At 43.4% G+C, this 144,179-nt stretch overlaps 1 protein-coding gene across 1 annotated transcript; it reads right to left on the reverse strand.

The window, feature by feature from the left end:
* Positions 1-30,582: 30,582 nt before the first annotated feature.
* Positions 30,583-96,655, reverse strand: LOC147433844 (uncharacterized). The gene is made up of 2 exons (XM_086490478.1): positions 96,010-96,655; positions 30,583-31,049 (listed from the first exon to the last, which is right to left on the reverse strand). The coding sequence occupies exons 1-2, from the start codon at positions 96,550-96,552 to the stop codon at positions 30,738-30,740; spliced, it is 855 nt and encodes a 284-aa protein (XP_086346604.1). The 5' UTR covers positions 96,553-96,655; the 3' UTR covers positions 30,583-30,737.
* Positions 96,656-144,179: the final 47,524 nt, after the last annotated feature.

The following is a 144,179-nucleotide window of genomic DNA, read 5'->3' on the forward strand; positions in this document are numbered from 1 at the left end:
GTGGTAGAAAGTGAAACCACTTTCTGCAGCTTTGAAGCCCAGCTTACTGCTGTGCCTCCAACCGTGAACACATAGCCAGTAGTGCTCCTTCCAGTATCTTTGTCACCTGCCATATCTGCATCAGCATACCCTTCTAGAAAAATATCAGTTCCTCCAAAATACAAAGCATTTGTTGTTGTCCCTTTTAGATACCTAAGTATCCACTTCACAGCTTGCCAATGCTCTTTACCTGGGTTGTCCATGAACCTACTCACAACTCCCACTGCATGTGCAATGTCTGGCCTTGTCCAGACCATAGCATACATTAGAGAACCTACCGCTGCAGCATATGGAACTTTACACATATAGGCTATCTCCTCTTGGGTCTTTGGACACATATCCTTCGTTAGTTTAAAATGACCAGCCAAAGGTGTAGAAACTGGTTTTGCATTTTGCATTGCAAACCTCTCTAGTACCTTCTTGATGTAATCTTCTTGAGATAGCTTTATTGTCTTCTTCGTCCTGTCCCTTGATATTTTCATACCAAGTATCCTCTTTGCAGCACCTAAATCTTTCATTGAAAAAGATTTGGACAGCTCCTCTTTTAGGTCTTTGATGTCCTGCATGTTAGCACTTGCAATCAACATGTCATCAACATACAACATTAGGATGATGAATTTCCCATCTCCCAAATTCTCCGTGTAGACGCAGTGATCCGAGTTGCATCTTGTGAATCCATGATCCAACATCCATCGATCAAACTTCAAGTACCATTGTCTTGATGCTTGCTTTAAACCATACAAGCTCTTCTTTAATCTGCAAACCATTTTCTCCTTACCTTTTACTTCATACCCCTTTGGTTGAAGCATGTAGATTTCCTCCTCTAAGTCACCGTGAGGGAATGCCGTATTTACATCCATTTGCTCGAGATTTAGATCATGAGCAGCCACAAGGCTTAAGACAAGTCTAATTGAGTTCATTTTTACAACAGGAGAAAATATTTCATTGAAGTCAATACCTTTCTTTTGAGAAAAACCTTTTACCACAAGCCGTACCTTTTCTTCCCACCTTCTTCTTCCTTTAGCTTGTACACCCATTTGTTTTGAAGTGCCCGCTTACCTTTAGGCAACTCAACCAACTCCCATGTTTGGTTGCGATGTAGTGAGTCCATCTCCACTTGCATGCTCTTCGTCCATTCTTCTTTGGATTCATGTTGCATAGCTTCTTCATATGATTCCGGCTCTCCAGAATCTGAGATCAAGAGATGGTTGAAGGAAGGAACAAACCTTTCTGGAGGTCTACTTGCTCTTGTAGATCTTCGGGGAATAGGTTGAGGCTCCTCATTTGGTTGACGTTGTTGCACATTGTCACCGTTTGCAGTCCTTGAGTCTTCACCGTCCTCAAGCTCCATGTACTCATCACATGTTTCTTTTGTTTGTTTTCTATCCAAGTAATCTTTGTACATATTTTGTTCGTTAAAAATTACATCCCTACTCCTTAAGATTTTACCATCTTCAAGATTCCATAGGTGATACCCAAAGTCTCCTTCTCCATAGCCAATGAATAAACACTTTTTAGACTTTGCATCTAACTTTGATCTTAGGCTTCTATCTATGTGCATGAAAGCCTCACACCCAAACACTTTGAGAAATGCATAATTCACCGGTTTACCTGTCCATGCCTCTTCTAGAACTCCCCCATCCAATGCCGTTGAGGGTGACCGATTGATTAAGTACACAGACGTACTTACAGCTTCCACCCAAAACTCAAGCGGTAGGCCTGCATGTAGCCGCATGCTTCGTGCTCGTTCCATGATTGTCCTGTTCATCCTTTCCGAAATCCCATTTTGTTGAGGTGTCCTTGGGGTTGTCCTTTGCCTCCGAATGCCATTGCTAGCACAAAAGCTTTCAAAAGCTTGGCTGCAATATTCGCCTCCATTGTCGGATCTGAGGCATTTAACCTTGGTACCTGTTTCATTCTCCACAAAGGCTTTCCACCTTTGAAATATGGAAAATACATCGGATTTATTCTATATGACATAAACCCATGTTTTTCTAGTCGCATCGTCTATGAATGTTACATAGTACAATGAGCCACCAAGTGATGGTGTACTTGCAGGACCCCAAACATCAGAATGAACCAACTCAAGTTTTTTATTTTTTCTTTCATTTCCTGATTTTTGAAATTTTACCCTCCTTTGTTTACCATAAACACAATCTTCACAGAACTCTAAGTCCACTTCTTTCAAACCTGATAGAAGCTTCTTTGTTTGAAGGATTTGCATTCCTTTGGCACTCATATGCCCAAGTCGGTAGTGCCACACGGCACTCTCAACTTCTGTAGTTGCTGCACAAGCTGAAGGTTGCGTGCTAACAGTACACAAGTAAAGTGTACCAACTTTTTCACCCTTGGCAACCACCAAAGATCCCTTTGAGATCTTCCACCGTTTGTTTCCGAATGCAATGTTGTGACCTTCATCGTCCAATTGTCCTGTAGAGATCAATTTTTTGCGAAGAGAAGGAACATGCCTAACATCTTTAAGCTTCCATTCATTTCCGTTAGCAGTTTTGACAGAAACTGTACCTTTGCCGACAATCTCACAAGCTTCATCATCTCCCAAGTATACATACCCAAAATTACCTTTGGTGTAGTCTTGGAAATGTTGCTTGTGTGGTGTCGCATGGAATGAAGCCCCGGAATCTACTATCCAGGAATTAGACACATTGTCTAATGAGAGAATTAGAGCATCTTGCTCTACTTTACCTGCCACATTGGCCTCCTATGTTGGCTTGTTGTCTTGAGACTCTGTCTCCTTCTTCTTCTTGGACCAACAATCCTTCTTGACGTGGCCCTTCTTGCCGCAGTTCCAACATTCAAGAACTGACTTTGTGCGTGACTTGCTCCGCCTTGAGCGATCACGACCCTTTTGGTTTGAACCTCTCCTTAAGCCTTCCTCTTGTTTCCACTGATAGTGCAGCACTTGATGATTCTCCTGTGCTTCTCCTTCGCATTTCCTCGCTTAGGAGAACACCCACAACATCATCAAACTTAAGAGTATTTGTGCCAGAGATAGAATTACTTAAAGCCATCACAAGGCTGTCCCAACTATCCGGTAGAGATGATAGTATAAGGAGAGCTCGCACTTCGTCATCGAAATTGATTTTCACTGATCGAAGTTGACTTATGTTTGTGTTAAAGTCATTTAGGTGTTCTGCAACTGAACCATTCTCTGCCATCTTTAGATTGAACAAGCGCTTCATAAGAAATACCTTATTGGATGCCGATGGTTTCTCGTAGAAGTCGTCAAGTGACTTCATCAAGTCCTCCGTGGTCTTCATCTCCGAAACATTGAAGGCCACCGTTGACGCTAAGCTTAACCGGATTGTTCCCAGTGCCTTTCGATCAAGGAAAATCCATGCTTCATCTGCCATTGTTGCGGGCTTCTTCGCAAGACCGCCTAGTGGCAAATAGAGGTCCTTCTGGTAGAGATAGTCTTCAATCTGCATCTTCCAATGTTGGTAGTTTTTGCCGTTGAACTTCTCAATCTTGAGCTTCCCTTCCGCCGCCATAACTCCCACTCAATTCAAGGAATCCTTTCCTTGAGATAATTTAGCTACGAGGAAACCTTGCTCTGATACCAGTTGTTAGGAAATAAGACGTAGCTAAATAGATAATTGAGTAGATTACTTAATGGAGAGAGATAGATTTATATACACGAGATTATAGAGTAGAGAGAGAGAGAGAGAGAGAGAGAGAGTACACACGATATACGTGGTTCACCCAATGTGGGCTACGTCCACGGGAAAGCAGCCACTCAATGGCTTTAGTACTTCAAAACAAGAAGTAGTTTACAAAGGGATTATACCCTTAATGGAGCTCCTGCCTTGCTTCACTCTCACCACCTCACACTCACCTTGTTGCATCAACTTCACACTATGAAATGTGTGTAGAAATGGCCTCCTTTTATAGGCCAAAAGGGCTGCCCTCTTTTATGAGAGACAGCCATGTGTAGCCGCCCTTGTGCGAATAAGTCCAAATCGGACCCTCCAATCCGCCCATGTGTGGCCGCCCTTGAGAAGACAAGTCCGCTTTTGAATTCGGCCACCGGCCACCGGCCATTGACTTTCGACCACCGGCCATCGGCCATTGACTACCGGCCAACCGACCGGTTGTTTTCCGACCACTTTCCGGCCGCTGTCCGGCCATAATATTCCGGCGAAAAAGAATATTCCGGCGGAAAAAAAGTCTCGGGGGCGGAGGCCCCCGAGGCCTTTAAAGTTGCCCCTGATTCTTGTCCGTGAAAATTTTGGTTTCCGGTGAGTGATTTTCCTTCACGCACGATGGCTTCTCCTCATAATGGGGGCCTTACAAATGTGCGCTTTTACCACAGAAAATTACAAGGGTAAATCAGGCTCCATACTTAACATTGGCAGATGTGCATTAGACAACATACTTCTGACCTTCTCTTGTATGGTCCTATTCATCCTCTCAGCAACACCATTTTGAGGAGGATTGTAAGGAGCAGTAAGTTCACGTTTTATACCTTTTGACTCACAAAAGTCCTGAAAGGCCTTTGAAACATACTCTCCACCATTGTCAGTGCGTAAGCATTTAAGCTTCTTGCCACTCTGATTCTCCACAAGTGTCACAAACGTTTTGAAAACACTAAACGCTTCATCCTTGTGCTTGAGAAAGTAAACCCATACTTTTCTCGAGTAATCATCTATAAATGTCATAAAGTAAGAAGCTCCCCCTAGAGATAGGTTAGGCATAGGTCCACACAAATCACTATGAACAAGTGCCAACTGTGTATCTCTTCTACTGCTTCTATGCTTATGTGGCTGCTGTGTTTGCTTACCATACAGACAATGTTCACAGAATTCAAAATCATTAAATGAAAAGCCAGGTAAATAACTAGAACGAGACAAGATTTCCATTCCCTTCTTGGACATATGTCCTAACCGGCTATGCCACAAAGAAACGTTCAGCTGCTCAGTTACATTGATTACATTTTTAGAGACATTTGATACATAAATCATGTAAAGTCCTCCAGACTTTACTCCATGTGCTACTGTCATAGAACCCTTGGATATCTTCCACATGTTCTGTCCAAAAATGGTGACGTAGCCAGCATCATCAAGTAAACCTGTGACGTAGTCAGCATCATCAAGTAAACCTGTGCTGATCAAGCTCTTTGTAATTGCGGGAACATGTCTCACATTCTTCAGCGTGAAAGAAGAGCCATTCTGAAACTTCAATTGAACATCTCCAACACCTAAGATCTCACATGTCTGCCCATTGCCTAGCCGAACATGATCTTTAGTGGTCACATAAGAAGTAAACCACTCCTTGTTTGGAGACGCATGAAGTGATGCCCCTGAGTCTATAATCCAATCACTCAGTGCATTTCCATCAGATGCTGTAAGAAGAGCTGAGTCCATTGTATTCTTCAAGAAGTAGATGTCTCCTGACACTAGACTGTCATCCTCTGCAACAGTGTTTGTCACATTTATTTCTTGAATCTTCACTGAGGACTTGTTCTTCTCACCATGGTCTTCATCTTTCTCTTTGCCTTTTTCTGCTTTCCATTCTCTGCAGTCTCTTTTCATGTGACCCTTCTTGCCACAATGGTAGCATTCTATGTCACTCTTGCCTTTAACACTGCGAGACTTGCTACGAGACTGATTCCTCTTTCCACCTTTGTACTTTTCTTTGGTCCTTCCCCTGACAACTAAGGCTGTTCCTTTGCCTTTGTCCATTGTCTTTCTATTGGTTTCTTCAGTAAGCAGACTTCCTTCTACACCTGCTATGTTCAAACCATCTGGAGGTGCAGAATTACTCAAAGCTGTGCGAAAAGTGTCCCAACTTTCCGGCAATGTGATCAACAGGAACATATCTCTAACAGGTTCATCAAACTTGACACCTTGAGCTGACAACTGACTATAGATTGTGTTGAATTCATTCAGATGATTGGGCATAGGTGTCCCTTCTTTCATCTTCAAGTCAACAAGCTTCTTAAGCCAGTATACCTGTGAAGCTGCACTCTGCTTCTCATAAAGATCACTCAGCTTTAACCATGCTTGATAAGCCGACATCTCGTCTGCTACATTGAAGTAAACGCTTTCTGCCAAAGTCAGCATAATGGTAGAAAGTGCCAATTCATCCATTTCGTTCCATTCATCTTCGTCCATATCTTCTGGTTTTATCCCCTTGAGCTTTATAGGTTTTATCTGCTTCTTTTGTACCAACACGTGCCAAATCTGCTTCTTCCACAATGGGAAATTGGTTCCATCCAGCTTCTTGATATTGTAAAGAGCAGTGTCCTGTGATCCAGCCATAGCTACGCTTCACAGTGGTTTACTTTCCTGGGAAAAATTCGGCAGAGTTTCCCCTGTAAACTGACCTCTGAACCAATATCAACCTGTCAAATGAACCAAGAAAGCTTCAGATTCTGCATAAATTTCGGTAGAGTCTCCTTTGTAAAATGGCTCTGGTGTACTCAAAAACAGACCAAAAAACAGCTCAAAAAACATTGTCTCTTTGACACTGTAAGCTGTGGGTAAACTTGTCCTGCACCTGTACTGTCTCTAATTGTCCTGTCATGTCCTATAAGCATAGACTGCGACAATGCCTCAACGGCAGTAAAGCAAAGATGCAATCCCAACTGTCTAACTCACAGTCAATACATCCTAGCTGCCTATCTAAGGGTGCTCGAGGGATCGCTCCAAGACCTGTATCACCGAAAGGATCTCAACATTCGAGAATCCCCCAGCTCAATAAAACCTCACTCGACCCTCAACAAAGGCTGCAGTAAATCTGACAGTACATAGACTTCCCACAAAGTCATACATCCACAAATTTCCCACTGTATGTTGTAACCGCTGTGGCAGTTGTTTGCTGCGTGACTCACAGTGAGCAAACCCTCAACAGACATACATCATCTCTGACAATACATCCCATGTGGAAGTACCTGCAATGTCATGATGAAATCTGGAATATCAAGCAGCAAACACAAGCTACCTGATGAACTAGTGGATGTCGCCTACAGTCTGTGTGTAGATGCGCCCGTGTCGTATGTGAGACGCCTCCAAGAACTGTGAGCCATCCTTCGATGTGTAGACAGCCACAAATCAACACTCTGGGAGTGTCGATATCCTCAGCACCTGCAGTCGTAGGCCGAAAACCCCAAATTTGCAGAGTCGGATCTGCACCCGCCGAGACCACGTAGTCGAAAATGGCCTGCGCAGACCTTTGTCGAAGCCGAACGGTGGCCGAGATGACCTCAGAATGAAATTCTGAGAACACCTAGCAATGCTGCCCCGAGCCTCGATCTGAGCTCTGATACCAGTTGAAGGAGTACGAGCGGAAGTGCGACGTGAGAGAGAGTGCGAGAAGAAGAGAACGACGATATGGTGAACTCGCTCTACTGTAATGTATAGAGCATAGTGAGTTCTTATTAGGTTTTAACAAAAGAATATGTGTACATACCTAGCGGCCCGCCCACTTACCTGGGCGACCACATTGGGCTTTATACCCCAACAGGAAGCAAGTTCAATCATTTTCCTAGATCACTTGAAGATGCAGAATTACCGCAGGCATGTGTGATAGAAATCCTTTTTCCTAATGGCCTAATGACGGTTTAATTTTTCAGCCTTAATCACATTTTAATGTGGGATAAGATTGGGTCTAATTTAATTACAATACTATTGAATGATAAGAGAGTGAATTCCATCAAATCTATATTATTACTAACTGACAATTTATTAACTAAGCTGCCTAGAGAGATAATCTTTTCTAATCATGTATTAAACCTTGATTAAGGATGATGAATGGCTGCATAATTTATCTAATTGAATGATGATTATGTAATGGAGTATAGCTATGTAAACTTAGAGAGCAGCTATTGGGAATTATAGCTACAAGTAGGCATAATAGACGAAGAATATGAGAGAGTAATGATGAGAATAAAGAAGAGCCGTAATTTAACCATAATTATCGTGATTAGGGGCTGAGAATCCTCTGATTTTTCTGATCCAATGAATCCTCAAGATGAGAATTTCGGCAGCACCTCTCTCCTTGCTTCTCCTTCAAAAACTGTGTGTGTACCGGCAGCACCTCCCCAAGGTGTGTGTAGGTGTGTGTGTGTGTGTGTGTGTGTGTGTGTGTGTATACTGGGTGGGTGTGTGTGTGTGTGTGTGTGTGTGTGTGTGTGTGTGTGTGTGTGTGTGTGTGAGAGAGAGAGAGAGAGAGCACACCTTTAAATAGGCCTCCTCAAGCTGAAAATCGATTTGGGTTGCTATTTGCATCTGGGAGCCTCTCTAGTTAAGCATGGCAAGTCAAGTTTCCTACCCACCAAGTGTCCAGTTGGCTTGGTTAACTGACTCTCACACTTAGTAGCAAGCTTAGAAACACTCCCACCAAGTGTCCAGTTGCCTACCCACCAAGTGTCCAGTTAGCTTGGTTAACTGACTCTCACACTTAGTATCAAGCTTAGAAACACTCCCAAGACTCCCACAAGGCAAGAGGGCGCCCCCTAGCTGCTAAAGCTGAGCTGGAGTGGGCTAGAACCTGTTCCCACACAGCCTCGGGCCCCCGGTGCCTCCCCGGACAATTTTAGGAAAATTTGGTTCTAGGCTAAAACGAATCATACGAGTCGGATTTTGATGCCGAAAATTGCTATAGCAAGCTCTAACTAAAGCGTACCGGCCCGAGTACCTGCCATATTTAGCAGCCCTCGGGGTCCGAAAATGCATTTTTTTCAAATCCGGGGTACGGGTGCAGCTTTTCGAGACAGTCAAAATTAGACGAGTCGGGTGACCATAAACTTACTATTTTTGAAATTTTTTTACAAAAATTATTTTAATTCACATTTTGAAACTTTAAAACATTCTAAACATCATGGCACTGACAGAATTCGAAAAACTACTAAAAATAGTAACTTTTTTCATTCATTTCAAGGTACAATGGTGCTCTTTTGATCGGGTCAGACACCTTACACAGACACATACACAAGTAGAAAATGGTGCCTTAAATTAGTCAAAAAGCTGTGATATCTACTAAAAGTAGCGAATACCTTGCATGTCAAGCTAGAGCCCCTACTTTTTGCCTCTTTCCCTACTTTATGTGTTAAGGAATGTTAGGATTGGATTGTAAATTGGATGCAACATAAATTGCCAAATTTAGGCATCTAAGATATGGATGCTTTGTGGATTATTTCGCATTAATGAACATGTCACTAATTTATCATTTTTCAAATGTGGGATGCTCAATTCAATATGTTTAGTAACAGCTTTGCCGCTATTTGAGGGCAAGGTCAAATTTTAGACATCAAATACCATGAGAAATGAGGGTATGATGGAGCTAATAACATTACTCTAATGCATATTATAACAATGTAAATAGAAAGAAAATATGCTCTCTCTCTCTCTCTCTCTCTCTCTCTCTCTCTCTCTCTCTCTCTCGTGTGTGTGTGTGTGTGTGTGTGTGTGTGTGTGTGTGTGTGTGTGTGTGTGTGTGTGTGTGTGTGTGTGAGAGAGAGAGAGAGAGAGAGAGAGAGAGTTGTGTGTGTGTGTGTGTGTGTGTGTGTGTGTGTGTGTGTGTGTGTGAGAGAGAGAGAGAGAGAGAGAGAGAGAGAGAGAGAGAGAGAGGTAGACATAGACAGAGTAGACATAGAGAGAGGTGTATAGGGGTCACTAAGGTAGAGAGAGATAAAAGTGATATAGTGAAATAGGCAGATAGAGAGCAAGAGACATAGAGATTCAGAGACAAAGATAGAGATATAGAATCTAGCAAAACTACAATAGATATAGATAGAAAGACATAGCTTGACCTCAAAACTAGCATTGCTTTATGATACCAAAGCAAAATTACAAAACCTACAATAACTTTAGAAGCCTCATTGTAGTTTTGGAGAGGAGGTGGTGGTCTTTCTTTGTCACGATAATGTTTAAAGCTCAGTCAATTCTTTCCCTACCATTATTTATCTAGGTACTTTCTCTTGGTCACACCACAAGCATTGCTTGATCATTCCAAAATTAAGAAGCATAGCCATAATTTAGGGTCGTCCATGTCATCCTAAAATTTGTAGCTCATGCAAAAAAACAATTTGATGTCCTCAATCAACTCATCACTCCAACCGTTTGGTGATGAGAGTTTGTGATAGCATATCTTTGTCTTGACAACGTGAAGCTCCATCATCTCTTTTTGTTCTAGCAATAACGTTGGTACTTTTCTTGGCCACACATCTAGCATTGCTTTATGATTTTAACATACCAAAGCCTAATGATAAAATGTAGTCCACGTCATCCTCAAAATTGTTGCTCATGTCACCATGTATGTGGTAGTGATGTGTATAAACACATTTAGAACTATTGGGGCACTTTTCTCCCTCACTAGGAGGCTTTTTTCCCTCGTGATTTGTATATACGCCCATTACTCTAGGCCTGTCTTATTTTGTATATTCACACCAAGTAATACATTCTCTATTGTGTTCCTTGAGCTTCTTCTACATCTGTAAGTTGTGTGTGCATTCTTGCAACCCTAAATGCTACCATGTATATGATAATGATGTTTGTGAACACATTTAGGACCATCAAGGACATTTTTTCCCTCACTAGGAGGTCGGGCATTTTCTACATCAACTTCAGTCTTTTACAATGGCTGAGAGCAATGATGTCCCGATGATGTTTTCAAGATGTTGTCTGCTAATGAAAAGTTGGGTGGAGACAACAATTTTTTGTGGGCTTACATGATGGTGCACATACTTGTTTCCAAGAGTGTATGGAACATTGTTAAAGTTTATGATGTGCGCTTAGTTTGTTGAGGATCTAGGATGTTGCAAGTTCTAGCAGTTATGCTTCTACTTCAAGTGGTGAGTGGTATTTTGATAGTGGTGAATGCCTCTTATCTAGTTCAAGGAATTGGATAGATTTTATTCATTGTAGTTAACGGAAGTTCCTTTACACTTTCTTATGTATTTGTTGTGCTTTTCCTTCATTGATTTAATGGCAGTTCCTTCAAGAAGAATGTGTTGTCTATTTTTTCATTCGCAAGACTTGGTTTTGCTGTAAGCTTGTGGATAACAGATGTGCTATTCCCAACCTTAGTTCAAGTGATACTATTGTGGCATCTGGTACCTTGTCTCGTGGGATATACAAGGTCAATTCTTATAAAAAGTGCATGGAGAATTTTGCAAATGCAATTATGGATTCTAAAGTTGTCTCATATGCTAAAGTACGATTATATGTTTTGGGCATCTAAATTGTGCCAATTTAATGCATTTGTAAATATCTAATATAGTTGCCTCATTGTCCCCTTGGGAGACACCATCTAAGCATGTTTGTGAAGGATGTATTTTGGGAGAAATACAACGTTCTAGGTTTTTGGAAATTGGTTGAGTGCGGGCTATTTGCAAGTGGTAACTTCTTCATAGGGATGTTGGTGGCCCCATGCACACTCCTTCTTTTAGTAATCACTTTTACTTCATGGATTTCATTAATGATTACTCATGGCATGCATGAGTATGTTTGATTAAGGCTAAGGCTAAAGTGTTTATGTGCTTCAAACATATTTTCTATTGATTGAAAATATATTTAGTTTTACTGTGGACACGTTTCATTTTGATTGAGGGGGGACTATATGTTGAAAGAATCTGATGCATTTCTGGTTGTCCATGAGATAAAACACCTTCTGCGGGTAGGACATCTCCCATCTCATAGGCTTGGATACCTAGCTTGGTGGCCAACTCTATGGATATGAAATTGTGAGTAGAACCAGGGTCAAAGAGAATAAAAGCATCATGTTCTATTACGTTTTCCCAAGCATGGCATAGAGGAGATCCTTTGTGGTGAGGTTCCTCTTCTTGGATTTTCACCAAGGTAACTCTAGGAGGATCATGGCGGGTGTTCTTTTGAGTACAAGCGCGGTACGCATGCCCTTGCTCGCAGCACTTGAAATAGCGGTTATCCTTGCGATAAAACTCAAGGTCTTCAGGAGAGAGTTGGTTTTTGCCTTTGTAAACTCCATTTTCCTTAGCTTTGTTGTTATTGGAGTTGCCCGTAGGAGGCTTTCAGACATTGTCCTTCCCCTTAGGCTCATTGGCACCCTTGTTTTTTGTGGGCTTAGAATTTCTCTTAGCCCTTGTTTGGAAATTGATTCAAGAAGCCACCATAGTATGGTGTATAACCGCAGATATGGTACATGGAATTTGGGAGTTGACATACTTCGCCATTTCTTCAGTTAAGCCTGTACAAAATTGCTGCTTTTTCTCTCCAAAATCCATCTTTTTGAAGACAGTGCCTTTGAGATGTAGGTCCCAAAACTTGTCTACATATTTGTGAATGGATTCGTAGGGAGAGAGCTTCAAGCTTCGCCATTCGGTGAGTACTTTGTCTTTGGCATCGATGGCCACAAACTGCTTCATAATGGAAGCTCTTAAAGCTTTCCATGTTCATGGAGCTTCATCGTTTTCCCGTAGGCTAGACCACCATTGCCTGACGGACTTTTGAAAGTGCATGGCTATATGGTGTAGCTTAGAGGATTCCATGAAGCCCTCATCTCCAAACACCGCATCGAATTGTTGAATAAAGGCCAAGAATTTGTCTGTAGCACCAAAGGTGCCATCGTAGGTAAGGAAAGAGATGCTCTTTCCTCCCTCTTTGAACTTCTTGAGCTTGGACGACCTCTTCCACACGGCATAGGATTTCCTATGGCCTCTTCTTTTTTATGGTTCAAAAGTTGCACCATCGCTTTCTTCAGAAGATGAAGAATTTGAGGAAGATGGAGAAGAGGGTGACCTCTTTCTTGCCTTTTTCTTGCCCTGGTTCTCTTTGTCCGCACCATCACTTTCTTCATAAGAGGAAGACGATGAAGAAGATGGAGAAAAGGGTGACCTCTTTCTCGCCTTTTTCTTCTCTTGCTTTTTGTCATCGCTCTTTGAATTATGGTGTGGAGAAGTGTGCGATGGTCTTCTCCGTTTAGGAGGTGATGGAGAGCATTTTGCCCGCCGTCTTTGTGGAGCCATCTCCATCGAGGTGCCAGGAGATTCACTTCTTTCTCGTTCCTTTGGTGAGGGCTCTTGAGTTCATCTTTGTGAAGGAGATGCGTCATCAAGAAGAAAATTTTTGAGCCCTTCGTATGGATCCTCTTCTTCTTCCCAAATCGGAGAGAGGCCTCTTTTGGGAGTCTCACAAGGAGGCTTCCTAGGTACTCTCTCGTCATGGTGGGCAGCTTGGAGGATTCCATGAGCACGAAGCTGTCGTTGCACTTCACTATGGAGGGATGGATTGCCCATGGCTTGTTGAAGCCTAAAAACAAGGTAGTTAACAAGCATTGGGGCATCATTAGTAGCCTGATCATTAGCAAAATCAAAGCTATCAACATTAATTGCACTCTCTTTACTATTGTCAGCCATTCTAACAACTTTTAGGTGAAAACATTTTTAGGTGTACTTTGGCACTTCAAACCCTAGTTGCTACTCCTCTTTACCCCTTTAGAAAAGCACTCAAGCTACTGTACCCGTGGCTCGAATACCATTAATTGCAAGCAATAAAAGAGAGGGTCGTTCAACACCAAAACAACACCGCCTCCTATCAAGCTTCTAATAGCTCAATAGTGGTTAAGCAGTAGGCAAGCCCCGTAGGACTCCACTATTAAGACCATAGCTCTGGACGGTGATGCCCCATCATCTTCACGAAGCAGGCACACTACAAGGCTGAAAAATCCCTATTTCTACTTACTCAATTGCAATTAATAATAACAACCATTTATATCTAGCTTGAGGACCTTCCTTCTTGAGCAAGAAAAGAGAAACCTTGTGCTATGATACCAATGTAACATTTAATGGCCTAGTAACATGTGTGTAGCAGAAAATAGCATGAACATAGTGAGAATTTCATTAGAATAGATTCCTAATGAGCATAACAAGAGTGCTTGGGTGGAGAGAGAGCAACAAAAAGTATAACACCTAGTTAGATAGCATGAACAATACTTCAAAAGAGAGAGAAATTAAGCTATTGACAACAATTGAGGACCGGATTTACATGGAGCCGGTCCCCCCTCCAAAAGGCTTTGTATTATAGGTTTCCTCCATCAAGAGAGACATTTTACAATACAATTCTTTGCGTTCCTTCAATAGCTAGCTAGTGCAATGAAGATGGAAGCTTCAAGCACTAAGCAAAACACAACATCAATTCCCTCACGGTCTCAAACCCAAGACCTCACACAACTTCGAATATGGTGAGAGCTAGCGGGGTAAGAGAGTGGATTGAGAGGAAGAAGGAGTAGTCTTGTCAGAAATATGTACGTCTCCTTGGCATAATCACTCATATTAGCATAGCATAGCTTAGTAATTAGCATGATAGAGGAGATGAGCATGCATTGAAGCTTGGCTCTTGGTTGGATTTTCATCACAAAGCCAAGAGTTGTTGGTATAAGCCTCCCTTGTCTCAAGCTTGGAGTAGGTGATAAGCTTTCCATTAAAGCTTGAGAAGCGGAGACGGAGAGTCTTCTTGCTCCTCACATGAGATTGTGTGAGTGTGTGTGTGTGTGTGTGTGTGTGTGTGTGTGTGTGTGTGTGTGTGTGTGTGTGTGTGTGTGTGTGTGTGTGTGATAATGACCTGACAAATTCAGCCCCCTCTCTCTCTTGGTCGACCCCTCTTGCATTTAACTCATGCTGACACCCCATTGGACCTCTCCTAGCTTAGCCAATGAAAATTAAGCAGCATAAGTGATAGCCTCCATGGCCATCCAATAGGATTTGAGTGCACCTTGTGGGCATCTGAGCTAGGGAGCTGACATGTGCCCCTCATTCCCTTTGTGTAAAGGAAGCTTGTGAGAGTGTGTGTGTGTGTGTGTGTGTGTGTGTGTGTGTGTTTCTCTCTCATCCCCTACTTCCAGGGCTCGCCCCCTCCTATGTAGGAACCTTTGAAGACTTTTTGTACACACACAAAGCATCCAATTTAACTAAGCTTTGACCATTGGACACAACCTTTGAATTTTGGAACCTTAACATTTTGGCAGTCTTAATGGGCTGAACCTTAGCGTCTTTAAATCCTATTGTTGCACATTGCTCTTTTGCAGATGGCCCCCCTTTGGATCCCTATTTTCCCTCCTTTGGATCCCTACTAAGGCTGGTCTACTAGCTTAACCAATATTCTAGCTTTTTCTTTCGTGGCACTTTCCCATATTAAATGATCAATTTTAGCCATGGCATGATAAGAAGCCATCTATTGGTCACTTACGTATTTTTGGTTGCTTGGCTCCTCAGTCAAAGCTTGACTTCTCAAGATGTTGTTTTTTGTGGAAGATGAAACTCAACCCTTGTTATCATGTACTAAAGAGACAAGTTTAAGATCACATGAATTTTTTGATACCTTGTTGCCTCTTTTCAATGGTGGTAATATAAATGTAAGTCCAAATGAGGAAAATATTCAGCCTATGCAAGTTGAGAGAGAGAGAGAGAGAGAGAGAGAGAGAGAGAGAGAGAGAGAGAGAGAGTAGATGCATGAGTGCACGGAGTTTTGATGAGGCTGAGTTTTCTCCTCTCATAGCCAGGTGAGATATCCAGGGTGGGTCAACATTGAAGGGGTATGTTAGGGAGAGTGGAGTCAGACAGACACACACACACGAATCACATATGTGCTTTGTCGGTAAGCCATGCGATCTGGTTGAGTTTGAGAAAGGTATGGGATAGCTAGAGTCTTATGTGGCCATTTCCCCTCCCCCTCATTCAATTTTGTTGGGTGGCAAAGTGAAAAGGTTGTTTTCATGTCCTAAGTGACGTATATCTCGTTGCTTCTAAAAATTGAGCTCTATATGTGCCCTACTTTTTCTCCTCTCTCTCTCTCTTTGTCAACCTCCTCTCTCTAGAGGCCCATGTGGAAGAATCCAAATTTGAATCTATCTCAATATCTCTTTAGAGCTTCTATATTTGTAACTGTCTATTGAGTCTCTCTCGACACTTCAGAATGTATGATCTGCTTCTCACTCTAACGCCCAAAGCTTTTGAACCTCTCTCGAATGACCCATGGAGTCATGAGGCCCTCTCTCTCTCTCTCTCTCTCTCTCTCTCTCTCTCTCTCTCTCTCTCTCTCTCTCTCTCTCTCTCTCTCTCTCTCTCTCTCTCTCTCTCTCTCTCTCTCTCTCTCTCTCTCTATCTATCTATCTATCTGGGAGTATCCTTGCCGAGCTAATGAAAAAATCTAGGTCAATAGTTTTTGGAAAAACATTTCTTAAAGTAGTAAAGATGTTGTTACATCCTCTCTCTCTCTCTCTCTCTCTCTCTCTCTCTCTCTCTCTCTCTCTCTCTCTCTCTCTCTCTCTCTCTCTCTCTCTCTCTCTCTCACTCACACACACACACACACACACACACACACACACACATTGGAAATCCAAGCTAAAAATGAATGGAACCTTACTCAAGCAGGCTCACTTACTGTAAACACTTAACGTGGATGGGGACAAACAGAATCTGTTAAAAAGGTTTAAAGACACTGTGAGGTGCATGTCTGATAAGGAATATCTAATAGCTGGCGCCTTGCACTCATTCTCTTGAGCGCATGGTTGTATTGAAGGCAGCGATTGGAAAACCGGTCCGTTGTACTTATAAAAACGGAGGTCTAGAATACCGAAAATCCACCAAAAGCCCATACGCACATGCATAGCGCTAATCACATTGTATTGTTATACCCAAAGGCTCTCATCTAACCTACACACGTAGCAGTATCCTCTCATATACACAACATACACACAAGCAAGGCGATTGCTACCCGTCTCTTCTCTTACACAGTACGTAACCTGAATAGACAATCACACACATCTTGCGGCATACTACCCCATCGCACAAACGCCAGTGAATCATCCATTATTGTGATTGGTAGCATCTTTGGGTGGCGGCACAACAACACATAAAGGCTTGGTGCTACTCCTCATAGGTAATTAGACACTGGTTTTTACGTTATGTTCTTTTAACGCTTTGCATTTAATAGATTTTAAAGTAGTGTGATAGACATGTCCATTACCTTATGATAAACTAGGAGTATGACCTTGTTTTGCATAGCATTCCTTATACTTGTTGAGTATAAGGAATACTTGTTGAGTATTCGTATAAAGGCATAAAACGGGAGAACTATTCTAAATCAAAAAAATCCGCATGGTATAAAACACTATATAATCCGCATGGTCTGGAACACTGTATAATGAATCCCTCATCTGCATGACAGTAGACACTGGTTGGGGATACATAGCTGATAGAAAAACAGTCAAGTAGCAGGCCAAACTAGCTCTTGATTTTCCAAAATAAAACATTCAATAAGGTAAAGAACACTCTGGTTGGAAAACAAAAATGAAGTTATGCAAAAATGATCGGCATGGTGTAACAAGTACTAGGATATATGTTGTTAACTCCATGAACATGCGTATGATATACCAGGTTTTTGGTTTTTTTTTTTGTATAATACAAAGTCTGAAAGATAGTAAGAATTATTTTGAGAAGAACTTGGCAATTAAGTATATACATAATATGTCGTACTTAAAGGGACTTTTTTGAACAATGGTTGACTGTATGTCACATAAAGTAAACATCCGCTCAAGAAATAGCATCTTATATGGTCAATTCGGAAGCCTTACATTGGAAATCATTCGACACGGTCTCAACACAAAGCATACGGATGAAGACCCCGAGCTTTCAGGTAGACTTTCGGTCTACTGAGAGGATGTCCAACCGCATAAGTTCTTTTTAGGTTTTTCTAGACACTATAATAAATAGGTTTGTAAACAAAGTTACTTTTGAGTATTGGTCTTGAAATAGTGGAAAGGGTTTGCTTTACATTTTTTAAAATTGAACTAAGAACTTGTAAAGTAAGTTATTGTGGAAATGGTATGCTGACTGGTATGCGCATTGAAGAAGAGGTTTCCAGTTTTTTTACATTTAGAAGAAAATCCTCATGTGAGGCTCCTCAGAGAGGATGACATGCTTAATTTGAAAAATTGACCTTATTACAAACAAAACTCTGCCAAAATTTTGGCAAAATAGAAAAGATAGAAAATATGCTTTTTACTTAAAGGTCAAGTCTTGCATAAACCGTATCCATAAATTGAGATAAGTACTATAATAAATTTTGTCAAGTAATTATGGGTTTATCATTTAAATCCTCATGTGAGGCTGCTAAAGAAGGAGGACATGTTTACTTTTTGAAAAATGGGTCTATTTACAAACAAAACTCTGCCAAAATTTTGGTAAAATAAAGTACTTCTAGATTAAAAGGTAATATACATCTTATCCTTTGAAAAGATCGCCTACAAATTTTATGTCCCCAAACTTGCTTTTTTCCCCTCTCTCTCTCTATCTTTCTTTCTCTCTATAGTCTCTCAAAGATCTCACTCTTTCTACCTGTGGGGTGGGTTTTCCAGTTTCACATGTAAGCTCCATCCATAAATGCTGCTTCCCTCCTTGTTTGTCTCCAGCTATTCTTAGAAGTTATTATTTTTAGCATAGACCACTAATAGACAATAATTGGTTTATGGAATTGTACTACAGGGTATGGTGCTTTCTATCGGAAGTCCACCTGCGAGGGATATACCGTCCTTTGAGAATGCGAGCCCAAAAACTCGTAAGTGATGTTACCTTTCCAATGGAAAGCCACATCCTTCTGTCATACACAACTTTTCGGAAGGGTGCAAACCACTTTTCCTCATCAAACTGGAAACAACCATCGTACCAATTGAAACTATGATAGAGAAAAATCTACCAAACAAGCCTATTGTAGAAAATATCATTACAAAACGGATCATGCCCGATAAAAAAGCAAAGAAAAAACTCTCTCGAAATGCGTATAAGGAGAGTGAAGAGGTTTAAGGCTATGGGACAACAATAACAAGCATAATAGACTATTTGGATACCTGTCTTCCCATCAAGATGTGCTAACTGGCTGCTTGTGTTGGATGGTGACAGGTATAGGTCTATTCTTTCATAGATTCTAATGCTCAATTAGTCTCCTACCAGAACCGGATGTACCAGCATAAATTAAAGAATTTTGGCTTCTGCCTATTTTGTCTTTGTATATTTTCTACAGTCTTTTATGTCTTGTCTATTTCAATCAAGTGTCAATATATGGTTCTCTAAGAGGGGATATCAAAATTTATCTCTCGCTCTTTATTTCCTGAGTTGTCCTAGGTCGGACAACTACCATATATTGAACTTGCCTTCATTGTACACTATTTATAATTTTGTCTCTTATAACATCCTTCAGGTTGGCTGGATTGTATCTCTTACACGGTTTGGCTACTTCGACGATAAAAGGATTCATATCCCTCCTATTGGTACACAATGCCTACTCTCATGCTTCAAGGGGACTGACTTTCATAAAATTATTCTTGACTATGAGAAAAAGGCAATACAGGAACAAGAGCTTTCAGCTTTAAAAACAGCTTTTGTTAATGATTGGTTAAAACTCCTAGTCCTTGCCAGAAAAGATCCTGCATAACTAATTAATGCAATAAGGTCTTTTTTATTATCATTATGCTTTATTGATGCTCAAGACTGATCGAATTTAGACTTCTATTTCTCACCACTACGTTCCATAGTTAATAAGCTCTATTTCATTAATAATCTCCCTATCCTTCCTCTTGCAATTAGGCAGTCTCAAGAGATTGTGAACCCTCTTTTGGATCTAGAGCTCTTAGATCAAGAACAAAAGGAGGCCCTGTGCCTAACAAATGACCTTCTTTTCAAAAAATTGAAAGGTCTATGTCCATGCATTTTTCTGAAGTCATTCCACTACTCCCTTTCAGACAAATTGAGCTTGATGCTATTCGTCTTGAAATCAAACTCTGGGATTTTGAGATACTGAATGAATGTGCTCCGTTTACAATTGATTCTTTAGCTCTGCTTTGTAGTTTTTCGCCTGATGTGGTAGAACAATGCAAAACATCATCACTTCAATCAAAGCATCTACTATCACAGGATGAACCTTTTACACTAAAACACATAAAACTGTCGGACATTGACAATAAAAAGTGCTCTAACACTTCCATGGTAGCCCGTACAAAGGGGTTATCACTCAATGAGAAAGAAAACGACATTCGAAAGTTCTTGAAGAATTGTTGGAACACATACAGACCATTCATCAAGTGTACTTGTAAGAAGAACCCCGGTTCAAGCTGCCCAGCAACGATCATATGGTTTGATCACCTTCTTTGGTTTGTATTTCAAGATCTTCCAAAGTTCTTTCCTTATTCCTCTGGATCCGCACAAGTATACGCTTTTATTGGATGGGTAACATCCTTTCCCATTGAAGTTCGACATGCGGTAGTGTTTCTTACACTCTTCATGAACATCTGATTGATGCAGCAAAAGGTTTAGTATTATATACACCAGGGACTCCATTCCTCTCTCGAGTTTAAAATCACCCAATTGGTATAACCATCGACACAATTTCAAGCCCTCTAGAAGTAGGGAACAACTGAAGCATATTGCTAGCACACCAAGCAATACAGCATCATCATCAAAACAACCTCAACAATTTTGCGGATCTGACGACTTTGGCGAAACTCCAAGAATACTAGAATACAGTACTGATGACGAGATACAACATTTAATTACTAGAATTAATGATTTACAATGGTTCAAACAAGGTTAAAAAAAAGTAGACATCGGTTTATTCACCTAACTTTCACTGATAAATTTATGGAGTTTGTACACCCTCATACTTTTTTTGATGAATTGTTAAAGGATATTGGAATAAAAAATAATCTTGAGCACTTTCACATTAAATTTGGATGGAAATACACGAACAATATTGGCCAATATATATAAAAACCCTTTGACACCTTTGCTGAGCCTTTAACTGATCTTAGTAAACCTTGTGTTTGCCATACCCAAAAACGATTAAAAAACTTCCTGAAAAATTTTGACCATCTTGGTGAGCACGTTCTTACTGCTCATCCAACGTTCATAAGACACCACACATTAAGGGATAATATATCCAAAGGCTTCAACCATATCCCTCTTGTCCCTGTACATCTGCATTCAGTTAAAGCCGAGTTCAAGAGGGTCGGGAAAAATTATGCCATTTACTAAATCTGATATTCATAGATCAACATATGTCTGATGGAGTTGTAATTGATGCACTTGATGAGAACAGGGCTGCAAATGAGGAAGCTAGAGGTATGCCAAAATGTCTGATGCATACTTTGTGGTAAATTAGAGGCACCTTTGTTTAGTCGTACTTGTTTGGGTTCTCAACATGCTCCTTTTGGATTATATTATTATGCTTTGGTTGTGTCAAATATATGTGATGAAGAGGAAACTCTTACATTTGATGAAGCACAAAATTTGAAATATTGGATGGCTACTATTCAAGACAAACATGGTGCACATGTGAAGAACAATACATGTCTTTATGTGACTTGGTTCGTTGTAAGAAGGCCATTGGTACATAAGTTGAAGCGTAAGCTAGATAGATGGTAGTATTGATCGCTACAAGGCAAGGCTTGTTGCAAAAGGTTATGGTTATCAAAAGGGAATTTTTTACGAGGAAACTTTTGCTCCCACTTGTCGTATGACTACTGCTTGTGTTGGGATGTAGGCCAAGTGGCTGTGGGAAACCAAGAAACCACCCCTACACTTTCTTCTTCCTAATCAATATAGGGAGAGAAAGTGAGAGAGTTGACTACTCTCTCACTTTCCTCTCCACTAACCCAATGTGTTGTGCAGCTTCTCCTTCATCCCCTTCTCCTTTCCTTCTCTTGCACACTCCGCATGAGTGACACAACCCACGACTCTACGTGTGCAACAAGACCAAGGAAGAAGGATTTGAAAGAAGCAATGGTAGCTCTGCTACAGAAGCCTTGCAGCAGGTAAGTAAAGAGGTTTTGCTAAGTTGACAGTAGCAAATTGAGATTTTGGTGTGAGCATTTGAAGCACCAAGGAGTAGCACAAACTGCAAACAGCGCTATACCAATCAAGGGTTGAGCAGACCCGAGAGCAATTGGAGAAGCAAATCAGGTTGAGCCAAGGGCTTGGGCGGACTTCGAGTAGGCCCATGTGCAAGCAAGGCAGTAAACCCGAGCAGGTCATGAAGGCTGAACTAGCACACGTACACAGTCGCACGCGCGCACGATTGACAGCACACACACGAGTCAAAAATTGGAATACAGAGTCTCATGCAGATGGAAAGACAATCACAGTGTGCCCAATCCAGTGCCCACATCAGTTCAATGCATAGACTAGCCCCGCTGCCAGCTGGACGCACCGAGTACGTCCCATGGTGCATAGGGAAACTCAAAGGTTTCTCAAACATGAGGAGCTACTAAGGCTACAGGCATCGCACATCATCTCATCACTCTGCAGAGGATTTGTTCTTGTGCTGGTTCACCTCTGGCTTGAAGAAGGCCTGAGAGCAAAGGGGACTCAAAGTAGCATTTGCGGGCATCAGGCAAAGTGCACACACGCGCACGCACACACACAGTGAGAGTAGCTTGGGGGGGAGCAAAGCAAGTTGCAGAATCGAATGAGTAGGCAGCACCGAGAAATTCGACCAAGGAAGCTTTTGAGGCAGATGTCAAAGGCAAGCAAGGGATGGTAAGCACGTCGTGAGCAGGTGAGCATAAAGCTTATCGAGTAGGGTAAAGGAGCCAATTGTAACACATGTGCCTTTTAAAAGTCATGCACGCCCCAATTTAGAGACAAAAATTTGGAATATGCTAGGAATCTTGCTTATGTGTCAATTTGTGATTTGCTGAAAACTGTACCACTACTGGGCCTTGGGTGTTTCTAACCCATAAAAGACCTCAAAATTTAAACTTTCTCAAATTGACTGCCCAAATTAAATCAAAAAAATATCAATCTTGGTATTACCAAATCCGCCTTTGCATGAGGAATCTCATGCAAATTTCAAAATTCAAATCTTACCAAATTTGCAATATCCCACCCAAAATTACACTTTTTTTCTTGAGTGTCTCTAAACTGGCTCCTTTACCCTAGGCAAGGTGAGTGCTCACACACACACACACACCTCACCCTTTTGACCTCACATCAAAACCTGCAAAAGTTGATTTGCTGTAGCTCGTAGCAGTTTTAAAAAAATTAAAGTTTTTTTCAACTTCGCCCTTTGTGTGCAAGGGTGGGTTCACCCCCCCCCCGCCCCCCCCACATCGACCAGTGACCCTGCTCACCCACACCTCTCCCTATAGCAGTGGAGGACAAAAGTACACACATCCTTCGCTCTCTCAATCGGCATTGGATTTGTTTTTTTGAGCCTCAACTTCTTGGCATTGAGACTACTTTATCTCGGCTTTTTTGACATCGAGTCTATTTTGCTCTCAGTTTTTGACTTCGACACCACTCTTGGGCACAAAGAGAGAGAGAGAGAGAGAGAGAGAGAGAGAGAGAGAGAGAGAGAGAGAGTCGATGGTAGCTTTGAGCATCATCTATGGCTATTCGGCTAGCCACTCCCGTTCGGCGGCGGGAAATGACATCGACATCGGTGATTAGATCCGTTTCAACATCGACTCTCAGGTTTTGGCATCGGCTCGCATTACTACATTACAGGTGGATTTTTGACATCCGACTCGGCACTAATTTCACACGGATGACATTTTCTCACGATCAATAACTGTACTTGCCACGTACACGGGTGAGGTGCCTCTACCATAGAGGAGTGACACCCGGCATTGGCAGTGTTGTACGACACGATTTTTGGCTACAACACCTTTGGCGGCTATTTGACTAGCACATTCCTGCCCGATGATAAAAATCGGCACATAGAGACATCGACATGCAAGTTACAGGTTACAGGGGGCTTTTCAGTCGGTTTACACACAGATTCTCCAGGTTTTTAAACACAACACTTTCATAGGCGATTTGGCAGTCATTTCGATAGCAGATTCTCTAAGGACAGATGCATTGATAGATGCATTTTTGTGTGAGCACACCTAGTGCTACTGAGCTCTTTTGAGAGAAGATATCCCCACAAGGATCACTTTTACTACATGCAGCAGTTCTTAGCGCTTGTTTGAGCGCTGTTCAATTATGTACATTGAGTTGTGTACATTTCCCACTATACTACGTGTGGAGCCATTTTTTTGAGTTGGGGTGTGCTCAAATGTTGAGACACCTTCGATGATACAAGTTATTGGAGTTCCCCACTTTCGGTACCCTTGCCATAGCAAATGTATCTGGACGGTTTCATATGCTTTTGACGCAGAGTTGACGGTCACACAGCAGTGTTTTGTGCAATAGATGCCCAATTAGTGCAATTGGCACATTTATGTGTAGTTTGAGTTGAGTTTTGACTCCTCATACAAAGGAGATTCTGTTGGATTTCCTTCCCACGAGTAATGACTTTCATTGTTGGCACTTTTGAGCCTATTTTGGTTGAGATTTTACTCCCGATACGAAGGTTACTCTACCAAATTTTTGCAGCTTCTCGCCATAGTTTGGCATCTCTCAAATTCTCTTGTCAGTGATGGCTTCTTCTTCAAAAAAGGAGGAGTACTTCATTTGCAAGTTCGATGGCAGCAACTTCACCATCATGTGGAAAGAGCGCATGAAAGATGTTTTGAAAAACAAAGGCCTATCAGAACCGTTGAAAGAGCGTGATGAGGACGATGACTATATGCAAGCTCAGTGGGAACTTTTGGATACGAGAGCCATGGCTATGATACGTCTACATCTTCACTATCATAGGGAAGACAACAACCAAGAAACTTTGGGATGGCTTATGTTCAGCATGGGAGACAAAAAGTGCATCCAACAAATTTTTTATCATGAGAAAAATTATGAATCTCAACATGAAAGAAGGTAGTACAGTTTCTGGTCACTTCAATGAGTTCAACTCCTTGTCCAGTCAGTTGACATCTCAGGGCTTTAAGGAGTTTGACGACAAACTCAAGTCTATATTCTTGTTATGCTCTCTACCCAGTTCATGGGATATCTTTTGCACAGCCATTATCAATTTGGCTCCGAATGAAAAGTTACTATTCAATGATGTCACAAATGCATTTCTCACTAAAGAAATTTGACGTAAATCTCTCGACGATGCTAGTCATGTAGATGCATATACGACTGGCAATTCAACAAAGGCAAGAGGCCGTGACAGGAATAAATACAAAAGCAAAAGTACAGATAAAAATCCTCGTAGTCCTAGCAGACACAGGAACTCAAGTAGAGACCATAGTGCCAAAAATGTCGAGTGTTACTATTGCCATAAGAAGGGCCATTACAAAAAGGATTGTCACAGTTTCCTAAGAGATCAAAAACACATGCAAAAAGATAATTTTGGCAAAGGCAAAAGTACGATAAAGATTGAGGAGCTCAATGTGGTTGAGTCTCCCATACCTACCATTGGAGTCGAGGATGCTCCTCCTCCAGTGATGCACATTATGCCAACAGAAATTCATGCAGAGATGACAGTAGATCCCTCAGATGTTCTCATTTTCACTTTAGATTTCATGCACAGTGATTTGTGTGGCCCAATGCCACATAAAACTCTAGGGGGGGCAATCACTTTCTTGGTATGCAAATAAAGAGACACAGGCAACGTGGAATTCTTGAATTATCTCAGGAAAATTACATCCACAAAGTCTTGCAACGTTTTAGTATGCAGGGGGGGAAGTTACTGAGTACCCCAATGCAAGCATACTCCAAACTTAGCAAGGAATATTCTCCCATGACAATTGCTGAGAAAGAGGAAATGGCAAAAGTGTCATATTATTCAGCGGTTGGCAGTTTGGTGTACGCTATGGTAGCCACAAGACCAGACATAGCACTTCTAGTGGGAGTGGTTAGTAGGTACATGGAAAACCCTGGCAAGAAGCATTGGGAAGCAGTGAAGAAAATCCTCAAATACTTGGAAGGATATATCTAGCAAGTGTTTATGTTTTAGAAATAGCGATGCATCAATTATAGGTTACACGGATGCGGATAATGCGGGCTGCATGGATCGTAGAAAGATCCACATTTGGCTATGTGTTCATGTTTGTTGGAGAAGCTATCTCTTGGAGATCGTGTCTCCAAGACTGCACGTGTTCAGAGAGAGAGAGAGAGAGAGAGAGAGAGAGAGAGAGAGAGAGAGAGAGAGAGAGAATTTTTCCTACTTGGTAGTAAACAACCTCAAAAAGACCTCTATGATCTATCCAAATCTCTTCTTCTTTTTTTCTTCTTCTACTCGGAGATCAATAGCTTGGGAAAGGCATTCAAATGTTGGCAGCAAAATAATGAAAATGAGAACACCTTTGCATATAGAATTTTGGGAGTGTAGCAAGCAATACCAAAGCTCCTCTATTTTGCCAAGGTCCAAGTGTATAATCTCAAATTTGGCTCTTGCAGCACCCAATATTTGTGAAGGCTCCAAACATCTATTTTGCATGAGCAAACACATTCACAGTAGGTAGATTGCCAATCCTCAACCTCATCTATACTGCCACGACTGGGAAGATATATCCAATACTCACTGTCATCAAAGCCACCTGCGGGTAAGTTTGATCCATCCCCTGCGATCAATTTTCATGCACTATGTCCAAGAAGCCCTCGGCCAGGAAACTCTAGGTCGTTTTTGGTGGATGCAAATTGAGGGTCTCTCTCCATATGCAATCATTTATGCTTGCATCTTGAGGGCATGTGGCACTACACAAGATGTTCATAGAAAATGCCCCATTTGTATGCCAAATGTGGTGCATGTCAAAAAGCACAAAATATGCTTCAAGAACTTCTTGTCTGTCGAAACATGTTAGTCGGGGGATCTTGATAAAGAAGCATTGTGGGGTCTACGCAAAAGGGCAAGGCGAGCAAGATCTGAAGACGTTGAGTTTTCTACCAAAAACAATATTGCAAGCAAAGAGATTTGCTCATCATTAGCACATATCAAAGCTTTGATAGAAATTAATAATATACTTGGACTACATGAAAAAAGTTCGAAAGATTTTTCAGAAACATTTAGGAACTACTCTTATAGCATCAATGATAAAATATTTTTAAATGTTAGCGATCACGTTAAGATATAAATTAAAACTTCTAAACTATTGTAAACTTCTCATGTTCAACCATATATAAACATTAATTTGTATAAACAGGGATGTCCATACCTATAAAAAATGAAGCATCCTTATATACAGATAGCTTATTACAAGAAGAAATAAGCTTTGAAAAATCTCTTAAAGAAGCAATGGCAAATGAAATGGAGAAAAATCTAAATATTTGTCAACAAAATGCATACAAAAACATAATGGAATCCATTTCACAAGAAGAATCAAAGATTCTTTTTTTTAGATGGTCCTGGTGAGACTGGAAAAACATATTTATACAACTGTATTTTGAAACGGCTGCGAGGGTATGAAAAATTTTCATTGGCTTGTGCTTCATCTGGAATTGCAACATTACTATTGTCAAAAGGAAGAACGGCTCATTCGCATTTCAAAATTCCATTGGATTTGACTCCAACAAGTACTTGCAATATAAAAATTAATAGTGCACTAGCAAACTTGATTCAAAAGACAAGTTTAATTATCTGGGATGAAGCTCCAATGACTCATAGATTTGCATTTGAAGCACTTGATAGGACTTTTAAAGATTTGATGTCAAGTAACAAACCTTTCGTCAGGGGAAAGACTATTCTTTTAGGTAGAGATTTTTGACAATTATTGCCAAATGTACCAAAAGGAAGTAGAACACATATTGTCAATGCATCACTATGCAGATCTCCATTATGGAATAATATAGAGATTCTAAAGGTAACAGAAAACATGAGGTTAAAGCAAGATACCAATTTGCAAAATAAACGATATGCAGAATGGATTCTTGTTATTGGTAATGGAAAAATAGACAACATTGATCAATCAACAATTAGAATTGATGAAAAAATGTTGATTGAAAAAAATGATCAATGAAAGCTAATTTCTTGGTTATACAAAGGCAAAAATAATATTCAAATGGTTTAAAACATTATCATTAAAAAAACAATACTCATAAAATCAATTACATAACAATCATTCTTTTTTTTCAAATAGGTGTAAATAATGTAGAAATTTTTCAAGAGTTCTTCAAGCAAAGAGCTATTTATGCACCAAGAAATGATGAAGTTCATAAAGTAAATTTGATGTCTATGGATTTCATAAAAGGAGATATAATGGAATATCTTAGTACAGATTCAATATCGAAACAAAATGAGAATACAAACCTTATCATATTGAGTATCTGAATAGCTTAATTCTTGGAGAAGGATATCCATCTCATAAACTGCATTTGGAAAAGAATTCACCTATAATATTATTGAGAAATATAAATCTCCGAAGAGGTTTATGCAATGGAACGCGCATGATTTATAAAAATTCTTCAAAAGAGTTAATGAAGTTGAAATCATTACAAGAACTCACATTGGAAACAAAGTTTTTTTACCAAGAATAACGTTCATTTCAAATTCAATGACTTTATCTTTTAAAATGAGAAGAAGGCAATTTCCTATACAACTGGCTTTTGCAATGACGACAAATAAATCCCAAGGACAAAGTATATCAAAGTTGGGAATATATTTATCAACACCAGTATTTAGCTATGGACAACTATATGTCGCATTATCAAGAGAAATTTCTTCAAAATCCGTAAAAATTTGCTTGGGAGTTGACCAAAAACGACACAACCAATGTTGTCTATGAAGAAATATTAGAGTTAACAAATAAACAAAACTAAAAGAGGTATAATTTTTTTTATCCATTCAAAATAAAAAAATATTAAATATATTAAACAACAAAATAGCAAAATAAAAATTGAACATAAATGACATTAAAAGAAATTTCATGAATTGTATGCTAATTTCAATCAATGTTAATAGGGAATGAGCTACAGATTGTCAAGCTCAAATTTCAATGAATCGTGAATCGAGATGAAGAGCATAAAGCAATCATTTGCACCAAGAAAAAATTACCTATACTTGCAAGTAGAAGACATGGCATTATGTAAAAATTGAATATAAAAGAGCAATTCATCGCGATACATATACTTGAAAGTTGTTCTTTATTTATGTAGTTTTGTAGTGCTACATGTATGTCAAATTTTCCTGCTTTTGGAAGCACAACATAACTCATTATTTAACAAACATTGTATACATTATCTTCTATTAATGTTCCTTCTACCATCCCGTCTTGAAGATGGGTTTACACACTAGTACATAATTACTAAGAGAGGCTTAGTGCTTTTGAGTATGTGAGCAGTCAAGATGCAATATGAGTACGACGTGGGTAGTGGTATTCCTTTTCATGCATCCCAAAAGTTACCAAGTTTGAATTTGTTCACTTAGGGACGTGTGTGTGTGTGTGCGCGCGCGCACACGTTTCTATCACCCTGCCATCAGTACAAAATTTGTGGGGTTTGTTGAACCCTCTTGAACAACAGCTCGTGACGCTAAAACTTCTCTTGTTCGTGACTATTGTTTTATTCGTGAGCAAAGAATATGGATACAAGCAACAATCTAGCTTCTTGTTAGGCATTCAAATCACAGAATGACAGGTATTGGGACTCATGTGGTAACAGGGTGCCCCGCGCTCTATGGAGGAGGGGCCTTTTTACAGACGAGAATTTGGAGTCGTTCTAGACTTCTGTCAAGCCTCTGGACACTGCCAGGTGAGTTGAGTCTGGACATGGTGACTACCACATCGCAATTGACTAACTGCAAGAATAATTCATCAGTCCACTACTTCTGTTATCATTTGCAATGAGCTCTCTTCATCATTTTGAAGGAAACCTTTAAAATTCAGGCCCATAGCAACGTAAAGCCAAGCAAGAAGAGCTGTGAAGAAGAGGTCATATTAAAACTGCAAACAGCATGTCTCAAGTGAATCCGTCAAGAGTTCGGGCACAACACTCAACTGCTCTCCTCTAAAAGAAATCCCATGATTACAGATCTCAAGTCAGAGTTCTACGGCACCAACTTCCTGGACAATGAGCCTATTAATGTACTGTTGACACATAATTGCACTTCCAACAGGAGCACCAGCTCACATCCAGTGACTACACAGCCATCTTGCTTATAGCTGAGATTCCAGTACATGTTGCTGCATACAATAAAATAAGCTCAACCTGCCTGTGACCTAAGAGGCTGACGAGCATAGAAGTGAGTCTTCTTGAGACACCAGACTACACACACACACACACACACAGCTACCACAACCCAAACAGATGCTTCCGCACACAGCATTTTCTTAAGATCCTGAGCCGCATGCTTCACATTCAAGCCTAAGCCGCTTGAAAAGAATGTACAAAAGAATCATAACATAAGCTATTCACAGATTAGCAACCTGTGTATCACTTTATTTCTCCTTGCTCAGAATAACATAATCGACAGTTGCGTGCAATGGTTGTAGTAAGTGCATTGTAGGGAATTGTCATGGTTTTGTGCCACACTTTCTGCCTATGAAAAACTTTGCAAAGTTAACAAGTCGTGACTTTGGGCTGCCCCACTCATGTGTGCAGCTTTTGGTAATATCATTAGATCATTGGAGACTCTCCGAGACCTAACACTAGCTTGAAACTTGATCTTTGTGATATGGATATCCCCTTGTTAAATTTCAGATTCCTTGTAGCTACAAGAAGACCAGCAAACACTGTGGAGCAGGTAGATACATTGTCATTAAGACATTAGATATTCCTGATGTCCAACGTAGAGCTACAAGAAGAGAAGCAAACAGTTTGCATGAATAGATACTTTGTCATTTAAGTCAATATATACACTAAAAAGGAGACAAATTACAAGAATAAACTTGCTCCATATTCAGCTGGGCGGTCTTCTTAAATTCCTCCTAAAAACTGGATCAGGATGAGGAATGGGACCTGGTCTTATTCGAGGCGTGTATTGTGAATATGATGATGGCCAGGCATCCTGTACTCGGTTCCACTGCTCATCTGATTGTGTCTGTGGTCTTCTTGATCTCCCCTGGTAAGAAGCCTCCGAATGAGGAGAAGGATCAGGTCCAAGTGGAGGCTTGTGCCTGAAAGATGGATAATATGTTGGCCCAGCATCCTGTACTCTGTTCCCCTGCAGATTTGGTTGTGCCCAATTTTGTGCATTGTATTGATTTGCGTCCTGATACCATAATATGTTACAAAGTGAAGCCGGAAGCAAGATACTTCTTCTCATGAAACCAACAGGTAGTAATTCATTTTGCATCCAGCCCTTATCTTACGACCAAAAGAACAAAAGAAAGAAACGACTGACTAAAAGGGGTAACACCTCTTTTACTCTTCCAAGAACAACATCAAGACTGGCACAATCAAGACGTAAACTTAACCGCTAACTGAACATGAAACAAAGAAACCAACAACGCATATTTTGAATGGTTGGCATCATATAAGAAATTCAAACCAATGAGTTCAGCTTCAATCACGCTTAGTGGTGAAGGGCAACAACTTTGAGAGCCACAATACAGCAAATCAAGAAACTAAAGAATAGGCAGGTTTTTTAAGCTTCCGTTTCCATCCGACTTATTAATCATTTCTAAACATTTAGAACAGAGGAAAGAAAAAATAAATAAACCTACCGTGTGCAAAAGATAGAAATTATTAAACAATACGGTATTATAAAGTCAGGGTTGACACGCACAGTCCCGTACGAAGGGTACACGTACGAAGACGTGCAGTACTAATCGAACCAAAAAAAATTAGGCGTACGTTGACGTAACGTATGATACAAAAAAAAAATATATATATATATATATATATCATACATCTTTAGAGCCTACATGAGAGACTTCATTGCATCTTCCGCTGCCACCTTTGACACGGGAGTGAGGAGAGAACTTGAGAGTGATGAAGAGCTTGAAGGAGATGGGGAGTGGAGAGAACTTAAGAGTGATGGAGAGCTTGAAGGAGATGGATAGTGAGGAGAGTGATGGAGGGCTTAAAGAAGATGAAGGGAGGATCATGGAGATGAAAGGAGCTTGATGGAATAATGGAGAGTTTAAAGGAGATGAAGGGAGCCTTGGTGCTGGACTCTTGAGGGGGTGGAGAGAGCTTGATGGAGATGAACTTTGAAGGGAGCTTGATGGAGTAGGGGGCTTGATGAATGGAGAGAGCTTGAGGGAGATAGGGGAGGTGGTAACTTGTGAGTTGATGGAGAAGAAGAGAGGGTGGGCAAGCCTTATATAGATTTTAGGGGGAGAGGGAGAGGTAGGTTAAAGGGAGATATAGGGAGAGAGGGAGGGAAAGAGAGAGAGAGAGAGAGAGAGAGAGAGAGCTCCTACACTTCCAAAGCTCCCAAATGGCCATTCTCCCACCCCCAACATTCAAAAATGCAGCCGTTGGGCTCCTGTTCAAATGCGGTCAAACGTGCAATGGTCCCGAAAAAAAATGCCGTACGAGTCCCATACGGAACGTACGGTACAGTACGGAACGTACGAACTGTTCCGTACGCCGTACGAGGACAACCCTCTATAAAGTAACGGAAGTATCACTTTCAACATCAGTCTCAAGGAGTCTCACTTCATGTTCGGATGGCACATACTGAAAATTCAAACCAATTAGTTGAGCTTTATTCATGCTTACTGGTGAAGGGCAACAACACAGGGAGCCATAATACCACAAAATCAGGGATTGAACTAACGAACAGGCGGGCCTTTTTTTAGCCCCCACTTTCGTTTGAGTTATTAATCATTTCTGAGATTATATTAAAAAGAAAATACTGTGAGCAAAAGATAGTGAACTTCACCAATAACTGTGTGCTAGTAGCCTTTTCCAAGTATGTCAAAACAAGATTGCAAGATTGCACAGTCAGATTTACTTGAACAAAGATGAGAAAATTTAGTGATTGAGGACCATTAACACCATATTCTCAAGAGAATTTTCCAAGGAATTATGACGCATACAAACAATTAAATAAGTAGGCACATTCGGCTGTAACATATTCGCATAAATATCTACTTTCAAAGGCGCTTGAGATACCTTTGGGTCTAGGACATTTGACAATCACTCTTTGAAGCATAGTGACAACCGTGGAATCAAAACATTGGGAACAGCCGTTTTCATGACTGAATAGTCCTGTGGGATGGGCATTTCACAGAACACAAGCTTCCACTTCCATCATTCATACGTCCAAAAATGGTCATTCAAACTGCTAAGAATTCATGTACTAGTAAGCTCGAAAAATTCCTTGCGGTCTTCTCTGCCCAATATGATTAGAGATCAGGACTTTGAAAATAGGACAACCAAAAGAAATCCAATCGCAGAAGTGACACTTTCCCCATGTTCGTTTTTAAACCCCCAGCAGCATTGCCTTCTTTGAATGTTTCGGCTAAAGCCTTTTGATTGTCGTCGTCGGTTTCCGTAGGGTGGATCATCAATTGGTTTCAGGAAGAGTGAATTTTTAACTTGAAATTGGGAGTGTGAGAATTTTGGCAAAAGTACTCTTTCAACTGTGGCCAAGTCTTGAGAGTAAAGGATTTGGCTATAAGGGCACTCCACCATTGTAGAGCATTTTCTTTAAGAAAACTAGCATTGCTTCTCCTCCCAGGTCGGGAGGAAAGCGGAAAGGACAGACGAGTGCAGAAAGCGGAATCTGTACTCGCAGACTGGAAAAGAAGATGAACCATAGGACCACCAGAAGATAAACTTGAGAGTTACAGAGCAACAGCCGAGTGCAGAAGAAAAGGAAAGATGAAAGCAAAACTGGTACCACATTGCATGGGGACCGACCTAAATCAGATGAACAAAAGCATAAAACTTTGAAGCACATGGGGCAAAGTGAAAGATCAAGAAGCCCTCATTTTCTTTGATAGAGGAGCCAAGACCAACTTCTTTTCACTTGAATTGGCGGCTTGACTTGGAATTACGCCCAACAAGCTAAGGCCACAGGCGGAGGCAATTCTAGCGGCACCAAGACGGGATGTTGCCATTACACTGATCATTGGAAAACTTTGTTTGCAATGTCAGGGGTGTTTAGGGCACGAGGACTTTTATATCATGCCTTTGGAAGGGTGTGATGTCCTCCGAGGAATCCCCTGGTACCACAAGAACAACGCCGAGGTTGACTATCAGGCTAAGAAAGCGACTTTGACAAATGAGAATAGCAAAGAGATTGTACTTGATGAAATCAACTTTTTCTTTACTCGATTTTCTTAAAAGAACTGAATAATAATTGAAGGTCGAGTATGTTTGACCTTGAAAAGGAACAACAAGATTTTTTGCAATAGAGCCAGACTATTTCTCTGAAGGCGTACTAAGCGAGTTGCCTCATATCCTGAAGATCACATGATTGATTCCTGGTAGTACACCAACGAACCGGCCATCTTACAGAGTTAGCCGAGGCAAAAATAAAGAAACAATGAACCAGAACAGATTTCCACATTACGAGGATCGATGATATAATCGACAGACTTCAGAATTCTACTTGCGAAATTGATATGAAGAGTGGTTATCATCAGTTCTGAATTGCTCCTGGAGATGTCTACAAGACAACTTTCGGGACGACTTTTGGGATTTTTAGAGAGTTTTTGTCACAAAAAGGGAGCGTACACGAGCACTTAGAAATCTGAAAATATAATACTTTGCAAATATGAGAGAAGGGAGAAGATCGACACAGTATTGGGGACCAGAAGATGGGCTGGTCCCCCCCTGTTAAGAGTATTCTTTATTCAGGGAGAATTCTTATACAAGCATGAGAACCCGAGGAAACCCCTCCGTTCTGTAATCTTAGACCCGAAGGTCGTGCTTTCCCGTAAAGGGCTTGGGCACAAGGCCGTTCCTTCCCATAAGGGACTTAGGCGCAAAGCCGTACTTTCTCGTAAGGGACTTGGGCGTGAAGCCGTACTTCCTGTGAGGGGCTTTCCCGTGGACGGGAGATTCCTGCAAAACAAACCACACAAAGCAACAATTCTCAATGCGTATCAACACCTTATACCTGTCGCTCCTTGCTCGGAAAAGCGACCTCCGTACTCAATCGTCACACGAACACTCGCAATTTCCGTCGCCAACACTTGCTCCAGAATCCCAGCGCTGGCTCCTTTTGCTGCTTCCGGCATGTGAAAACTAGAACGCTAGCTACCCTTTTATAAGCCCTTGCACCCGGAGGAATAGGGGCCAAAAAAGCAAAACCTGGCGCTCCTAGAGAGAGGAGAGAGAAGAATCACTGATTCTGGCACTTTCTAGAGAGAGGAGAGAGAGAGATCGCTGATTTTCAGCCTGCGTAGCCTATTAGCGCTGGCTTTTTAGAAGGACTTGCTTTATTTTATTAATAAAGGGCTGGTCACTTAAAAGTGACCGACCACTTAATAAAATAAAGTGTGAACCTGTTCAAACTTTAAAAACTCACTTAGTTAATGAAAACAATGCTACACAAACACATTCCAGGCGTCCCCAGGTGTAGGACACGACACAGATGCAATGCAGACGCAGACTCCTCGCGGGAAAACATCTGCCCTCCCGCGACTGTTCCTGCTTTTCGTAAAAAGCTGCATTGAACCCATCCTTATTCTTGTGCTTGCGTTCTTACGCGTATTTTCTTACTCGGTTCGGATTTCCTCCTTAGCCTATGGAATGCCCCCTTACTGATGCACCCGTCACCCATCATGTGACGCATTAGGGGCACTCGTAACCCGGCCCTTTCCACCGAACTTACGGAAACTCCTTCGCGATGTTTACCGTCACCCATCAAATGACACATCAGAGTTGTCCGTTCTTGATGGCAGTTCCTGTAGCTACAATCTTTTAACAGTTCTTAGTGCACACAATAAAATATCCTAAAAAAGAGATTAATCATTAAAAATAAGAAAATAGTCCAATTAGCAACATCCCTCTGGCTTCTAAACAGTTGACCTCAACTGTAGTGCTTGGACATATACCTCCAGTATCTCGGGATAAGCAGCTAATTCCTCCTGCGTCATCCACTGAGCATCAAGATCCACTCAACATCAAGATTCCTCAACCTCAGGAGGTTCCTCAGCACTAGGCTGGCTTGGAGGCAGTCCCACATACGGCCGGAGTAAACTGACATGGAAAGCATTATGGATCTTCCAATTAGGCGGTAGCTCTAATCGGAAGGTGACATCATTCACTCGCTCAGTGATCTTAAACGGCCCATAATAACGGGTAGAAAGTTTTACCACCTTCCCCTTATGAGACGCTTGTTTCTTAAGTCTTGCCTTCTCAAACTTGAGTAAGACTAACTGTCCGACTGTTAAGTCTAGATTCCTCATGTGCTTGTCTGCAGCTTTCTTATGCTTTTCCTGAGAGCGTAGAATAGCTCTCCTAACTTGCCCGTAGGCTGTGTCCAAATCCTGGACAAATTCATCTGCTGCAAAGATCTTATCCTTAGTTAAAAGGATGGGTGGAAGCAAAGGCTTACCATAGAGAATCTCAAAAGGTGCTTTCCCTGTCGATGAGTGTATGGTATTGTTATACGCATACTCGACAAGAGGCAAATATTTCTCCCAGTCAAATTGCCGGTCTGACACATAAGCTTTTAACATATCCAATACTGTGGAATTGGCTATCTCACTTTGCCCGTCCGTTTGAGGATGGCAGGCAGATGAAAAATTCAGCTTTGTACCAAGATTATCCATCAAGGCACGCCAAAAATTTCCTGTCATGCGAGGATCTCGATCACTCACAATAGACTTAGGCATTCCATGATGCTTAAAGATCTGTGCCAGGAAGACCCTAGCCATATGATCTTCTTTGATCGTTTTCTTGATTGGCATAAAGTGTGCTTGCTTGCTAAACCTGTCCACAATGGTCCAGATCGCGTCATTTCCAGTCTGAGTTCTAGGAGGTCCATGATGAAGTCCATGGCAATACTTTCCCAAGGTTCATTAGGCACAGGCAAAGGTTGTAGCAACCCAGGCGTCTTATGCCGATCATACTTCACTTTTTGGCAAACCAAGCATTCCCTGACATACTTATCATTGTCAGCTTTAAGGTTAGGCCAAAAGAAATATCTTTCCATTGCTAAGGTTGTAGGGAGAATCCCCCGATGACCCGCATAAGGCGAAGCGTGTGCTTCATCCATGATCTTCTTTCTTAATGGTTCCGCCACACATATGGCCTGATGATGGTAGAGATAACCGTCCCGAATGGAATAGGGAAACTCATTCTCTCCACGATGTAGCTTTCCCCAAATGGTGGAGAAATCTGGATCATTTGGATACAAATCCGGTAGTGCTTCTAATTCTTGGTGATACACCGAAGTGATAGCGTTCACCCTTGGCCACCTAGACAATGCGTCCGCGACCACATTCTTACTCCCAGCCGTGTGAAGGATCTGGAAGTGAAACATAGACAAAAAGTTTGCCCATCTCATCTGCTTCTCAAATAGTTTCCTTTGCGTAAGAAAATACCGCAAACTCTGGTGATCAGTCTTGATCACAAAATCCGCTCCTAGAAGATAGTGCTTCCAGTTGGATAAGGCGTGAATCACAGTCGTGAGTTCCTTTTCGTAGATTGATGCATGCAACTCTGCATCCTTAAGCCGTCTGCTTTCGTAGGCCACTGCATGGCCTTCTTGGTTTAACACTGCTCCGATGCAATCGCCTGAAGCATCGCAGTGAACCTCAAATGGTTTTCTTAAGTCAGGCACTATCAAAATAGGTCCATGGCTTAGCGAGTACTTGAGCCGATCAAAAGCTCCTTGTTGTCTCGATCCCCATCTAAAAGGAATCTTCTTCTTTGTCAAGTCATGAAGTGGTCCTGCTACATGAGTAAATCCTCGAACAAACCTTTGATAATACGAACATAATCCCAGGAAACTACGTACATCATGTACCGTAGTGGGAATAGGCCAATCTTCTACCACTCGGATCTTGGCAGGATCCATACTCACTTGATTGTGAGAGACTATATGGCTGAGATAGTGTATCTCTGAGAGAAAGAACTCGCTCTTCTTTGCATTCACATGCAACTCATACTTTCGCAATTCTTGAAACACTAAGTCCAAGTGCTTCCGATGTTCCTCTTCTGACTTAGAGAAGATGAGTATGTCGTCAAAGAATACTCCCGTAAAAGCTCGATACGGGCTGAAAATGCGGTCCATCATGCGATTGAACATCGCAGGAGCATTGGTCAAGCCGAAAGGCATTACCAAAAATTCATATAGTCCAAAGGTTGTGCGGAAAGCAGTCTTATGGACATCCTCAGGGGCGATCCGTATCTGATGATACCCACTCTTTAACTCTATGCGACTAAAAACACTTGCACCCTGCAACTTATCAAGTATATCATCAATCCCAGGGATCGGAAAGCGATTCTTGATCGTGATCTTGTTTAAAGACCTATAGTCTATGCACATTCGAAACGTGCCATCTTTCTTCTGCACCAGTAGAACTGGAGAGCAGTAGGGTGAAGCACTTGGTCATACTAACCCTTTCTCTAGAAGCTCGTTGACTTGCTTCAAAATTTCCTCTTGTTGAACAAGACTTACCCGATAAGGGGGTTGATTGGGAGGCGAGCTACCCGGTATGAGATCTATGCGGTGATCTTCCGGGCGTACCGGAGGGAGTTCATCAGGAAGTGTTTCCGTGAAACAATCTTTGTACTTTTCAATAAATTGAAGACGCTTAATTTCCAGACTAGAGAGAGAGTCCCTACTAGTTTTATCCTTCTCACGTGCAAAAATCACGTAAGCAGAAACACACTTCTTCATTTCTTTCTTAATGGAGATATGGCTTACAATTGGGAATTGCCAATCTCCTGCATCAGCATGAATCTTTATTTTCTTACCCCCATGATCAAAAGTGAGGGTCTTTTCCACATAATCGGGAATAGGTGTCATGTGGAAGTGCCATGGCATACCCAAGATGATATCACATCCCTCGATGGGTGCCATCAAAAATGATTCGCGGTCCTTGTACTCGCCAATCCGAAGATTGAGTTGTCCTTGCACGGGAGTTGCATTGGTTGTCAACCCCTCGAATGCCGATCCGGATGTAACCGATGTGCCAAGCTGAGCCGGTGTGAGGCACAATCGTTCCGCAGTGTCCAGGGAGATGAAGTTATCCATGGATCCTGGATCATAAAGAATCAGTACTCGCTGGTTGTTCAAAGACCCCCATCCCTTCAGAAGTTGATGCTTCCCTTTCTCCGTTTCTGTGTTTCCTTGAACATCTGGAATTGAGTTCAAGCTTGGCGGTGCGGGTTCCTTCCTTGCTTTTTCTTGCCTTGTAGAGGCTTGTTCTTGCCGTTGTTGCTTTAGCGGGCAATCCGGTTTCATATGTCCTTTCTCGCCACAGTAGAAGCATCTTCCTTCCTCTCTGAAAGTTTGAAGTTGAGTAGGAGAAAGATACTTGGTTCGCTTGCCATTGCCCTCTGGCTTCTTAGAGTGATCATCGTCCCTAGATGGAGGACGTTTTCTTCCTTGGCCTCCTTGGTCATCATAGAACCCTCTTTGTCTTGCACGATAAGTGCTATGCTCCATTTTTCTGGGTGTCCCGGTTGAGTGCAAATCCTCAGCAATGATTGCTGACTCCATCATCCTCTGAAGAGTATCATGCGGATACACTTTCATACTCTTTCGAAGCTGCGGTTGAAGACCCACTTCGAACTTTCGTTTCTTTTCCTCGTCGGCAATCTTCATGAAGGGAGTGACCTTCAGAAGAACCGACCAATACTTGTACACATAAGTCGTTACTCTTTCATGTTCCTTCTGGGCAAGCCAGTCCCATTCCTTCCGTATGTCCTGCTCGAAGTCAGGTGGAAGAAATTGTTCATAAAATTCAGATTTGAAGCTCTCCCAAGTTCTGGCCTGAGAACCTTCCAGAATCTTGGCTAACCACCAATTACTTGCCGTTTCCTTGAGGTGCATCCCCACATGGCGTAATTTGGATCTTTCTGTGCAGTGCCCATTGGTAAAGGCGACTTCAAACTGCCTGATGAAGGACAATGCTTTGGAGATGTCTCTCCGTCCGTTGTAGGTTTCGAACTTGATGTCCTTGTCGCTCGATTTGAAGACTCTCATGCGATGTTGAGACTTGCGACCATGCTTCTTGAATCGAGGCTTATCTTTAGGTTGATGTAGGGTAGTAGTAGTAGCGGCTTCCTTCTTCTAACGAGATGATCGAGAAGTAGAAGTGTAATCAGGCGAGTAAGATGGAGATGAGATAGAGATGTCCTTGCCCTCGTCTAGCAAAGAGAGCGCTTTTTCCTGGCCTTTCCTTGGAGTAGGCCGTTCATTCCGATCCGAAGATCCTTTGTGCACCTCGGCACGTTCTTCTTCTCTTTCCTGCTGTGGTCTCACACCAACAGTGTTGTCTTGATGCCTGGCTGCATCGGTTCCATTCGTTTTCTTCATTCCGCCCAAGAGCTTTTGGACATCTGGCAATAGTAAGATTTGTTGCAAATCCGCAAGCTGAGCTTGCACTTGTTGAAGCTCCTCTTCAACGCTTCTCCCTTGGCCAGACAGGGTTCTTCCCGTTCTTCCCGGAACCGTCCTTCTTTGCAGAGAAAGAGAGGAGTCCGAGCTCTGATGCCACTGTCACAAAACGGGAGCGTACACGAGCACTTAGAAATCTGAAAATATAATACTTTGCAAATATGAGAGAAGGGAGAAGATCGACACAGTATTGGGGACCAGAAGATGGGCTGGTCCCCCCCTGTTAAGAGTATTCTTTATTCAGGGAGAATTCTTATACAAGCACGAGAACCCGAGGAACCCCCTCCGTTCTGTAATCTTAGACCCGAAGGTCGTGCTTTCCCGTAAAGGGCTTGGGCACAAGGCCGTTCCTTCCCGTAAGGGACTTAGGCGCAAAGCCGTACTTTCCCGTAAGGGACTTAGGCGTGAAGCCGTACTTCCTGTGAGGGGCTTTCCCGTAAGACGGGAGATTCCTGCAAAACAAACCACACAAAGCAACAATTCTCAATGCATATCAACACCTTATACCTGTCGCTCCTTGCTCGGAAAAGAGACCTCCATACTCAATCGTCACACGAACATTTGCAATTTCCGTCGCCAACACTTGCACCAGAATCCCAGCGCTAGCTCCTTCTGCTGCTTCCGGCATGTGAAAACTGGAACGCTGGCTACCCTTTTATAAGCCCTTGCACCCGGAAGGAATAGGGGCCGAAAAAGCAGAACCTGGCGCTCCTAGAGAGAGGAGAGAGAAGAATCACTGATTCTGGCGCTTTCTAGAGAGAGAGAGAGAGAGAGAGAGAGAGAGAGAGAGAGAGAGAGAGATCGCTGATTTTCAACCTGCGTAGCCTATTAGCGCTGGCTTTTTAGAAGGACTTGCTTTATTTTATTAATAAAGGGCTGGTCACTTAAAAGTGACCGGCCACTTAATAAAATAAAGTGTGAACCTGTTCAAACTTTACAAACTCACTTAGTTAATGAAAACAATGCTACACAAACACATTCCAAGCGTCCCCGGGTGCAGGACACGACACAAATGCAATGCAGACACAGACTCCTCGCGGGAAAACATCTGCCCTCCCACGACTGTTCCTGTTTTTCGTAAAAAGCTTCATTGAACCCATCTTTATTCTTGTGCTTGCGTTCTTACGCGTATTTTCTTACTCAGTTCGGATTTCCTCCTTAGCCTACGGAATGCCCCCTTACTGATGCACCCGTCACCCATCATGTGACACATCAGGGGCACTCGTAACCCGGCCCTTTCCACCGAACTTACGAAAACTCCTTCGCGATGTTTACCGTCACCCATCAAATGACACATCAGAGTTGTCCGTTCTTGATGGCAGTTCCTGTAGCTACAATCTTTTAACAGTTCTTAGTGCACACAATAAAATATCCTAAAAAAAGAGATTAATCATTAAAAATAAGAAAATAGTCCAATTAGCAACAGTTTTACGGCAAGAGTACAGATGGACCCGGCCAAAATTAAGACTATCTGCGATTGCCCTGATTTGAAGAATGTTCATGAAGTTAGAAGCTTTTTGGACTTGTGTTCTTACTACCGGCAGTTGATTCGGAAGTTTGTGGTCGTAGTCTCGGAGCGGTCTTGATGCAAGAAGGCCATGTGATTGCTTATAAAAGCAAAATGTTTTTAAGGCCAGAATTGGTAGCACAGATTTAGGAGTAAGAGCATTGGCAGTGATCCATGCTCGTACACAATGGCGACATGATCTACTCGGAGCTGATTTCTCGGTCTTTAGTGATCACCAAAGTCTACGCTACTTCTTGTCACAGAAGCAACTTTCAGAAAAGCAAATGCGGTAGGCTAACATCTTGTCACAGTTTCACTTCCAGATTGTCCATGTTCAGCAACATAAAAACTGCGGTAGGCTAACATCTTGTCACAGTTTCACTTCCAGATTGTCCATGTTCAGCAACATAAAAACTTAGTGGCAGATGCATTGTCTTGGAATCCCCTCCTCTTAGCTATTTCCGCGATCCATCATAGAAGCTTCGAGGATATGGTTGACCAGTACGCCACCGATCCGGATTTTTTCGATGTTTTTACTCAGATACAAAACGGGGAGATAGTGCCAGGATATTACATATGGGATGGCTACTTGATAAAGAAAACAATGTTGTGTGTTACACAGCCGTTGAGGGAAAAGGTTTTGACAGAGTGCCACTGTCTACCATTTACGGGTCACCGCGGCATCGACACCACCTTGAAGGTGGTGGAGCCTTATTTCTTTTGTCCGAGACTCAAGAAGGATGTGGACGACTTTGTTCGCAGTGGTTTAGTATGCCAGAAGGTCAAGTTTGACACGCATAAGACACAAGGATTACTACAACCTTTACCGATTGCCACTCGCCCCTGAGAAAGCATTGCGATGGATTTCATCTTTGATCTCCCCAAGACTCAAAGTGGGCATGATGGCATTTGGACGGTCATCGACAGATTCAGTAAAGAAGTCCACTTCATTCCGGTAAAGGAGACAGTTAAGCCCGATCATTTGGCAAAATTGTTTGTCTCACAGATTTTCCAAATATATGGCATGCTTGAGTCTATTGCTTTGGACAGAAATCCCCGGTTTACTAGGTTGTTTTAAGGGCAATCAAGGAGAACATTGGCACGTGGTTGGAGTGCTCGTCCTCGTTCCACCCGCAAACAGATGGGCAATGTGAGATAGCCAATTAAATGGTTTTGGATTGGTTGAAGTCTTATATTTCGGATCAAAAGACTTAATGGGAAAAGTATTTGCCCCTGGTGGATTTTGACTACAACAACACACGCGCAAGGCACCATTGAAGTATTCGAAGGTGCTAAGAAGGTTCCTAAATTTCTAAGCATCAAAGACAAGATTCTTTTGAAGTAGATTTTTGAAACAAAGTCTAGAAGGCATGGAAGGCCATCTAGCCATTCAAAGGAGGAAAGCTCGTCCTCTTTTGACAATGATCATATCAAAAAGAAAACCAAGAAGGGAGTCATGCCGTCAAGTTTGAGACATTTTTACACTACCAGGACACCCATCGAGCCCTTGAGTTTGAACAACAGTTTGACGTCGCCTTCTCTGGAGGACAGTCCTCAGAACAATCCAAGGTGTGCAAGGCGGCATCTTACTTGAAAGGAATTGTATCGATGTGGTGGTCTACTCTGTTGTTACGAATAGAAGCACCTACGATGTGATTAAAATTCTTTTTTTTTCACATCAACTTGAATATTAGATGAATATGCAAGAGATGTCATCACAACTTGGCATCACTTGAAAATGACTGAGAAAGATACATAGAATGACTACTGCTAGAGGTTTTGGGATACTTGTTTGCCAGTGTCTTCGTTTCGGAAGATTACTTTGAAAGACTAGATTGAGCGGTTTTGCTATGGTTTGCTAAAAAGATTCAAGACTATGCTTTAAACCAGAAGTTTGACTCCATTCAGAGACTTATGGGACATGACTAAACAACGATTTGAAATGCATGGCGGCTCATTGACTTATACGACGGGAAGGATAGTATCCACCTCAAAAAGGCAAGAATTTGCCAATGAAGAGAACAAATCAATGGAACCAAATGACAGCTCATGTCACGAGGACGTGGCAATTGCTACCTTGAGTTGTTGGTTTCTTTCCGATGATTTTTGTTTAATTTTTGGGACCCTCTTTTTGGAGTTCCAAATGGCCGGACATTGTATGGCGAGTGTGAAACAGTAGTTTCACCCGCAGATGGGAAGTTGGTCGGCGCTGCAACTCCAGTAGTAAAAGGGTGTCTAGGCTCCGTTCAAAGTCATCTAGGTCTCCTCGCCGCACTTAATAAGTTGGTCGATACTAGGAAAATTAACTCCATAGAGGCACAGTGACAAGGTGGGGTCACCAAGAGAAACTTACCCGAGAACTGGCTACATAGCATTTTTGGATGTGGTCCCAGTGGTGAAAGATGGTCAGATGACCAGTGAGAGTCCAATGGAAGCATTTTCTAAACTTTAGGGAATTGCTATTTTGGGCCATGAAATATGTTCGCGTCATTAGCTTCAGAATGACAAAGGGAACATTTTATTACTGTGTTGCAAAGTCAATTGATGCACCGGTTGAGAGATTTTTAAGCGGGAAGCCCAATGCAGGGAAATTGCATGCATGAGTGCCAAGTGGCACTTTTTGGCCAATTTACCAAGTCTAGAGAACAGAACTCATAACTGACTTTTTGGAGCAGTTTTGGAGGCTGATAACTCTGATTTTCAGCCATTTCTCTGCATTTTTGAGCTTCCTATGACTTTACCTAGGACCAAGGAGCTCATTTTCAGCATTGGAAGGTATCAGCTTGCGTGTTTACAGGGCTGTTTTGCTGCGTTTTCAGCAATACGCAAGTTTTGGCAGCCATGGAACTCTTCCCCTATTGCATCTATTTGTTCACAGATGCATTTGCAAGAAGCATCAGCAAGAGGGGGCGCCCATTTCAAGAAAGGGGGCTGATTTCAACCCACAAGTACTACAGTGTGTGTGAGTAGTGGGTGCAAGTGCTCACAGCTTTAATGGAAAGCTTTCCTTCTCCCTTTCTCTATGTAGCATGACGATTTGCTCTCGCGCATCTCTCCCTCCCCTTTGCACATATGGTAATGCCCCTCTAGTTGGGCTTCTCAATTGACCATGTACAGTTTTGGGGGTTTTATGCGCGTTTGCCAAGGCAAGAGCCTTATGTACAGGAACCGGATTAGCTAATTGCTAATCCTCTTCAGGGATGCACAGTTCTATCGCGAAGGAATGAGAAGACGGAAAGTTTTCTCGCGTGAAAACTCGTCCAATTTGAAAGGGAATTGTCCCATTGCGTGCGGGAGCCTCTAAGACACACGTAGACGTGTTTACTCCACCCAAAATGATGCGAAACAGAAAAATACAGCCTGCTGTGTTTCCTGCAGGTTTAGGGTTTCGCACCTAAACGGCCAAGGGAGTCTCGGGAAGGCCTTGGGTGCTTGTACAAGACAGTTTAGAAAGATTTCCCACGAGGAATCTCCTCTAATTCAAGAGGCAAGTGACCCTACAAGTGCGAGAGCTCGAGGGCTACCCGGAAAAGTGATCGGCACGCAAATCGGAGCGCAAAACAGAGAATTACAGCTTGCTGTAATTTTTTGCAAGTTTTTGGTTTTGGCCAGTTATGATGCCTACAAGACTTCTACTGTGGTTATGCTGCCGAAATCGGGTTTGAGTAGAGGAACTTCAGCCCGATAAAAGTGGGACAGCTTGTAGAAGTTTAAAGGTTTTTCTCAAGTTTAATAAGAATAAAGAAATACCGAAAGGGGCGCCAGTCTTTGGGGCCAACAAGGTGTCGTTGTTTGTTTGGTAGCGCTCTAGCTGCAAGGCAATGGTTTGTCTTAAAGTGTTGAGTTCCAATCACAAGCTTATTCATGAAGTTCCTTTGTGTCGTAGAGTTAAAGTAAAATTATCGGGTGAAAACCTACGTCTACCGCCCTACAGGCCGGTTTCATGGTTCCATTGCCGGGATAGAATCACTTTTTCCTCAAGAAGTGAACCTTGGTTGGTTTGGTGAAGACATAGAGTACAAGAACTTGGAATTACACTATGGCTGACAGGACAGATGACACCAAGGAAGAGGGTTCCTCTTCACAGGCCAGATAGGACGGACGGGGACGGACCGGGAATGGACGGAACGACACGAGACAGACCGGAAAACAGGGAACGGTCGGATTTTTCAAAATTCGAATTTTTGACCGTTTTAAACAGACAGAAAGGCAGCCAACGTCTGTTTTTTGGGGGGGACTCAAGAGGCTATAAAAGCACCCTTGGGCCTTTGGGTCTTTCAACTTCAATCAAGGCTCAAGTGACAAGCCTCTCCTCTCTACCGTCTAGACTCTACAATCTACCTTCGGGCCTCGGCAAGCTCTACCCTTAAGTCTCGACTCTCTCTACCCTTAAGTCTCGCTACGCTCAAGCTCTACCCTTGAGTCTCTCTACCCACTCTCTCCCTCTTCTACCCTCTCAACTTTCAAGCTCTCCTCTACTCTCTCTCCACACAAGCTCTCCTCTACCCTCTCTTCACCATCATGTCATCTCAAGCTAACTCCACTTCTCAAGCCGGCTCTTTTCGAAGGAGGCCCGCTGTGTAAACATGGTCGTGGTGGGATGAAGTCGACTCTACTGTGCGTAGTCAAGGTGGCGGTGCAAGACCATGGACATGCAAGCTATGCCCGTACAAGAGAACGGGTGGTGCAATCAAAGTGCGAGCCCATCTTCTTCCTGCAGGGCCCATGAGGTTCGTGGAAGCTAGGGAATCACCGAACAGGTGTTTTGGGCGTAAATTGGAAGCCAAAAACAACGATTTCAGCGTGCTGTAATTTCTCGCCAGGTTTTGCAAAGTGCTCTCGTGGAAAGTCAATGTTTACTTGGGCTTTTGTCCGTGGAGACTTCTACTATGGTTATGCTACCAAAATCGGATTAGAGTAGAGGAATCTCAGCCCAATAAAAGTGGGACAGCTTGTAGAAGTTTGCAGGTTTTTCTCAAGTTTAATAAGAATAAAGAAATACCAAAAGGGACGCCAATCTTTGGGGCCAACAGGGTGTCGTCTGCTTGGTAGCGCTCTAGCTGCCAGGCCGTGCTTTGTCTTGAAGTGTTGAATTCCAGTCACACGCTTATTCGTGAAGTTCCTTTGTGTCGTAAAGTTAAAGTAAAGTTATCGGGTGAAAGCCTGCATCTACCGCCCTACGGGCCAGTTTCAGCTCATCACCGGATTCTAGAGAATCAAAGGGTTCCAACGAACTAAAGGAACCAGATGCAAGTTCATCAAAGGATTCCAGAAAAAGAGGAATCAGATGATAGTCTTAGGGTTCCAATGATTGACACTGGCGTGCCAATGGACAGGGGAAGCGAAAGACGCTACCCGCAAGTCCCAAGGCACAATGAAAAAGGGAATTAGTTGGTAGATCAAACCATTACCCAGACCCAAGATAAGATTTTTGAAGCAGATCAGTATGACCTAGATTTGAATACTGATTTTACCAAGGTGCACGAGGCTCTTGAGAAGTCTCAAGCACGGCTTCAAAAGGCAGCCGACACGATTCGACACGACTTGCAATTGCACGAACATGCTTTGGATGCTCTTCCGGTTTGAAAAGGCACGCCTTCGGAAACGAAAGAAAGAACAAACGAAGGAATGAGATGATGATTTTGGAGCAGTGAAAGTTCTCAGATGAATCTACAGTAAAAGAGAGCGAGGAGATACTCGTTCTCAAACACATATTGGCTTTCCACGACAACAAAGAGAAAGGTAAAGTGAACGGTGGTTCTTAGTTAAGAACCATCGAGCATTAACTGCGAAATGGATGGATCAGGAGGACCTAGCAGATACTCCTCTGATACTAGAACTTTACCTTGATATTTTCGCTCTAAGCTTTGTCTATTCCGAAAGATCCCGGAGATTAGCAGGGTTAAATCTTGTGTAGTCGGGATTGCACAAGAGGAGAGTTTTTCCACTCCTTTGTCACAGATTACCTAGATATGATTAAAGTCACTGATTTTCTTTTGAATTTCAAGGATTCATAACGGCTGGTTAGTATTCTATTGGATGACTTTATGAGAATAGTACTTTGACATGGGATACCCCAAAACGATTTCTCACACACGACAATGCTTGACGCTAATGATTACTCTCACACGACAGTGCTTGAGTCAAAAATCTCTATAGACATGATCGTAATATGGGATTAGTTAATCCGACATCACTGAGGTCCGGGATGAATCTAGATGCGATTACTAAATACGTTGTTGGCAGTCATGGTCTGAGATTTGGAATGAATTTTTCTGTGATTGATTTGTCATGTGATGTCCTCTGATGTCATGTGCAGTGATGTGACTGTCGTCTTCGTACAAGTGCTAGATGTGTCGTGTCTAGTGCGTCGGTACTTAGAGTCGATGTCTGCTGAAATGGTTTATGGCCTGTCTGTTTTGCAGGCGTAATCAAGGGCGATACCAATTCTTTCAAGAGGAGGGTATGTCACAAAGTGATGACGTGGTACGCTCGGTAGCCTAATGACGTGGCAGTCTGGCGAACGCTGACGTATACGGACTACTGGCGTGGACTATTGATGTGGGCTGTACGGACCTACTGGCGTGGCACTGTACGGACACCTGCTTTTTGCGTTGACCATACTGACATGGCAACTGTAGGATTTCCGCAAAAAGCGTTGGTGCTTATTGGCAGCTTTGAAAGCCAGTAGCTTTTGTGAACCGATTGCTTTTAAGTTTATTGCTTTTGGGGCTCTGCATTTATCCATAAAAAAGTCCCAAGGGTCTCACTTCTCAAAGCATCTCGACGCAGAGTCTGAGAGCGAGCACCCGCGAGAGTTGTACTTTGCTCAAATATTAATATAAAAAGAAATACCGAAAGGGGCGCCAATCTTTGGCGACAATACCTCTGGGCACGAAACTCCGTCGTCTCTCTATTAAAGTTCAATGATTATGGAGTTTCTATTCATGTATTGCTATTAATTTCTCGCTTGGCGTGTCCAAGCTGGTTACAGTTGCCACCTCATGCTTCGGCCACAGAGAGACGTGAGTGGCAGAGGGGCAGGCATGCCATAGGAGGTTGTAGCCGTCGCAGAGTACACAACGAGTAGCCCTCTGCCAACCCTCTATGGCTCCTTGAGGTGGGGGGTGTTGTGGCTCAGATCAATGACAAGGGTGGATAGGGCAATCTCAATCTCACCATATGCCCAAAAGCATGGCACCTCCGGCACTAATCCGAGCAACCACTAACCACCAACCCCTGTAGAGGAACCTGTCAAAGGCAGCAACGGAAGAAAGATGAAGACAAAAACTGCCTCGTGATCCAATGGACACCTCGACTCTGATCTAGAACACCTGCAATACCACATACATGCACGAGGCACCAGTTGTTGGGTGCAGCGGAATGAATGTTTGCGCTTTGCTCAAGATGAGTGCTCTGAATTGTGCTCAAGGTTCCTTTTGTTCTTATGGAAGGTAGAGCCTAAACTGGTACAAACTGAATGCATGTGACTGATGCAAGTCTAGGCTATGTCGGTGATGACGACGAGGATGACGACACCGACCTAAGGGCTGAAATCTGCAATCGTTTATCTGCTGTCCAAAAACGCTATGGGCTGAAATCTGCTACAGTCCAAAACGCTGGTTTTGGGGCTGATTCTATAGGTCTTTGTCGCTGAAAATCTGCAGGTTTTAGGGCTGAAAACTGAGGTTCTTAAAGGCTGAAACTGCTACTCTCTTAGGGCTGAATTTGCAGGTTCTTCATGGCTGAAAAACGCTGCATGCTGAGGTTATGTCTGCTGAAAAACGCCATGCTTAAATCTGTCAAAAACGCTAGGTATGGGTCTCCAAAAACGCTAGTTGTTGAAGCTTCTGCTGGCAATGGTTTGTTGATGCAAAACGCTAGGGCAAGGGGGTATTGTGGGCTTGTATCTGATGAAAAACGCCAAGGAAAAAGGGGGGCTGGCGATGATGTAAAACGCTAGGGCTGAGTCTTGCTTGGAGGGAAATCCACCAAGGGGTCTTGCTGAGAAGTTGCCTGTTGAGCGGTGGAGCTCCTGCTGCCTCTTCTGCCATTTAGTGCTAGTCTAGGTTTGCTTATATACAAACTTACTCAATTTGCCCTACCTACTTTCCAACGAAAGTCACTTAAAAATAATAAGTGAAAAATGTCAACAATAGGGAAAATAGGCTAAATGCACTGGAAAATTTCCCTGATGGATTCTGATGGGAATGCTTATGATCATGCCGTGTGCAACCAGAGGATATGCATCTACACTAAGTGACTCGACATGCACGGTCTACGAATAGACTCACAAAAGTTCCAGATCACTCTAATCTAGACTGACTGGACTGACTGAACCCTTGTCGTGTTGTAGCTTGTCCATGGACACATAGGGTTGGATGTCACGTGACACCAGTGGAGAAGAGTATTCACTGAGGTAGAAAGAGAGAGGACATCTGTGAGAGAGAGAGAGAGAGAGAGAGAGAGAGAGAGAGAGAGGGGGGGGGGGGATAGATTTCATTATCCTCCACGGAGGTCACATATGACCCATGGGACCGAAAAACACAACAGGACAACTTTCTTCTAATAGAAGGCGTCATATACATATCAGTTAAGGACGAAGGGTCCATCAAAAAAAAGGGAGAAGGAGCAAAAGTAAAACAAATCCTAATGAGGGTTAGGAGTAGGGAGAGCTGGTCTCAGAGTTCGAAACTCTTGAATGACCGCTTTCCCCCCTCGATAAACTACCCATTTGCCTTGTTTGCGGGCTTCGTGCATCTTCTTGAGCTCGATTGCTTTGCATTTGAGTTGGCCGATGGTTAATTCCTCGGAATTCCAGAGCTTGGTCCCCTTGAGGAGGCGAGATTGGCGCAATAGTTTTAGCCGTTCCTCCTCTGTCCTTGAAGGTGATGATGCAATGCTTGGCTGGCATGCGTTTTTGCGTGTCTTTGATCCATGAGATTGTGCTCGACTTGATGGTGATTGAATGGAGGATGTCATTGAGCTTGGCGATTGCGTCTTCGAGGGTGTCTTCTTCAATGCACCATGGCGATGGAAGCCCCCCAACTCTTACTTTGAGGCCGAGGGACTCTCGTAATTGGCGTTCCTGGAGGGCCGCTTGAACTCCCATGTTAACCTTCTCCGTGATGCCATGTGCAACTTCCTGTACCTTCTCTTGAACCACTGCGACGGACTTGGTGAGGGAAGCTTCAACTTCTTGTGTTTTTGCAAGCAGGGTCTCTACCCCCTACGCGTTCTCGAGCTTGTGTACTCGCAGCTTGAGCGCTGCATTTTCCTCTACGAGTTCGTTGATCTGGGCCTCGAGGGCGGCGATTCTCGCTTCTTGTTGGGCAGGAAGGTCCTTTCTCGTGGCGGCTGCCACAGCAAGGAAACTCTTGCATGGGCGCGTTGGTGATGTCTCGAGGGTGGACATCTTCGCTTAAATGTTGGGACTGCCAACAGGTGAATGTCTGCGTGTGAACAATCTTCTATGTTAATAGTTGAAGGCGAAGAAGCAAGGAATAACGAGCAGTGCAGGGCGAAGGTATCTCAAGACGAGGGTGTTGTGCCTGGCGATGGGGGGAGGCGGGGGCTGAGGCTAACCTCCCCAACCAGGTGCTGCTCTACACCTAGCAGGGAACAGCAGAAAAAAAATAGGCGCAAACCCTAGCAGCAGAGAACGCGCAGGCAGGGGGGGGGAGAGAGAGAGAGAGAGAGAGAGAGAGAGAGAGAGAGAGATCTCGAAGAGGCTCTCCATGTTGATAACAAGCTGCTCATAGGTGGTCTCTCTCTCTCTCTCTCTCTCTCTCTCTCTCTCTCTCTCTCTCTCTCTCTCTCTCTCTCTCTCTCTCCAAATGTTTTGAAGTGCTAAAAGTCTGTCACATGCACATGGCTCTATGTGCCACGTGGACATGCTTCATCGACCTCTAGAGCCAACTTTCCAATTTTGGAACCCTCTTGCATATGGTTTGTACACGCATTTTGACAGATGTTATGACACCAAGGTGGGCATCTAGCATGACGGGCATGTAGGTCTTGGTTAGAGGAGCATGTCAGTCCAATCGGTTTGTCAAATGGTTCATCGAGGAGTGAGTTATTGCCCATGTGCGCTCATTTGCACATTTTTTCCGACCTTGCCAAAAGTCGTATAAATGGAGCAGCTAGGCCAGCGTTTTGGCACAAGTGAAGGAAGCGCTAGAGGAGCAGCAGATCAGCCTTGGAGTTTTGTAGCAGAACCAGCTAGTGCTTTTGCAACACCCCATCAGCCTAGCGTTTCTCATAAAAATCAGCCAGCGAATTCCAGATTTGCAGCAGATCAGCCAGCGTTTTTAGTTTTCAGCCCATTCTCTCGCAGGAGACATGCAAGATCTACAAGCTGTTAGAGTTTTGGCATCTGTCCAATGTGAACCCATTATTTATTTTGGCTTTTAGGTATTTATTTTACTTATTTGTCAAAGTTTGGGTAGGGCAATTTACTGAGGTTGGTATATATGCAACTCCTTGCCTCCATTGTAATTTGTATTACACATTCAGTTATTCATTGCCAAGGTTGATTGGTTCAGGGACTCTCTCTCTCTCTCTCTCTCTCTCTCTCTCTCTCTCTCTCTCTCTCTCTCTCTCTCTCTCTCTCTCTCCCCCCTTTTGGTCTCTACGCTTCCACATCATCGACTTTGACATGGTATCAGAGCCGTGTCGTTGAAGAGCGTCGTTGAAGAGCCTTGGCGGAGGAGGAGCTGCACCTGCGAAGAGAGCTTATGAGGAGTCTACCCTCCCTTCGTCACCGGCGCCAACTTCCCCCCCTCTGCCTCCTGCAGCGTTTTACAACACTAGCTATCGAACCCTTTGGTGACTTCCTGTTGCTTCTTCACGTGGAGTGCAGTGAGCTATTGTTGTCGCCAGCGTTTTAGAACGCTAGCATTTACGAGCTCTACCTCGAAACGCCGCCTGCCGGCCCTTGCTTCATCTACTGAGTGCCAACTGAGCGTTTTGGAACTCCGCTAGTGGCCAGCCACAAGAGAGAGGCTTGAAGTTCGAAGAGGCCATGCCTAGCAAAGAAGAGCAATTGGAGTGGGGAGATTGGATCTCCAAAGAGTACTTTTTGCGGAACGACTTGGGAGAATCCAACGAGAGGAGCCCACTTTGTGTGGAGCTCTCTGTGCAGAGGAGTAGGCCAGCTTGTTTATTTTGCGGCTTGGTTAATGCAAACATCTCTTGGAGTGCGAGAAGGTTTCCCAGATTTCTAGATCTTGCAACTTCAACATGGCCCCCCCTCACTCGAGCGCCAACAATAAATTAAACGGCAATAACTACACTCATTGGAATTTGATCATGCGTCTCTGGTTCTCACAGAAAGGTTTATAAGATATTGTCAACGGCTCGAAGCCCCGTCGCACGAGAGATCCCTGCAACAGGTATACCCGCCTTCAAGGTGACAAATATCTCAAACCATTCAGACTTTGAAGATTGCCAATGATATGTGGTTCAAGCTCGTTGGAATGTTTTCTACGATGTGAGCAATCACCCTTCTTGGACAGGTATTTGCCATCCAGTTTTCACGAGGAAGTTCCATGCAATCATTCCTTATGAAGGCTAAAGTTATTCATGATCAACTACCAGCTATGAAAAGTGCACTGACGAGTACCCAGTTAGTTGCTTTGGTTCTCACAATTGCCTAAGGCATGAAACGGTGTCTACGACACTACAGCTACAAGTCACGAAGGAAAAGCTGGAATTTGATGATCTCAGCTCTTTTCTCATGGAGGAGGAAGCTGTGTTGATAACTCAAGGAAAAATAGAGATTTCTGAGAAAGGTGGCGAAGCACTTGCTGCTTCAGATTCCAAAAAGAAGACCAAGAACCGTTGTTACAATTGTGGAAAGCGCGGTCGTTTGGCTAAGGATTTGCAAATCCAAAGGCAAAGACAGAGATTCTACAAAGGACAAAGGTAAAAGCAAGCATCAGGAGGAAAGCAGTGATAGTGGCTCGGAGAAGGACAGCAAAGAGGTTGTTGGTGTAGTGGAGTCTACACTGGCAAGAACTCCGCCTTCTAGTCACATGGAGACCAGTGACGCCACCAGCTTCAGGAAGAGAGAGGCTTGTGAGTGGCATAGAAGGGCAAACAGTGCTCCGTATAATTAATTTGGACCCTTGTGTTGGAGTTCAAGTTATCGGTGTTTACACCGTGGGTCGGAGTTCAATGCACATGCATTTGGCAGGCACCCAATCAGACGTACCTAAAACACTAAGTAGTATGAATGAGTGCACCAATCCATTGTTGTTGGTCGGATCATGGACAAGATGTGTTCCACAATTCATTATCTTAGAAGTATTTAATAGATGTGATGTGTCTGCAATTCACGAATGGGATTCTTGGATGTAGTGTGGTCTACAATTCAAATTTTCTAAAAGGCGACCGATGCTCAAGATGGCATTTTTCTCAGGTACGAAGTTGAGGGTAGCAAAATTGAGGTGTATCCAATTGGTGGCCACTTCTGGGGTGTCCATGGTAGCTTCTTCATGGACTTGGGTCTCACTAGTTATGTCCACTATGAGCCACAGGGAGGGTGTTAGAGTTTTGGCATCTCAAGTGAGCTGCCCAATGTGAACCCATTTTTTATTTTGGCTTTTAGGTATTTATTGTACTTATTCGTCAAAGTCTGGGTAGGGCAATTTTGGTATATATGTAACCCCTTGCCTCCATTGTAGTACACATTCAATTATTCATTGCCAAGGTTGATTGGTTCAAGAGACTCTCTCTCTCTCTCTCTCTCTCTCTCTCTCTCTCTCTCTCTCTCTCTCTCTCTCTCTCTCTCTCTCTCTCTACGCTTCCGCATCGTCGACTTTGACACAAGCGCCAATCATCCAGGTGCGGTCCGGTACTTCGGCAGCCCATTCAGCCTCTTCACAGCCATTCCCTCACTGCATCGTGTGCTCCCATTGCTGTCCATCATCAGCATCATCAAGATCTGCATTTTCAGCCCTGCTTTGCGTGACAAATCTGCTGCGTTTTGCGTGCCAGATCTGTGTCTTTTCAGCCAGTTTTCAGCCCTTGAATCCTCTCACATCGGGAGTGCAATTCAGCCCCATATCTACCCCCTCATCAAGACAGATCCAAAGGTGCATCAAATCAACACCATAGGTGCTTCAATTTGAAGAGTTACCGCGGTGACATTCCGATTTGAGTCAGTAGAGTCTGCACTTGAGGTATTGCATCTGTGTACTTCCATTTACGCCATCTAAGGCAAATACCACATCGGCGACGGTGTGGGGGGCCCTTGAGAGGGTTGGTTGGGACCCCATCGGGTCTCTCTCTCTCTCTCTCTCTCTCTCTCTCTCTCTCTCTCTCTCTCTCTCTCTCTCTCTCTCTCTCTCTCTCTCTCTCTAGGGAATCTAAAAGGAACCATCATTCATGCTAAAACAATAACTAACGCTAACGCTAACGCAAGGAAAGAAGTAAAAGAACTGTGGAAGTGTTAAACCTAGATCTTCACCATTTCAATTCCGTTGCACCTTATAAAGTCTCCTCCAGTCTGTCCTTTTCAGTTGGCACGTGGTGCCCTCCCATTACATGCTGCCCAAACTGAGCCACATATTTTAGGACCCTCTCTTGCGTCTCCACCCCAAACTTTTAGAGACGTTAATTCGAAGCTCAAATATGTCTTTTGTGACAATTTACTCTTCTACAATGACACAGCAATTACTTTATGGTAGGTGTACTTTGCAACCTATGCTTTTCTTTATGCGCGCAACCCAAATAATTCAATTGATTAAGTGTACGATCAATCCTTTGTGTGCGCCTTTAGAAAGCCGATCACAAGGGATGGAATCAAAAATGCCAACGCCACCACCTCCTTTGTTTCATAGTTGAAACCCTTAAGCTTATCCGTACTATCCACCGCCGCCTATGCTTGCTCTCTCTCAACCAAAGGATTTCAAGGACAGTGATTCTACATTTAAATTGTTCACTTTTTCTGGAGTCAAGGATCAAAAGAAAGCTTTACAGTTTCTTCAACAATTCAACAAGGGAGGATCAATGTGAGGAACACCATCAGATTACCTTCTCCACTCCAAGAGTATTGTCTTTCAAAGCAAGTGAGCACCATGCAAGGGCTCATGGATCATGGAGCGATCAGTTATAAGCTAATAAAGGGGAAGCTTGTATTTGCACCTGAAACACTCCAAGATCCTATGGCTAAGGGTAATAGTCAACGATCCACCTCTAGAGATACCTTGAATCTACCTCTACAACCCTGACTCACTCAAAGGTAAGAAGACACTCTTCAGTAAGAAGGCAGGTGTTTTGAATGGTTTTAAATAGGACATACTTCTTACACTTGTCCTTATACAGCAGATACGCAAGTCCCGAAGCAACCCACGAGCCCCCGCTAACGCAAAAAGACCGAGTGATTTCGTGGAGCATCAAGAAGCAGCCTACACATGCCTTATCTTCCACAGCGGCCGAGTATCGGGCTGTTTGCAATGCTACATGTGAGTCAGTGTGGTTACGAAGGTTGCTTTTGGAGGTTCGTTTTCCGTAGCACATGGCCATAATTTATTCAAATAATCACAGTTGTATAGCCATTGCGAGGAGCCCAGTGTTTCATGCGTGGACCAAGCATATAGAGACACAGTATCATTTTGTTCGTGAGAAGGCTCTGGATCGTACTATTCGACTCAAGTACTATTCTACGTCAGATAATTGGACTACTAACTTCACCTAACCTCTACCACAAGTGACATAGGTTATCGGATGAGGGTCGAGAATTTTTATTACTTCCCTATATGGGGGGGGGGGGAGGGGATTCTTGTTAGAGTTACACCACCGTTGCTTCGCCATTTTGTACGCCTAGTGATTGTCCCGGGTTGGCCATCCATCGCACATCATGTAGATTGCATGGGCGGACACTTTTAGCACGTGTCAGGCCGGTCATTTTCTGAGCCTGGCTGGGTGCACACATTTTTAGCCATTTTTGGGCTTTTAAGTTTTTTTGCACGAGTTACACATTTTGCCCTACCTCAACCTAACATTCTATAAATAGAATGGTTAGGGTCTTGTAGTCATACATTGTGTATTGAGAGTATCATTTGCAGAGCTATCACAAACTGGTGACATGGCAAGTCCCCCAGTGTACGGACCCGTGAAATGCGCCGACAGGCTAACGTGGCAGCCAACGGAAAATCAACCGCAATTCGCGTTGGCATGCTGACGTGGCAGGCAGTACAGACAGCAGTACGGACGTTCCACTTTTTACGCTGACAACCGTACAGATTTTTGAAAATTGCGTTGAGATGCTTTTTGGACCCTATGCTTTAATTTGTGAGAAACTTCTAAAGTTTCTAAAGCTTTTGATTTTGAGACTTTTGGGGCTCTGCTTTTGGGCATCCCTTGTAACAAATAAATAGCTCTCGTGGGTCTCATAACTCAGAGCATCCGGACGCAAAGTCTGAGTGAGAGATCCCAGAGACTCTCTTTGTACTTTGCACACAGATTAATATAAAAGGAATACCGAAAGGGGCGCCAGTCTTTGGGGCCAATACCTCTTGGCATGGAACTACACGGGGCCGTGTCGTCTTTGTGAACTGTTTTGAAGTGAATCTCTCTTGTGTCGCGGTAGAATCTTGACTTGGGGTGTCCAAGTTTGTTACGGTGGTATCACTAGCATACCAAGCACAGGGATTGGTACAACCTTTACCCATTCCGACCCGCCCCTGGAAAAGTATTGCTATGGATTTCATTTTTTCTCTCCGAAGACACAGAGTGGGCATGATGGCATTTGGACAATCATTGGCAGATTTAGCAAGCAAGCTCACTTCATTCTAGTGAAGAAAGCGGTCAATGTGGATCATTTAGCGAGACTGTTCATTTCACAGATTTTCACATTACATGGCATGCTCAGCTGAGACAATAGTCTCTGACAAAGACCCCCGATTCACGAGTTTGTTTTGGAAGGCTATTTGGGAGAACATCGGCACACGGTTGCAGTTCTCGTCATCTTTCCACCCGCAGACAAATAGGCAATTTGAGATTGCAAATTCGGTCGTACTGGATTTATTGAAGTCTTACATTTCTTATCAGAAGACTCAATGGGAATATTTTGCCCTTGGTGGAATTTGCATACAACAACACGATCCACTCTACGACGGGGAAGGTGCCATTTGAAGGTGCTCCGAAGGTTCCACCCTTCCTTAGCACGAAAGATAAGATTTTTTAAGCCGATCAATTTACGAGGGACTTGGACACTGCTTTTGCCAAGGCCCGAGAGGTTTTAGCAAAATCTCAGGAAAGACACAAGAAGGCAGCAAATCGACCCCCGTCGCGATTTGATATTTAAGGAAGACGATTGGGTGCTCTTACGTTTTGAGAAGGCACGCCTAAGAAAGAAAAAGGGAAAGGAGCGGCTTTTTCCAAAGCTTAGCATGAGATACTCTGGCCCTTTCCATATAAAAGAAAAGATAAATGATGTCTCCTTTAGATTGAAGCTGCCCGATACTTGGAAGATTCACAATGCTTTTCATGTGAGTCTATTGAAGCCTTTTAAAGGCGATGTGCCCGATGATGGGGAGCCAAATGAGCAACCAGAAGTGGAGGAAAGCAAGGAGACACTCGTTCCAAAAAAGATATTGGCACATAAGGATAGAAAGATCAAAGGTAAAGTGATTAGGCGGTTCTTGGTTAAATTCCAGAACTATCCTGCATTGGATGCGAAGTGGATGGAGGAGGAGGAGGACCTAGCAGATACTCCTCAGATTTTGGAACTTTACCTTGAAGTCTACTCCGATAGAACCGCATGGGTGATCTAGTGCAGCGGGTTTGCACAAGAGGGGAGTCACTCCGCTCCTTTGTCAACGGCTTACCCCAATTTTGAATAGAGTCACTGATGTCCCTTTGGGTTCAGGGATATTGATGGGCTGACAGAATTCTGCTATATGACTTTATGAACTGGAATTCCCGAAAATGAAAATGAAAATGAAAATGATTGATTTGTACTTGACTTGTTTGAGTGCAGGAACTGAAAGACGAAATGACTGCAGCGTTTCGGTCTCATAAATCTCTATCGACATGATTGCAATAAGGATTGTTTAATCGGGCATCAATGAGGTCCCGACTGAATCTAGATGCGATTACTAAATACATTGTCGATTAATCATGGTCTGAGATTTGGAATGAATGTGTATGTGATTTGTCATGTGATGTCCTGTGATGTCCGGTGATGTGATTGTCGATTTGTACAAGTGCTAGATGTGTTGTGTCTAGTGCGTCGATACTAACAATCAGTGTCTACTAAGACAGTTTATGGCCTCTATCTGTTTTACAAGCGTAATCGAGGGCGATTACAATTCTTTCAAGAGGGGGGTATGTCACAAACTGGTGACATGGGAAGCCCCCAATGTACGGATCCATGAAATGCGTCGACAGACTGACGTGGCAGCCAGCGAAAAATCCGCCGCAATTTGCGCTGACATGCTGTTGTGGCAAGCTGTACGGACGTTCCACTTTTTACGCTAACAGCCGCACGGACTTCCAAAAATTGCGTTGAGATGCTTTTTGGGCTCTATACTTTAATTTGTGAGAAACTTCTAAAGTTTCTAAAGCTTTTGATTTTGAGATTTTTGGGGCTCTACTTTTGGGCATCCCTTGTAACAAATAAATAGCTCTCTTGGGTCTCATAACTCAGAGCATCTCGACGCAGAGTTTGAGTGAGACATCCCAGAGACTCTCTTTGTGCTCTGCACACAGATTAATATAAAAAGAAATACCGAAAGGGACGCCAGTCTTTGGAGCCAATACCTCTTGGCACGAAACTACGACGGGCCGTGTCGTCTTTGTGAACTATTTTGAAATCAATCTCTTTTGTGTCACGGTAGAATCTTGACTTGGGGTGTCCAAGTTTGTTACACGACCACTTGTGTTTTCTCTCTCTCTCTCTCTCTCTCTCTCTCTCTCTCTCTCTCTCTCTCTCTCTCTCTCTCTCTCTCTCTCTCTCTCGGCGCGCGTGGCTCACACCCTCTCCGCTACTCACTCTCACATGGTATCCAAAACCAGCCCATGGGGCGGTAGGCTTTTGCTTTCACCCGAAATTCTTTACTTTACTTCACACACACAAACAGTACTTTGCAAAGGTAACCTGCGACAGGGATTAACACTAAAACACGGCTCAGAGGCTAGAATGCTCCGAGCAGACGCTGACAACCTGTAGGCCCCAAAATTGGCGCCCCTTTCTTTATTCTTTAAGAGGGTAATTACAAAGAAGAGTCCTGGGAATTCTTTGCCTGTATCCAGCTAGATATCACCTGCTGGCAAAATTTCGGCAACATAACAGCCCCCAAACTTGCTCGAAACCAATTCCCCTGTTGGAACTCACTTCCACTGACATAAACCCTCTGATTTCTGCCAAAAACAGTAAATTCAGCACGCTGTATTTACTGGTTTTTACCCTGTTTTCAGCCCTAAACAGTCCTTGAACTGTCCTCTAACAATGGGGGAATGTTCCCAATGGTTATGGCGTCCGTATGGCTAAAAAACAATCAAAATTCAGCACATAACCAGCGCTGAAAACGCACCTGTACGGTGAGGTTATCACCCTCACCGGTGCCTGCTTTTGGAGTAGAAGTTAGCCACTCGTGTTCATGCTCAGAGAGGCTCTTGCCTCAACAAAAATGCATGTAACCACACAGCTGTACATGAGTCAAATGAAGAGCCCTCTCGAGGGGCATCACATTTTTGCACGTAGGGGAGAGAGAGATAGCAGTGTAAGGTGTGCAGGACATGACTTCTTGCACTACACTGTACATGAGAGGGAAAGCTGCAGTCAATAGCTCTTAACCTGAGGCAAGCTGCAAATGAGCTCTCTCCCAGCTTAAAATTCAGCGCTACTTCTTCTTCAAGAGGAAAGTGCACTACTATGCGCCACTTGGCACGTTTACAAGCAATTTTCCACTTCGGGGTTGCCGCTTAAAAATCTCCCAATTGGTTGCCCAGTTGACTTTGTAGCAGAGTTCTAAAATGTTCCCCTTGTCATTCCGAAGGTAATGACGCGAACAAAATTCATGGCCTAAAATAGCAGTTCCCTAATTTTTAGGAGATGCTTCCGTTGGGCTCCCACTAGTCTTCTGACCATCTATCCCCATTGGGACCACATCCAAAAATGCAATGTGGCCCAACTGTCGGGTACTTTCCTTTGGTGACCCCCCCTTGACTTTGTGCCTTTATTGAGTTCACTTCCTAGTATCCACCAACTTGCTAAGTGCAACGGAGGGACCTACATGATCTTGAACTGAGCCTAGACATCCTCTTTCTATACGAATTTCAGTGCCGACCAACTTCCCTTCTGCGGGTGAAACTACCGTTCACATTGGCCATACAATGTCCGACCATTTGCAACTTCAAAAAGAGGGTCTCAAAAATAAAACAAAAATCATTGGAAAGAAACCAACAACTAAGGTTAGAAGTTGCCACGTCCTCATGACATAGTTAACAATTGCCACGTCCTCGTGACATACCCCCCTCTTGAAATCGCAAACATCCTCAATTGCATACCACAAATACACGCCATTGATGATCTTGTGTTGTTAGCACTCTTTTATCATCGCATTTATCCGCAAGAAAGGTCGTAACACATAGATACAAATGACTTAATGAGACCTTCATACTTTTGTCATTTCCATCTATTACACTGGATTCATATGTACATTTGATGTGCTAGCTCTATCATTACCCCTCCTTTGCACACGTTGGGTTGGGGACAATTCATGCTCTTCCATCTGCATCTAGAGGTGGATAGTTCTTGAACTTCACCAAGTAGCGCCTTGCAACCTGTCCTTTACCTTTTCTGTCTTTATGTGCCAAAACTTGCTCAAGTACCAGGATCTCATCAAGTTCCTCAACTTCTAGCTGATCCTCATCTGGCATATCTTCTGGCACATCACCTACGAAGGGTCTTAGAAGACTCGCGTGAAACGCATTATGAATCTTCCACGCATTCAACCTGTAAGCCACATCGCTGATCTTGTCAAGCACTTAAAAAGGCCCATAGTAACGCATGCTGAGCTTAGAAAACAGCCGTTCCTTGCCCTTCATCTTCTTTAACCTTGCCTTTTCGAACCTGAACAGGACCCAATCACCAGGTGATAACAACAATTTACGATGGTGACAATCAGCAGCCTTTTTCTGTTTTGACTGAGTCTTCTCAAGGCAACTTTAATTTTCTTATACAATTCATCCATGTTCTCAACATATCGATCTGCCTCAAAGATCTTGTCCTTTGTATGCAACATGGGAGGAACTTTTTTGCCGCCTTCAACAATCTCGAAAGGTGCCTTGTTAGTCGACGAATGCAAGTATTATTGTACGCAGACTCAAGCATAGGCAAATACTGTTCCCACTTGCCCTTATTATCTAACACATAGCATCAAGCTCATGATGATAAGGAATTGACACAACTGAAATTTGTGGCTTCCTTGATAACGCATCAACCACAACATTCTTCTTGCCTTCCACATGCATAATCTGGAAGTGGAACATACAAAGAATGTTTTCCCATCGCATATGCTGTTCGGATAGCTTTTACTGCGTCAAAAAGTATCGCAAGGTCTGATGGTCTGTTTGGACGACAAAATCAGCACCTAAGAGGTAGTACTTCCAACTAAAAAGCGCATGAATCACGGCCAAGAGCTCTCTCTCATAGACTTACATAGTCTTCTCTGGCCCTTGCAAATTCGGCTTTCATAAGCTACTACCCGTCCATCTTGCATTAGCACTGCTCCGATGCTATTGCCACACGCGTCACACTGGACCACAAATGACTGCCTGAGATCTGGCAAAACAATTATTGGATCTGAAGTCAACTTTTCCTTTAAGAGCCTAAAAGCTAAAATCTCTTTTTGGGTCCATCTAAAAGTGACCTCTTTCTTTTGCAAAGCGTGAAGAGGTGATGCTATCTCTGCAAAATTCATGATAAACCTTCTATAGTAGGAGCACAATCCCAAGAAGCTTCTGACATCGTGCACAATCTTTAAGTCTGGCCATGTTTTGATAGCTTCGACCTTTGCGGGATCTATTCTGACACCATCCTTTAAGACTATGTGGCCAAGTAAGTGGATCTCTTCCAGGAAGATTTCACTTTTCTTAGGATTGACAAGTAACCTGTGACTGCGCAGCTCTTCGAACACAATGGTCAAGTGACGCCTATGCTCCTCTTCATTCTTCGAATAGACTATCATGTCATCGAAGAACGTCCCAACAAACACTTGATACGAGCCGAAAATCTGGTCCATCATTCTGTTGAACGTGACAAGAGCATTTGTTAGCCCAAACGGCATCACTAGAAACTCATAAAGACCAAATGTCGTTCTAAACCCAATCTTGTGCACATCCTCTGGCCTTATACGAATCTGATGGATCTGATGAATCTGATGGTATCCACTCTTAAGGTCTATCCTGCTGAAAATTACAGCACCCTCTAAACAATCGAGAATCTCATCAATTCTATAAATAGGAAACCTATTCTTGATATTCTTATTCAACGCACATCAATACACATGCGCCATGAGACATCCTTTTTCTGCACTAGGAACACTGGGGAGCAAAAGGGTGAAGAACTAAGTTGAATCAACCCCTTCTCTAATAACTCCTCAACCTGGCCCATAATCTCTTTCTATTGTGCCGCACTAACCCTATAGGGAGGTCTATTTGGTGGACTACACCCTAGCACCAAATCTATCCGATGATCCTCAGGTCTCTCTGACGGCAATTGCGACGGTAATGAATCAGAAAAACAGTTACTAAACTCTTGCAAAAATGTTGACCTTTCTTTATCTAACACATATAAATTTGAATAACAATTATCTGAGACATCACGTGCAAAAATCAAGTATACAAAAAATATGATTCTTTATTACAGAAGTGATAGCCGAACCAGATACAATAGGGACAAACTCCCCTTTGAGCTTTATATCCAAAACATGAGTTTTGCCCCTATGTTGAAGGGTGATCGTCTTGCCGAAGGCATCCAGCACGCCATGTACTTTGAACATCCACGGAATTTCAAGTAGCACATAGCACCCTTCCAATGGCATGATATAAAATTCTTCCGTGACTACATATGACTGAATATGCAGGCGCAGCTTTCCAATAATGGGAGTAACACGCTCTGATTGGCCACGACATGCCAACCCTGCCTCTGTTGTGTACCCCATCTCTTCAGCTCTAAATTCTTATGCCCAGCTTCATAGCTAACTCTACTGAGATAAAGTTTTCTTTGGCACCTGGATCAAAAAAGATGAGTGCCGTCTGATCTCTAACTTTACCCCATGCTCTGCATAACTCGCTAGCATCTGTATTGGGCATGTCAACCACCATATCGGGCACCAAACCTGCCGTGGGTTTAGGCTTCTTGCCTTTCTAGTCCTCTTTATCATCTGAGTCATCTCGTCTTTTCCTTTGGGGACAATTTGTAGCAAAGTGACAAGGCTGCTCGCATATAAAGTATTTGTTTTCAACCATTAAGACCTTCTTTTCCTCGAGCGTCTTACGTACAAAAGGCTTAGTTTTCTGTTTCTTTGCTTGCGCTCCAGAAGTCCCGGCTGAATCCTTATCTTTGGTGGCCTTTTCTGAACCCTGTGACGCTTTAGAAGCCGTTTTCACAAAGGGATTCTTCGCTGAATTTTTCTTCTGCTGCCCTCCTTTCTCGCTGCTTGGAAACCCAATGTCCTCTCCTTTCAACAAGGCAAGACCAGTGTTAGCAACTTCCATGAGCGGGGTGAGGGTAGCTACTATGTTCTTGGTACAGTAGTCCCGAAGCCCTTTAGGCAGCCCACAACAATACTTCTCTATCTGCTCTGTCATTGGCACAAATCTGTAGGAGGTCACTGAGAGTAACGCTTTACAAAATCTCTGATTGTACTCCAGCAAGCTCTTGCATGTAGCCGAAGTAATTTGGTGCCAACCTGTGCTGACGTCGGCTTCAAATTCATTTGACAGCCAAGCAAATGCAAACATTTGCTTGAAGTAGACCCAAGTGGCGGGTGTATGTCCTTGCATTAACAATGTCGTCCACCATGTAAGCACATTGTCCTTCAAGAAAGTGGCAGCTTTCCTGACCTTAGAGGCCTCTGTAAAATTCCCTCCTACATAAGCTGTATCAAACTGCTGGAGGAAAGTGAGAGCCTTTGCCTTATCCTCGAAGCCGCTGAAAGTGGTACACTTTACAGCTGCACCACCTTCTTTGTAAGCTTTCGGCTTTTCCAATGCCCCCAAATTGTCATAGGGGATTGTCTGCAACATGGGCATTGTAGTAGGCATCATCGGCACATCTTGGCCATTAACATTTTGCGTCAGAGGTGCCATATCTAGCTGCTGTCCAAAAAGACCAGCCATGCCAAAATGAGCCTGTGGCACCCCAAACTCGCCCTGGTTGCTCTGAAAACCTTGTTGCATGCCAATGCTACCATACATGAGGTTTGGCATCATGCCTTGCATACCCCCAGACACTGTTCCTTGCATGTACGGCTGACTTCCAGGAGCATAACCAGCCATACTCTGGAACACAGATCCACCCCCAAAATACTCAGGATATACCGTGGGTGGTGGAAAAACTAGATGCATTGCTTGGTAACCAGTTCCCTGTCCATTCAAGACAGCATGTGGGCTCTGAAAGGTGGCGGGCTGAACTGGCATAGCCTGTGGAATAGACGACCTAACCACCTGTTCAAGGACGTAAGGAACCTGTTTTGGAGCCCCTCACTTTGCAACATGCGAGTGTTCCCTATCTTGCTCAAACGAACGAAGTACTTGGGCTTGAGCCTCAACGAGCTCTGTAGGTTGCCTATTTTATTGTGGCACTGGTGGCGCTTGCAAGAACTCCATAAACCTTGGGTCCTGCACCAGTTGCGAAAAGACATTCACCGCAGCAACTAATTGAATCCTAAACGCGTCATCCTGAAGTTGCCCAGTAATAAAGACCTGTACTAGAGGGACACAGGACATGACTTCTTGCACTACATTGTACATGAGAGGGAAAGCCTACAGTCAATAGCTCTTAACCTGTGGCAAGCTGCAAATGAGCTCTCCCCCAGCTTAAAATTCAACGCTACTCCTTCTGCAAGAGGAAAGTGCACTAAAATGCGCCAATTGGCACTTTTACAAGCAATTTCCCATTTCAAGGTTGCCACTTAAAAATCTCCCGACTGGTTGCCCAGTTGACTTTGCAGCAGAGTTCTAAAATGTTCCCCTTGTCATTCCGGAGGTAATGACACGAGCAGATTTCATGGCCCACAATAGCAATTCTCTAATTTTTAAAAGATGCTTCCGTTGGGCTCCCACTGGTCTTCTAACCATCTATCCCCATTGGGACTGCATCCAAAAATGCAATGTGGCCCAACTGTCGGGTACTTTCCTTTGGACCCCACCTTGGCTTTGTGCCTTTATTGAGTTCACTTCCTAGTATCCACCAACTTGCTAAGTGCGACGGAAGGACCTACATGATCTTGAATTGAGCCTAGACATCTTCTTTCTATACGAATTCTAGTGCCGACCAACTTCCCATCTGCAGGTGAAACTACCGTTCACATTGGCCAAACAATGTCCGACCATTTGCAACTTCAAAAAGAGGGTCTCAAAAATAAAACAAAAATCATGGGAAACCATTAGCATCAGTTAGGGAAATTTTCCAGTGCATTTAGCCTATTTTCCTATTTTTGGTTATTTTCACTTATTATTTTTAAGTGACTTTCCAACAAAAGTAGGTAGGGCAATTTTGCTAAGTTAATATATAAGCAAACCCAAGTTAGCACTTTCTGGCAAAAGAGGCAGCAGGAGCTTCCCGCTCAACAGGCAACTTCTCAGCAGTACCCCCCTCAACACCCTCAGCATTTAGCCTCGCCATCAAGCCTCCCACTTCCTTGGCGTTTTCTTCACAGATTCAGCCATCGCCCACAAGTTCTCTCTCTGCCCCTTGTCTCCCTTCGAGCAGCCCTAACAGCCAACGTTTTTGGGATTGCAACCATCAGCAGCCATAGCGTTTTTGCCTCAGTTTGTCAGCCTTTAAAACGCAGCCTTGTCTGCAGGGTTTCAACGTTTTTACAGCAGAATTTCAGCAAGGTTACACTCAGCCTTTGCAGCGTTTCCAGCAAGTGTAAATCTGCCCTAAAACGCAGCCTAGCAAGTATAAGAATTCAGCGTTTTTACCATCAGCAGGACCCCCGACAACTCGATCATTTTCAGCCATGGAAACAGCAAGAAAACAGTCATTTTCAGCCACCAAGACAGCCACGAAATTCAGCCAATAGAAGATCTCAGATTTCAGCCTAAGTCACCGTCGTCGTCATCGGCATAGTCCCATTGCATCAGTCCATTGCATTCGCATTGTACACCTTTGTGCAATCAAAGTAGGCCACTCTTGCCGATAAGAGTGGGGCCTTCGGAGGAGGGTTTTACAACCTCTCGGGTGTCGTATCTCTTCTCTCTCCTTCTCTCAGTCTCATTCACTTGCACACACAATATCCCCTCACTCTCCATAAGACGGAAAGCTCTCTCTTTCCCTAAGAACTAAAAGGAACCTTGAGCAATAAAGACCACTAATCTTGAGAAAATACAACATTCATTCCGTTGCACCTTACATTGGTATCGGAGGAAAGAACCAACAAGAACCACAAGATTTTTTTTTGCTTGTTGAGGTCGCACGAACCCAAGTTTACTTGGGCGTGGCGACTCCTAATCGTGTTTTGTTGAAGAGTGACAGGAATCCCAAGAAAGAAGGGCTTGTCCAACCTCCCCTTGTGTCTCTTTTCACTCATTGAGAGCGGACCGTGCACTTAACGGCCGGCCAATCGACGTGAGGTGGGAAAAAGCAACCTTGGTGTGAGCGCAAGGCCGCCAAGGGGTGCGCCCGCAGAAAGGAGTAGAACTCGGGTGAAGAGAAGATCCTTCTCCAACGCGATTTGCAAGCGAAAGAAAACCTCAAGAACCCAAGACCCTCAAGACTCAAGAACCTCAAAATCCTCAAGAACCCAAGATTCTCACGAATCAAGGACCTCAAGAACCTCAAGACCCTCAAGAACCCAAGTTCCTCGCAAGCTTAAGACCCCAAGATCATAGTGCATGGTCGTCACCCGAAGCGGAATGGATACTTCACATACAGGTGATGAGCATGAGAGAGGCGACGAAGACTCGTCCCCACCCAGAGATGATTTCTTCAACCCTCCCCCTTCGCCATCTATGCCACCAAGTGCACCAAACCCTATGGAGGCAATGGTCAAGCAGATGATGGCCATGATGGATGGACAAGAAGCAAGTCGCCTTGCTCAGGACCGTGAGCGCCTTGCTCAGGAACGTGAGCGCATTGCTCTTGCCGCAAAACAAGAAGAAAATCGACTTGCTCAGGAACGTGAGCGCATTGCTCTTGCCGCAAAACAAGAAGAACATCGACTTGCTTTCGAACGCGAGCGCGATGAACGAGAGGCTCAAAGGGAGATTCGTCATCAAGAATTTATTTCCCACATCCTAGCCTCGAAGACCAAACCACCCAAAGATCGTGGGAGTTCGTCAAGTGGCGCAAGCCACGACGCGGATTCCAACCATCCAGTTATAAAAAAGTTGACTTTCAGTAAGTATGACGGTAAGATGGATGCTACAATTATTCGTTCTTGGTTGCATCAATTTAATGCTTATTTTGCGACAACTAAGAAGACAGGAAATAGCAAAGTGTTGACGGCAACTATGTACCTTGCCGGTGATGCCATTAATTGGTATCACGCATGGCAAGAGGCACAGCTAGCCACGCACCTTGAGGCAGCTGACGATTTCACGCCCCTCTCTTTTAGTTGGGCTGATTTCCAAGACAAGCTCAAGGGCGGTTTATGCCACCTCAATACCTTGCACGATTGAAGGACGATTGGCGCGCTCTCAAGCAAAATGGTATGCCGGTTATGTCTTTTTCTAATCGTGTTTTGCAGCTAGGTACCCAATTACGCATGTCGGATGATGAACGCAAAGAGGCTTTTCTCTTTGGATTGGACGAGTATATCAAGTATGATGTCGAGGTATTCGATCCAATCGATCTCAATAAGGCAGTAGCGATTGCTCTCGCACAGGAGATAAAGCACAAGAAGGGAAAGCCTAAGGAGAACAAGACTTCCACAAGTACCTCGCAGACTTCTCAGAACGGTAAGAACGGTAAAAATGGTAAGAATGATAACTCTTCTAACCAATCTTCCAACAGTCTCTCATCAAAGAATTCTTCCAATGAATCTAAGAGTAAGACTAACACAATTGCTAAACCTTAGCTTACTCCATATGAAAAGGTAGCACAAGGAATTGTAGGGAGATACATCACGTCGGAAGAACAAAGCACTTATTCTAAGGAAGGTCGTTGTTTTCATTGTCACATTAAGGGCCACATAAAAAGAACATGTCCTAAGCTTGACCCGAATGAATCTAAAGAACCCATAGCACCCACTACATCTGTCAATGCAATGAATGATAACACGATTGTGCCCAAAGTTTCTCAGGACCCTTCTATTGATGATTCTCTCATTAAATGTTATGGTCGTACGTCGGGGCACCGTTTTGTCATATTGTTTGACCCAGGTAGTATGCATGATGTGATCAGTCCCTCTCTTGTTGAGAGAGCGCGCCTCGAAGTTACTCCGAGATCTCCTATGGAGGTCTCTGGCTTTCGTCCTGGTGGGGACGCTCTCATCACGAAGGAGTGCCTTGATGTGTTGTTTGCAATTCAACGGACTGCCTTCACTAGAAGATTTGTTGTTTCTCCTCTCTCAGGATGTGATATGATTTTAGGCATGAAATGGTTTCGTAAACTGAACCCTCTCGTTGATTGGGAGGCTAGCACTTTAACTCTCAATGCCAAAAGTGATTCTCCTACTGTCTTTCATGGAGTGGACATCGATCCTTCTCCATCTCTATAGGATTTGCATGATGATTTGGATCATAAAGACAGGCATGATGCATTGCATGAAGATGATGTGATTGTTCACAAGGATGATGTGTTAGTGGATGCTTTTTCTAGCGAAGCTAACCTCGTTGCAGATTCGATCAATCACGAAGGATTGATCTTGGCTCTCGAGCCTTGGTCCAAAGAACCCTCACAGGAAGTATTATGTGCTCGCATGATTGATATGCACGCATTGTTCGAATGTTTCATTCGTGATTGTTTCCTGTATTTTAGTGAGCATCGTTATGAGAGCCCTTTTCCTCGGCATGACATATTGCATGTTGAGCACCTTTCTCTCATGGATGAGCACGAATGTATGCGGATTGTTCGTGAAAAGTTGAAAAGTTTGTATGTCAAGAAGTCACATTCCATGTCTCTTCCTTGGCATGACACAGTTTCCAAAAAAGCACATGATAGTATGAGCACCACGCATGGGCATTTCCATTGTGATTTGCCACAGTTGATTGATTTCGATCAAAACAGAAAAGATTCGATCTTATTGTTTGCATGTGTTTGATGAACGGGTTGTCACTCCGTCTCTATGTTCATCTACATTGCATACACAGTCTTTAGAGAAGACAAGATTTTTTTTCTTCGCTTTACATGGAATGGGTATGTTCATGGTTTTGTGTTTGAGATGGTTTCAGGAATTTTCAGCCATGGAGATTCTTGAAGACGAAAGAAGCAAGACTCTAGACGAAGTTGAAGCATTGAAGGAGCCACAGAAGACTTTGAGTCGCTTTCGGCGCGGCCCAAAGAAGCAAGCGTTGCAGACCTTTATGAAGTTCAAGTACCGCACGACCCAAACATCACAGTGGGCCGGCGAAGAGTCCCTTCCAGGATTCCGGATGCTGTTGGCGATCTCCCTCGACGCCATACAGTTCGGTACCAGTACCTCACTTTGAAAAGGAGGAAATGTCACGTGACACATCCCAACCCTATGTGTCCGTGGACAAGCTACACCATAGCAGGGTTCCCGTCAGTTCAATCAGTTTAGATTAGCAGTGATCTGGCACTTTTGTGAGTCTATTCGTAGACCGTGCATGCCCAGTCACTTAGCATAGATGCATATCCTCCGGTTGCACACAGCATGATCATCAGAATTCCCATCAGAATCCATTAGCATCAATTAGGGGAATTTTCCAGTGCATTTAGCCTATTTTCCTATTTTTGGTTATTTTCACTTATTATTTTTTAGTGACTTTCCAACAAAAGTAGGTAGGGCAATTTTGCTAAGTTAATATATAAGCAAACCCAAGTTAGCACTTTCTGGCAGAAGAAGCAGCAAGAGCTTCCCGCTCAACACCCTCAGCATTTAGCCTCGCCATCAAGCCTCCCACTTCCTTGGCGTTTTCTTCACAGATTCAGCCATCGCCCACAAGTTCTCTCTGTGCCGCTTGTCCCCCTTCAGGCAGCCCTAAAAGCCAGCGTTTTTGGGATTGCAACCATCAGCAGCCATAGCGTTTTTGCCTCAGTTTGTCAGCCTTTAAAACGCAGCCTTGTCTGCAAGGTTTCAGCGTTTTTACAGCAGAATTTCAGCCAGGTTAAACTCAGCCTTTGCAGCGTTTTCAGCAGGTGCAAAGCTGCCCTAAAACGCAGCCTAGCAGGTACAAGTCTTGGTTTAGCTCTCTCAAGGAGACTCGTGGACATACCGTCACTATGGGTGACAACCATGAGATTCCAATGTTTGGCATAGGCCAGATTACCCTCTTCCGTTCTACCTCAGACCCGAAGTTCAGTTCAGTGGAGGCGCTTTACGTTCCGGACATGGCCTTCAACGGTCAACCTCCTCTCTATGTCGAGTTTGGACTCTCAGGGAGCTGACATACACTTTGGGAGTGGCACAGTGACCATTTCTGATTCTACGACAGAAACTGTTCTTGCACGCGGTGAGCGGATGGTTCCCTATACCTCCTCACTGCTCTTCTGTCTCGGACCACGGAGTCTTCTTCTCTATGGCATGCACGATTTGGACATCTGTGCTATCAACAGCTTCAGTAGGCTGCTAGGACCTCTATGGTGAAGGGTTTACCAATGATACGCTCCTCATCAAGGGTATGCAAGGCATGCCAGATGGGCAAGCAACACAAGGTTGCCTTTCCGAAGCAGGCATCCAAGAGAGCTTCGGCACCACTCGCACTTGTTCACATTGATCTACGTGGCCCGATGAGCACTCCTTCATTTTCTAGCGCACAGGTTTTTGCTTGTGCTTGTGGATGATTTCAGCAAATACACTTGGGCTTCGTTCTTAAAGCTCAAGTCGGAGGCGTTCAGTTTCATTCAGAATTGGAAGATGATGGTCAAAGGAGAAGGACTTGCACATCAAATGTATTCGCTCAAACAGAGGGGGTGAGTTCACCTCAAAGGACTTTGTACAGTGGTGCAAGTCAAAGGTCATCCAACGCCAACTGACTACTCCATACACTCCTTCCTAGAACGGAGTTTTTGAGCGGAAGAATCGAACTATCATGGAGATGGCTCGTGCGATGCTTGCGCATGCTTCTTTGCCCTAGGTTTACTGGGCTGAGGAGTGCAACACGACGGTTTACATCCAGAACCGTTCTCCTACCCATGCTTTGCAGCACATGACTCCTTATCAGGCTTACTATGGGCACAAGCCCTCGGTCTCACACTTCGCGTTTTTGAGTGTTCAACCTTTGTCCATGTGCCAAAGGAGAAGCGACAGAAGTTAGACTTCAAGGCGAAGAAGCTCATCTTCCTCGGCTATTCACCAGAGTCTGATGGATACCGGCTTTATGATCTTGACGCCAAGACCACCACAGTTAGCCGTGATGTGACTTTCATGGAGCTTTTCAGCACACCTGCAAAGGGGCAACATCCAAGCCTATATCTTCCCTACCTCCACCTCCTGCACCTGATCCTACCCCTATACATGTCCCTATACCCTCTACACCGCAGCCTGTTACTTCGCCCGATCATGCCATGTCAGATTCCGATTCTGATGTGGATGATGGTTCTCCTTCGGTGGAGGCGGTCCCACCTCGCAAGGAGAAGTTAGTACTTGATAGGCTCTACTCTACGGTTTCTTCCTCTGGAGTCACGAAGTTACCAGACTCGCCAAACCCAGGACAACCTCGACGTTCTGCACGCCTCAAGCAGAGGCAAGTTTATGACGGCACAGAGTTCGTGAACCAGTTGAGCCTTCCTCGGTGGAGGAAGCACTCCAGCATGATTGCTGGAAGCGTGCCATGTAGATAGAGATGGACGCTATCGAGCGGGATAAAACCTGGACTTTGGTTCCCAAGCCCAACAAGCGGAAGGTGGTTTCTACGAAATGGATTTTCAAGACAAAGTACAAGGCCAATGGTTCCCTCAACAAACACAAGGCCAAACTTGTTGCTCGGGGTTTCACACAGCGACCAGGCGTGGACTTTGACGAGACCTTTGCTCCCACCGCTCGCCTGACTACCATATACACAGTGTTTGCTCTCGCAACCAACTTTGGTTGGCCTATCTTCCAAATGGATGTCAAAAGTGCTTTTCTGAATGGAGGTTCGGATAAACAAGTTCATGTGGAGCAACCTCCTGGGTTTCATATACCAGGCAAGGAGGATTGGGTGTATCACTTGTGGAAAGCATTGTATGGACTGAAGCAGGCTGGACAACAGTGGTACCTCACACTTGACCAGTTTCTTGTGAAGATGGGGTTACGGCGTACCTCACCAGATTCCAACTGTTATGTTGTCTCTGATGGCTCTTTGGTTGCGATAGTGATTGTCTATGTGGACAATCTCATTTTCAACGGCTCATGGACCAGCAAGATCAAGTCGATCATGAAAGCTATGGCAACACATTTTGAGATGACTGATCTTGGGTTTCTTCACTATTTTCTTGGATTCAAGATCTTTCAGACACCACACACCATCTTCTTTTTGTTAGAGTTCTGGCATCTCAAGTGAACTGCCCAATGTGATCCCATTATTTCTTTTGGCTTTTAGATATTTAGTTTACTTATTTGTCAACGTCTGGGTAGGGCAATTTACTAAGGTTGCTATATAAGCAACCCCTTGCCTCCATTGTATACACATTCAGTTATTCATTGTCAAGGTTGGTTGGTTCAAGAGACTCTCTCTCTCTCTCTCTCTCTCTCTCTCTCTCTCTCTCTCTCTCTCTCTCTCTCTCTCTCTCTCTCTCTCTCTCTCTCTCTCTCTCTCTCTCTCTCTCTCTCTAGGTTGCCGCATCGTCGCCTTTGACATGGTATCAGAGCGTCTTGGTGTAGCTCACGCTTGAAGCCCTTAACGGAGAAGGGCAAGCGGAGAAGAACCTCGTCAACGGCGCTCCATCCCCACCCTTGTCGCTGCCTAACAGTGCCCTGTAGCGTTTTGAAATGTTGCCTGTTGACGGCCTTGCAACGGTTGAAACGCTACCTGCTAACAGCTCCCCCCCCCCCCCCCCCCCCCCCAACCAGTCTGCGTTTTGGAACACTGCCTCTACAACACTAGGCGACGGCGGCCATCCTGTACTGCGTTTAAGAACGCTGCTGGTTGACAGCAGTCTAGCAGAGATGCTTGCGTTTTGAAACGCATCCAAGAACTTCCCCTCCCCCATTTGCTTGGCAACGACAGCGACGACTCCTTTTTCTTGTTGCGTTTCTTTTTGAAAACACCAGAGACTGCAAAGGTTTCTAAGCAAAGGTTTTTTTTTTTTAAAACAATGGCTTGAAAGAGGTTCCCATAAGCCTGTGAGAGGCAGATTGTGGAGCGGTTTGCGAGACGGCGAGACGAGCAACTTTGCAGTTGAAGAGAGAGAGAGCAGAAAGTGCGGAGCAGCTTGGGAGCAGTAGACGAGTGGAGTGGCTTGGAGATTTTCGGCTTGGTGTTAGTGCGGCCACCCTTGGAGTGCGAGAAGGTTTCCAGGAGTTCCATATCCTGCAACTTCATGATGGCCCCCCCTTGCTTGACCGCCCACGACGACAATGACCAAAACCAACATGTGGCTATGGATAGTGGATCCACCATCCAGTTAGCGGCCTATGCACCGGCACATTTCTCAAGGAACCAGGTAAATTGTTTGGCTCGAGATTGTAAAGTCAAAAGCAAATGGACGAGTTTGCCAGAGGATAGCGACAAAGTCAAGCTGGACAAGGATGGCAGTACCAGTACTCAGTTAGCTACCTCGGTACCCACGAGGTACGACCACAGTTGTCATGAATGTGACTCGACGCTTTGTTTGGCTCAGGAGTTTGAAGCCAAAGGCAAAAGCAGGAACTCACAGATAGACAACGACAAAGGCAAGCTGGACAAAGATTATGGTAATAAAGATTTGACAGAGGAGATCAGCATGGCACACGTGGCGGAGGCCACAGTGGCCTCGACATCATATTTCTAGTCAAAGTGCAGGTATCACCACTAGCTTCAGCCAAAGAGGCTTGTGAGTAGCAGAGAGGGGCAAGAAGTGCTCCGTATAATTAATTGACCCTTGTGTTGGAATTCAAGTTATTCGTGTTTGGACCCGTAGGTCAGAGTTCAATGCACATGCTTCTAGCAGGGAACCAATCAAACGACTAAAACACTCTGGATAAACGCGTCAATTCATTGTTGTTGGCTGGATCATGGACAAGATGTGTTCCACATTTATTATCTTGGAGTTTTATATTTTGGACCTGATGTGTTCACACTTCACGAATGGGGATTCTTGGACATAGTGGTCTATAGTTCAAAGTTTCTACAAAGGCAACCAATGCTCAAGATAGTATTATTTTCAGGTACAAAGTTGAGGGTAGCAAAACCGAGGTGTATCCAGTATCGCGATCGGTGCTGGAATGTCCATGGTAGCTTCTACATCGATTGGGTCTCACTATTGATGTCCACTATGAGCTGCAGAGAGGGTGTTAGAGTTTTGGCATCTCAAGTGAACTGCCCAATGTGATCCCATTATTTCTTTTGGCTTTTAGGTATTTAGTTTACTTATTGCCAACGTCCGGGCAGGGCAATCTACTAAGGTTGCTATATAAGCAACCCCTTGCCTCCATTGTATACACAATCAGTTATTCATTGCCAAGGTTGATTGGTTCAGGGGTCTCTCTCTCTCTCTCTCTCTCTCTCTCTCTCTCTCTCTCTCTCTCTCTCTCTCCTTGGTCTCTACACTTCCGCATCATCGACTTTGATACTATTCTCAACGGAAGTATGCGAAGGCTATCTTGGAGAGATTCCATATGACAGGCTGCAGACCGATTGGCACTCCTCTTGAGCCCAGGGATAACATATCGGTTCACGAACCTTCCCCACGGATTTACTTGGAGCAGTACAGAAATGTTGTTGGTTGCCTCGTATGGCTTGACTTATTCCCGACCATACACGGTTTCTGTCCTCAGTTCCTTCAACACCCGACCTCGTCAACGACATTGTCACAAAGTGATGACGTGGCTGCTCCTAATTACCCGACTGTTGAAACCCTAACCCTAATCTGCAAAAACCCTAACCCTAACCCTAACCCTAATTCTGCCCTAACCTAACCCTAACCCTGTTGATTGCTGACCTCACAGCTTTTCCGTACGCTTGCTGACGTGGCAGCCCGCTTATGCGGCGGAAATTGCGGAGGCTTTTTACGACAGCTTTTGGCTGTTTTATTGGCTACGCAAAGGATGGGAGAGAGAGAATCTTTTGCTTTATTTTGGAAGCTCAAGAGAGCTTGTGAGAGAAAGAGCCTTTGCTTTATTTTTAGGCTTTTGACTTTAAGCTTTTGGTATCCCTTGTAAATAAATAAGTGGCTTGGGCTCTGAAACGAACGAGGAGATAGGATCTCCCGGCCACACGGACCGCCTACAGATACACGCCGGACGAACCACCCGACCATAGCCACCATCCGGCAGCTCCCCCGTGCTAGGGCCAACGTCCGAGGACGTAGGCGTGCACCTATAAGACCGAGCGTCCCATACCACCCGGCCTCACCTCCTCGAGGTGACCTCGCGCACTCCTAGCCTCGCGGGCTAACCACTGGCACTCTGCCAGTGGTGTCGATCACTGTAAATGAGGCCTTGGCCTCCCTTTTATAATAATGGCCGGCCACACTGGCCGGGTTCACACTATGTCCGCCCGAACACTGGACGCCCATCCTGACGGTATCTGAACTAGATCCCCTCTCCTGTGAGCGGGACATGACATACTTCCCCCCTTAAGAACCATTGATGTCCTCATCAATGAAGTGGGGATACTGAGCCTTCAAAGCTCTAACAGGTTCCCAAGTAGCAAACCTTTCAGATTGACCCTTCCATTTAATTGTCATAGGCCTTTTGGCGCGAATGACAGGTACGATGATCTAAAACTGCTTCTGGTTCTAGAGGAATATACTGAGTTTGCATATCTCGCCATACATTTTCCTCGATAGGCACCACAACGTCGGCTTCGCCCAATTTCACTTTAAGGCGGCTGACATGAAACACTGGATGTACACTAACATCCGAAGGAAGAGCTAGTTTGTAGGCAACTTGGCCAATCTTCTTTGTGATCAAGAACGGACCACAATATCTAGCTGAAAGCTTATAATGCTTTCTTGTTCGCATAGTCTTGGAATCCTTGGGTATCTTCAGATAGACCCATTGTCCCACATCTAGAGTCCTTGGAGATCTCTCTTGATTAGCATAAGTAGTGACTCGATCACGAGCCGTTCTTATACTATCCTTAGCCAATTCAAGCATTTCCTGCATGTCATACAGGAAATCACGAGCTTGGCGTTCCTTGACTTTCTCTAAGCCAATAGCAATTGGGGATTTAGGCTCAAATCCATACATCAGCATGAACGGGCTAAATCCAGTAGCAGAATGCTTGCTACTATTATAGGCAAACTCTAACTGTGGGAGATACCTTTCCCAATCAGATTGCCTGTGAGAGACATAGGCTCTCAACAGGTCCTCTAACGTCTGATTCATCCTCTCAGTTTGTCCGTCGGACTCAGGATGGTCAGAAGACGACATACTCAACTTCGTCTGAAGATGAGTAAACACATCTCGCCAAAATCGGCCAGTGAACTTAGTATCTCGATCACTGACGATATCCTCTGGGAGACCATACAGCTTATAAAGCTGGTCGACAAATAAAACCGCCAACTCATGGCTTTTTACTGTCAACTTCGTTGGTATAAACTTCGCCATTTTTGTGAGTCTATCGACCACAACCCAAATGGCGTCATTGCCCCGACTAGTATTTAACAAACCAACGATGAAGTCCATGGAAATACTCTACCACTTGGCATTTGGGATTTCCAATGGATGTAGCAAGCCAGCTTTCCTAAGGTGCTCTGCCTTATTGACCTGACATTGAGCGCATCTCTTCACATAGCTCTCTATGTAAGAGCGCATTCTTGGCCAATAGAAATATCGCTTGACCAAAGCCAAAGTTCTCTGAATGCTTGGGTACCCAGCGCTAGGAACATCGTGGCATTCGCACAAAATCCTTTGTCGAATCTCATCGATTTCCGGCACGCAGACTTTACCATTTCTGAACAATAGTCCACCTCTAATGGAATATTGTCGCTGTCTCGTCACCAGTAAAGCCTAAAAAGGACTTTACTTGGTGTACATTCTTCAGAATGGGCCAATTTCGCACTTTATCTAACTTTTCAAGGTCGACGCGAATTCCATCACGAGTAATGATGTGACCCAAGTACAGAAGCTCTTTTTAAAGAATTCACACTTCGAAGCCTTAGCGTAAAGCTTCTCAGTTCTCAGTACTTCGAGAACAGTGCGTAGATGCACTAGGTGCTCAGACAAACTTCGGTTGTAGATCAAGATATCATCGAGAAATACAACAACGAAGTTGCCTAAAAATGGTCTCAACAGATCATTCATCATCTGCTGGAACGTAGCTGGAGCATTGGTCAAACCAAAAGGCAAGACCAAAAACTCGTAGTGACCATAACACGTATGGAAGCCTATCTTAGGAATATCTTCCAGTTTGATCCGTATCTGATGATAGCCTGATCGCAGGTCTATCTTCGTAAAATACAACGCTCCATGGAGCCGATCTATCAGATCGTCCATGCGCGGGAGCGGATACTTGTTCTTGACAGTGAGTTAATTCAACCCCTTGTAATCCACGCAGAAGCGCATAGTGTTATCCTTCTTTCAAGAAAGTAGCACTGGCGCTCCCCACGGGGATTTGCTAGGCCGAACAAAACCCCTGTCGAGATAATCCTTCAATTGTCGCTGAATCTCGTCCTCCTCGGTTTTACTAAACCGATAGGGTTGCTTTGAGAAGGGCCGACTACTAGCTACCAACTCAATGCCATGATCTACTCCTCTCGAAGGTAGCAAGCCAGGAGGTAGATCATCAGGAAAAACATCCTTGAAATCAGTCATGATTTCTCGGATAAGGTTGGATTCGTCGGAATCCCCAAGTTCAACAGAAGAACATGAAACATTTTTACGAAATTCAATGACAGAAGTACCAAGCACTAATGAATCAAACCAAGCAGATGGTATACACTGATAAAAGTCAATATCAGAAGACTTTATTTCTTTATACATTCCCAAAGCAGTAACAACTGGTATTGCAAAACCATTATTTACAGACTCTAATTACAAAGCGACACAGATACATGAGGCATGTTTTGCTTAACAAAAACAAGAGAGTGATGTACATAGTCTATATACAATGAGTCTTGTTTATCATAAAACCATGGAATTCCTAAAATAACATCTGCTCTGTTCAAGCGCATGATGTGGAAGTCCAGGTTCTCTTTGTAATCAGCCAGCTCGAGCGACAAGTCTGGAACCATCCGATTCCATACATCCGTATCCACGCCACGAGCCATCTTCACGCGATACTCATTGTCACTGTCCTGCGTCTGTAGACTGCACCAATTTTGCATCCACAAAATTGTGTGAGCTTCCATTATCAAGGAGTACGGTCACGTCGTGACCATTGATCTTCCCGGGGAAACGGAGAAGATCGTGCTTATCAAACACTTTGGTGCTAAAAGTACAATTAGTGCATGAACTGTGCGCTAAATGATGGATTTCAACTTGAACAACATCAGAGTTACCTGAGATCTCGTGAATCTGAACCGAAGGACGGCCTTGCAGTTTCTGCGTCTTTTTCTTTTTAGGGCAATCCTTGGATTGGTGACCCGTCTGGCCACATCCGAAGCAAGCCCCCTTCTTCACTGCATCAGCAACTAAAGCGTTTCTAGCTTTCTTCTTTTCCTGAGAAGATCTCGGCGGTGATTTGAACTTATGCTGGAGTCGGGGTAGCTTCCTCGAAGCACCCTCACCGGATTGATGGTCTACAGTTCTATTCTTCTCATAATTCGCTCCATTTATCAAATGGAACATCCTGGCCTTTGCCACTGCATCCCCAACATCAGTCGGGGCTTTGTCCTCGATTAAGGCCCAACGGTAATCTTCATGTAACCCCAGCAAGTACATGTGCACGGCGTGTGTGGAATCCACCTTGTAGAAGGTGAGCGCCTCTTTGAAAGCTGTCGTATACTTATCAAAAGACAGAGTTTTCATCAAAAGACTCTGCAGTTTGGCGTAAGCTTTCAAAGGGTCCATCTTGGCGAAATCCCTCTTGAATTTCACACAAAAATCAGCCCACGTCGTAGGCTTCTCTGTCATGTCACGCCCTCAGGTAAGCGCCTTACTGTGCAGATAGAGAGGAATCGTCTGAATCCTCCGTTCATCATGCTCCCCATGGAGATCAAAGAACATGGTCCACTGGTGGAGCCACTTATTCACGGCCAGTTCCGTACACTCCTTCTCTTCACCTGAGAAATTTGTAGTTTTGTATGGAATTGTGGCAGTTGGACTACTCTGCGAACGCCCAAAAGCAGCAATCTGCATCCGCAATTGCTGGAGATGGGTTTCGCCCTCGGAAATACGCGCAGTCGTCGACTGAGCCATATTTTCGAGAGTAGAAAGTCGGGAACTGAACCCCTACACGACCCCTTCGAGAGAGGCCAAGCGAAGGTTCGTCTGAACATTCGCGTTTTCCAGAGCGGTAACACGTTGGTCGAAACTCTGGAAAGTAGTTGTAATCCATGTATAGAGAGCATGCGTGAATGGAATTTGGATGTTACCTGGTGCGTCGTCACGCTACACATCAGAGCTGGAGGAATCCATGGCGAAGTGCATGAAAAACTGGAAAATTCACACAAAACCGAGCCTTTTCTACACTTTTCGGTCACGAAAAGTCGAAGTTTGAAGAGCTCTACGCGTCGACGTGAGCGTCTGAATGCGAGCAGGTGATGGCGGGAGCGCGGGAGCGCAAGAGCGCGAGCAGGTGAGAGAGAGGAGGCGCGAGAGAGAAGCAGAAGACTCGAGAAAATGAGTTCTCTGTAAACTTTGAAGTCTCTGTAAGTGAATTTTTTAATAAACTCACGTTTTAGACCCTAGCTTAAAAAACTCAAAATGTCCTGGCCCTTTTAAAATAAAAGGGACATTTACATAATCTCCTAAGTAGAGGAAAAAACTCAACGTATAGCTTCCAGCGTAACCTGCAAAAAATCGCACGCAGAGAGAGAGAAGAATTGACGCGTGGAAAAAAAAAGCTCGTGCCTGCTTGTGTTTGGCATGCGAACGACACACGCTGCCCTCCCTCTCTTCTTGCGCAACACACGCTGGCTCCTCCCTCCGCCTCAGAGAAAAAAATTCAGCAACGCTGAATGTCCAGAGAGGTACTCTCTCTCTCTCTCTCTCTCTCTCTCTCTCTCTCTCTCTCTCTCTCTCTCTCTCTCTCTCTCTCTCTCTCTCTATGCTTCGCACAGAGAGACTTACAGAGAGGACTTACAGAGAGATGTAAAAGTATTTCATATGCTGAATTTTAATCCAAAGCAGCAAATTAATGATAAAATATATTAATTTCGATTGAAAACTAGTAAATTCGGTAAGAATCCTCTGATTTTCAGCATTCCCACTTGTTGAATTGCTGAATTTTATCAAAAATCAGCAATCGAACTTTATTGTTTACCTACAAACATGCTTTCGAGAAGAAAAGTAAGTAATTTCAGCAATTTAATCACTAAAAATTACGCAAACTCGAGGTTCCCCGACTCGAACCGATCCGTAGGTGTGCACACAGTCCCTCGTGCAGCCAAGCCGGCTCTGATACCATGAAGCGAACGAGGAGATAAGATCTCCCGGCCACACGGACCGCCTACATAAACACGTCCGACGAACCACCCGACCATAGCCACCATCTGGTAGCTCCCCCGTGCTGGGGCCAACGTCTGAGGACGTAGGCGTGCACCTGTAAGACCGGGCATCCCATACCACCCGGCCTCACCTCCTCGAGGTGACCTCGCGCACTCCTAGCCTCGCGGGCTAACCACTGGCACTCTGCCAGTGGGGTCGATCACTGTAAATGAGGCCTTGGCCTCCCTTTTATAATAATGGCCGACCACACTGGCCGGGTTCACACTACGTCCGCCCAGACATTGGACGCCCATCCCGACGATATCTGGACTAGATCCCCTCTCCTGTGAGCGGGACATAACAAGCTCCCACTCTACAAAGCATCTGGACGCAGAGTCTGAGAGTGAGACCCAACCACACTTGTACTTTTAACTCAGATTAATACAAAAAGAAATACTAAAAGGGGCGCCAGTCTTTGGGGCAAATATCTCTAGGCACGAAACTCCGCTGGGCCGGTGTAAATCTATTGTGAACTGTGAACTGTTTTGAAGTGGTTATTTGGTGCTGTCGCGGTCAATTTTTGACTTGGAGTGTCCAAGTCTGTTACAGTGGTATAAGAGCACAACCGATTTCTCTTCTACGGGAAATCCGATCCCAAATTTTTTTTTTCCCGTGGCACCTATTGCTTCACGCAAGGATCAGTCGACTCCCTCTGCATCCGGAGATGCGGCAAGGGATCACAATGAAGATTCCGGCAGAGAGTATGGCCCGCCTCGGCCTACTCAGGCGGAGCAACGAGAGATGGAGAGTCGTCAATTGATCGGCGATGCAACAAAGATGATGCTCAATTTTGCGAAGGACCCAAAATTTGCAAAATATATGAGCGAGACTTCGTTTCAGGAAGTGCACGAGCAGTGGCAGAAAACCACACCACCACCCCCAAAACCCGCTCTCAAGAAACCTTTTTCTCACAAGAAATATTCAGAGAAAGAATTAGAAGAGGTGGTTGATGTGCTCAGCTTTTTGACGCGCAGAACAAAGCTAAAAAGCACGGCAAAAAGCAGAAGAAAGGCACTGACTTCCCGAGATATTTGGGTCGTCGGTCGACATTTGATAAGGCAAAGAAATAGAAGAAGCGTGTTCGATTTGAAGAAGTAACCAGTTCTTCTTCTGACAGTTCTTCTAGCTCTTCGGACTCGAGCGAAGAAGACAGAAAAGGCAAAAAGCGAAGCAAGAAACAACGCTTCGGAAAGGGCAAGAAAAAGGCAAAGCAGTCTAAATCTCGCCTAGTGAGTGACAGTTCTACAGAGGACTCGTCTACAGATAGTTCAGACTCTGATGACGACAACTTTTATGCAAACAACACGAATTTTTATAAAGCCAACGAGTATGACTTTTTGGAAGACAGAAGCAAGAAAGTCCGAGAGTTTAAGGAAGGTGGACAGTCAATTAAATTTGACACGGTTTCAGGATATAAAGATGCTTCGAAGGCTTTGTCTTTTATACAGCAGTTTGGCATCGCTTTCGCAAAAGGACACTATTCAGAGCACTCTAAGATTCGGAGAGCTGCCTCTTATTTTAAGGAGAATGCTCGAACTTGGTGGTCCACGCTTCTTTTAAACAAGACTGTGCCAGTTAAATGGCTGAAATTTAAGAAGCTTTTATTTCTTCTTGGCTGACTCAAGAGTATGAACGCAATATACGAGCTGCTTGGAACTATCTTCGGATGACCAAGAGAGATACAGTGGACGCTTATTGCGAGAGATTCTGGAGCTCTTTTCTACCCACCTCTTCATTCAAGAAGATTTCGTTCAGAGAACAGATTGAGCGGTTTGCCTTGGGTCTACCTACAGAGATCCGAGATCACTGCTTGGAACAAAAGTCAGCTTCTATTCAGGAGTTGATGAGTCATGTGAAACGGGGTTTTGCCATTCACTTTGGCATTCTGACCTACCCCACCGATGAGGTCATGACACAACGAGCCGAACAGACTTCAGCAAATGAAAGTAGAAAGAGAAAGAGCAACGCAGAAAAGAAGGATGCACGACCCAAGCTTCCTCCTCAGGAGAGAGCTCGCTTCATCAAAGAGGGGAAGTGCTTTGGATGCGGGGAACATGGACATATCTCTGCGAAGTGCCCTAAAAAGGCACAGAAAGAACAGAATGACAAGGACGACGAAAGGCCTGAGAGTTCGAGAGTAACTAAGGAACGCGGAAGAAAAGGCAAGATGATAACAGGACTGGTTCCAAATTGTGTGGATACCGATCCCGACACCATGGACGAGAGTACAGAACTTTGCCAAGCTTGGGGCAAAGTGAAAGACCAAGAGACCCTGATCTTCTTTGATGGAGGAGCCAAGGCCAACTTCATTTCACCGGAATTGGCGGCACCGCTCTAGATCGCTCCCAATCGGATGGGACCACTTGCGGAGGCTGTTCTAGTGGCACCCGGTAGGGACGTAGCCATTATACCTGTCATTGGCAAACTACGGTTGCATTGTCAGGGATCTTTGGGGCATGAGGCTTTTTACATAATGCCTTTGGAAGGTTGTGATGTTCTCTTGGGAATTCTCTGGTACCACAAGAACAACGCCGTGGTCGATTATCGGGCAAGGAAAGCGACATTGACTACAGAGAAGGGCAGAACCATTGTACTTGACATTAAACTGAAGGGCGATTCTGTCCCTATTGTATCGGCTTCGGCAATTTCTAAATTAATGAAATCAGTTTGTTTGTTTACTCGATCTTTATGAAAGAATTGAGTGATAAGGATAGGACAAATATGTCTAAACTTGATAAAGAACGCCAAGATTTTCTCCACTCTCACGCCGATTGCTTCTCAGAGGGCTTACCAGGCAAGTTACCACCTGCTCGTCCTGAAGATCATACCATTGATCTGATACCTGGAAGCACACCACCGAACCGGCCACCTTATCGTGTGAGCCGAGCACAGAATGAAGAGATTATGAACCAAGTGAAAGACCTCTTGGAAAAGGGTCTTGTCCAGCCTAGTACTTTACCGTATTGCTCTCCAGTGTGGTTGGTTTTGAAGAAAGACAGATCTTGGAAAATGTGCATGGATTATAGAGCTCTCCACAAAATCACCATCAAGAATAGATTTCTGATTCCTAGGATCGATGATATACTCGACAGATTACAGGGATCCTCGTGCTTTAGCAGGATTGATTTGAAGAGTGGATATCATCAGATCAGAATCGCGTCGAGAGACGTCTACAAGACAGCTTTTCGGATGACTTTTGGGTTATTTGAGTTTCTGGTGATGCTCCTTTTGGCTTAACCAATGCTCCTACGACATTTAACCGAATGATGGACAGGATTTTTCGAGAGTACAGGCTATTTGTTGGCACTTTCTTTGACAATATCATTGTTTTCTCCAAGAATGAGGCAGAACATAGAGATCATCTGCTTCAGGTCTTTCAGGCATTACGAGATCACAAGTTCGTGATTAATGCAAAGAAAAGTGAATTTTTCCTACCAGAGATACACTTTTTGGGACACATTGTCTCAGCAGCAGCGGGAGTGCAAATGAATCAAGCCAAGATAGAGACTATTCGTGATTGGCCCGATTTGAAGAATGTCCATGAAGTTAGAAGATTCTTGGGACTGTGTTCGTACTACAAGCTGTTCATTCGAAAGTTTGCAGAGGTTGCTTCCCTAGTGCATATCTTGACACAGAAAGGAGTCCCTTTCTCGTGGGGACCCACAGAGGTGACTGCCTTTCAGACATTGAAAGAGAAATTGACTATGGGACCAGTTTTGACTTTGCCGGACTTGCAAAAGTCATTTGAAGTATATTGTGATGCTTGTGGTCATAGTCTTGGTGCGGTCTTAATGCAAGAAGGCCATGTCATTGCTTACGAGAGCCGACTGTTCTCAAGGCCGGAAATGACGTCACACATTTATGAGAAGGAGCTTTTGGCGGTTATCCATGCTCTTACTCAGTGGCGGCATTACCTACTCGGAGCGGATTTTACTGTCTTTACAAACCATCAGAGTTTGCGTTAATTCTTGTCACAGAAGCAGCTATCGGAAAAGCACATGCGGTGGGCGAACATCTTGTCACAGTTTCACTTCCAGATTGTCCATGTTCAGGGACAGAAGAATGTGGTGGCAGATGCTTTGTCTCGGAAGCCGTTGGTTCTAGCTATTTCCGCGATACATCATAGGAGCTTCGAGGATATGGTCGACCAATATGCCACGGATACACATTTTGCAGACGTTTTCACACGGATACGGGATGGGGAGACAGTAGCGGGATATTCCATTCGGGATGGCTACTTGATGAGAAAAACCATGTTGTGCGTTACACAGCCGTTGAGGGAAAAGGTTATGATTGAATGCCATTGTCCACCTTTTACGGGTCACCGCGACATTGCTACCACCATGAAAGTGGTAGAGAGATACTTCTTTTGGCCGAGACTCAAGAAGGATGTGGAAGAGTTTATGCGCAGTTGCTTGGTATGCCAGAGGTCAAGTTTGACAGGCATAAAGCACAGGGATTGTTACAGCCTTTGCCCATACCCACCCGCCCCTAGGAAAGTATTGCAATGGATTTCCTTTTTGATCTCCCGAGAACACAGAGTGGTCACGATGGTATCTGGACTGTTATTGACAGATTTAGCAAGCAGGCTCATTTCATTCCAGTGAAGAAAACAGTCAAGCCGAATCACTTAGCGAGACTGTTTGTGGCCCAGATCTTCAAAATACATGGCATGCCTGAGACGATTGTCTCCAACAGGGACCCCAAATTTACGAGTTTGTTTTGGAAGGCAATTTGGGAGAACATTGGCATGCGGTTGCAGTTCTCGTCATCGTTCCACCCGCAGACTAACGGGCAATCTGAGATTGCCAATTCAGTGGTTTTAGATTTATTGAAGTCTTATATCTCGGATCAGAAGACTCAATGGGAAAAGTACTTACCTTTGGTGGAATTTGCCTACAATAACACAATACACTCTTCGACGGGGAAGGCGCCATTTGAGATTGTTGAAGGTGCTGCGAAGGTTCCACCCTTCCTAAGCACGAAAGATAAGATTTTTGAAGCGGATGAGTATACGTGAGACTTAGACACGGCTTTTGCCAAGGTCCGCGAGGCTTTGCAGAAATCTCAAGAACGACAGAAAAAGGCAGCAGATCGCGATCGTCGCGACTTGAAATTGAAGGAAGATGATTGGGTGCTCTTACGTTTTGAGAAGGCACGCCTGAGAAAGAAAAAGGGAAAGGAGAGGCTTTTTCCAAAGCTTAGTATGCGATACTACGGACCTTTCCAGATCTCTGAAAAAATAAATGATGTCTCCTTCCAACTGAAACTGCCTAACACTTGGAGGATTCACAATGCATTTCATGTGAGTCTCTTGAAACCTTTCAAAGGTGATGTGCTTGATGATGGGGAGCCTGATGAGCAACCCGAAGTGGAAGAAAACGAGGAGATCCTTGTTCCTGAAAAGATTTTGGCACGTAAGGATACGAAGAATAAAGGTGAAGTCCGAAAGCGGTTCTTGGTTAAGTTCACGAACTATCCTACATTGGATGCGAAGTGGATGGAGGAGGAGGACCTAGCAGATACTCCTCAGATTGTGAAACTTTACCTCGAAGCTTTTGATTTAGCATAGTCTACTCCAGATGGAACCCAGAATTCAGCTTGGCCGGAGATTTGGTGCAGTGGGATGCACAAGAGGGGAGTTACTCCGCTCCTTTGTCAACAGATGCCTCGATTTTGATACTAGAGTCACTGATGTCTCTTTGAGCTCCAGGGATACTGAGAGTTGACCGTATTCTGCTGTATGACTTTATGAAATGGAATTCTTGAATATGAAACTGATTTGTTCTTGACTTCTTTTTTAAGTGCAAGAACTGATAGATGAAATGATTGCAACATTTTGGTCTATTTGATCTTGAATAGACATGGTTGCAATAGGGGTTAGTCAATCGGACATCGATGAGGTCCCGATTGGATCTAGATGCGATTGCTAGCTACATTGCCAATAAATCATGATCTAAGATCCGAATGAATGTTGAATGTCATGTGATGTCCTAAGATGTCGAGTGATGTCCTGTGATGTCGTGCGATGTGACTGTCAATTGGTACATGTGCTAGATGTGTGTTCCTAGTACGTAGGTGCTAACAGTCAGTGTCTGCTAAGACGATTTATGGCCTCTCTGTTTTGCAGGCGTAATCGAGGGCGATTACAATGCCTTCAAGAGGGGGGTATGTCACAAAGTGATGACGTGGCTGCTCCTAATTACCCGCCTTTTGAAACCCTAACCCTAATCTGCAAAAACCCTAACCCTAACCCTAACCCTGCTGATTGCTGACATGGCAGCTTTTCCCTACGCTTGCTGACGTGGCAACCCGCAAAACACGGCGGAAATTGTGGGACGCTTTTTACGGCAGCTTTTGGCTGTTTTATTGGCTACGCAAAGGATGAGGGAGAGAGAGAATCTTTTGCTTTATTTTGGAAACTCAAGAGAGCTTGTGAGAGAAAGAGCCTTTGCTTTATTTTTAGGCTTTTGATTTTAAGCTTTTGGGGCTCTGCTTTTGGCATCCCTTGTAAATAAATAAGTGGCTTGGGCTCCCACTCTGCAGAGCATCTGGACACAGAGTCTAAGAGTAAGACCCAACCACTCTTGTACTTTGAACTCAGATTAATACAAAAAGAAATACCGAAAGGGGCGCCAGTCTTTGGGTCCAATATCTCTCGGCACGAAACTCCGTCGGGCCGGTGTAAATCTATTGTGAACTGTGAACTGTTTTAAAGTGGTTATTTGGTGCTGTCGCGGTTGATTCTTGAATTGGAGTGTCCACTGTCCAAGTCTGTTACAGACATTGGCAATGTGCCCAGTGTTCTTTGCGGTACATCAGCGGCACCTTGGACCATGGTGTGTTGTATGGTCGCTCCAACGGTTGCACCTTGGTTGGTGCGATTCAGATTGGGCAAGAAGTCCAGATACTCGGCGCTCTACTACAGGAGTAGTTTTCACACTTGGCTCGGGACCCATTTCATGGAGCAGTAAGTGGCGAACCACCGTTGCGCTATCTTCCACAGAGGCGGAGTACAAGGCAGCTTGCTATGCTGCTTGTGAGGCCGTATGGCTACCGAGATTATTGGGAGAGTTGTGTTTTCCCCAGACTGCTACGACTCGTCTTTTGTGCGAGAATCAAAGTTGCATTGCTATTGCCAAGAACCACGCTCGGACAAAGCACATTGAGGTGCAGTACCACTATGTTCGGGAGCAGGTTTTGGCTAGAGATCTTCATTTGGAGTATGTCCCTACAAGACAATGCAACAGACATCTTCACAAAGGCTGTACCTCAACAGATTTTGGCTTCTCACCTTCCACTCATTTGTGTTGTCTCAACATCCGATGTTGAGAGGGGGTGTTAGAGTTACACCACCATTGCTTCGCCATTTTGTATGGCTAGTGATTGTCTCGGGTTGGCCACCCATCACACATCATGTAGACTGCATGGGCAGACACTTTTAGCACGTGTCCGGCCGGTCATTTTTTGAGCCTAGCTTGGTGCACACACTTTTAGTCAGTTTTAGGCTTTTATGTTTTTTTTGCACCAGTTACACATTTTTCCCTACCTCAACCAAACATTCTATAAATAGAATGGTTAGGGTCTTGTAGTCATACATTGTGTACTAAGAGCATCATTTGCCGAGCACTTGTGTTTTCTCTCTCACTCTCCCTCCAACGTTTTCGATGCGCACGGCTCACACCCTCTCCGCTGCTAACTCTCACAATTCTGGCATTTTGTTGTGCAGAGCCTTGTATTCTCTTGTTAGCATATTGCCCCGCAAGGCTTGTCCATGCTCTCTTCATCTTCTCTCTCTAGCAATTTTCCTCTTTCCTCTTCTCCTCTCTCTCTTCCGCATGTTCCCTTGCGACCACACCTTTTGCTACAATTTGGCGTGTCCTAGGCAAAGTCTATGAAGCCATGGACGAGAAGCTCGAGAAGCTTGTGACAAACGAGGTTGACTGCGAAGAAATCAAGTCCTTGTGTGTCAAGATGGAATGCCTACTACTCTCCTACCATGGCCTACGTGGTCAACCCCGAATTTCAAGAGACGAAGCAAGAGAATGACAAGAAGGTGATGTCCCGTGTGCAACCTCTAGCAGAACATGCATGATCAGGCAGGCATTAGTTACATACCCTCACTTGCATAGCACAATCACTTTAGCATATAGACAAATGCACATTCACTAAAGTCAATTATTAATAATTTTGACATGACATTTATAAAAAGTAGGTAGGGCAAATGGCAAAAAAACCTATAAAAGAGTCACTTGGCCTTCAGTTTTTAGGACATCAGAACCCAATACCCGCAAGGGTATTCAACGCCCAAAACACCTCAGCAGCTAGCATTTCCATCAGCATCACCCCAACATCATCAGCATTTTGTATCAAATCAGCCCAGCATTTTTGCATCAGTTCAACCCAGCGTTTTTGCACCAAATCAGCCCTAGTGTTTTGCAATTCATCCACATGAAGCATTAGCACTCAGTATTCAATGTTTAGCCATTGTATCAACATTGTGCAAGTAATAAAAGCAAGTACTTGCTCTAACAATTGTTAGGTGCAGTGGAAGTGTTTAAGGATTTAGCTCGGATTTAGTATAGCTTTACTTGAAAAGGGAAACTAAACTGAACACAAAGAACGAGAGAGAGGCACAGAGAGAGAGAGACCACACGGCATGTCGGGTCCCAACCACCCTCAAGGACCCCCTTGCTCTGTTGCCAAAGCAAGTACTTGCTTTATTGATTTGCACAATGTTGTTACAATGATCCTAAATGTTGAGATGTTGATGGGTACTTGCTAGAGATGCTTGGTACTGCTGAGATGCTGATGGGTGCTTGGTGTAAATGCTTGGTACTGCTGACATACGGATGGGTACTTGCTATCGATGCTTGGTACTGCGAGGCTAAGGCTGAATGTTGAAAACGCTAATGATTGCGAGGATGCTTTTGCAACTTAGTAGCGATACAGAGCGGGAATCTTCATGCTGAAAACGCTGATTTGCTGGTTGAATTGTGCTGATGCTTCATGCTGAAAAACGCTGGCTGATGCTGATACCAAAGCTTCATGCTGAAAAAACGCCGGCTGATTGGTCTTGATGCTGATGCAGATAACGTTGGGTTGCTGAGATTGAAATGCTGGCGATCTGGGCTGATTATGGAGACATTGGACTAGACGTTGAGGTTGAAATGTTGGCGATCTAGGCTGAATATGGAAACGCTAGACTAGATGCTGAGGGTACTTGTGCTGCAGGTGCTACTGGTTCTACTTCTTGCCTTTGATGGTGACCCCCCATGTCCCTTATATAGGAATATAAGGCTGGGTCGAGGAGTGCAAATTGAGCCCCATGATTTGACCCAATGATGCTAAATGCCACTTATTAATGGACCCACTAATAAGAGGTGCTTCATATGCCTATATGCCGGACTGACTATAATGTGCGAGAGGGTATGCAACTATGACCTGCCTAGGCATGCACGTCCCGCTAGAGGCTCACAAAGTGCCAAGCTAGGTCCTATGCTAAACTAAAACTGACGCTAAACTGTAGCAGTAGTTTGTCCACGTGGCCCTGTAGTGCGCACGTGACAACAATAGAGCAAGGGGACCCTTGAGGGTGGTTGAGATCAGACATGCGGTGTCGTCTCTCTTCTCTCTCTCTCCACCTCTCCTTCATTGTGTTCACTTTCTCTCAAGTGAAGTAATGTAACTTTGTGTTCGTGCAAAGGACTAGATCTCAGCTGAATCCTTGAACCCTTCCACTGCACCTGACATTGGAGGTGACCAATAGGCTTTGCATTGTATTGAACCACCTTTGTACTGACAATCTCCTCCGGTGCAAGGTTAGAGATCGCCTCTCTCTAACCTTGTCTTGAGTTCAAGTCTCCTCGTCAGCTAGATCTTTGAGATCTCTTGGGATAGTTTCCTACGACGTTAAAACTCTCTTCTTCTTCTTCTTCTTCTTCTCTCTCTCTCTCTCTCTCTCTCTCTCTCTCTCTCTCTCTCTCTCTCTCTCTCTCTCTCTCTCTCTCTCTCTCTCTCTCTCTCTCTCTCTCTCTCTCTCTCTCCACATCTCCAAAAAAAAGGGTTTCTATGGTTGTCTAGACCCACAGCTAGATCACAGCAAGATTGGGGCGGCACTATGGTGGAAGGACTATGGATCAGATCTTCCTAGGTTGCACGGGTTTACTCGTTGTGTTCTTGACCAAGCCGTGAGCTCCAATTGCTTGGAGCAACTTTGGAGCGTATACAACCCACATTGCCCCTAGAAAGAGGAACCATCTTGAGGTCCAGAGAGCCAATGATCTGATGTTTGTGTCACAAATTGCTGACGTGTCAAAGCCCTGAAGAAGGGAGCCGGCTTGCAGATGCAAGCCGAGGGGCCTAAACCCTAAGAAGAACAAGTAACAGAAGAAGAAGTCCTACCAACTTATGGGGACCCCGTCCGATGGGGCCCCAAGTGACATAAAGGATTAAAATAAAGTAGGACCCACACACACAGGAACAGCTGGCAGATTTACGAAACTGCTTTTGGGGCCTAGGGCCTTTAAATATGAGGTTAGGGCTCATTCTCTGGGATGCTTCCTCGAGAAGGTGCAGAGTCTGGAGTACCGGCTTGTACTGTGTTGATGTAATATAAAGAAATACCGAAAGGGGCGCCAAGGTTTGGGGCCAATACTCTCTGGGGTGGAATTCCGCCACTCCGTGTCGCGTGTCGTGTCTCTCTCTCAATTCAGTTGTTATTTGAAGTGCTAAAAGTTGTTCAGTCTGTTCTTTTCTATTGGCACGTGGTGCCCGTCTTGTGACAATGGTATGAGAGCATCAGGCGTGTGCTTTTCTGAAAGCATACCGGTCCTACAAAAGAGCAAACAGAGCTATTGGAATTTTATTTGAGGTATCTTCGCCCTCCAACCCGGACTTATTAGCGACTCCCACCCTTACTTCATTGCGCATCGAGCGCGCTCCCGTCTTCACCGCTCTTGTCTTACAGGGCATAAGCCATTAAGATCACTTGCAAAAGAAGGATCCAAGATTTGTTTCGAGTCACTGTTTTTCTCAGAGGCAGTGCCATGAAGATGTTGATGTCTACAGCTACCAAGCAGCACACTCCAAGGACTTGGCAAGCTTTCAAGAAAATTTTTGCCCAAAGTTGTATGGTTTCTGACATCTTCCTGCAGAGTGCAACTTCCGGCAGAGTGGGGTATCCTGAAATGCTTCCCATGGAAACCCTAGCAGATTATAACTTGAAGTTTCTCGACATCTCCCAGTAGATGTCTCTTCACGATCAGATGACCTTGGAGGTCCAGCGCAATTGCTATCATGGGACTACCATCGCCGCCAAAGAAACATTGTTTGTCCAAGAGCTGATGGACCATGCTGTGCTCAACTACGACCCTATGGGATGAAACTAACCCTAATTTTTGGTGCAGGTTTCAGGATGAAAAGTCGGTTGACTTTTCTGATGTCGAGATTGCTTTTTAAGTTTGAAATCTATTTGAGAACTTGTTTGGTGATCCTGCTTGAAATTTGTTTGAGTTGGATGGTATCTGTTTTGAACCTGTTGAGGTGCCGATTTGAATTGTTTGACTTTGGTTTTAAAACGGGTTTCAATGATTGGTGATTTTACTCCCGGGTGGAGTAGTGAGAAATGATGTTTGAGAATGCTTGTTTATACTCATGGCCCGGACCCTTGTGGTTATTTGCGGGGGGAGTATTGAATGATTGAAAAGTGTTGTTTTTACTCATGGCCCAGACCCTTGTGGTTATTTTACGGGGGGAGTATTGTTGTTGTGACTCCCGGGCCGGACCTGGATGGTTACGCGGGAGGAGTATTAAGAAGTCTGAGTAGTGGTTACTCTCCGCACCTCCAAACGACGCAGGCTGCGGTCTGGGGGGGGCGTTTGGTTGTAAAAGGCCTCTATATCTCCCGGCCCGGACCTTTTTAGGTTATGCGGGAGGAGTGACGAGGAAGTCGTTGAATATCTCCCGGCCCGGACCTTGTTAGGTTATGCGGGAGGAGTGTTCATCGGCGGCTTTATGTTTCTATGTCTTGTAACATGCATATGTGAAGCATTTGTGTTGCATTGTGATGCGCCAACCACTGAATATTCCTAATTGGATGAGATTGCTTGGGTATGTAATTTTAGTGCATCAAGACACCCGTGGAAGATCAATACGGTTTGGGTGTGATGACTAATTTTACTATGCCGGAATATCGAGAATTCCGATTTGGACGAAAGGAGAAGTTAACTCCTTGATCAGAAGAGCCAAAAGGAGAAGCTAACTCCTTAACAAAAAGAGCAAACCGATTGTCCCTCGGAATGACCCTCGGAAATTTTTGAGCTAACTTGAGTTGTTTGGCAGATATGCTGTAATCGCGGACGATTACTCTCTTTCAAGAAGGGGAGATGTCACAAATTGCTGACGTGTCAAAGCCTTGAAGAAGGGAGCCGTCTTGCAGATGCCAGCAGAGGGGCCTAAACGCTAAGAAAAACAAGTAACAAAAGAAGAAGTCCTACCAACTTATGGGGACCCCGTCCGATGGGGCCCAAGTGACATAAAGGGTTAAAATAAAGCAGGATCCACACACACACACAGGAAAAGCTGGCAGATTTTCAAAAATTACGCTGGTTGATGACGTGGCAAGTTGTACGGATTTCCGCGTTCTGTGCTGGCTGATGACATGGCAAGCTATAAGGATTTCCGTGATTTACGCTTCCAGCTTTTTGGCTTTGCTTTTGGACCAGATGCTTTTGAGTTTGAAGGCTTTTTACTCTAAACTGCTTTTGGGGCCTAGGGCCTTTAAATATGAGGTTAGGGCTCATTCTCTGGGATGCTTCCTGGAGAAGGTGCAGAGTCTGGAGTACCGGCTTGTACTGTGTTGATGCAATCTAAAGAAATACCAAAAGGGGCGCCAAGGTTTGGGGCCAATACTCTTTGGGGTGGAATTCCGCCACTCCTCGCGTGTCATCTCTCTCTCTCTCTCTCTCTCTCTCTCTCTCTCTCTCTCTCTCTCTCTCTCTCTCTCTCTCTCTCTCTCTCAGTTTAGTTATTATTGAAGTGCTAAAAGTTTGTTCAGTCTGTTCTTTTCTATCAGCACGTGGTGCCCATCTTGTGACAGTTTGTGGGCGCTAACTTGCACGTGCTTTGCAAGGGCATGACAAAGAAGAAAGATCACTTCACTAAGTGAGGTGTGAGACAGGATGAGCTCACTTCCACCAATAAGCATTCAAAGGACGATGTAGAGGCACAACCCGATCTCAGCCTTGATGACTTCGACTTCAAGATGTTGAGATTCATATTCCACCTTCTCATGAGGCAAGCACTGTCAGAGCTTGATGTGCCATCAAGCTCTGGCATTGTGTCCCCCGACCCCCTCCCGAGAGAGAGAGAGAGAGAGAGAGAGAGAGAGAGAGAGAGAGAGAGAGAGAGAGAGAGAGAGAGAGAGAGAGAGAGAAGAAGAAGAAGAAGAGAGTTTTAACGTCGTAGGAAACACAAATGGCCCAATGGACTCATGCCAAAAATGCAAGAGATGGAACACTAGGGAATCCCGTGAGTGAGTGTCAGGCACCAATACATAGACACATTAAATACCGAGTAAATGAGGTCGCTAGAGAGAGGGGGCATTGCTTGAGAGAGAGAGGGAACCTATGACCAGCCCAGAAATGACCTAAATGTCATCGCACGCCATGATAATATGTGGCTAGCCCTAGATAGCCACTAAGTCATACAACATGCCAAAAGGTGGTAATTGAAGCAGTTGGAGGGGATACTCTGAACAAAATCTCGCTGGATCGCAACCCATATGACATGGGATAAATAGCGGTACCTTAAGATCCATAGACTATGCCTATTTAATAGAAGGCCTCCTTGTTACAATCGTCCCAAAATTATCTCCTCGTTCAAACTGCCTGACTGAAAATATCAAAGAGAACAAAATGCTAAAGGCAATGAACAAAGTTCCCTACTCAATCTGCATATAGAGAATACGAAAAGTGATGAAAGACTCTTGAACTCAGTGTTCCTATCTGTCCTACTCTACATACACACATGCTACAATGCATACCAGTTCACCAAAGAGGCATATGTTGGCAAGCAACAAACCCAGAGGAGAATGAAAGGGGGATACCTGACTGTATGCCACTGTCGTAGAGAAATGAGGCAATGACTCCTCATTCAAATCTTCAAAACTCTCAGGGCCATCTCTTTCCGTCCAGAGATCTTCAGCACCCCTCTTTTGAAACCGGGCAGCGAGCTTAGTGACCTGCTCGTCAGAACTGATGTAATTAGGTGGCCGGATCCTGGACATTTTCTGCCAGGGCATTTCGAGGGAAGGGGAGACCGCAAGAAGTTCAGCACGTCGGCGAGCTTCATAGATGTGCTTCTCACGCAGCAGCCGAGCTTTCTCGATTTGCCTCGACTTTTTGAGCTGCATACGCCTCCACTGCCATTTTGTAACCCCGCCTGGAAAGGTGCGAGGGCCTCCGCCCATGTGATGAACGGGAGCTGCACCACCACCAAATCTCAAACACGGCCCGAAGGGCAGGGCTACTTCCAAAGGAGCAGCAATCTCAGGCACGGGAGAGCTCGGAAATGAGGTGGGCGCCAGTAGGACTGTCCGGCCCCCATTGATCCATGACGACGCCGAGCTCAACAGCAAGTCCGTCACCATTGCCCAGATGCTATATCTTTTGGTGGGAGCTACTGGCGTGCCTGAAGCGGGGTAGAGAAGCTAGCAGTGGCTGGTAAGGGAAATCTACCTATGGCTCGCTCAACACACACACATGTTTTTCCTTTTTTGATCAGCTTGATTAATTTACTAGTGGGAAACCTCAACGTGAGGAAAACCCACTACTTTGAGGTTAACCCACTGAAAAGATCATATACACGGGAAAGAAGACAGAAGTGTTCGATTACACAATATGCATTCATAGGAAAGCTAATGTATCTCTCCGATGATATCACCAACTTCCAAGGCAAACCGTGAAGATTGCCTAAGAGAAAGCTTGAAGAACGCGAAGGAATATGCATGAATGAGATGGAGCATATAGCCACTACGCTGACTCCATAGGGTCCATTAAGCCCAATATCTGACCCACATGAAGAAGCCCGCAAATCGCTCCAATGTCGGTGAGAAAATGCCAAATGCCCAAAACCGTTAATGGAAAACGGAGCAGCATACAAGCCAATGCGCAGCAAAGGAAATCTCTAGTAATGCAACAATCCCATAAGAAGTGGCAAACATTCTCTTCCGCAGTCACGCAATGGACACAAGAAAAAGGGCGGATATGACGTGCCCTAAGAAAAGGGAGCACTCCAAGCAAACATTGCCAAAGAAACAACCGCTCCTTTAAAGGCAAGTGGCTTTTCCACAGGGCAGAGAGAACTCGGGGGGTGCACTATGCAATCATTTTAATGTATAATGTGAGTTCGAAAGGAGGGGTTTTAAATAGAGATACGTTTAAATTAGGGGTTTTATATTCAATTTTTGAAAAATTTCCATAAATAAGGGATCATTTTATTCATTCAGACATGTTAAAAGAGGGTTTTTTTAATACCCCACGAATGCACGTTATATAGGGGGGTACTGAACGGTGAACCCCCTGAGAGAGAGAAGCTTCCTCCACCACATATCAAATTTGTGCATGTGCCAAAGGGCATTACAATGATCAGCAAGCCAAGTTTCCGGTAGAAGAAGAGCATAAACTCGACTAGCAGAAATATCTTGAAAAGGCATTTCCCGAAGATTCCAATCAGACATGTAATCACCATCAGGCAAAGGAGAAATGGGCAAAAAAATCAACCAGCATGTCTTGACGTTCTCTCCAAAACTGACGGTAATGCATGTCCAATCCAAAACGGCAAGCGACGAAGGGAAACTCAAAAATGAATATGGCTGCATCTACCACATCCTCAATCACCTGAATGCCACGGCAAGAGAGGAAGTACGCCTGGCAAGACGAGCGGTCAACCAAAGTAAGAGAGAATGCCCGGCTCCAATGAAGACTCTCCAAACAAAGCGAATTTCCTTCCCGTCGAGCATTCCACAATAGACGAATCGTAACCTCTTTCCAAGCAAAGAGCAAAGTGGAAGCAAGAGGACATCCAGGAGTGTGCCCTTCCATCTTACCAAATACAACCTCCCAAATAGATGATTGCTAGTGGCCAAATGAGGACGTACCAATATGCTAACTTACGTATGCAAACATAAGAGTCCAAGGTTGAATTTGTTGCACAAGTGTAGGCATATAGCATAGCTTTCCTAGCAAGAACATGTCTACGCAAGTCCAAGATATTGAGACCGCCAAAATGTTTAGGAGTGCAAAACTTCTCCATCGACGTCAAACGCAAGCCTTTTTGTGAGCATGACTTCGCCACAAATGAGACAAAATGGCTGACATAAGAGAATCAAGACAATGGCGAGGCCAATGCATCAGTGAATCAAAGAACTCATCATATGCCATCAGGATACTCTGAACGATTCACAGGCGAACATGCAATGGCCAAGTGTACATCTTCCAATAATGCAATTTGACATTCAAGCGTTGCATAACCCAATCCACTTTTTGAGTGTCAGTGGCAGTCCATCCAATTGGATACCCCAAATGCTTAGTGATCACATTCGGAGGCACAATCTCACCTGGCCACAATAGACTATGCCGATCGCAAGAACGAAGTGGCACAAGCTTCGATTTATGAAAATTGACTTTAAGACCAGTCGCAATCCCAAACAATTCCAAAGCTTTCATAATCACTTGGACATCAGCCTACTGGTTGCAACCCATAAACAACGAGTCATCCGTATAAGCTTGCCCAATAAAGGTATGACCCCAAAGTAACTACAAACCATGAACACACACACACACAAACACACACATCAAACATGATTGCCTCTCAAAGGCTTATCGATGTTTTTGCAATATTACTAACCAAAAACAAAAAACTCAAGTTTGTAAACTAAACCTCAAGCTAGAAAATGTGGACTGGCTTTGCAAAATTTATTTTAGTAAAAATAAAAAAGGTAAACACAAAAAGAATAGAAAAGAAATTTTGAATGTTGAATGATTGTGTCGTCCCGCCTTTAGAAAAGAAACAAAAATAGCCCCACTTTTATTAAAAGAACGTGCAAAGTGAGGACAATTCAAAAGTCAAATAAATGGAACCCATCTCCAATGTTCAGCATCCTTTGAGCAAAGGGATAGTAAGGCTTGTTTTAGCAAGCCAATAAAAGCCACATTGAGGGTCAAGATTGCCTACTAAGAGCCCCATCCCACCCAAGGATTGGGGGGGCTTGTCTGGCTACATGCGCTATCAAAAAGCCATCACACACAAAATAAGGGAGCTCTTATGGCATTTCAAGTTCCTATAGCATGCGCTCTAGCCTCTGCAAGGATTCTAAAATTAGCCAAAATTTGCAATGCTTCAATCGTGCAAACCTTCATGGTTGCGCCTTGACGGGTCGTAACAAGTTGTGAAAACTAATTTTAGAACCTATTCGCTACTGAGCAAGTATACTCACTGTATATTGCCGGTTGAATGTGCTGAGAAGGCCCTATTAAATATGCGCTCATAGTGCTTTGTCTACTTGTTGTAGCTATTGTAAGGCCTAGGTGTGACGGGGCTCTAAGATAAAGTATGCCACAAAGGAAATTGTGGAAATGGAGTTGGCTTATGTGCATTCAACAAATTTTGTATGTGAAAGAGGTAAGAATATTGGTTTATGTTATTCGGAGCATAAAATAATTGATGGAATGGTCTCGCCAAGGCCAAGACGTGTATTGGTTCCAATCAAAATGTAAAATGTGTGGTTGTTTGTTGTTCCAATATGGTACAAGGTGAAGCCATAGATTATGGTTTCTTTGGATACATCTTGGCATAAAATGTATACTATAAGCACCGTGTTGAGTTTGACGTTGGATTTGAAGGATTTCCGTCTATGTTGAACTCGCCTAGAAGCAACATAGGATGATACATGTGAAAGGATTGCAACGTCTAGATAAATTTGCAAAAACAATGACAACGGGATAAATTGTAGTCTATGGCAAAAATTGATCAATGTGAGATGGTTGAGTGTATTGAGAATGATGTGTTGTTACTACTCTCTTGAAGAAATAGTATATGTGAAACCTTCAAGTTCATATCATTAGTTACTTTGGTGGTAGAGCCTCCCAATCTTAGCAAAATAAAAATCCTTTCCAAACATCTCACATGCATAAGTGCAGGATGAGTTTGGGAAATGAAAAGTCAAAAGACTTTTTATGTCCATATAAAGAGATAGTGGTAACCTTTCCTTGATCGATTTCTTCTCTTTAGAGTTTCTCCTTGCATTATGTAGGTAGAGTTTCCTTCCACTAATGAATTTATTGATTTTGAAGCCAATAGGGGACATATATATATATATATATATATATATATATATATATATATATATATATATATATATATATATATATATATATATATATATATACACACACACACACACACACACACACACACACATACATTTTGAAAAAAATAATGTATAAACTTTTTTTTGTAGCTCTTGAAGTTATTTATGGCTCCCTTTCCAAGCCTATCCAATCTATAAACTCTCATAAAGAAGCATGATGTCAAAGGTGGGTCAAATGTATATATAAAGTAAAGGGGAGCTATTTTTAACTCTATGTGTGAGAGTGAATGGAAGCCCCTTATGACATGAGTCTTTGGTGTGCAAACAACAAGCAACAACAAATACCAACACGGCCAAGACACAAGAGAACCACAATTAACTCCAAAAACAATGGGGGCTAAATGAGACATGAAGGAGATATCCGCGATATAAGTAACTAGTGGCTAGCATGACGCTTTGTTTGGGCGTAGGATTGTTGCTTCTTGTTGGGGGGCAAGTTTTTTTGCCTCCTATATATTTTTCTTTACACATCAAAGATCCTAGCCCATCCTCTTAGTCTTTTGACGTTCATCATTCTCAATTCAAGTCATTCATTGAGGTGATCATCAGTGTAGTTGAAGGCCTTGTTTGCTTTGATGTCCAAATCTTCTTCCAATTTGAAGTTAGGCCCTTTATCTAATAAAGCTCAAAACATGCCTAGAGTGTTTATATTTTGTAGCTTGGGTTTTTAATAAAACGCTAAAAGGCATTGCTAATATTAATAAAAATCTTGATAGTTCTGGCCATTCAAGCACTTGCTACCTCCATGTGTGCAAGAAAAATTAAGGGAAGCAAAGTTATAAAAACCTCAATTGGCTTCATGGTGCCATAGGTAGCCTTCCAAAAGAATAAGCAATAGCTTAGTGTGAACAAAGATAAGAGTGGCTGTGTGGTTTTTAACAAAGGAAAAATAGTAATTTTTTCATTAAAACAAGTAGTTTCAATGTGCTGCATGATTTTTGTAGAGGTTTTAAGTGATTTGAAGCTACCGTGGGCTGCATTAAGAGACTAGGATTTTGATAGTGGAACTTTTTCCAATGTGTACAAATGTAAACAGTTCAATGAGGCCTCTCCACTAATCATGGAACTTGGAAAGATGAAAGTGATTTTGTTGTCATCATCTTTCAATAAAAAAGGAAAGGTGTATGCCAAGTAATTTTTCGCTCATTTGTAGAAGGAATTTCACCTTATCTAACTACATTTGAATTCAACATTGTTAGAACTACAAATGAAAGAATGCACTCAAGAGCACATAACACAGAAACTAGTATTATTGAATGTATACAAAGATAAGGATTGCCCTAGAGTGATGGGCATATATACAAGCTAGGGGTGGAAGGCGTTCTAGAGAGGGAAAAAAGTGCCCCATTGGTCTTAAGTGTGTTCACATACATTACTACCATAATATGATAATAAAGCTCCTTGGGATGAATTCAATGATGAAGCGGTGTGTTTGGTATAATAAAAGTGGTTGAACTTGGAATTTGTGTGCGTTATGCCCACATGGGCAATCACATTGAGCATTTATGAACGTGATGGTAGCTTTGGTGTTTGCCAATGTGTGTGTGAGTCCAAGCTCCAAGTCAAGTGTTCTCTTAATAGGTTATGGAGAGGAGGGGCTAGAGTATACTTAGGATAAGTTGTGGGCCCATGGGTCGACAAACATCAGAGTTACCATAGATGAGACATAAAGGTGTTGCATAGGTTCATTCGTATGACAAGATATGTCTACAAAACAAAGCCACTTCTTTTAGAGCTCCCCTATGTAGAAGGACCTTGAAAAATGCAACAAAAGAAAAGTTAATGAAAATCCTTGGTATAACATCTTCTCCTTATAATGAAAACCCCTTGGTATAACATCTTCTTTTTACGATAGAGTGACCAAAATTAAATTCAATATCACAAGTCCATAGCATAAGCAAGCTTCAATCGTGCAATGTAAACAAATCTTTGAGTACTTAATAATTTTTGGATCGGCATATTTTAAGCACTTATAAGTTGTTAAAGTGATAATAAATGGCAAGTGCATGGCCAAATTTATTTTTTGGAAAGCCATAAAAACTAGCAACAAGCATGCACACACATTGCTAGGTTTATTGGTTTCATCCTATGTGTGTATGACGCATCTTATCTACTGGGATGCATAGGTGGCATGGAACCATTTGGTAGCATGTGGAAAAAACACCTAAGGTGTGTAGGTATCCATGGGGGACATTACTAGAGGGTATGGACTCACTTACACTTAGTTAAAAGGTCCCTAAAATAGCCTAAAAGGTCACCATGAGCTCACAAGTGGATTGGGATGATTTTGAATCTCCATGATGTCATGCATGATGCCATATGAGCTGCCTGCACTAGCTCTACATGATAAGCCTCTTCGTACTTAATTTGGATCAATCTAGTCATCAAAGTTGTGTCTACACTCTACTCTATTCTCTAGTGTGTTATTAAATATTGATTATTACGCAAATGCCATGAATGGTTCTCTGATTCATCCTCCTTAAACTCTACAAATGGTATTAGAGATACACACATGTGATTAGTACTTCCTAATTGCAGGGTTTATATCCAAAGCTAGATCTAATGTTTCCCTCTCTTTACATGCACTAGATTGATTCATACTTCTTTAAGCTAGATTGACTTAATGATAATTAGTCTATGTCATTAGCTTTGGATACGTCTTTATGGACACTTTCCTTGCTAATGGCATAGGCTTATTGGGATTAAAGGATTTGTAATAAAATGTGTGCATACACACACGTTAATTATCTCGATTTAATTGTGTGTATGCATTATCCTCTGCATGTTCTTTCATTTAAGCCCTTAACCTTTGGGAGCCCTTACACAAGCAAACTCAAGTGGGTTCATGGCTAGGTGGATTCACTCTATTTCGCGGGTGTGTGGGAGCGTTCAAATTGTGCTGGAAAACTCATATTGGAGCATTATTTTTAATGTGAGAATATGGGCTAGCTCGTGGGAAAACTCGAGTTCCGATGGTAAATTGTAATTGAAGCCATTTTGGGTCAATTTGGCAAGATGCCCACACGAAAAGTCCCTTTTTTTAAGTGACAGTTGGGCACACACAAGCATTCCAAAAGGCCATATAGCCCTTTTGGGCCCACAGGGCCCTATTCTCACTACTTGCTTGCTCAAAATCTTCTAAAGGCTTGATTCCTTAGCCCCATTGCCCAAGGGCTTTGTCCCATGACCAGTACCTCATCAAAACCAAGCCTTACTTTGGTGGAGGTTCCCACCCTTAGTGAAGAGGAGTTTCGCACAAGCCAACACAAAAGGTACAATCAAAGGATAATCTTGAGCAAAGAATCTAGTCGTTTGTTATCTCTCTCTCTCTCTCTAAAAATTCAAACTTTAAAATATTTGCAACCAAGCACAACAAATTTTGGAATGCATGTTTTCATATTTCTCACATTTGGGGATGACTTCATAATTGTGCTATTATAAGAGGCTAGACACTAGCTTTGTGAGAGTCTCCTAAGCTGAGACCCCTCTAAATTTTCATAAATGGAGGAGAAGGGACTTAGGAAATTCAACGGGGTTGAGTTTCACACTTGGAAAACCAAATTGAAGAGATATTTAATAAAAAAAGGTTTTGTGGAGGATAGTCAAGCCAATGATTAATGACCCCCTCATCTAGTGACGGAGCACAAGTGCAGATACATGCTATGAGCGCATTGAACTAGGCCAAGGATGAGCAAGCACTAGGAATTAGAATCATTGCAATACATGACAGTTATGTACATCTCATTCATGGTTGTGAAACCTCATTACAACTACACGAGAAGCCTTAGAGAAAATTTTCAATGCTAAAAGAAAGAAAAGTAGGGTGAGCCTAAAGAAAGATCTCTACAAACTAAAAGTCAAGCCTAACAAGGATATTGCAAGCCTTGTCATTTGCCTTAAAAGCATGACCACATAGCTCACCTATGTAAACTATGTAGTAATAGAAAAGGGCAAGATTGCAGTTCTACTAAGAGCCTTGCAATCTGGCTTTGACAAGATAGTGAAATCATTGAAGAAGTATCCAACATCTGTAAGAAACTCGGGAACTTCCGTGCCTTGATCGGCCGCCTCACCCCGGCTGAATCCCTCTCAACCTTTGGTTCTTTGGCCATATGCACCGGCGTATCGAAAGTTAAAAGAAAAAAAACTAAACAAAAGACCAACCACGAAAAGTTCGCTAGCATCTTTTCTATACGATATCCTAACGAGGTACGTTGTCAGCAACGATGGTGTCAAGGCCACAAACAACGGTTACGAGGTTCATAACGATGGCGTTAAGGCCAATAACGATGGTAGACTCCCTTTATAGGCCTTGCCCCTAGGATCTCGTCTCCATTAGCAGCCGGTCCGGCGGTCCTTGACCTCCCTTGGGTTTGCCCTTGGCATTACATTACTCCCCCCTTGGAGAAGCATGTTATGAGTGTGTATAGAGATAGAAGAGAGCAAGAGGAGACGCTCACAATGTATAAGAACTTGGACTTGATGATAAGCTTAATATTGATTACAAGACTTAATACTTTATTAAGAGAGCTAGATGCATGACTTGGATTACATGACTTGAGTACAAGACAAGGCTTGATTGCAAGGACAAGACTTGAACATAAGAACTAGAAGAGGGATTTCCTCATAGGAGGCTCACAACTGGTGTTGGCAAGACTGAGGGGCTTGTGGCCCAAGACCCCTATTTATACTAGTGCTTGAGGAGGTTACTTGAGGAGGTTAGGACTTTCTAGGTTCTTCTTTAGGAGGTTAGAATCTTCTAGAACCTTCTTGATCCTTCTAGTTCTTCTAGAACCTTCTGGATCCTTCTTCAACTTTCTAGAGCTTTCCAAAAACTTCTAGATTCTTTCGAAATCTTCTCCAAGCTTCTAGAAACTTCTTGATCCTTCTAGTTCTTCTAAACCTTCTAGATCCTTCTTCAACTTTCTAGAGCTTTCTAGAAACTTCTAGATTCTTTCAGAATATTCTCCAAGCTTCTAGAAACTTCTTGATCCTTCTAGTTCTTCTAGAACCTTCTAGATCCTTCTTCAAATTTCTAGAGCTTTCCAGAAACTTCTAGATTCTTTCAAAATCTTCTCCATGCTTCTAGAAACTTCTAGAATCTCCTTGATACTTTTAGAATCTTTTAGAATCTTCTAGATCCTTCTAGATTTTTTTGGTGACACAGGCGATGATGCAGGCAGCAGCTGACTCTCAAGCATCCATGACATTACCCCCTCCTCTAGCGGTGAGTTCCACGAGGAGCAGTGGTGTTCCTTGACTTGGGCTTCCATGGATATTGTTGATGGAACTCTTGGACTTTGAGAGCTGCATGCTGAAGATTGTGTGCTGGTTCCCAGGTTCATTCATTAACATCATAGCCTTTCCAATGCACCAAGTACTATAACCTGCCACGCAAAACTCGAGAATCTAGGACTTTCTCGACCTCATATTCGTCATGTCCTTGAATCTCAACCGGAGGAGGTGGTTGTAGGGCTCTTCCTGGGATCTTAGATGTGTGACAAGGTTCTAGGACTGAGACATGAAAGACCGGATGGATTTTCATGGATGAGGGCAAATGGAGTCGATTGGTGATTGGATTGACTTGACGGATAATTTTAAACGGGCCAAGCCTTCGATAATCAAGCTATTGACAGGGACGAGATGAACACAGATCACGTCAGAGGAGCCACACTTTATCCCCTTCTTTGAATTTTGGATGCTGTATGCGAGGAGATCTGCACTTTCCTTATACTTGGATTGAGCTTCTTTGATATGAAGTAAGCTCATTGTGAATTGCAGATAATTATCGTAAGATGAATAGTAGATGGATTCTTGACTTGATGGTGTCTGTGGATATCCTGTTTGGGATGTTGACCATAATTAGTAAAGAATGGAGTGTGATGGGTGGAGGCATGAAAACTGTTATCATAGGAGAATTCTGCTAGCGGTAGGAGCTTGACCCAATTACCCTGGTGATAATTGGTAGTACAACGGAGATACTGTTCCAAAATTTGATTTAGTTTCTCTGTTTGTCCACCACTTTGTGGGTGATTGGCTGAGGAGAGGTTGATTTGTACTTTGAGTAGCTTGAATAAGCTTTTCCAAAAGCTAGAGATGAATTGTGGGCCTCGATCAGAAACTATGTCATCCGGTAATCCGTGATAACGATAGATATGTTGTAGAAAGAGTTTGGTCGTACCTTCATCGGTGATGTTTTTAGTGGTTGGAATGAAGTGTGCCATTTTTGTAAACCGATCCACGAATACTAAAATGGAGTCAAGTCCTTGTGACAAGGGTAGCTCTACAATGAAATCCATGAGATGGATGACCATGGTTTGCTTGGAATGGGCAAGGGATGGAGTAACCCATGAGGACGATGACGAGGGGCCTTTGATCTATTGCAAGTGTCACAAGTGCCTACATACTCCTTAACAAGCTTCCACATTTGAGGCCACCAAAAGTCACGGGAGAGAAGCTCAATTGTTTTATTAACCCCAAAATGCCCTGCTGATGGAAGATCATGCCGTTGTTGAAGTACCTCCAAGCGTGTTGGTCCTGGCGGAATATAGAGAAGACCCTTATAGTAAATTAGTCCATCAATTTCTTGAAAGTCCTCATTAACCTCTTGTCCTTGTAGTTGTTGCTAATATTTTGAGCAAGTTGGTCTTTGGTAATTTGCATCTTCACCTTAGAAAGAAAATATCTTCAGGAGCTTGGCTCATGGTGGCATTTAGCTTAAGCTGCTCAGGTTTCAAAATCACTGACTCTTGTTGATCAAATGCTGCGTCGCCTCCTCTAGGTGCAAGGTAGGATCTTCTTGATAAGGCATCTGGCTTACCTTGTTGACGGCCAGGTCTATAAGAGATAAGAAAATCAAACCTTGATAGGATACCACTCCACCTGGCTTGGTGACAGACGCGGGATGCCATGAAGTATTCCAAATTCTTGTGATCTGTATAGACAGTGATCTTATGAGGAGCTCCTTCAAGTAGGTGTGTGCTCCTTGTTGCACTGTCGAAGCAAGGGACTTGCCGATACAGCGTGTGCGAGCCACAAATGGCTCCAAGCACACAACAAGCCTAAACTAGCAAGCTCAAGAGAGCAAAGGGTGTGTCACTCACCGCTCTACGCTCGCCTTCGTGGTGGATTCCTCGCCGCGATGAAGAAGAAGCTGCAGTCGTGCCGCGCTCAATCGCTTCGCCGCCGTCGTGCCTTCGTAATGCTCGATCGCACACACACTCCCCCTCTCTCTCTCTCTCTCTCACACACATACACACACACACAAGGAGGTGAAGAAGAAGAAGATGGAGATGGAGATGGAGCAAGAGCACTCTTCTATTGCACAAATGAGAAAATGAGTGAATTTTAGGTTTAGTTGGCTTTTATATGAGCTCACCCCATTCACACTTGGGCGCCCATGCTTAGCCAACTAATCCCTTGAATGTCCTAGTTAGAGTGCGCCTCTCATTGGCGATCACTCTTACCCTTTTCCTATTGGTCCGACAAGCCCGGTACCTGACTCTACCAAATACATAATACACGTCCGTTGTAGGTGATGGGGTGTCCGTGCGCCGTGAGGGTTAACATGCCCCCTTCCTGATGTAGATTCCGTCCTCGGAAGCTATTGAGTTGAAGCTCGTTCGTCGAGGTGGAAGAGCATTTGAGATGAATGTCCTTAGCCTTCTTCAGTCACTGCAAAATCAAACAACATTGGCACAATAATTGCATTCTCATAAGTGATTCAAAAGCATATGCAGTTTTAAGTAGACAAATTGATTGGTAAAAGAATTTCAAACAATTTGTCAGCAATGAACATTAAATTGCAATGTAATCAAATGCATAAACAGATGTAAAGGTAAAAAATTAAACAAGTCTGGGGTCGCTAATTTGACGGTCGAAAGGCACTAGAGATCGAATATTAATACCATGGGTAAGCTTCTTAATTTTTTGTGGTCAATTAAGTTGTTTAATCGCGAGAGCCAAGTATTCATGTTCGAGGGCTGACTAGAGGCTATATCTAGAAGACCTTGTAGTTAAGCTACCATAAAAGGAATTTCTCATGAAATCATTGCCTGACTGATTACTTTTTCTTTGACCCCCCAAAGTCTTTTCACAGTGATTCAATTTGATGTGTGTGCTTATTTTGTATGCCTTGGGTTTTTTGCTTTTCAAGGAAAAGCGCCCACACTGGGAACCTCTAGGGCTCTAGTACCATAGGCAATACATGTGAGTGAAGTACCAAATCAAGTTGAGATTTCTCTTATAGCTTAAGATTTTACAGTGTGGCACTTTGATTTTTTGTTTGTTCATTTTCAGCATTTTAATTTTGTAACTTTGGGGGGTCATATAACACCTATACACATCCTCAGGCTCATCACACTAGTAAACTCCCTTTATAATACTTAAGCGAAAGGTCAATAGGGTCAAGCCCACTAGAAAGCCCTAGTACATTTCACACAATGCTGCCTAAATCGGATTAAGAACCTAAGTAACCATTGATTATTAGGAAGGCATTCCCCATGGTATTAAGAGAAGATTTCTAACACCTAACTTGGTCAAACTAGCTTAGTCGGACTGCTTGATTTTTAAACCTAGACAAGTGATTATGACAAAAAATTACATTGAATTAAATGTTTGATACTAAGCAAATGCAGTGAATATTAGGCTACCAATCACAATTAAAGTAGACAATCATAGATGCAAAAAAGATAAGGGGCAATGCTAATGGACAAGAAACACCTGTTTATGTCGATGGTCGCGCTTGATTTGAAGAGTGAGTCGAGATAAAGATTCCATGAAGGTCCAAATCCTATCAATAGCAACACGCTCCTGTACACACTAGTAAACAAAAGGAATACCTCCAGGAGGCACATTAGTGGGAAAAGGTACCAACACTTATTGAACACAACAAAAAACATAAGGAACCTTAACCTAATTATTTGCACTCCCCCTAGAGAGTCAAGGGAATAGGATATTGTAGAGGTTGGGGGGAAACCCTAAGGCTAAACCCCTATCCTCGTCGTCGAGATAAACAAAGTCATCATCCATGAGACCATATGTGCCATCCGTGTAGTCTTGTAAATTTTCTTCTTCATCATAGGTGCCCATGTTTACTAAGAAGGTCACTAGACGCCTATAGTCATCTTGGTCAAAAGGGTAGGCTCGTGCAATGGGAGAAATGCTCTCTACTAAGTATGGATCAGACGTTGTCAAGAGACGTATCAGCCATTCTAACTCCTCAAAATTCCTCTCACATGCTAGCGTACCTATCAAATCCCATTCACATGCAAGCACTGGAAAGACCATGTGAAATATTTGTGAAAAGTAACGAGGGTACCTCTCACCCAAGGCAAGAGTGGATGACTCTAGCGTACTAGCCATATCTGTACACGCAAATAGATGATGGTTAGAGTGCAAATATTACAAGGGTCGTGTTCTTGTGCATAATTTGTTTTTATGATTTGTGTTATGGCTCTTTCTCTTTTACTTTTTTATCTTGTTTTTGTGAGTATAAGGCTTTATATATACATTCCCTAAGATTGGAGATTAAGAGGTCTCGGAGAAAGGTTGAGAGGGAAGCAAGTGAATAATGGATGTCCACAAACACTCCCCCCTTCCTTGGGTAGATCATATCGTTTGAAATGATGTCGTCACCCTTTGAAACCAATTGTTCCAGTTGGTAATAGGTGAGGATTTTTGCCAGTAGTTTTCTATTACCCTAGGTGCCTCGTCAAGTTGCAAGGGTGGTAAGGTACTCTCCCAGGATCGAACTTGAAGTGGTTCATCAGGTGATTCTTGAACACTGGGAGGTGTGGATTCTTTTGTAGCTTCATGGAGGTCCACTACTATAGATGGAGGCTGTGTAGAAGCTTTTACCTCTATGGATGTATTACATGAGGAGCTAGAAGCTTCATGGAACTCCCCCCTTCCTGAGCTAGGTGGAATAAATTGGTTTTGCCCTGGAGCCCAAACTAGCTCTGGACTAGGTGTGTAGCATTTTGTGATCTTTCCCTTCCCACGGTTTGCCATTGGCTTTAGCGTTACACTGTTTGACTCATATGGGTTTGTTGTCGATAGGGAAGGACACATTTTACGTTTAGGTACCCAAATTTGCTCATTTCCATCATAGTAGCCTTGGGCTTCTAATAGTTGTTTTGGAATCCATCGTGATTTGGTCTTGGCTCTCCTACAGCGCGCTCTTGGTTTTCCTGGGGAATTTTTTCTTGGAATGGATGGGAGGGTTGAGGTAGTTGGAAGTAAGGCCTTGGGGACCCATTGATATGTACTCTTAGGTCGTGCAGGTTGAGTACTTGCAATATTACTGCTTGCTGCAACTACAAGTGTTGAAGTGCTAGGTTCATGGGTAGCCGGCAAAGACGAGTTAACCACCTTGGCTTGTGAATGTTGGCTATCCTTCAACTTTGCTAGAGTTTTCAACGTAGGTAACTTTGCTTGAATGATAGGGGTAAGAGTCGGTGGTCGCGTCGTGACACTACCAGTATCCCAATCAATAGTGCATTTGGTTGCCAACATCCACGTGTGTCCCAGGTTTACGTTGCCTTCCATAGCTCCCGCGGGCATGACTAGAAACCTCTGCACTATGCTTCCATTGTCATAGACAATAGGGGTATGAAGGACTCCAAGAATAGCAGTTTTCTTTTTATTAATGCCCTTGACTTGCATCGTACTCGGGGATAGGGTCGGTTTCCCTAATTGACACCAAACTCCATAGGATAACAAATTGTGTTTAGCTCCCGTATCTAATAAGGCATTGTATAGTACTTTCCCATAGGGGCTATTTAGCTCAATTGGGTATCGTAGGGGTGGCTCAGATTCTAATGAGTCGTCATCTGTGTCCTCGAAAAATGCTTGCGTGATTCCCAGATTAGCCTCTCGTTGGCGTCTAAGACGTTGTTGTCGTTCTCGAGCCTCAACTCTTGCTTGGATTTTTTTAAGCTCTGCTTGTTCCTTGGTAGCCTTCTTTTGATGGATGGCTTGCAACTCTTCCTGGCTTAGAGGATCATAATATCTTTTGAATTTACTCCCATTAAGGAATCCAATGGTTTCAACTCCATCTAGAGTCTCCACACGAATGGTACCTTGCGGGGTAATTTCACACACTCGATATGGTCCCTTACCAGCGTATTTCAATTTCTTCTTTTCATTACGTACCCCGTACATAAGAACTTTATCACCAACCTCGATGTCTTTATCCTTTAAATGGCTATCGAACCACTTCTTTCTCCTATCCTTCTCCACTAGAGCATTTCGCATAGCTAATTGCCTCTCTTCATCTAGCCTTTCCAGGATATATAATCGCTCCACCAAGGGGTTACCATCCCAACCTTCTTGAGAAGCTACTCGAAGACTAGGAATGACAAACTCCCATGGCATAACTGCTTCTTGGCCATACACCATCTTAAACGGTGTGCAATTAATAGCAACTTTATACGCAGTACGATAAGCCCATAAAGCTGATGTAAGCTTTAGGTCCCAATCAGTGCGATGAGCCTCGACTGTCTTTGTCAAAATGGAGATGAGAGTTTTGTTGGTACTCTCAGCTTGGCCATTTGCTTGGGGATAATAGGGTGTAGACTTGTGGTGAGATATCATGAAGTTTGATGTGAGTTCTTTTATTACTTCATTTATAAAATGAGTTCCATTGTCACTCACAAGTTCAAAGGGGCATCCAAAACGTGTGATAATGTTCTCAAAGAGGAACTTAGCTGTTGTTTTTGCATCCGCCTTCCGTGTTGCTTTTGCTTCAGCCCATTTGGTTACATAGTCGGTAGCCACAATGATATATCGTGATTGCGTGTTACGTGCAGCCTGACTAATCGGTCCTACAAAGGCTAAGCCCCACTTTTCAAATGGTTGGGTTACCTTGATGGGATGTAGAGGCATCCTATCACTTCTTTGTGGCTTCTTGAAGCGTTGGCATTCATCACATCCCTTTGCAAAAAGTGATGCATCCTTAAACAGAGTGGGCCACCAATAGCCTGACTGTAAGATCTTTCGGGCAGTCAAGTTTCCTGAAAAGTGACCACCAGCTACGCCCATGTGTGCCTCTCGTAGAATATATAAATACTCACCCTCGCGGGCACAGCGTCTAAGAACATCATCTTTTCCTCTCTTATAGAGAGTTCCAGCCAGTAAGCAATAGGGTTCGCATTCCTTGATTAATTTTCGAGCTATATCTTTTCGCAGCTCTTTGGGTGGAAAACCATTAACTAAGAAGCTAACAATCTTTTCACTCCATTCAGGCATTGTCTCAACAATGAACAAAGGAGTATCAGGCAATTCATCATCAACCCCCGTAGGAGCTTCGCCATTAGGGATACGAGATAAATGATCCGCCATGACATGTTTTCTCCCAGGCCTCACAACAACGGTGAAGTAAAACTCAAGAAGAATTAACAACCATCGTGTAATTCAACCTGTGGAACACGGCTTGTTTACCAAATATAGCAATGCTTGATGATCAACATAAAACACAAACTTGGTAGCAAGAAGGTAATAGCGAAATTCTTTACTGCGTAAATCATAGCTAGACCTTCGCGCTCTGTAGTAGTGTAGTTCATCTTGACATCATTTAATTGGCGACTTGCAAAGCTAATAGGGTAGTCCAATTTATGTTCTCCTGGTTGAGTTAGAACACACCCAATAGCAAAATTTGATGCATCAATATGCACATGAAAAGGTACATTCCAATCAGGTGTTCGCACGATTGGAGCACTTGTTAGGGCCTTCTTTAATAACTCATAAGATTGATGACATTCTTCCGTCCAGTGAAACTCGATAAGAAGCTTGTACAATGGACGTGCTATCTCGGCAAAGTTTAAAATAAACCTTCGATAATAACCAACATGGCCCATAAATCTTTGAACTCCTTTATAGTTCGTAGGTGGTGGCAAATCGGCAATGGCTTTAATCTTACTCTCATCTGTGGATATCCCGTTCTTGGACACTATATGCCCTAGAATGACTCCATGCTTAACCCAAATTTGGCATTTGAAAGGGTTCAATGAGATGCGATAAAATCTGCACCTTTCAAATATTTTTCGTAGATATAACAAATGCTTCTCCCAAGAAGAATAAACACAAAGGTCGTCTAGGAAAGCTTCACAAAACTCCCTTAGAAATTCTTTAAACGCAGTGTTTATTAATCGTTGGAATGTAGCAGGGGCATTCGTTAAGCCAAAAGCCATAACACGAAATGAAAACACTCCAAACTCTGTGATAAAAGCAGTTTTAGCTTGGTCCTCTAATGCAATTGTGATTTGATTGTAACCAGAGTACCCATCTAAAAAGCTATAAGCTTCCTTGCCCGCAACTCTTTCGAGCACATGTTCTGAATATGGCAAGGGATAATGATCTCTCCTAGTAGCTGCATTAACTTTCTTGAGGTCCACGCACACTCTTAGTTTCCCATTCTTTTTTGGCACAATGACTATTGGAGAAACCCATTCTGAGTGCTCAATAGGGTATATGAATCCACATCGGATAAGTTTTTCAATCTCCTCTTGTACAATTTTGGCGTACTTAGGATTCATTGGATAGGGTCGCTGTTGGACGGGTTTAGCAGTGTTGATCATGGGAATTGTATGTTGCACCACAGAAGGTGGAACACCCTTCATGTCATGATATGTCCAAGCAAAGATATCCTTGTATTCCTTGAGGAGCTCCTTAATTACAGCCTCTTCAGTTTCGGTAAGGTCTTGAGCAATAAAGACCGATTTAGACTCCTCACCTGGTTCCGCTAATTCTATCTCTTTAACTACCGCTGGACCATCATAGGCTCCACTGCTTCCATTGGCAGGTATTCGTTGGGCTTTGGCATACACAACCTTTCGCTCCCCCGTGGTATAAGATTTAAAATGTTCAGGAGCCGTATGTAAGTCAGCAGGCTCTTGTCCTGACGGAGACTTTTCTTTTAGTTCTGCCTCCTTTTGTTGTTGTGCTAACTCTCGGTTTTGACGTCTTCTTATAGTTCGACTCAATTTCGGCTCTGTAACCTCCAATTGAGCGAGGTCAATGGGTCGCCGGCTGCACCACATGACACTCTGGAGATGTTCACCCCAATTGTCTACTAGCTTTCGATGAGCATCACATGTCCCTAGATAGCTAAGCCATTTTGCAGTAGATCTTTCCTTGTTTATCCTAGCTCTCACATTTTCTCGATATCGTCGTCTCTTATATGACCTTTGTTTCTTGTTAAGGTTTTGATTTTGGTAAATGTTTGAGCTCGACTCGCTTGATAGGTCTTCGCTTGTATCTTCTTCACTCTCATATAAATTACCATAGATGGTCGTACTAGGCCTTGAGTGTTCAATTTCTATACTTGGCTCACTCGATGTTTCCTCAGGTTCTGAATCCATTTCTCCCTGAGATTCCGTTTCTGATGTGTATTGGCCTGAAGCCTTTGAGGAATCATCGGTTTCACTCTCAGGTAGGTGTGCCTCTTTCTTATCATCGGATGTTACATGCGCTACACCTAACATGTTTACTGGTGCAATGTGTGGTATCTCTTCCCCATTTGGTGTTACCCATGTTGTTCCTCTAGCTCCCCATGTATCTATAGTTGCCGCTAGGTGCACCCAATCGACATTGTCTGACTCAGCCATTCCGGGTAGGATATCCATATAAGGAGAGTTCTCCCCAATATCCGTGTCTTCATTACACGTGTAACAATACTGTAACGGAGCTGAGTGAATTGTTGTGTCTGATTGATTATCAATGATGAATTTATTTCCTACAGGATGCGTTCGACCACTTAAAAGATCAACTCGAATGATAGAGTCTTGGAACTGTAAGTAGACGTGGTTTTTGGACCAGTCATGCACCATTTTTGCTTCCCTCATGAATGGACGCCCTAAGATCATCTCAAATGACATAGGATGCTTGGAAAAATCCATAACAATGAAAGTTTGCCTTACCTTGTGTCCCAAGACCTTGATTCTGAGATCCTTTAGCATTCCAATAGGCGTAACAATAGATCCATTAGCCATTTTTACCACTACGCTTGTGGCTTCAAGGTGAGGTCGCCCCATAGACTCCCAACAACTCTTTGTCACCATGCTGACTCCCGCACCATCGTCAAGGACCCCCTTTATAGTTAATCCTTTAGTAGTGATTGGTAGAGTAGCATTAGATTCATCACCTTCAAAGTATTGCCCCAACTTGTTAACGGGTACTTCAATTACAGATTCATGTCCCGCTAGGTCAGATGGTGGTGCTAAATGTTCCTCATCATTCATTACCGAGTCAGGTTTGTTCATATGTGCAAACTGTGGTAATCCGGCCTGTAATTCTCCATTGAGGAAGGCTCGAAGAGCTGAGACTAGCTCGGGGTCTTTATATACTTTGGACATGATGGTGGTTCTAACTTCTGAAGACATGAAATCCATCAATTTGGCAACATTTAATAGCATCTTGTGGGACGTAGGACCCTGACAAGAGAATGGTGAAGATGGAATCTCCACTTCCTCAAGGGGGTCGGGCATTCCCTCACCAAACATTCTCTCTAGTAGGAAAGGTGTGTGTCCACTTTCAGATGTCCTACCCTCACTCTCTTCCCGAATGATACTGGGTATAGCTAACGGCCTGTAGTTCTTGTGAGGTTGAACTTGTGTGGGAAACACTGTGTCCGACATCTTGATATGTTTGGGTTCAGGTTCTAATGTTCGTTGAGTTTCTTCCACCAAACCCCTCAATTGTTGGACTCGTTCAATTTCCACTGTTGGGTTTGGATAGGTTCCAATCTTTCTCTTGCAATACTCATTTTCGTCTCTCGTGGCTTATCTTGGGGGTTCGCAACTGGGTGGTTTAACTTTGAATACTCTTTTGGTGTTCGTCGTAATTCCCTCTCGTGATCCTCCTCACTGGCTTTTTCCTTTGTAGTAATAGTTTTGGTCTCTGTGGTCTCTATCGAATCTGAGTCATCCTCACGGTCATTCATATACACGGGATCCTCCTGTCCCTATGTTAGTCTTTGAACTAGGTTTTGAGCTAGAAGCAATAAGGGATTTCTTTCTTCGTGTTTTCTTCTTTTTCGCTCGGCCAATGGATGCAGCATCTCTCTCTTTGAGGATGTAATTTTACTTTTGGAGCATTGACCGTGTGAGTGCATTCACTGGTGCTATGTTTATAGTTGGTGGTGTCCCATCAACAATCTCTATTATGTTCAATGATGTGATTTTCGGTGAGTTTGGATTGTTAGGACACTGTGCGATCAAATGATCTATGCCACAACGATTACAAGTGAGTATTGGCATTGCCAATGCACTCCCTTGACTTGTTTGCCTTAGTGCAGCATTCTTTTGCATTCTAATGGGGCACTCAACTACTCGATGTGGTCCACCACATTCGTAGCACTGAAGAGGTGGTCTCCTGGCAAAACTATTAATGTTTTGGCCTCTTGCTGCTAGCGCAGTAGCTTGATATACCGGTTTGATTTGTCCCCAGTGGTCTTCCATATAGTACATGGGACACTCCTCAAGCATGTCGACTCCATAGGTGATACTAGAGTCTATGTCCTCTTCGCAATCTACATAAGTACTAGATGACTCACAACCTATTTGGTTCATAGGTGTAACTCTTGGATGAGGGGGTTGCGGTCCTAGCACTGGAGGTGGCAACGACGTCGTTTGGACCACATTTTGGGTTCTAGGGACCATGTGCTGTAATGGCAACTGTTGCTCCATGGGTGGGGTAGGCATCAATGCAGGAACTCGAGGTGAGTCTGCCCAAGCTATAGGCGGTCTATTTTCCATGATGCGTTTAAGCATTAGGCAATCCTTCGCTTGATGGCCATACCTACCACACGCGTTACAAGTCCCGTTAAACTTTACTCTAAAAGTAGGGAATTTACTCGTAGTATGTGGGCCCAAGCAAATTGAGCACCATTGTTGCTCCCTTCTTGGATACATATGAGTGTTTTGTGGAGCACGATTACCCCTAAGGCTTTCTTGGATGGCCTTGGTGAGATCTGCCAAAGTCATCTCAGATATCGTTTGCTCTTTCACGATTGGCTTTATCTTCATTGGCTCATGCCCTGACGCTTGCGAGCTACTAGACTTCGGCTCGGCAGACACTCTTTCTCCTGCAATCATTTAATTATTCTCCAATTGGATTGCATTCATGGTGACTGCTTCCCAAGTAGTGATACCTCTAATGACTAGGCCATTATAGATACTTTCATGTCGTAGTCCCCTAATGAATCTATCGAGCAATTGGTTGTTGTTGAATCGCTCGTTTGGATTGCATAGAGAATTCAAATTCTTTAGGCGACTAATGAAGTCTCTCACGGATTCACCTTCTTCTCATTAGGCTTTCTGGAGCTGAGAGGCTACACCCCAAAGTACTCCCTCTCGTATGTATTCTTTTAAGAACAGTCTCCTAAGAGTAGAGTAGATCGTTTTCTCTTCTACTCTTAAGGTTCTATACCAATCTCCAGCCTTTCCGCTTAGGGTCAAACTCAAAGCCTTACACTTATGTAGCTCATTGTGCTCTTCCAAGGAATCGCACACATGTTCAAAGACTTCCATATGCTTTCTAGCATCTCCGTCTCCACTAAATTTCTGTGTGAGCTTAGCTACTTGAACTGCCTTGCTCCTAGGCTCTCTATCAGGTGCACTACGCATGTTTTCCGCAATAGAGCGACCGATAGTTTGAGAAAATGCTGCCAAATCTCCTATTTGAGCAGGTATAATGGGTGTATGTGCTCCTGGAACCACATGTGAGATGGGAGTTGTCCTTGGCCTTGGCATACGCGCGGATCTTGGGTCCCATATTTCGTATGGTGGTGTACCAGACGGTGGTCCAAAGTTTATAGGCGTGGCCCTAGGCATAGGGGGTGCCTGATATGGCATGTTATTATTAAATGGCATGGCTCCACTTGTATAAGAGCTTGGATAATTCCATTGTGGATTGTAAGCTCTTGGAATAATCGGAGGTGTAGGAGCTACATGAGGCTGAGGTACGACAGGTGCACATGATTGATACATACATGTAGGTATAGTTGGGGGCACTGTGCTACTAGGCATCGACGTAGTGTTAACAAATGAACTCCATGGTGTATTTCTTGTCATGCTCACCACTGGGATATGCATGGTAGTCGTAGTGTCATTAAGAGAAAGATGAGCTAGATTTGGGAAGGTAAAGCTTCCACTTGTGGGCTCAGATTGTACTGAGGCCCCTGGCGAAACAACATATGGAGGATCAATGGGGCTCACTGAGGGAATCTCCATTTGTGATAGGGTTGGTTGGTTGGCCTTTCCCGTATCCAAGAATCTCATTAGGCCTGTTGAAGGCATGTTGATCCCTGTGTTCTGTCTTTCTAACTCGACAATCCTATGGAGGACATCACAGACTTTCTGTTGTTGCTCATCTATGTTAGTAGCACCCGATGTGGATTGTAGAACATCTAACCAACCCACATGATAGGTGTGTCCTGTGTAGCAATCAGTTAAAGCTTCTACTTGTAGGTCATACTCCCAATTTTCGTTTAGGAATATCCCATCTAGGCCTGGCGTGCTGGAGGTTTCCCTTGAAGTGGAAGCATTATTGCTCCCCATAGCTTGCCCCTCCGTGACTGCTACCTTGGGAGCACTCGGTTGCTTGGCTGGCATGATTTTTGTCATAGGAGCCTTTGCTTTCAGGGCTCGACTTTTTTCTAGCCTTCGTAGGTTCTCAATTTCCCTCTCCCTTGTTGCTTACATATAGCGTTCGATCTCTTGTACTTCGGCAAGACTCCTACCATCGGGTAGTAAAACCTCAGAGGGAGATAGTCCTAAAGGATCAGGAGGTGCAGTGGATGGAACATTCACATGCACACTCTCAAGAAGCATAGGGTCTATTTTAGGCATGAATGACGAATTTACTTCCCCACTCCCTTCATTTATTTCATTAACCGCATGTTCGGAGCGAGTAGCTCTACAAAGGGTCTCTTTTAAGCGGCTAAACACGCTGGACCCGGGCCGTGGGCCCATGGCATGCATGTCTTGACTTGAACTATCAGGGTTTGGTGTAGTCAGAGGAAGAATCACTAGACGCGATATGAGGATCTTGGGTCGCGCTACCTTGAGTCCCGGCCGAAGGTCCAGAACCTAGGGTGGAGGAATAATGGGTGCCCGCGTAAATGGAGGCACTACCAATATGCTCGTGCTCTAACACTCGTCCAGAGCGTAGGTTCATATGACTTGGATCCCCTAGAAGTGTCAGTGAGTGCCCGTGAAGGCTGCTCACCTAGTATTTTTGGGTGTTTTGCAACCCAAGTCTTTTCTTATTTTTTTTTATTTTTTGATTTTTTGGTCCTTTTTTTTCTGACCGAGCTATAGAATAGAACGTATGATAGCTCAAAACGAGCGTCTCGGTCAGAGGGACGTGCCGCGCTTTACAGCCCTGCGTTTGGTCACTTTATGCCCTCGGAATCCCTAAAACCGTCAATTTCTAGTAGGGAACTAGGCCCAAATTAGAAAGTCTAAGGATGCAAGTGGGAAGAGAAGGGAGGAGAGTGGAGGACTTGCCCCACATGCTCTCATTCCCTCTTGAGGGGGTAGGGTATATATATAAGAGTGAGTCTAATATATATCAGAGGACTGAGGACTGAGGCTTGGGCTTGGGCTTGGGCTTGGGCTTGGGGAAATAATCCCGATCCCGATCAGAATTTTAGTGTGGCCCCCTAGTCACTCACGCTGTTTTTTTTAATAATAATTTTAAGGCGACGACCACGCGCGATTTCTTGGCCACACACACTGTCAACACCTACCTAACCTCTCTGTCAACAGCTCACAGACAGCACTACCTTATCTACTTACTAACAGTGCTGCTAACCACTAACTAATCTACTAACTAATCTGTTAACTGCTTATTGACAGTGAGCTAACTGTCCACCTACTTCCTCTCTCACTACCTTACTGTGCAAAGACTGTGTGCAGGCAAACCTTGACAAGAAACTGTGTACAGAATGTGTGCAAACAGAAATTGCTAACTGCCTTCCTACTTATTCATTCACTGCAAACAAGCTAACGACTACTAATTGTGCAAAGACTGCGTGCAAACAGAAAACACAACATTATGCAGAAATCACAGAACTTGCAGACAATACAGAAATTAACAACTTGCAGAAAACCAACTCATTCCTCTTCCTCTTCCTCTTCTTTCCTACTACAAACAACTCATAGGAGAAGCACAAAGTGCCTCTTGGGCTTAGTGCAGGGCGATTCCCCGGCAGCGGCGCCAAAAATGTGTGCTCCTTGTCGCACTGTCGAAGCAAGGGACTTGCCGATACACCGTGTGCGAGCCACAAATGGCTCCAAGCACACAACAAGCCTAAACTAGCAAGCTCAAGAGAGCAAAGGGTGTGTCACTCACCGCTCTACGCTCGCCTTCGTGGTGGATTCCTCGCCGCGATGAAGAAGAAGCTCCAGTCGTGCCGCGCTCAACCTCTTCGTCGCCGTTGTGCCTTCGTAATGCTCGATCGCACACACACTCCCCCCCTCTCTCTCTCTCACATACACACACACACAAGGAGGTGAAGAAGAAGAAGATGGAGATGAAGATGGTTCAAGAGCACTCTTCTATTGCACAAATGAGAGAATGAGTGAATTTTAGGTTTAGTTGGCTTTTATATGAGCTCACCCCATTCACACTTGGGCGGCCATGCTTAGCCAACTAATCCCTTGAATGTCCCAGTTAGAGTGCGCCTCTCATCGGCGATCACTCTTACCCTTTTCCTATTGGTCCAACAAGCCCGGTACCTGACTCTACCAAATACATAATACACGTCCGTCGTAGGTGATGGGGTGTCCGTGAGCCGTGAGGGTTAACAGTAGGTGACGCCAAGTGTCGAAGGAGTCGATGATTGCTAAGAGCTCTTTGTCATGGATTTCATAATTGATTTCTGCAGCTGAGAACTTGCGAGAATGAAAAGCCACTGGATGTACTCGACCATCCTCTCTTACTTGGGATAGAATAGTGCCAAGGGCAAAATCTGAAGCGTCTGTTTATAGGATGAAAGGCTTTGTAGGATCTGCGTGAATTAGAATGGGTGCGGTCGTGAAAGCTTGCTTGAGAGTCTGAAATGATTTTGTGGCCTCTGAGTCCCAGACAAACTTATGATGGCCTGTCAACCTTGTGAGTGCTATAACCACCTTGGAGTATCCCTGTATAAAGATACGATAAAAATTTGCAAATCCGAGGAAACATTGAACATCTCTTACCGAGGTGGGTGTCTCCCAATCAAGGATGGTTTGAATCTTCTTTGGATCCATGGAGATTTCCTTTTCAGAAATTACATAACCAAGAAATTCCACCTTAGATTGATGAAAAGAGCACTTCTCCAACTTTGCATATAACCCTGATGCACAAAGCTTTTCAAGCACTAATCGTACATGGTGCTCATGCTCTTCTTGATCCTTGGAAAATATCGAGATATCATCCAAATATATTACCACAAAATAATCCAAATACTCCTGAAAGATATCATTCATTAAATGTTAAAAAACATCTGGGGCATTTGTGAGACCAAATGGCATGACGGTATATTCAAAGTGGCCATACCTTGTCCGAAAGGTTGTCTTCCATTCATCACCTTCTTTGATTCTGACTAGGTTGTAAGCACCACGAAGGTCTATTTTTGTAAATATTCTTGCCTTGCCAAGGCGCTCAAGAAGCTCTGGGATCAAGGGAAGGGGATAGCGATTCTTGACGGTGATCTTGTTCAGGCCCCTATAATCCACACACATCCGGAGAGTTCCGTCCTTCTTTTTTACAAAGAGTATATGAGCTCCTGTTGGGGACTTTGAATGCCGTATGAACCCCTTAGCAAGATTCTCATCAATATTTTTTCGTAATTCTACCAATTCATCTTGAGATAGATTGTATATTGGGCCAAAAGGGGGCTGGGTTCCCTCCTGAAGCTCTATAACACAATCAGGGTCGATGCTCCGGTAAGAGGTCTGCATTCTTCATCTCAAAAACATCATTGTAATCTTGATATTGACGTGGCAATGCCTCCATGATTTTTGTTGGCGACGTGTTAATTGGTGTTGCAAATATCAAGAAAGTTGGATACTTTTTGGTTGCACGCATGAAGACCTTGGCTCCAAGATATATAGGCCTATTATGCCTTCCCTTCTTCTTTTGGACTTTTCGTGGTTCAATTCTCCGAGCCCTCCAATCGATGTCAGGATTATGTAATTCAAGCCACGGTAGCCCAATAACAATTGGACTGCTTGGGCTTTGTATAATATTAAACGCTATTCTTGAAACATGCTCCTGTAATGTTACTTTTATGGGGCGAGTTTCATACCTGACATCCCCTGAAGCGAGGGGAAAACCATCAATGACTTCTACAGTTCCTGGATTAGACTTCTCCACAAGTGGTATGCCTTGTTCTTTTGCAAATTCTTTGTCCATGAAGCATGCCATTGCACCCGAATCTAGTAATGCTTCACAATCCATATGCCTACCCGACATATGGATCTTGATTGGTAGCATAAAACTTGAAGTGAAATCAGTGGGAAGAATGAGACATTTTTTTGCTTATCTTTTGTCCAATTGGTCGGTCTCTATTGGGGTTGGACATCCATGTTTTTTGAACACGTTGAGGCCATTGCACCATGAAACTTCATCCTTCTCTTCCTTGGACACTGTTGAACTATGTGCCCCTGCTCTCCGCAATACATACATAAGCCATTAATGCATCACCTTTGCTTCTCCTGGGCTGAGAGAGGTTGTAACCATGCTGAATCAATTTGCATGGGCTCAATACTTGATTCAAGGCCCTGTTGAGGTGTGTAGCCATTATGTGTCACTTTTGTTTGGGGTCGCAATGGTGCCATGAGATGCCTCTCTTGTCTCCTCTCAAATAGTCGGTTATCACATTTTATTGCTTGAGAGATGAACTTGCTTAGTGTGTGAACCTCTGGCATAGTCAATAAAAGATCTTTTACGTCAACCTTTAATCCCCACTAAAATTGGCTAATGAAATATTCCTCATGCCAAGTCAGATCACAAGTGAGCTGTTGAAATTTGGATGCATAGATGGATGTAGGTCTTGATCCTTGGTGGAGATTTCTAAGTTTGGTTTCAGCAACCCTTGCTCTATCAGTATCCCCAAAGGTTGCAGAGAACTCCCGCACAAAAGCTTCAAAGTCATGAAGGAGAGGAGATTCTTTTTCAAGTAAGGGAGCAAACCAAGAGAGAGCCATACCTGAGAGGAGAGTCCCAATAAGGCCTACTTGAGAGGCATCATCTGGATAACGCTCTCGTTGCATTCGAATGAAGAGACGCAATTGTTGGAGAAAACCTCTAAACTTTGATCTAGTCCCATCAAATTTTTTAGGCATATTGACCTTCGGCTTCTTCTTATGTTGTTGAGAATAGCTAGATCTTGCAGCTTGTGCTTGATGTGTGCTTGTCTCTTGAAGCTCTTGAATTTGACGTTGAAGATCTTGCAACACCGGTCCCAAGATTAGGGGTTGCTCTGCTTGAAGTTGAGCATTACTCTCACGAAGTTCTTGTAACCAAGATTGGATGCTTTGCAATGCGTTGATGACACCTTCCATCGTCGGCTCCATGATGGCTTGAGAAGATTAAGAGATGGTAGTCTTGCCAAACTGTTATGAGTGCGTATAGAGCTAGAAGAGAGCAAGAGGAGGCGCTCACAATGTACAAGAACTTGGACTTGATGATAAGCTTAATACTGATTACAAGACTTAATACTTTATTAAGAGAGCTAGATGCAAGACTTGGATTACATGACTTGAGTACAAGACAAGGCTTGATTGCAAGGACAAGACTTGAACATAAAAACTAGAAGAGGGATTTTCTCATAGGAGGCTCACAACTGGTGTTGGCAAGACTGAGGGGCTTGTGGCCCAAGACCCGAATTTATACTAGTGCTTGAGGAGGTTAGGACTTTCTAGGTTCTTCTTGAGGAGGTTAGAATCTTCTAGAACCTTCTTGATCCTTCTTGTCCTTCTGGAACCTTCTGGATCCTTCTTCAACTTTCTAGAGCTTTCCAGAAACTTCTAGATTCTTTTGGAATCTTCTCCAAGCTTCTAGAAACTTCTTGATCCTTCTAGTTCTTCTAGAGCCGTCTAGCTCCTTCTTCAACTTTCTAGAGCTTTCCAAAAACTTCTAGATTCTTTCGAAATCTTCTCCAAGCTTCTAGAAACTTCTTGATCCGTCTAGTTCTTCTAGAACCTTCTAGATCCTTCTTCAACTTTCTAGAGCTTTCCAGAAACTTCTAGATTCTTTCAAAATCTTCTTCATGCTTCTAGAAACTTATAGAGTGCTTGATACTTTTAGAACCTTCTAGAATCTTATAGATCCTTCTAGATTCTTCTAGAGCCTTCTAGCGATGATGTAGGCGATGACACAAGCGATGATGCAGGCAACGATTGACTCTCAAGCATCCATGACAAAGCATTTTCGTCCTTGAAAACAAAAGTGGTGGCTTCATGAGTGACACTAATGTTTTCCACATTGGCATCCTTCATGGATCCAACTGTTCGTTTGAGCAGAACACGGCTCAGTAGGAGGTTCAATGAAATCAAGAGTAACTTCTTGATTTTCCACATTGTTATCCATTTGCAACCATCTTGTGTGATCGGCTCATATACAACATAGAGTGTAGACTCCATTTAGAAATCACTTGAGTATGCTAAAAGAGCTATCACAACTAAGATGTACCTGAAAGAGTACCTCTTTTCACTTTACATGAAAGTAACTGGCTGGCATAACTCATCAGCCAAGTTTAAGTCCTTGACTTGTTATCTTCTCGTATCAGTAAACAACCCCACCACAATCAGTGCTCAAGGTTGAGGACTGAATTACATGAAGCTCCAACTAGAGCAATAAATGCTTACTAATTGGATTGCTTGGTGCTAACATACGCACTTTGCATACTCGTTAGCACCAGGTTATACTTTGTAATCTGCCTATCCCCTTGGATATCGACTGTACTGAGGTGTGTTTTCCCACGGTTTACAGACAGTCTTCCAAAATGGCTGGTAAATAGGGACCATCGTTCCTTACAACATTGATAAGAAATCAACAATGTTATGAATAACCATCTTGGTTAACTTGAAAGATCCACAAGCATCCAAACTGAGCCATGATCTCTATTGGTGATTGGTAGATCAAAAAGTAATCTCATAGAGATACTACACATAGAGTGCAAATGTTGGGAGAAAAGGGGGAGACCGGTTGGTTAAATTATTCAACACATGCTCATAGACATCGCCATCAACCTGTCCACCTCTTTTCCCAATTTCCAAGCGCGCACGCACGCACACACACACACACACACACACACACACACACACACACAGAACATAGAATTGACATAGACAAGATTGTAAGAGTGTGTAAGAGAACTGTACGAGATAGAGACATGATTAGAGAGTACACAACAAATTAAGCATAGCATAAGACTGTAGAGAAGAGAATCTGCAAGAGAAAGGCCTAAATCTAGCCCCAAACTCCACAACACCTCTCTTGTGGAGTTGGTATTTGATATATATTTTGTGAGTTTAAGGTGCCAAAAATTGAGGCCCCTCTTTTACAACCGCTTCAAATGTGTAAATGAGTGAAGCTCATTAGTTCTTGCATGACCCATAAGGGGAGTTCCCACTATAATTATTTACAGAGCCATAGTGGCTTATTGAAATGAAATTCTAAAACATTGTGTGAATATAAAATGGCCAAGAGTAATTGCCGGCACCTCTTCATCAACTCCCCGCATTCCACTCTAAAAAATCATCATCATCAACTCAATTAGAAAAATAAATAGACAGCACATAATTAACCATTACACCAGCTATCCCAATTCCAGCTAACCACTACAACAGGAGGGTGCGGTGCCTAGTCTCGTAACATCCCTCCACCAGGGATAGCAACTGTCCTCAGTTGCTCAATAGAGAAATCAAATGGACCATGAGTGATGGAATCTGTGGATAAGGTCGAGGAGGTTGCGAAAAAACTTTTCAGGCATCGATTTGGCATCCTCTCTAGGGTGGCCCTTGAAAGTCAAAAGATAAACGGTTATAAACCATGCCAGTACGCGTAGTGGTGGTCTTGTGATCAACTAGTTTGTCAGGAATGAGTTGCTCTTCTTGGTCTACAAGTGAAGGTGGGTCTTCATAAATGTGGTGTGTAGGTAGGGGTCCTCTGAATGGTCATAGAAGACTAATGTGAAATGCATTGTGAATGTGCCAATGTGTAGGTAGGTCTAAACAAAAAGAAACATCATTAATGACAATTGAAATTTTAAAAGGTCCATAAAAATGAGGAGCAAACTTAACAAAGACATTGGTATCAACACTTTTGATCCTTTGTTTTTCAATGCAAAGTAAAACATGATCACCTTCTTTAATTTGGTGTGCCTTACGGTGCTTGTTAGCATGCTTAGTGTAAAGTTATTGTGAGTGTTTAATAGCAGAATGCACACTTGCATAAACATCATGAAAGTTAGTAGTGAAATCATCAACGACAGGCACAACATTAGAAGACGTGAAGCAAGGTAGGAAGAGAGTGACCATATACAACTTCAAATGGAGATTTACCTGTGGCAGTGTGAGTGGTGTTGTTATATGCAAATTGTAGAATATGCAGGTAATCATCCCATTTCTTAGGTCAAGAAGAAACATAAGCCTTTAACAAATTAATGAGTGTGCGATTGGTTACTTCGGTTTGACCATTAGATTCAGGATGAAATGCAAAAGTGAAGTCAAGTGTAGTGCCAAGATTTTCAAACACAGTAGTCCAAAAAGCACTATAGAATTTTGAATCTCGATGAAAAATAATGACTTTAAGCAGACCATGATATGGGAAAACAATCTTAAGAAACAAAAGTGTAGCTTGATGTGTCGTGAGTGTTTTCTTACAAGGAATGAAATACGCTTGTTTAGAAAAACAGTCAATAATAGTCCAAGTCATGTCATTCTTGTGCATTGTGAGTGGGAAACCAGTAACAAAATCCATTGAAATGTGTTCCCACGGTCTTTCGGGAATGGGGAGAGGGTGTAAAAGCCCCAATTTCTTACATGTAGCTGCTTTGATCTTTTGACAAATCAAACAAGTTGAGACATACTATTGAACATCAATTCTCATAGTAGGCAAATAGAAATCACAACATAAATTTTAAAATGTGGCATCAAATCCTCTATGGCCAGCATAGGGTGGTTTGTGCAATTCTTCAATAATTAATATACGGAAAGGTTTAGTCACACACAATTTTTGTTTGAAATAAAGGAAGTTTTCTTGAATAGTGTATTCGAGAAACGTGTGCAAGCGTTGTCAAACATATGCAACCATGTAGTTTTGAATTCATCATCATGTGCATAAGTGTCAGGCATAGTGTCAAATGAAGTTCATGTAACGGTTGATAGATGATTAAGTGAGGGTCTTCTACTCAAAGCATCAGCTACAACGTTTTCTTTACCAAGCTGGTATTGAATGTTGGGCTGAAAACTTTGAATAAAAACGGTCCACTTAATATGTCTATCATCTATTAAGGGCTGAGAAAGTAAATATTTGATACTTTGTTGATTAGTTTTAATGATCAATCAATACCCATTACATAATGTTTCCAGATTTTTAATGCATGTACAACAATAGTCAAATTCTTTATCATAAGTGCCGAATTTTGTTTCAAAAGGTTTGAATTATGACTTTCAAAAGCAAGTGGATGGTTATCTTGCATAAGGACTGCACCGACACCTTTTCCACTAGCATCAATGACTACCACAAAGAATGGTCTTTCAAAATCAGGCAATTTTAACAGGTGTGTTAGTCAAAGCATGTTTAAGTGCATTAAGTGAGCTTTCTTGTAAATCAGTCCATTCATAAGGTGTGTTTTTCTTCAACATGAAGACCGATGAAAGAACATAGCTCATGCAAGTTTTTGGGTCTAGGCCATGACTGAATGGCTTCAATTTCTTCCCTTACTTGATTGTGTCCCAAATATTCAATTCCATATTGAAAAATGAACTCTTTTCAAGATTCAAATACAAGTGATTTTGTGCCAGCAGATCAAATACACGTGCTAAGTGCTCTTTATGCTCTTCTTTAGATTTACTGAATACAAGAATGTCATCAAAAAATACAATCACAAAATCTTAATGGTCAATGAAAATTCTATTCATCAATCATGTGAATGTGGCTGGTGCATTTGTCAAACCAAATGGCATGACAAGAAATTCATAGTGTCCAATTTGTGTTCTAAAAGCAGTTTTGTAGACATCATGTTGAAACATTTTGACTTAGTGATACCCTGATTTAAGGTCAATTCTGCTAAAGATGTTTGCCCCTTTCAGTTTGTCTAACAGATCATCCACTCTAGGAATAGAAAACCTATTCTTAATGGTGATCTTGTTTAAATCCCTGTAGTCGATACACACACGAAAGGTTCCATTTTTCTTCTTGACAAGAAGTACTAGAGCTCCGTATGGTCAACTACTAGGCCGGATTAGGCCTCGGTCAAGTAAATCAGTGATTTGAGTTTGTATCTCCCTGTGTGCGGTTGGATTTACATGATAAGGTGCTCTACAAGGACGTGGTATAATATCTATTTTGTGATCTTATGGGCGTGATGGTGGAATTCCAGGTGGCAGTTCATGCATGAAACAATATTTAAATTGTGAGAGAAATTCATCGTGTGTGGAGTTACGTGAAGTTTCAGTTTCAGCAAAAATTTGATTTATCAACACTAGATATGTTTTCCCCTGTTTTCGAATTGCTCTTTTGGCTTGAGTGTGAGAGAGGAGTGGAATTTTTTGATGTGCTAGTGTTGCTTGGATGAAGAAATTTTCATTATTATGAGTGAGAGACATAGTACATGTTTTATAAATAATCAACGCGTCAAATTCATGACGAAATGGCATTCCCAAAATCATATCAAGACCATGCAATGGTGCCCAGAAACGTTCGTGCTTGTGTAAATTCACCAATGCAAACTTCAACAGTGACTTGGGTTTTACAATTAAAATGTTGATTATTAAAAACAATTTTGACTTTGTGAGGTGATGAGATTTTAGAGAGAGATAGTTGTTGTGCCAAGCATGTAGAAATGAAATCATGGCTACTACCATCATCTAACAGAATGGTGACACTTTCACCCTTAACAGTGCCTTGCACTTTAAACAAGGTGTGAGGAGATATAAGAGTACCTGAAGATGGGTTGTCATTGTTATCATTATCAGGATCATATCCCTTACCTTAGTTAGCTTCCATCTCCATGTCATAATGTTACCATATACATGTGGTAGTGATGTGTGTGAACACACTAGGACCGCCGGGGCATTTTTTTCCTCTTTAGGAGGTTTTTTCCCCCAAGCATTGTATATACGCCCATCACTCTAGGGCTATCTATCTTTCCATTGCACACTAAGTAACACACTCTCCATTGTGTGCCTTGAGCTTCCTTTGTCTTCTCCAAGCTGTGTGTGTTTCTCTGCAACCCTAATTCCAACAATTGGTATCAGAGCAAGTTGTGTCCTCCCGAGCTTCGTCGCCAGCTGCTCCAGTACACGCCTGCTCACTTTCTCCGATTTTAGTGAGCTTTGGCGAGCGTTCGCAGGCTGACAAATACTTCGGGATAGCTCGTAGAGCTTGGTCTGCTCAGATTTCGATTTGGGCTCATTTCGGCCTCCGTTTCCACTACAGGCAGGTCTGCACAAGCAATTTCGTCATTTTGTGCAGAATTTCTGTCAGTGCCGTTTTTTGCATAACAGGTGCCTCACAATCTTCTATGGTTTGTGCTATATAGCACGTGTTGTTCCTGTTCCGTTTCTCCTATTTTCGGGCAGATTTCACATCAGGTGCAGCATTTACCATGGCTGACAACAACAACACAGATGTGTTCAAGATGTTTGCTGCTGAGGACAGGTTGGATGGGGACAATTACCCTATGTGGGCTTATATGATGCAACATGTTCTTATGTCAAAGGGCGTCTGGAACATTGTGCAGGGCATTGATGTACGTCCCGGTTCTGAGGATGTAGGCGATGTTGAGGATGTTGCAGGTCTTGCTGCAAGGATTGCAGCTGTTAGAGTTGTTTTGCCTACGACAGAACAAGCTCGTTGGGATGTTAAGGATGCGCAGGCTCATGCATTGATTGCGTTGTCTGTGAAGTGCACCATTGTTCCTCACATCCGTTCAGCAAAATCTACAAAACAGGCTTGGGATATTCTAGCAGGTCTTTATGCAAGCCGCAATGAGGCTAAAATTTATTTGCTGCGTAAAGAGCTGGAGTCGAAGATTATGCATGAGGAAGATGATATGGACACTTTCCTTGCTAGTGTCAAGGATATCAATGAGCAACTTATTTCTGCAGGAGAAGTCATTTCAGACAGTTCCCTCGTGCAGACTGTTCATGATGCCTTACCAGATTCCTACCAGACTTTTGCTAGTACTTGGAGACCGATGACGCAAGGAAATCCTGAAGTTGTCAAGTTTGATGCATTATGCACATTGTCGTTGCAACAGTCACTTTCTAGAAAAAACAGGACTAGACAGCCTGCAGTTGAACAGGCTTTTATTGCTTCTCAAAGAAAGGGTGGTAATAGCAATGCAGCCACTTCTTATGGTTCTGTTCCGAGTGGCAAAACTTCTGTTCCTAATGCTTCTGCTGGCAGTAATTCGTCTGGCAATTCTGGTGATAAGGGCAAAAAGAAGATGCGTTGCCATTATTGTAAAGCCAATGATCACTTGATCAAGTCGTGTCCTAAGTTGAAGGCAAAAGAGGCTAAGAAGAAAGAGGGTGGTTCCACTGCAAATGTTGGTTCCACTACAAATGCAGCCATTGTTGAGTCTTCTATGAAAGGAGACTGTAATGCTGATGTTGATGCAGAATGGGCTTTTAGCGCAGAGTGCCCTTACAATCCTGCTGTCCATGATGCATGCTTGTCAGTTGCTGCAGATTCACATGTGTGGTATTTCGACAGTGGTGCTACAAAGCACATTACCTCACATCGTGAATTGTTTACCTCTCTCGAGTCTGTCCCTCATGGGAATTCAGTCACTTGTGCCAACAATGCCTCTTATCCAGTTCAGGGAGTTGGAAAGATTGTGCTTACTGCTGCTAATGGCAGTTCTTTCACACTTGTTGATGCACTTTATGTACCTGGGATCAAGAAGAATCTCTTGTCCGTAACCGCACTTGCTAGACTTGGACTTGTAGTCAAATTTGTGGATGACAGATGTACAGTTCATGATCTCAGTTTTGGTGATGAAATTGTTGCATCTTGCCTTTTGTGTCGTGGGCTCTATAAGCTCACTTTGTATGACAAGTGTGGACAAAATTTTGCAAATGCTGTTGCAGATTCAAGGGCTATTTCAGACGCAAAACTTTGGCATGCACGTTTTGGTCATCTAAATTTTTCCAGTTTGCTGCGTTTGCAGAAATCTGATATGGTTGCTTCTTTGCCACCTCTTGAAGCACCTGTCAAACATGTTTGTGAAGGTTGTATTTTGGGTAAGATGTAGCGTTCGAAGTTTCCAAAGGATGGTTCAGTTCGGGCCACATGCAGGATTTTCGCTTAAAGCGAAGTCCAAAGTTTTTATGTGCTTCAAACAATTTCTGGCTATGGCTGAAAATGTCTCGAAATGTACTATGGGCACCCTCCGTTCCAATCGAGGGGGGGAGTATATGTCTCATGAATTTAGTGCATTTCTGGCTAGTCGTGGGATAAAACACCAATGTACAGTGCCTTATACACCTCAGCAAAATGGTGTTGCTGAGAGGAAAAACAGGTCACTTACGGAAATGGCCCGATGTATGGTCAAAAGTCAAGCTTTGCCGCATTCTTTTTGGCTTGGGGCCATCATGTGTGCCACTTATGTACTTAACAGGTGTCCTACAAAGGCTTTGTAGTCTATTACTCCATATGAAGCATGGCATGATAGAAAGCCTTCTATTGAGCACATGCGTGTTTTTGGCTGTTTGGCATATGCTTTGGTGCCAAAAGTGCAGCGCAGAAAATTGGATGATAAGGCTGTCAAATGTATTTTTGTTGGTTATAGTGCTGAAAGCAAAGGTTACAGGTTGTATCATCTGCAAACAAAACGTGTTCTGGTTTCTCGGGATGTAGTGTTTGTAGAAGATTCTCCGGATGTAGTGTTTTTAGAAGACACATGGACTTTATGTGATTTGCCTCCTAGCAAAAAGGCCATTGGTACGAAGTGGGTTTACAAGTTGAAATGCAAGCCGGATGGTGAGATTGATTGCCATAAGGCTCGACTTGTTGCAAAGGATTATGCACAGCAAAAAGGCATAGATTATGAAGAGACTTTTGCTCCTACTTGTCGTATGACTACTATGCGTTTTCTATGTGCATTGGCAGCTCATTTTGGTTGGGATGTACATCAATCAGACATTGTTACTGCTTTCTTGAATGGTGACATATTTGAGGAAGTTTATGTAACGCAGCCTCGCGGTTTTGTCATAAAAGGACAAGAGGAAAAAGTGTGCAAATGTAACAAGGCTTTGTATGGGTTGAAGCAATCTCCTCGTGCTTGGTATGAGAAAGCTGACACTCATTTGGTCAAGCAAGGCTTTCATAATAGTCCAACAGAAAGCACATTGTATGTAAAGCGTGAGGGTGATGTACTTCTCATTGTGGTTCTTTATGTTGATGATTTGCTGATCACTAGACCAAACGAGAGACATATTTCTGAATTTAAGGCTGATTTGAATGCTACTTTCAAGATGAATGATTTGGGGCTGTTGCATCATTACTTGGGTATATAGTTTAAGCAGTGTGATGGTGGTATTGCCTTGTGTCAGAAAAGTTACATAGAGACATTGCTATGTAAGTTTGGACTCGAGGATTGCAAACCTATTGCCACTCCCATGGAAACAGGTTTGAAGTTGAGTCTACATGATGCTAGTGATCCTGCTGATGTCACTCTTTACCAAACTATTGTTGGCTGCCTCATTTATGTATGCCACAGGAGGCCAGATATTCAGTTTGCAGTCTCACAGGTCAGCAGATTTATGCATAGCCCAGGTTCTTAGCATTGGCAGGATGTCAAGAGGATTTTCCGCTACCTTAGTGGCACTTTACATCTTGGCTTGTTTTATCCCAAGGGGGGATCATTGCCGCCAGACTTACATGCTTTTTCGGACTCAGATTGGGCTGGTTGTTTTGACACATGAGTGTCCACAAGTGGTTTTTGTTTCATGCTTGGTAGTTCATGTATATCATGGTTGAGCAAGAAGCAACCTACTGTGGCCACTTCGAGTTGTGAGGCTGAGTACAGGGCAGTCTTCACTGCTACGATTGAGTGTGTATGGCTCAGACGCTTTTATGGCTGATTTGGGTGTTGGACAGGACACTGCCAACACTATCTACACTGACAGTCAGAGCGCATTGGCAGTTGCGAGGAACCCAGTTTTTCATGCTTGCACAAAGCACATTGAGGTGCATTACCACTATGTCAGGGAGAGGCTCTCACCAGGAGAGATCAGCTTGGCTTATGTGCCAACACAGGACAACCTTGCAGATCTTTTCACAAAGGCATTGTCTCGTGAGAAGCTTGAAGCTTTCCGTAAAGCTTTGGGCTTACTCCCCTTTGTGGACTGATCATGTCCTTAGGGCATGGCACTTCCCTTTACTCAAGTGCCAGCTCTCATTCACCGCATCACTCCAGGGGGGATTTGTTACCATATACATGTGGTAGTGATGTGTGTGAACACACTAGGACCGTCGGGGCATTTTTTCCCTCTTTAGGAGGTTTTTTCCCTCGAGCATTGTATATACGCCCATCACTCTAGGGCTATCTATCTTTCCATTGCACACTAAGCAACACACTCTCCATTGTGTGCCTTGAGCTTCCTTCGTCTTCTCCAAGTTGTGTGTGTTTCTCTGCAACCCTAATTCCAACACACAACATGTGCCAAAACAAACCCTACAAGTGGGTCCATAACTGCGTTATGCAAAACTTATTTTGGACACTACAACCCAAATTTCTTAGCTCTTACATGACCTTGTCATCTGACTGAAGAGAAAAATCATTTCACTGAAGAGAAAAAATGGATGCAAACATAGAAGTTTATGCATCCTACTTAGAAAAGGAAACAAAAACATAGAAACAAAACCAAATGAGATGGGTATTTGGAGGTTGAACATAGTGTTCACTTATTCGTAGTGAAAGGCACCTACCCAAATTTCTCGCCTGCAAAGCCCTGGGAACACTAATTGAAAATTAGTGAAATGCAAGTAGTATTGCACATGTAACCTTGAGTGTTGCCTTTGGAATCCAAACCCCTTGGTTAAAATTTGTAGGAAAACTGCTCCGCTAGCAGCCAGCCCTTGGCCTTTGTCCGTGACCCCCCTTGGGTTTGCCCTTATGACTTTAGAAGCTTAAAATTGTCCACTACCCCTTGGTAGTTGGTGGACTTATTTCCTTGAAAGCGCAAGTGTGATGGTTCCAAAACTTGACCATCAACACTTATTAAGTGATATAGTAATTACGAGCTGCGTCTTTCCCCAAAACTGTACTCATATAAACACTCTTAGTGCTATAGATAAAATAGAAGATCCACTGAACTTGGAATCATATTCACAACTAGATCTTGTCCGGACCCAAAAATCCATAATCTTGGGTTTTTGTGAACAGACGTGCTATCTGAAATGTTGGATTCATCTATACACCTTGGTAGGGATAAGCCCTTACGAGTTTAAGACGCTCAAAAACTCAACTTGATTTTCACACTTAAAGTGTGTAGTGTTAAAATAATGCTCCAAAAATCGCTAATGGCAAGACTCTTGCTAGTCCATAAGAATTGATGGGTACTCAACTAAATAGAATTGTTTGGTCACTGGTGGATTACAAATAGATGGCTCTTAGCCATTCCAAAATAGATGGCTCTTAGCCCTTACTGTTGGCATATTGACATATAAAGATTTCAATAAAAGCATCCTTAGTTTCACCTTTCTTGCAGAGAATTTGGAGAAAGAGAGAGAGAGAGAGAGAGAGAGAGAGAGAATGTTAGGATGAGAAAAACCCCTTATTTGAATGTGTTGTATGCCCCTTGCATATGCTCCAGTGCAGACCATGTTTGTGTCATAGCTTATCCGATAAGCGTACAGTAGTGTACTTATACCATGCTCTCGTAGAGAGAGGTACCATAAGTCACATCTTGACTCACTTACCTTGTATGTGATCGTAACTGTAAGAGAGTGACTTAAGTATGGAACTTTGCTTGTGAATAAACATAAATAAATCGGACGGAATGAACTGACCATGGTCATACTTGAACCCTAGGTAGTCTCTCAGGGCACCATGGCCAAGATTAAAATATACTTTACCCCTAGGTAGTCTCTCACGACACCATGGCCAAGATTAAAATAATTACATGCTCATGCAATACAATCATATACATAACACTGAAAACTACAAGAAGGTGAATCTCAAACCTTATAATCCGTCCGTGTTGGAATATTTGACAAAAGGCCTTGCTTGTGATGCCCTTACTAAAAACACTTTGCATGGCTTCTTAACGGTGCTCGTTCTGTTGGGTTTCACGCTCGTGACTGATTATGGCCGATCGGACGACCGCCCACTTATTCTTTGATTCATAAAGATAATAAGGAGTGTGAGAGCTATTCTCTCTCACAAGCTCCACCAAAGAACCGTGTATCGTTGTGTATCGTTCTTCCCTTTCTTCTTCTCCTTCCCTCTCTTGCACTCACCTCTCAACACCATAAATTGGTATCAGAGCCCAGGAGCACGACTCCCAAGCCTCAGATATACCCCGTGCGTGCAACAGCCCTTTTGGAATCTCAAAAGCAAAGTCAAGCTCTGCACAGAGGTAGCGGGTAGAGCTTGATGCAGTAGGAGCAGAGAATCCGAGTGCAAGAGCTTGGAAGGCAAGCTGAGCAACAAATCGGGTAGTGTGTGTAGGAATGCAAGCTAGGGTCGAGCTGAGGAGCTTGCATAAATTGAAATCAAGGCTTGGTCGACAGACCTTCAACCAAGGCAGTCGTCGAGAAACAAGGAGATAGAGAGAGAATCGAGGATGCAGTCGGGCTAGGAACCAAGCATAAGAAGGCTTGGTTGCAAGCCAGTGAAATGGTAACTGGGCAGCGAGTCGAGAAGGGCCGAGTCGAGCAAGGCGTACACACACACACACACACACACACACACACACCTCTCCTTTGGGGCAGCCAGGCAGGTCGCGACATCAAGCTCATAACATCGTGAGCAAGAATCGAGGATAGAGTTCGGATCTGCAGCGACTTGCAAACTGAGCACGAGAGCAAGGCAAAAGCTCTATCCGATTTCCTCCACAGACACACTCTGACAGTTCTACAAAATTTGTCAGATAAAGCAATTCTAAATTTTATTTAAAAAATTTGAGCTCACACCTTCTTGTGTGTAAGCTCTCATTCCCATGCAGTGAGCCTCTACGATCCCGACTCATGGATTCTCGCATACTCTGATTTGTTAGCAAACGAGCAAAGCTGATGTGTGTGTGTGTGTGTGTGTGTGTGAGAGAGAGAGAGAGAGCGAGCGAGCTGCGACTGAGAGAGAAAGGGAGTGAGTGAGAGAGAGAGCGAACAGGGTTTTTTGACTCCTCGACATTGGATGTCCTTTAGTAGGCTTGATATCGGTGAGCTCGGCATTGGAGACTCTCGTTCAACGGCTCGAGGCGACAGTGGTTTCTCTTTTGCGACATCGTTGAGAGAGGCACCAACATCGACGATTTGCCGTTTTTGACATTACTTCCATAAGGGGTGGATTTTCGACATCCGACTCGACACCGATTTCACGCAGACAACTTTTTTTCGCGATCGACAGCTGTGCTTGCCACACGCACAAATGAGGTGCCTTTACCACAGAGAAGTGACACACGACATTGGCATCAAGCGCACCGATCGCACTCTATGGAACGGTTTTTGGCTACAACACCCTTGGTGGCTATACTAGCGTATTTTTGCCCGACAGTGAAAATAGACACATAGCGACACCGACACGCAGGTTACAGGTTACAAGGGGGACTTTTCAGCATGTTTACACGCAGTTTCTCCAGGTTTCCAGACCTTTTTCAGGCGATTTCAGCAGTCTTTTCGACAACAGTTTCTCTGCAGTCAGATGTGTTGACAGATGTATTTTTCTGTGAGCACACCTAGTGCTATTCCCGACAGGGATCACTTTTACTGCATGCAGTAGTTCTTGGCGTCTTTTTGAGTGTAGTCACTCATGTACGTTGAATTGGGACACTGCCCATTGTACTATGTGTGGAGTAATGTTTTAGTTTGGCAGTTTTCCTGGCTGTTTTTGAGACTCGGATTGGAAGAGCCCTTTCTAAGACTGTGGCTAGTCCATTTATATTTGCATTAGCCTTTGGAGGGTCAATAGTGTGAGGTTTTCTGTGAGCAAGGGCATTCTCAAATGGTGAGATACCTTCGGTGATCATGTAGTTGGAGTTCCCCTTTACGGTACCCTCGCTATATGACATGTATTTGGACGGTTTTTTGTGCTTTTGATGCCGAGTTGGCGGGTCATACAACAGTGGTTTGTGCAGTAGTGTATGCCTAAATTTGTTATTTTGAGTAGTTTATGCGTTTTTTGAGTTGAGTTTTGACTCCTCATACAAAGGAGACTCTGCCAGATTTTTCTCACGAGTCCATTTTATGCATTCTTGGCACTTTTAACTGTTCTTACATAGTGATTGTACTACATTTTGGTTGAGTTTTTGCTCCTATTCTAGGAAAAACTCTGTTAAAATTGTCCCAGGCAATTTGCCATAAAGTTTTTGGTTACATTCTCTTAATCATGGCTGCGAGTGGTGCTTTTGAAAGAGAAGAGTATTACATCAAAAAGTTTTATGGCTTAAACTTTGTCATTTGGCGGTAACGTACGCAAGATGTTTTGATCAACAAAGGGTTGATTGCACCCTTGCGTGAAAGAAGAGAAAATGTCTACACTAATGATGAGTGGGATGATTTGAATAAACGTGCTACGGCGACCATTCGCCTGCACCTCGATGAATCCATTTACTTTACATAATGGATAAGACCAAAGCCAAAGATTTGTGGGATGCTCTATGTCAGGCTTGGGATGGCAACAATGCCTCGAACAAGGTTTTCTTGATGAAGAAATTGATGCGCATGAACATGAAAGAAGGCAGTAATGTTAGTTCTCATTTGTTGGAATTAGGGTTGCAGAGAAACACACACAGCTTAGAGAAGACGAAGGAAGCTCAAGGCACACAATAGAGAGTGTGTTACTTAGTGTGCAATGGAAAGATAGATAGCCCTAGAGTGATGGGCGTATATATAATGCACGGGGGAAAAAACCTCCTAAAGAGGGAAAAAATGCCCCGGCGGTCCTAGTGTGTTCACACACATCACTACCACATGTATATGGTAACAAATCCCCCCTGGAGTGATGCGGTGAACGAGAGCTGGCACATGAGTAAAGGGAAGTGCCATGCCCTGAGGACAGGATCAATCCACAAAGGGGAGTAAGCCCAAAGCTTTGCGGAAAGCTTCAAGCTTCTCACGAGACAATGCCTTTGTGAAAAGATCTGCAAGGTTGTCCTGTGTTGGCACATAAGCCAAGCTGATCTCTCCTGCTGAGAGCCTCTCCCTGACATAGTGGTAATGCACCTCAATGTGCTTTGTGCGAGCATGAAAAACTGGGTTCCTCGCAACTGCCAATGCGCTCTGACTGTCAGTGTAGATAGTGTTGGCAGTGTCCTGTCCAACACCCAAGTCAGCCATAAGGCGTCTGAGCCATACACACTCAACCGTAGCTGTGAAGACTGCCCTGTACTCAGCCTCACAACTCGAAGTGGCCACAGTAGGTTGCTTCTTGCTCAACCATGATATACATGAACTGCCAAGCATGAAACAAAAACCACTTGTGGACACTCGCGTGTCAAAACAACCAGCCCAATCTGAGTCCGAAAAAGCATGTAAGTCTGGCGGCAATGATCCCCCCTTGGGATAAAACAAGCCAAGATGTAAAGTGCCACTAAGGTAGCGGAAAATCCTCTTGACAGCCTGCCAATGCTTAGACCCTGGGCTATGCATAAATCTGCTGACCTGCGAGACTGCAAACTGAATATCTGGCCTCGTGTTGCATACATAAATGAGGCAGCCAACAGCAGTTTGGTAAAGAGTGACATCAGCAGGATCGCCAGCATCATGTAGACTCAACTTCAAACCTGTTTCCATGGGAGTGGCAATAGGTTTGCAATCCTCAAGTCCAAACTTACATAGCAATGTCTCTATGTAACTTTTCTGACACAAGGCAATACCACCATCACACTGCTTAAACTGTATACCCAAGTAATGATGCAACAGCCCCAAATCTTTCATCTTGAAAGTAGCATTCAAATCAGCCTTAAATTCAGCAATATGTCTCTCATTTGGTCCAGTGATCAGCAAATCATCAACATAAAGAACCACAATGAGAAATACATCATCCTCACGCTTTACATACAATGTGCTTTTTGTTGGACTGTTACGAAAGCCTCGTTTAACCAAATGAGTGTCAGCTTTCTCATACCAAGCACGAGGAGATTGCTTCAACCCATACAAAGCCTTCTTACATTTGCACACTTTGTCCTCTTGTCCTTTTATGACAAAACCGCGAGGCTGCGTTACATAAACTTCCTCAAATATGTCACCATTCAAGAAAGCAGTAACAATGTCTGATTGATGTACATCCCAACCAAAATGAGCTGCCAATGCACATAGAAAACGCACAGTAGTCATATGACAAGTGGGAGCAAAAGTCTCTTCATAATCTATGCCTTTTTGTTGTGCATAACCCTTTGCAACAAGTCGAGCCTTATGGCGATCGATCTCACCATCCGGCTTGCGTTTCAACTTGTAAACCCACTTCGTACCAATAGCCTTTTTGCCAGGAGGCAATTCACATAAAGTCCATGTGTCATTCTCTATAAGTGCATCATATTCTGATTTCATGGCAGCAATCCAATTTTCTGAATTCTGTGCTTCATCAAAAGACAGAGGCTCCTCAACATCATGTAAACTAGACACAGCCAAAGCATAACAATCTGATGCATAAGATGCATGGCGAGAGCCTGAACGAGTACGACTAGATAAAGGTGCATCCAATTTACTGTCACGCAAAGTGTGCACCAGCCATTTTGGCATACCTCTAGCCTGCTCATTTTCAGCCCTTTCCTCATCAAGTACATCATGTACATCTGCATCAGTAATAGGCTGTTCTAAAACATTTTCAGAAACCCCCATAAGCTGTACATTTGCCTCATTGGAACTTACATTCGTATTTCCACCACTGAAAAGAGGCAACAAAGTGTCATAAATGTCCTGTGAGCTTACATTACTGTCTCTAGTACATGACAGCAAGGGTTGAACAGAATCTTCCACAAACACTACATCCCGTGAAACCAAAATACGTTTTGTTTGCGGATGATACAACCTGTAACCTTTGCTTTCAGCACTATAACCAACAAAAATACATTTGACAGCCTTATCATCCAATTTTCTGCGCTGCACTTGTGGCACCAAAGCATATGCCAAACAGCCAAAAACACGCATGTGCTCAATAGAAGGTTTTCTATCATGCCATGCTTCATATGGAGTAATAGACTGCAAAGCTTTCGTAGGACACCTGTTAAGTACATAAGTGGCACACATGATGGCCTCAAGCCAAAAAGAGTGCGGCAAAGCTTGACTTTTGACCATACATCGTGCCATTTCCGTTAGTGACCTGTTTTTCCTCTCAGCAACACCATTTTGCTGAGGTGTATAAGGCACTGTACATTGGTGTTTTATCCCACGACTAGCCAGAAATGCATTAAATTCATGAGACATATACTCCCCCCCTCGATCGGAACGGAGGGTGCCCATAGTACATTTTGAGACATTTTCAGCCATAGCCAAAAATTGTTTGAAGCACATAAAAACTTCGGACTTTGCTTTAAGCGGAAATACCCATGCATGCCTGGAGTAATCATCAATGAAAGTCACGAAGTACAGGTAATTGCCCAAGGACGGAGTTTGCATGGGCCCACAAACGTCACTATGCACAAGCTGCAACCTGCATGTGGCCCTAACTGAACCATCCTTTGGAAACTTAGAACGCTGCATTTTACCCAGAATACAGCCTTCACAAACATGTTTGATAGGTGCTTCAAGAGGCGGCAAAGAAGCAACCATATCAGATTTCTGCAAACGCAGCAAACTGGCAAAATTCAGATGACCAAAACGTGCATGCCAAAGTTTTGCATCTGAAATAGCCCTTGAATCTGCAACAGCTTTTGCAAAATTTTGTCCACACTTGTCATACAAAGTGAGCTTATACAGCCCACGGCACAAAAGCCCAGATGCAACAATTTCATCACCAAAACTGAGATCATGAACTGTACATCTATCATCCACAAATTTGACTACAAGTCCAAGTCTAGCAAGTGCGGATACAGACAATAGATTCTTCTTGATCCCAGGTACATAAAGTGCATCAACAAGTGTGAAGGAACTGCCATTAGCAGCAGTGAGCACAATCTTTCCAACTCCCTGAACTGGATAAGAGGCGTTGTTGGCACAAGTGACTGAATTCCCATGAGGGACAGACTCGAGAGAGGTAAACAATTCACGATGTGAGGTAATGTGCTTTGTAGCACCACTGTCGAAATACCACACATGTGAATCTGCAGCAACTGACAAGCATGCATCATGGACAGCAGGATTGTAAGTGCACTCTGCGCTAAAAGCCCATTCTGCATCAACATCAGCATCACAATCTCCTTTCACAGAAGACTCAACAATGGCTGCATTTGTAGTGGAACCAGCATTTGCAGTGGAACCACCCTCTTTCTTCTTAGCCTCTTTGGCCTTCAACTTAGGACACGACTTGATCAAGTGATCATTGGCTTTACAATAATGGCAACGCATCTTCTTTTTGCCCTTATCACCAGAATTGCCAGACGAAGTGCTGCCAGCAGAAGCATTAGGAACAGAAATTTTGCCACTCGCAGCAGAACCATAAGAAGTGGCTGCATTACTGTTACCACCCTTTCTTTGAGAAGCAATAAAAGCCTGTTCAACTGCACGCTGCCTAGTCCTGTTTTTTCTAGAAAGTGACTCTTGCAACAGCAATGTGCATAATGCATCAAACTTGACAACTTCAGGATTTCCTTGGGTCATCAGTCTCCAAGTACTAGCAAAAGTCTGGTAGGAATCTGGTAAGGCATCAAGAACAGTCTGCACAAGGGAACTGTCCGAAATGACTTCACCTGCAGAAATGAGTTGCTCATTGATATCCTTGACACTAGCAAGGAAAGTGTCCATATCATCTTCCTCATGCATAATCTTCGACTCTAGCTCTTTACGCAGCAAAGCAATTTTAGCCTCATTGCGGCTTGCATAAAGACCTGCTAGAATATCCCAAGCCTGTTTTGCAGATTTTGCTGAACGGATGTGAGGAATAATGGTGCGCTTCACAGACAACGCAATCAATGCATGAGCCTGCGCATCCTTAACATCCCAACGAGCTTGTTCTGCTGTAGGCAAAACAACTCTAACAGCTGCAATCCTTGCAGCAAGACCTGCAACATCCTCAATATCGCCTACATCTTCAGAACCAGGACGTACATCAATGCCCTGCACAATGTTCCAGACACCTTTTGACACAAGAACATGTTGCATCATATAAGCCCACATAGGGTAGTTGTCCCCATCCAACCTGTCCTCAGCAGCAAACATCTTGAACACATCTGTGTTGTTGTTGTCAGCCATGGTAAATGCTGCACCTGATGTGAAAACTGCCCGAAAATAGGAGAAATGGAGCGGGAACAACTTGTGCTATATAGCACAAACCGTAGAAGACTATAAGGCACCTGTTATGCAGAAAACGGCACTGACAGAAAATCTGCACAAAATGACGAAATAACCTGTGCAGTACTGCCTGTAGTGGAAACGGAGGCCGAAATGAGCCCAAATCAAAATTCTGAGCAGACCAAGCTCTTTGAGCTCTCCCAAAAAATTTGTCGACCTGCGAACGCTTGCCAAAGCTCACTGAAATCGGAGAAAGTGAGCAGGCGTGTGCTGGAGCAGCTGGCGACTAAGCCCGGGAGGACGTGACCTGCTCTGATACCAATTGTTGGAATTAGGGTTGCAGAGAAACACACACAGCTTGGAGAAGACGAAGGAAGCTCAAGGCACACAATAGAGAGTGTGTTACTTAGTGCGCAATGGAAAGATAGATAGCCCTAGAGTGATGGGCGTATATACAATGCACGGGGGAAAAAACCTCCTAAAGAGGGAAAAAATGCCCCGGCGGTCCTAGTGTGTTCACACACATCACTACCACATGTATATGGTAACATGTCCATTAGCATTGCCCCTTATCTTTTTTGCATCTATGATTGTCTGCTTTAATTGTGATTGGTAGCCTAATATCCAACACATTTGCTTAGTAACGAACATTTAATTCAATGTAATTTTTTGTCATAATCACCTGTCTAGGTTTAAAACTCAAGCAGTCCGACTAAGCTAAATTGACCAAGTTAGGTGTTAGAGATCTCCTCTTAATACCATGGGGAATGCCTTCCTAATAATCAATGGTTACTTAGGTTCTTAATCCGATTTAGGCAGCATTGTGTGAAATGTACTAGGGCTTTCTAGTGGGCTTGACCCTATTGACCTTTAGCTTAAGTATTATAAAGGGAGTTTACTAGTGTGATGAGCCTGGGGAGGTGTACCAGTGTTATATGACCCCCCAAAGTTACAAAATTAAAATGCTGAAAATGAACAGAAAAAAAATCAAAGTGCCACACTGTAAAATCTTAAGCTGGAAGAGAAATCTCAGCTTGATTTGGTACTTCACTCACATGTATTGCCTATGGTAC

The sequence above is a fragment of the Adiantum capillus-veneris genome, chromosome 19 (genome assembly GCF_014529385.1).
Source record: "Adiantum capillus-veneris isolate H3 chromosome 19, ASM1452938v2, whole genome shotgun sequence".
Classification (NCBI taxonomy): domain Eukaryota; kingdom Viridiplantae; phylum Streptophyta; class Polypodiopsida; order Polypodiales; family Pteridaceae; genus Adiantum; species Adiantum capillus-veneris.

Excerpts from the sequence above, each read along its gene's own strand:
- LOC147433844 (XM_086490478.1), bottom strand. The coding sequence starts at position 96,552 with ATGGTGACGGACTTGCTGTTGAGCTCGGCGTCGTCATGGATCAATGGG. Across the intron at positions 31,050-96,009 it reads CGACAGTGGCATACAGTCAG|GACGCAAATCAATACAATGC; the intron begins GTATCCCCCTTT and ends TTATGGTATCAG.